Genomic DNA, 144,179 nt, shown 5'->3' with positions numbered 1-144,179 from the left:
CTGCAGAGAGGAATTCTCCAGCTCCTTTGCTCATTACTGCGCGCAAGCACAGCTCCCGTCGCAGGGGTGAGTAGTGTGTCCCTGCTGACCCCACAAGCTAAGCACTGGGTTTGTGGTGTCCATTCCTGGGAAATGGAACTGATTTCCTTTAAGGTCCTCCGAGAGGGAAGAACCAAGATACGGGACTCAAGAAACCCCATGAAGCTTACAAAATCATGAGGCAAATCCTGAAAGAAATACTGCAGGGACAACGAGGTGGGTGCATGTCCCTTAACCCTCTCCTGAGGCTCAACAGCTGGGACCTTTCTCTGCACATCTGGACACATCATGCCTGGCACAGCAGGAAGGGATCCGTGGCAGCCTCGCTGGCCCGCTGCTGCTTTCCCACCCTGCAGGGCAGTTTGCCAGCCTGGCCTGGCTGCCGCTTCTCCCCAGGCTCTGCAGGAAGGCATTTGGCATCAGCCGACAGGGAGCCCCAACTGCCCCACGGGCCATGCACACCCTGAGAATCCCCTGCAGTTTTCCGGTCTCCGGGCAGATCGGAAAGGGCGGCTGTTTGGAGATGGATGGCCCTGTCCTACCCAAAAAGTTGATAGCGTTTCCTGATCCTTAAGCGTGTCTTTGACAAGTATTGCATCCTGAAGATGCCCCGTCTCCAGTGGGGAATGGTTCAAACTGATAGACGTGTCCTTTATTCCAGAAGTGGACATAGAGGCTGTGCTGAAAGCGGCATTTCCCAGAGGAAGCGGTGGCTCAAAGCCAGCCTCTGCTGCAGGAAGGGAGGCCATGCCAGGCACAGTCACCGGAGGTAATTGCTGTGCCTCTGCGCCTGAGCCCTGCTGAGGCTTGAGCTGCCACCTCTGCTGCTCAGCAGTGTGGGCACAGCTCGGACAAATGGCCACAACCAAGAGGGATTTTCCCCAGCAGGCTTGGGGCACTCGGGTACTGAGCAGTCCTGCTGGGCTCCCTCCATGGGGGATACGGCCCGAAACCTGTGAGGGCTGCAAGGAGTGCCCACAGTGGGGAAAGGGCAAGGCTCCAGTGTGTCCTGAGAGGGCCTGGCTACGTCGCCTTGGGCTGGCGGAGTTGTCCCAGGGGAAAGGGGGAGGGAGAGAGACAGGAAGGTAAGAAGGGAAGGAGTGATGGTTGAGGCACTGCCTGCTGCAGGTTTCCCAAGTGCTTTACCAAGGGTTTCAGGTCTGGGAGTGGGAGAGCCCCAGGGGCCCTGGGCTGCTCCAGCCGCCCCTGCAGGGATGTTGCACAGGGCCTGCAAAGAGTGTGGAGAGTGACCAGAGCCAGCCCAGAGCTCCCCAGACCCCTGTGCAGCTTTGGCCATTGACAGCTGCCTCCCACGGCCCTACCCAACCCCCTGGCAGTGCCCAGTTGCCTAATGCAGAAGGGGCTCACAGCACACATGGAAATGGTTCTGATCTGTGCTCCCTTCTAGACTGGGCACGTGACATGGATTATCTGGAAGACCTGGTGGAAGATGGCTTGAAACTCTTGAAAGATGCTGAAGGCAAGTTCTCAGTGTGCCTTTCCTGACAGAAGAATCAGTGGCAGTGTGGCAAGAGCTCACCCATGTCCCATTTCCCTTAACATAATCTCAAGCTTCAAGGACTCTGGGAACCTTGCCCTGCTCCCTTTGGAGCCCTGAGCGGTCCCCCAGGGTGGTTGTCAGTGGGAGGAAGGAGTGTTCAGCTGTCAAGGCTCTTCCCGTGTGCAGTGCCAGGGTGTCCTTTCGTGTGCTCTGTGCAGCCACGGAGAAGAGCAGAGAGGGAAGGCGTCAGGCCAAGGGCTGTGCCCCAGGGCTGTGCCTTGTGCAGCTCCTTTGCCGGCCCCAGGGAGCCTGAGGCTCTCCTACGGTGCCATGGGAGCTCTTCTGTCCTGCCTTTCCTTGCAGCCAAGCCTGTTGGTGAAGGTGATCTGGCTTCCCAACCCACGTCCAAGATGGAGCCTCTGGGAGATGGTGAGGGTAGGTCATGGCCTTTCTCCCTGGGAGAGCTGCCAGCTCAGAGCCCACAGTTCAGCCAGGGGGCATCGCTGCAGGTGCCAGGACAGAGCCGCGCCTGTGTGAGGCCTTGTCCTGCACAATCCCCTCGCCGCTCCTGAAGCTCAGGCCTGGCGGCTGTTTTTATGCAAGGGAGGACCCTGGCGCTTCCCCCAGCTCCCGCTCTTGCAGAGCCCGGCAGCAGCCCAAGCGGGAGGCACGTCAGCTTCAGGGCCTCCAGAGCTCATTCACAGCCCCTGGGAAATGGGACTGGCACCCCAAGGTGCCTCCCGCTGCAGCTGCTCCCAGAGCTGGCCCTGAGCGCCCAGAGGCCCAAGGCACAGGAGCAGCCCCGAGCAGGAGCCCTGCCGCCAGCCCAGAGCCAGAGCCAGCCCTGGCTCCCGGCTGGGCAGGGGATGCACTGGATCCTGGCAGGGCCTGACTCTGTCCCCTCGGGCTGGGAGAGCTGTTCCACGGGCAGGGAGGGTCACGGTGGCACTGGCTGCTCAGGGATGGCTTTGGCCTGTGTCTCTCGAAGGAGCCACTGCCCAAAGAGCTGCGCTGCCCTCGGCCTGTGCTCCCGGCCTCCTGGGCTTTGCTTGCTGGGTGCACAGCCTGTGCCAAGGGGCGGCAAGGTGCCTGCAGGCCTCAGCTCTGTGGGAAACAGAGAACGTCCTGGCCATGTCCACGGCACTGCCAGCTCAGCAGCAGAGCACAGCACGGGCTCACGCTCCCCATTGCTCCCACAGATGCTGCCGGCACCACAACACGTGTTCCTGACTCCCAGAAGAGCACTGTAAACAGTTTCTGTCAGGGAACACTCTGTTGGCTGGCGTTAATGTCAGGCCTCATTTTCTTGGGGCTTGTCTTCAGTTTTTGGTGTGTCAGCATTCAGATTTACTGGAAGAGAAAATGGTGAGTGTTTTGTTCATCCTTCCCTCAAACAGCTTCTTTGGGAAATCTGCTGTAGGCAGGAAACCTTCCCAGTGAGGCTGCTGTGGAGTTGTGGAGAGTCATTTGTTGTCCAAATAACTCTGCTGAGGATTCTGCTGCTGCTCAGTGCTTTAATTGGGCTCTTAATCGCTGGGCCTTGTCCTGGGGAGCCCACGGGGGCTGCAGCCAGTGCTGGCTCCCACGGAGGCTGCCTGGCCAAGAGCAGCCCCAGCAGCACTGGGCAGAGGCAAAGCAAGTCGGGGAGGAGAAAGAGTGGGGACCAGCCTGCCCTTGAAAGGCAGAGTTGCTCTGGGGCCTTGTGGCCAGGGACTCTGCCCAGAGCCATCCCCTGCTTGCCAGGACCTGGAGGGGCAGCTGTGCAGCTGGGCCAAGCTGTGCCAGCAGCTCCAGCCCTGCTGGGGAGCCGTGCCAGCTCTGGGCCCTGCTGTGCAGGAGGATCCCTGTGTGCCACCGGCACCTGGGGCCTCACACATTTCACTCTCCACAGGAGCACCTCTGCAGCTTCACCAGACCAGGCAAACACCTCAGTCTGGGAGAACTGGAACTGTCATCGGTCTTCTCCTTGCACGTGTCCATTGTCCCTGCGTCAGCTGTACTACCAGCTTACTGCTATGCATAATCTTCCACCAGCATGCAGAACAGGAGCCTCTGTCCCTGAAGGTGCTGGCCCTGTTCTCCAGCCAAGGGAGGAGTTGCAGCCCTCCTGCCAAGACAGGGCTTGAGCCCAGCAACACCTTTGGGCTTCAGCTCTGTTGTCTGTCTGTGTCTTACCACCAGCAGTGTTGGAGCTCCTTGAGTGGGCACAGCGAGCGGTGGGCAGGCAGCAGGTTTACACAGGGCCCCTAACACCAACAGCAATAGCCTGTTACATTTTTTTTCATTTTAATAATGGTTTTCATTTGTAGAATTTCACAATTTGAAATATTTTCTGTAGAGAAAAAGCCCCAAATGTTTGTTCCTCCTTTTCCAAGAGCTCTGGATTTGTGAAATTAGTTTTACAGTTACAGAAACCTAGACTCTTTTGACACTTCTGCAATAAAAATGCAATTGCATCTCATTCTTAATGTTTGCTCTTGTACAACCCAGACAAGACCGGCACAGCCCAGAGGAATTTTCCCCAGCAGGCTCAGGGCACTTGGGTACTGAGCAGTCCTGCTGAGCTCCCTCCGTGTGGGACACGGCCCAAAACCTGGGAGGGCTGCAAGGGGTGCTCACGGTGGGGAAGGGGCAGAGGGGCAGAGCAAGGCTCCAGTGTGTCCTGAGAGGGCCTCGAGGGAGCTGTTTCCCCCCTCCAGCTGGGAGAGCTGTTCCACGGGCAGGGAGGGTCAGGGTGGCAGTGGCTGCTCAGGGATGGTTTTGGCCCGTGTCTCTCAAAGGAGCCACTGCCCAAAATTGCTGCTCTGCCCCTGGGCTCTCCTTTTATTTTGTGCTTCTGGTCCATAAACAGAAGACACATAGACAGACACCATAAACATCGTGGTGTCTGTCTGCTGGACTTGGTCTGGTATGCCTGTGTTGTTCTTGTACTGTGGTTGCCAAAACTGGAGATGAGTGTCAAATAGAGGGGTCCAGTCTGTTTTGTGGGCCAGGCAGCTACTATGGCATTGTCCTAGGGTGACTGTGTATCCCACAATCGTCTATTGGGTGCAAAGGGGAGGGGAAGTGCCGTTTGTTTTTCCCCAGGAAAACTCTGCTCCTCGGAGTGACCTTGAAGCGGGGGAGTTGGAACACTGCAAGACGAAAGAAGCTTTGTTGTTTTTTTTTTTTCCCCAGCACTTAGTTAGTTAGTTTAGTGCTAGTGTAGTTAGACGCTGTAGCATAGCTGAATAGTAGAATTGCTTTTTTTTTTTTTTCCCTCTTTTGTTTTTCCTTCCTTTTTTTCTTTTTTGCCCTCTCCTCGGAACTGTTCCAACCTCTCCAGACAAAGGACCTGGGGGAAGCACCGGGGGCCTCCATCAGGGACCCACCCCACCAAGACCAGCCCTGCACATCTCCTTTTCTCCCAGCGTCAGCAGAGACGGAGCGGTGGAGCACAGTGACTATCTTCAAGAGGAGACTTTCTTTAAGTTTGTTATCCCTCCGTAAGCGGCACGAAGCTCTTGTCATCGGGTATTGTGCTGGGAGTGCTTTGCCTGTTTAATAAACAGTTTTTTTCCACTTCTCTCTGAGGAAGTCTTTTCCCGAACCGGTTGGAGGAGGGGAGGGGGGCCCCATGGGAGGGTTTCTCCCAAAATCTGCCTGAAACCACAACAGGCATCAGCACTGCTTCTGCACTGACAACCAGGGCCTGGAAACAGGGAAGCTGCAGAGAAGTGGTCTTTGTAATTCAAGATTCTGAGAACCATTAAAAAACCCAGATCCCATTAGGGCCCTTTTATATCTATCATGATGTTGGATAACTCATTTAAAAAGACAACTGAGAGTTGTCCTAGCATGGGTGAGTTTCCTAAATTGTATAAAGGAAACTGTAACTGCAGTGCTCAAGGATAATATGTGGTGGTTCATCAATTTTTTTTTGCTAACAAAACCTGAAGCTAGGGAATCCACCGAGGCATACAATGTGAGGATTTTGTGAAATCTGAATAATAAGAGTTACACAAACCAACAGAATCAGTGAATTTCATATCCAGTGAAAAAATAAAAAGCTGTATGTATTTTAAATCCAGTTTATCTGAAGTATAGTGTATGAAAATTGAGTACATCCATCAATTAATAAAAAGAAACAAATATTTTGTTTTATAAAGTTCTCCATAAAATGGTATAACAATTTTATCTGTAAATATTATGACTGGAGATTATTCCTTTTGACTTACTGGATATGAATGAAAAATACATGAGTAGCACAGAATAACTAATGGTGTTTATTTTTACAGGATTTAGGCAAGAATCATATATATTAGGCTTGTTCTCCAATTTACAGTGCTATTGTGAAATTATTGAATGTTTCTTGAAAGAGACTGAGAACCGTCAGTTTCCACTGTTGGACTTTGAATTTAATTTCAATATATATTTTAAAGGACTATGTGATCTCTTAAGATGCTTAGTATATTGAAATAAACATGCCTTAAAATATTATTCTTTTTCAATACAAAACAGATGGTGCAGATCCCTGATATAACTTAATCTAAAGCAGCCTTGGTCTTTGTCTGTAGTTCTGTCATAATTTATTTTCTTTTGTACATTGATTCTATTGCAGACTGAAATCACAAGGCAGAAGGAGGAAACCTTCATTTCCACGTTTTAAATCCTGACCAGTAATACTAGGTTGAATCTTTTGTGTTACCCTTTGACAAATATCATGGAGGACCTCTCTTGGGCTTTGCATCAGATCAGTTTTAGGCTCCATTGTGATTTCCTTTTTAGTTTAGTATTTGCAATGTGCAACAGCAGAAGTTACTGTGCTGCTAGATGACAACCTTCTGACAAATGCCGTGAGGTGCACTAGTACCCGCTCTGGAAGGATATCACTCTGAATTTTTTTTTTTTTTTTCAGTTGTTTTAGTTCTGATTTATGCTAGCATAAAATCAGAATTGGACCAGCAGAATTGTGGTGGATTTGATTTCACTTATGTATTTATTTATATTTCAGTGGCACCACTTTTAATTCTAGGTGATATACAGCGCTAAAACAAACAAAAACAAACAAACAAAAAACCATGCAAAATTTAATCTGATATACAGTACATTAATAAAATAAAACTGCATTTTCAGGATTTAAATCAGTAAAAACTGCATGATGGTATTTTAGTCTTAACTAAGCAGAGATATGAAAACCAATCTCCTCAATCCATTTCAGGGTCTTTATGATGGCAGTCTCCCATCTCTCCCTACTTGCAACCTTACTGTCAGTAGTGCCATACAGTTAAAGCAACAGAGAGACGAGCATAAGTGTTCAGGTGCAAAATTCGTGATAAAACTGCATATCTTATGTATATATATATAAGATATAAGGCTCATTAATAGCTGCAGTGCCCTAGGTGAAACTGAGGTGCATTTTCTAGTTTAGTTTCACCTACAAGAAATCCGGTTTAGGCTCTCTGAGACTCCTCTGCAGTGCAAATCAAAGAGTGAAGCAGCCAGGAGATCTGCTTCAAACACACATTTGTGATGGAACTGACTCACTGCAACGTCATTGTGATCTGGAGCAGCAAGAACTGTTACAGTCCCATGTGTCCCCAGCAGGGCTGAAGTGAAACTGGTGGCCATATGGAGTACCACCATCAGGTAGACATCCCTGAAAGGAAACCTAGTTAGTGTAGACACAGTTCTGTGGGCTGCACCAGTGAGCAGTGATTGCATTGCCTCAAAACACAGCACTAATAGAGATGCAGTTGTAGCCTGGATTTTGTGGCAAAACACTCAATTCTTCTTGGCATCCAAAATGGAACTGAAGCAGACCAAGCCTCTGCAATGGGACTTGGGAGGCTGTCATGGGTTAGTACAGTTTGGTTTTTTAGTTATAGAAGAATGTAGAATAATTCTCCAGGTCAGGACCTGGGAATTCCTTTGGAAGAGACAGCAACCTATCAGAGAGTTAGCTGGAATATTGGCATCTGTTCTAACCACTGAAATTGTTGGCTGAGACTTTGGGAAGTACCATATAAAACCCTGTGAATTTCCTGTAGGTGGGTTTTTTTCTTCTTCTTTTGGCCAGAGAGAGACAGGTGACATTGAGCTGGGCCTGCTGCTCCCCCCTTTTGGGGGACGGGAGCTGGCCTCAGGCCTGGCCAGATTCCATCGGCTCCCGGTGAAGGGGAGGGAAGGAGAGATTGCTGCTTTACAACAGCTACTTTCTTCAGACTTCCCTGGAGCAGGGAGAGATCTCTGCTGGGCCCTGATAAGAGCTGTGGGCACCATTTGGGCTGAGGCCACCCCAATTTACACCAAGGGGTGGGCTGAGAAGGCATTTATGATCCTGTCTAGTTTTTTGTGATTCCAGACTGCTGGGGTGCTCTGATCTCTGACGTTTCTGTGAGTTCTTCCTCCCTCATCAGCTCAGCCTTGAACATCTAACACCACGAGCTACAGAGAGACAGACAAAGACTCTGAGCAGATTTAACCCTTTGCTAGCAACATGAAGCTTCCAGAGCTTAGCCCTTCTCTGAGAGAGTAAGAAAGGACAGAGTGAACATAAAGAACAACAGCATGAAGTCAATAGAGCAAGAGTGAAAAAACTATCAGGACAGAGGGTTGACGAGCTGGTTGTTCTATTCTTACTTGAGCCATGGAAATGAACTCTAAGTAATTCCTTTAAATCATGGTAAAGATATGCATTTGGGGAGATGATTGTTTTAATTTGTGTGTGGATTTGAGCAAAAGTGTTTGTGATGAACTAAGTAATATCCTATAAGATGCTTGAATAGAGATAAAGATAAGAACCCCCCTACATCAGTGAAGAAGTGAGAAGATATCTCTGTACCTTGAAATGAAGAATCCTTTGCTTTAGAGTTATTCACCTTTAAAAAGTGACACCCCAGTATGCAAAAGTCTAAGACCCATTAGCAGCTTGGGAACCTGCTCCTGGGAGGGTCACAAAGGCAGGTTTCTCCGGGCGGTTGTTTTTGTGACAGTTTAAAACCCACAAGAGAACTGTTCTAAGTTGTCAGTGGGATCCATGACTCTAAGAAAGACTCTTCCCCTAATGAACTGATGAAAGGCCATTGTCAGATAGTGAAACTGACTGAAAATTACAAGTTTTGTCTCTTTATGTTGTTTTGTAAGAAAGTGAACAGTTTGTAAGGGGAGGGAAGAATGTTTTTGAAGTTTCATTCCGTTTTAGGTTTTTTCCAACTTTCTTTTTTTCCTATTCTTTTAGTATATATTAATAAACTATTTGTTAATTTTAAGGTTAAGCCTGCTTTGTTTTTCTCCTAGTCTCTCTCCCACAGAAAGAGTAAGTATCAAGACCAAAATTTAGTGAATGTGAAACCACTACATTAATTGGTGTTTCTGCCCAGTTTTGGAATTAAAACTATGACAGAGGCACAGATGAGAAGGATTTCTGGAGATGGGTTTGAAAATTAACCTGTATGCAGATGTGACAGTCCAGTGCCTTGACACAGCCCTAGGTATTTAATGAGACTGTACACCACGGATTTTTCCCTCTGTAGAATAACACTGTTGGAAGAACTTGCTGGGTTTCTGAGCTCCTTCTAGCCTGAAAGAACAGAGGCAGTGCCTCCTGGAAGTGGAGCACTGCTTCATTCCAGAATTTCGGTTATAGGGGGTTTTTTCCTTGTTTGGTTCTTTTGTTGTTTTTTGATTTGGGGTTGTTTTCTTTTGACAACACAGTTGCCATTAGATAAAAGAGTCAGTATGAAAGTTCTTCCACTGATGGTGGGAGGTCACAGGTGTGTGATGGCTACAGCTGAAGTCTAAACAGGTGCTTTTGAGTTTAAGGACTATTATAGCTGTTATGAAGAAGACAAAAGTCTTTAATTACAAATTGTTTTACTTAGCCTGAAAAAGTCTTACTATAAACCACACTCACTTCGGCTTTTTTAAAAGTATTCTTCTGTCATTCTTTACACATTGTAGTTTGTCCCAACAAAATATAACTGGTCTCAAGAATAGTCATAAGTCAATAAGTGTAATATTCACCTCACAAGCAAAATACTTTTTTATGTATCTAGAACAAATGTTAACATTTAATGCATTATACTTTTTATCTAAGTAATGCCATAGGTAAATTAGAATGTGTTCATGTTCTGGGCCTTGTATGAGACATCAGGACAATCCAGTAGGACACTATTTATAATTATGAAAAGCAATAGGCAAATACAACTGTTGTAGTGTCAGTAATGATTAGTAAGTCATTCTAATTTTATCTAATTGCATTTCCTTGATTTCCAGATAGCTTTTTGAAGCTTAATCTTCAAGTACTAAGAAAGTAAATAATCAGATCATATTCCCAGTGATTCCACTGAAACCAATCCAGACAAACATTTATTTAACTTTGAACATTTTGGAATGCTATTTCCACACTAAATTAGCAGTCATTAAGAACTGTTTTAAAAATACAATGATTTTTGATCCATGCTGCTATTCAAAAACTCTTTATTTTACAAACTTGGACAACATACTTAAGAATGGTTTTCAGAAATGCAGTAGCTCAAACAAGATCTTTTAATAGCTAATTCTATCTCTTGAAGTATTTTGTTTTGTTTGATATGAATCTACACACCTGCCCTAATGTTTGCTATGTAATAATTCTGTTTTCTTTAGTGGTGTAGACCTGACCCATTAAAAGAAAGTCATTAGACCGCATTATCTCTGTTAGAAATGGAGTAAAGAATTTTTGTACAAGTTGGGACAAGAGTATGCATAGAAGTGCTAAAGCCAGAAACTAAAGTTCTTCAAAACTATAATCATATAGACACCTGATTTGCTTACATACAGTGCTTTATAAATAGTTTTTTAATAGAGATCCTGGTGTTTTTCCTGTGTAAATTAATGGCAACATATCTGTTGATTTATGGAATTTCAGGATTAGCTCTAAGTACTAAGGTAATTATAACAAAGACAGGTGGGCTTACAGTAAAACAAAGACAGTTTTAATCTGTTGATTGATACATTGTGGCAAGTGTTTAACCAGCTTGCTTATTAATTGCTGTCAGCTAATAAACACCACTTTAATTAGTTTAAACAAGTACCTTACTGAGTAGTGATAGCTGAAATTGTCAAGTGCTGTATAAGCTGAATATGCCAGAGTTCTCCTGGACACCCAGAGTGTAAGTGAGGTCAGGCCAAGCAAATCTCCAACATAAAAGGTATATTTACTGTTTGTTTATTACCCCTCACTCATCATCCTCTCAGAGAACAGAACATGGCACAACTTGCTTTTAAACTTGTCCATTAACATCTTAATAGCAAAAATGTCCTACATCTGTATAGAGACTGTCTTTTTGGAGAGGCAGACATGCTTCATGTACTGGGCTGCTAAGGAATGATCAGCTTTTGTATTTGGAAACAGGGTTTGTACAATAGAAATGGTGTTTATGTGCATAAACAGCAGTGTGCAGTATGTAGGTAGGGTAGATATTTGCAGGGGGACTACAAGAGACATGGGAGTGCCTGTGCTGTACATCCTTGCCTAATGGTGCAGTAATCAAGAAAGGAATCTGTGCTGAAAACAATGCGACAGAGACAAAAGAAAACAATGTTTGGGGTCACCAGTATAAGATGAATTTCAGAAGCTTTTATCTTTGATGAACTATTGCTTTAATTGTTTCTCTTTTAAATGTGTCTCATTTCTGATGGCTGTTTGTGTGGAGAAGTAGTGATGTTCAGTGCTTAATGCATTGTATGGAGAGATCTGGGATTTATCTGTCTCTGATTCCCTGTGTGAATTCCAGTTAATCGTTTCCTCTCCCTAAGTTTCCTTATCTGTAAAGTGGAGTTCATAATCCTTTCTATCACACAGTGGATAGTGAAGTTAGACAATTCAATTAACAGTTGTAAAACTAATTCAGCTGCTGGGGCAGAAAATTATAAAAAAATGTATGAAATTATTCATAAATGAGGTAAGCTATCACTGTCCAAATTTGAGGAATAAATGTTCTGCTTCATATTTTTTACCAAATTCTGCTAGCTTACTTGCATCATTATTTGTCTTTCTCATTACTTAACACATTTGTATCAATGTAAGCAAAAATCTTTTCATATGGAATATTATATTAGCTAATTGCTAATATCAAACAAGATTAAAGTTATTGTGCTGGCTTGAAGGCAAAACCAGCAAGAGACTCCAAGTCAGAAAAAACAATTTAATAGGAGAGAAAAAAAGATAAAATAAAATAAAACACATGCAATAGTACAAAAGATCACTGACAGAGTCAGAATACAACCTGAAACCGTGGTGGTAGCAGTCCAGATGAAGTGGTCTTGTTGAAGCAATGTTCCCACAGAAAGGTCTGGTAGCTCTTGTCCTCTGGGAATCCAGTGGGTAAGGCTGCCTGTGCTGTCCCAAATCCCAGATTATATCCAGGTGGGAATTCTTGGCTCCTCCCCCTGGGCGGAGCATCTCACAATGGGCTGATATAATTTTATCAGTCTTGTAATGGATCCTTGATTGCCCATTAACCAGAGATAGCTCCTGGAGAGAGTTACCTATGCATCATGCAGCAGGGCATTGATGGGCCGTTAACAAAAGATAGTCTGGAGGGAGGGGGCAAGGGAAACACTGCCCAGCCTAGTTTCAACAGCTCATGTAGATGGTGACAGAATACATACTTTGGGCACATCTTACATTGTAACCTAGGACAGGTATGGGCCATATGCTACCTCAGTAGAACACCAGTGACTGTAACTTTGAAGCTGAGACCCACTGAGCTATTGGGTGAATTTGGCTTAGTCTTTGGTGTGGTTTTACTTATTGTTTTTAGCCAAATAAATACTATCAAACCATGGACTACAAACAGTATTTCACACTGGTACTAATTTAGAATATTTTGATTTTCCATTGTAATAACCATACATTCAGGAGACTATCAGAGACATTCATATAGCTTAAAGCTTTCTGTTTACTATCTAGCTGTACAGGCTTCCATAGAAGTAGACAAACATCTATTGTGTCCTTATTTCTCTACATGCAATTGTATGTATAGAAGGAAGGCTAAAAGCAAGTATAGTGTTCTATTAGCTGCCTGACTTTGATATACATGTTACAATAAAGAGCAATAAGTGTAAGTACACCTTGTTGAAATTATAAGGCTTTACAAAAAGATATTGCAGGGATGTGAGGGATGAGAACATAGAATCATAGAATCATAGAATCATAGAATCATAGAATCATAGAATCATAGAATCATAGAATCATAGAATCATAGAATATGCTGAATTGGAAGAGATCCATTAGGATTATTGAATCCAACTCCTGGCCCTGCACAGGGCACTACAAGAATCACACCATGTACCTGAGAGCATTGTCCAAAGACTTCTTGAACTCTGTCAGGCTTGGTGCTGTGACCACTTCCCTGGGGAACTGTTCCAGTGCTCAACTACCCTCTGGGTGAAGAACTTTTCCTGATATCCAACATAAACCTCCCCTGACTCAGCTTCAGGCCACTCCCTCAGGTCTTGTCACTGGTCACAAGAGGGCAGAGATCAGTGTCTGCCCCTCCTCTTCTTGTGAGGATGTTGAAGACCACAATGGGGTCTCTCTCAGCCTCCTTCAGGTTAAACAGAACAAGTGACCTCAGCCACTCCTCATAAGGCTTCCCATACAGACCCTTCACCATGGCTCTCATTTGGACACTCTCTAATAGCTTTGTATTTTGGTGCCCAAAAAACGCTCTTCAAAATGCTGGGAGAACAAATTTGATTGCAAAATCTGTGACAAAAATCATTGTTGAAACTTTCCCCCCCCAAAAAGTATCTGTTCTTATCTGTGATACTTTTCCTGAATATTATACTGCTTCATGACATCAGCATCAACATCAGCAGTCCCTGTCCCTGTCTGTCTTTCTGGTCTACACTGGCAGTACATGAAGTGTCTCCTGATGGAGATGAGGATTGCTGGATCTGCTCCTCCTTGCTTTCAAGGCTGATTTCATATTAGCCCCAGGCTCGGCAAATGATACTCTTCTAGCATGCCTCTCATGTATGAAACGTCAACTGAAGTGGTCAATATACAAAAACTGCAATGACCAGATCTAAGACTTGACTGTGCCTCCCACATTTCAAGCTGAAGGATGAGTTGGGTGCAAAAGCTTGAAGTCCCCAGAGAAGGAGACTTGTATCATTCCTGAGCTTTGAGTAACCAGGGCAGAAAGAGCAGAGATCACAGGGGATGGCAGGGAAAGTCAAGCTGTTGCTTATCCAACACTTAAAATGTTAAGAGAAGGAAGTAGGGTAGTATCTGTCCCTAGTATGGTGGTACAATGTTGGTTTTGTCCATAGCAAATGGCTAAACAACATTTCAAGTACCTAATTCATTGTGCTACGAGTGTTTTGCTCTATAGGTCCACAGATGACTGTGAGGCAGGGCAGACAGCAGCACAGTTTTCATGGTCAGCTGATACTTTCTGTTACAGATTTTTTTTTTTTTTCTGTTACAGATTTTTTTTTCCTCCCTTGCTTACCTGTAGCTTTGCACATCCCCAGAAGTTTTGGCTAAAAAGGTCCATCTTGCACAGAAAAAAGTTTCAGTTAATTTTCCCTTCTTATAAGATTTGTAAATTCTTATAAACTCACAGATTGCTCATGTTCAGTAGAGAAATTTGCATTTTGAAACTAAAAAATGTGCAAATTCCACTTTCCTTAGATTAGTCACATTTGGCAGCTCCCAGGATTGCCAAGACTTCACAAGAGCATCTTTGCAACCTGAGGACTCAGAGACAAAGCTGAACTTTATGTTGAGCTATACTTTGGAAGGGATGAAGCTGAACTTGAAGCTGATCCTGTCCTATGTAGAATCCATTGATACACACAATAAATAACACATGTAGCTCTGAATTAAGAAGTACTGAGAGCTGGGAGTATTTTACTAGGGAACTTGTAGAGTGACTGCAAGCTTGCCCTGTATGATTTCCCAGGGATGTATCCCATCAGTGGACAAAGATAATGAGCCACAAAAGCACAGTGGAATAGGAAAGTATGAACCAAAATAAACCCCAACAAAACAACCAAGAGGCAAGTGGAAGGCTGGCAGTCTAAACCATTACAAATGTGTTGCAAATATGCCTGTTAATGTTTTCTCTTTAATTAAATAAGTATTTCACAACAAAACAGTATATTCAGAAAATCTCCACTCAGTCTATAAACAACATTGCAAGTCAGGATGACTTCTGAGCCCCTTCTCTCTACTCAAGGACTTCTTTCTCTCAGGTTATACCTGGTTAGTTGAGGCAGCTACTGCACCTTTGAGACAGACTTAGATACAAGAAGAGTGAGGGTGGCTACATAAAAGCACCTGCATTCCAGTATAATCATGCAAATTGGTTTGGGGTGATGCCCTAGAAGTTCTGTACCAATACAGACTATTCCATACAATGCCTATATGACCCAAAATACCAGTTAAACTATAAGTTTTCCAAAATACTGTGAGGTTTGGGGGATTTTTCACCCTTGATAAAACACTTTTGATAACACTCTAGTTAATCATCTAGAGAGACTCATGATCATCCACCAAAGTATAAAAATAAAGTGCACATTTTCCAAGTCATAAAATGGAAGAATTTGGAACAGAAAGACATTAAAACATTAAAAAGACAGCCAGTACACTTCCTGTGAGGAAATTAATTTCTCTTGTTTGTATAATTGACCTGTCTTTACTGTTCCCTGTAATAGGAGCCAAATGCCAGATGCCAAATAGTGTTACTCTTTCTAGGTTGCCTCATCAGAAACAAATCTTTCCCCATGTGTTGTTTGGTGTGGTTTGGTTTTTTTAAGCAGGCTGATCTTTCTTCATAGACAGAACTGACAGTTTCCAGTGGCTCTTTTATAGCTGATATAGAGGTAAGGCTTTGGGAGAGCTTCATCTCTAACTTTGGATGAGAATAGCAAGGGGTCTCCGTCAGACCAAGTCATCCTAACCTCCTTCCATATTCCACTGAGAGGAAACAGAAACTACAAGCATGGTCCAACTGTCCTGCTACAGTGATCATTGGATTTTCAGTGCTTAGGAAGGAGTCCAGATGACTAGTTCAGATGAAGAAGTCTTCAGAATTTCAAAACACACCGTGTATTGAAATTAAAATGTCCCTGTCCTTTGCTATTTGATATCTTTTAGTATGAATGTGATTCTAAGCATAAAAGCAAAGCTTTTAGAGAACTACAACTTCTCAAATTGGAAAAAGAAGGGAGGAGAGCAAGGCAAAGCAAAAGGAACTTGAGGGAAGTGATGAAAAGATGACAGGTTTCTTTGACTTATTAAAAGCAACTGCATTTCTTTAGAAAATTATAAGAGTAAGGAATATATTTAGCTTCCAATACTTTCAGAGGAAAAAAGAAAATAGATACGACTGGATAAATATATTTAAGAAAATACATGTAATGTCTTGTAATGTTGATATTAGCCATTGTGTAACAAGAGAAAGAATGAGTGACAGCAACTCATTACGGTGACACGCCTTAGCTTTCCAGATCCAGATATTCTTAAAATAATACTTGCAGAACACTAACAAAAAATGTATATGAAATTATGCATTTCAGTATACAAGAAATAAAGTATTATATGCTTCCCTGAGCATTTCTTTTCTATATCCAAAAAATAAGGTAATAATGCAGGAAAATTGGCATAATTTTCTGAATATAATGGAAACTCCAAAATTGCTTCAAAAGTTCATTAAATGAGACCTTAAATAATTGCTTTGACAAGTAAAGAAAAAAGTTGAACTAATTTTTTTGGTATTTCTCTTTGGTACAGCTACTGTTTCCATCTCAAGTAATGTCTTGAAAGTGGCAATTCACTGCAATAATCTAATCTCAAGAAAGCACAGTTTAATCTGGGAGCAGAAAAACTACTGAGCTTTATTATAAGCTATTAAAAATGTCTATGATGTGAAGAATAAGATATTCTGTTCTGAAAGAAGTGAATGGTGAGCCCAGGTGTACAAATTTAACAATGATTTGAGATTAATTTTCCTTTACATTTTTTGCTGTTGTGGTATTCATTATTCAACTAGGATTTAGAGACCACTAAAATATTTAGAATCGTCAAAATTTCATAGCAATTTGTGACATAAATGTAAGCTGAAGATGTGTTTCAGATGCTTGCGTTTTATCTCAGCTATCATCACTTGATTATTCAGGTTTATTAGTTAGTCAAATTACAAAAATGTCATTGAAGTTACCTTGCAAATGTCAAGCTGAATGTCAGCTGACAGCTGAAATGCTGACATTACTGAAATGCTTCATATGAGGGTACTTTTTGTCACAATAAAAGTGTTTTCTGTCCACTGAGACAGCTGTGACTCAACGGTACCTAATTTTAATGTACAGAAGAACCAAAAGGATGGCTTCTGCTTTTGAAGGCTGCAGAGGAAACAATTTTGTGACTCTCAGTATGAAAATCTATTGTAGAACCTCTTCAACATTTCAAGTTGCACGCTTCAAAATAATTAATTCATATGTTATTTAATATTACATTGGTGACTTTTGATGAAACTAAATCAATAGGTTTATGTTCCAACCTCAGTGTTTCTTTTTATATATTAGTACAATCCCTAGTTTGGGGATGAGGGGGTTAATTCCACCCCATTTATCTAATTGTCTACCCATGCTGAAACAAGCAGAGCAGTAGCACTGCACTTTACCGTAAAGTGGTGGAGTTTTTGATTCTGCTGGCACACTGGAAGGTTTTTGGGCCATTGTGCAAATTACAGTATAATGCAATACCATAGAAGAAATAATTATACCCAACCTCCATGAGCCAAAAATCACACACAAAAAATATGAGCCTTTTAATTTGGTTACATATTATGTATGAAATTCAGTTCTTCCAAAGCTGGGGGAACCAAGGGGAGCAATATGATTATGACTCTATTAATATCTTTTTCCATTTAAAAGCTGGGATTAGACCTGAACAGAACAAAGGATGAAGTACAATCTGAATGCTAGAGACTGGTGTGCAGGATAATATGAAGGGAAAATCACAGCATATGAGTAAGTGCTCAGTGCCTTTGCATGTCCTGAGTATCTGCTCCCTAAGCTGCCCTTTCAACAGCAATTGATACTTTATGAGTGTGACACGTTATACTGAATCATTCCCCATTTTTTTTTCCCAAATCTTTAGAAAGGGTAAGAAATAATATTACTGTATGTGTGGTGGAGGAAGGTGATCTTTGTGGTTCTTTTTACCATTCCTTTAAAATAAGACATGATAAAGCTACTTTGCTTTGTTATGGCTAAGGCAGATTCTGATAACTTACGTACAAATGAGGTTCTCCTATCTTATGAGAATCTTTTCCTTTGACAAATTTGTAGCCAGCACTGTAGCAGGTTCCAATATTGCAAAAGATGAAGGATGTATCCTTATTAATTTAGCAATATTGAGTTGCACCTTATTTAGCCATTAGCATTCTTTGATTTTAATAGCAATATTTGGAGAATGAAGTGTCCAAATTTGGTCATTTGCAAGGGAAGCCATCCAAGCCTCTGAAAGTGCAAAAAAGCAGCAATGTTTCAAAGAGTACAAATGGGACACAGAGGTAGAGTGCCACACTGACCTCTGAAATCAAGACTGCAGTATCATCATGGCATGCATGATATTTGCAAGATGCCACTAATCTCAAAAGGCTGAAACTTCCATACAGTAACAACATTTTAATTACATGTGATTCTGAAAATTAGTGAAATTGCAGTGAAATATGTCTAAATTTCTATTCCTAAGACAAAAGAGTGGAAGAAACAGAACTTTGCGTATCACAGGAGGGGAGATCTCAAGCAAATTTCAGGTTATTCCATGTCATTCTCACAGATGTTGAGCAATTAATCCACACCTTTAATCACAGTAGAATAAAAGAGACAGAGAAATACAGTGTCTGTAGAGAAACAGAAGGATCTAAAAAATATATTGTTGAATCTGTCTGCATATCCAGTGGCAAACAGAAAACCTCCAAGTTTACTGTTTGAGAAACAGTATGTTAATGAAAGAGAACATACTCCTAAAAATGTTTTTTTAGAGGTGTAGTGCTGATGAGATGGCTCCTGGCTATTGGGGCAAAAACATACCTCAGTGCTGTAATGCATTAATTGAGTTTATATTGTGTTTCATCGGATTTGTAATCTGTATCATGTGGTTTGTCCTTACTCAGCTGTAACCCAACTCTGTTCCACTCCCACTTTCTCCCTGATTGGGTAGTGGTTTGTCCGTGCCTCTGGGCCCTGTCCCCTGGGGAAAAAGCCCCAGCACGGGCGGGGCCTCGGCACTCTGGCACCAGTGAGCGATCGGAAAAGGTCTTCAGCCAAGGCAGGGCAGGACTCGAGAATAAAGCAGTATTTTCCCTCCCGGACAAAGAGCAGGCTCTTTCTTTTTGCCATCAGCGGTCGTCTAGTCTCGTGAAGAAATACCACACCTCAGAGTATGCTTAAGGCTGTGATTCCCTGATAAATTACCCTGTCTGCCTCCTCGCCTCTCTCTTGTGCTGGTGTTGGTACTCATCCGATCCACAGTGTACCAGTTCAGGGACTGGATCTCCCCAGGCCGAGCCATGCAGCAGTGGTAGCACAAGGGAGGGAAGGGGGAACAGGGTGGGAGGGATAAGGGGTGAAGAGTTGCTAAATTGTGATGGAACTGCAGCATAAGTGAAAGTTGAGACAAAAGATTGGTTAGTGACGTGTTTATACTTGTTAAGGCTATAAGGAATCTCTGGAGGTCATCTGGTCTAACCCCTCTGCTTAAGCAGAGACACCAGAAGCCAGTTGCCCAGGAACACATCCAGAAAGCTTGTGAATATTTACAAGAGGGAAGTTCTTCTGCAATTATGCAAAGAATAACGTTTTGGGTTTTTTTATATTTCATTATAAGTTTTCTAGGAGTAAAGCAAATTCATGTGAAGCTGACAGATAGATGACATGTTGCTCCCCTGAAAGGAATAAATACATGGTCAAGTGCTTTTATGAGAAATACTTTGAATATCTGCAGATAATTTCAGATTCAGGAATCACCAAAGTTGGGCTTCTCATATGGAAATGTTTCAAGAACCTAGTAGTCCAATTTTAGCTTGGAAAAACTGTTCCCAAAGATCTAGATTTTAATCCAGACAACAATGCTTTGGAACCCCAAATCAAGTCCTTCTCTAACATCAAGAATTGTCCTGGTAGGTAAAACTAGACCTGCTGCTGATTTGGCAGAAATCAAGCCTAAGGAGCTGAGCTTGCAATATGACATCTCTCCTAGAAGCAGGGTAAGTGTTGGTGTTGGTATCCCCAGATGATAATGAAGTGAGTGTTCTCTACAGAAAAAGGGAGGGCATAAGAGGGGTTACTTTAAATGGTCTTTAAAGGCTGTGTGTCACCCAGAGAGATAGAAAACAGTTTCCAGCCTGAAAGGGGAAATCTTGACAGATTTTAACAAAGCAGACCAAGCCATAGGTTGTAGACTGTTTAAAATGATTGTATTGAAGTTGTCCATTGTACCTGAAATGCATTGGCTGAAATTCAGAGATCTCAAGAAATTAAGAATTTGAATCACATAAATCATCTGATAAACAAGATAACTTTTTAGAAAACTACTAAAGGGGTTGAGGACTAAAATGCATTAATAAACCTAATTACTTTGGATCAGGTCTCTAAGGGTTTTGACAATGGTGTGAAGAAAGAAGCTTGAACTTAAGTATTGAAAAGTCAACAGTGAAGGCTTTCTTGTACATGGACAATAAATTCCTTCACTGGGTAAAGAGGACTGGGGTAGAGCAGTGGCTGTGGCCAGAACATCCCACATGCCAGCATGAGGGGCCTCCCGGTGAGCAGAAAGCACTGCCTCTTGGCAGGAGGCAAACAGGAGCGAGCGAGCATAGGATACCAGATTAGCCCATATTGTCACAGACTGGCAAAGACTTGGGCCCTGTTTGCCAGAAGATGCTGATTCATGTTCATGACTGCTATTTACTTGTATGACCAATTTATTCTAACCTCTCAATGTCTGTTCTTCCCATCTGCTGAGAATCAGTTAATTAAGAAATCAACTGTAATTTGTTCAATGCTTTAAAAAGCTAATATGATACATAAATACTAAATACTACTAGTAACTTCCTTTGGGATGCATTATAAACTTCTCCTAACATAACAACAGGTCCTATATGTCCTGTCAGCTAAAATTTCAGGTTTCTCTCAGCAGAAAAAAACTCAGCAGGCAGAACATCCATTCTGGAAATTTCCAGTGTTGGAAATTTCTCCATATCATGAAGCTAACAATGTCCAAACTGGTTGTTTCTAGCCTTAGACATGGGAGGTACATGATTTCATTTAATTTCAGATATTAAGGCTGCCTGCTCTCTTTTTTCATTGCTGCATCTTCCCATGCTGTGGTCACCTGCTATGCACTGAGACTCTGCTGTACCTGAGTTCTTACTGGCCCTAGGGCTTTCATCCTTTTGGAACAGGGCCTTTCCTTTAAGCCATCAATTTTCATTTTCAAGGCAAAAATGGTTTTGCCAAGACCAGTGTAAGTAAATCCCAAGGCACCCAATGGATCTTGTGCTTTGGGTAAAATATTCCTCAATCAGAGTGATTTTCCTGAGTAAAAATCAAAAGAACCAGTCCTCAGATGCCAGAATGTTATTCACATTTTCTTCACTTTAGGTATCAGCTTGGAGTAGTTCTACCACAGGACAGCTCTTTTTCAAGCAGTTTTTATCTGACAGTTTTTCAAGTTAACTTCTGCTCAGGTGATAAATGTGTAATCAATGACACTTTACTGTTTCTCAGATCCCTCCTTTGTGTATATTTGGTGAGATGACTCTTGACTGAAGTGGTTAAAATATTGCTACAGTGCTTCACTACCTCCTACAGCACAGATCTCATATTTCTAAAAGGATTTTGTGTGACCAAAACTCTTTACAGAGGTCCAGCCCAGTCAGTTCATCAGGTGAAGTCAATGAGGGCACCATTTATGCTGCTGAACTTTGAGAGTCAGAAATAAGTGGAGAAAAAGGGAAAAGGAATCTTCAGATTCGAGGGTAATTTTTGAAATTGATCATTACTTTAAGCTTGAAAAATTTCACCTGGACATCATGGAAAATATGCATGTTTATGGATACTATTTAAGAATGAGATTTTAAATCTTAAAATGTTCTATTAATGTGAAAATCAGTTATGAAACTCTCCAGGACAGTGGTAGAACCTGTAGAAACTGAAACTTTTAACTGGTTCAGCCATCAACTTTAATCCCTTATGGTCATGTTATTTACATGGCTGTAAATTTCCACATATATCCTATATTAATTTTATATTTATTTTTTCTATCCACTTTGTTAGACTGTAGCCTAAAATTGTTAAAGCATTGTTATTGAAACACTTGGGAATAATCTCAGGGCTGCAGTACAGAGAAATTACTTTTCCTATATGTTTCATAGGAGAATATTTTTATCTTTTCAATGTTTACTATTTCTATATTCATAATTACTACTTAGGTATTACTGCTGTTATTACCTAACAAGTGGTGTGGTATTTGGAGGAATTGTAGGAATTTAGTACATAATTTCTTTGTGGACCAGCTGGGATCCAGTAAAGCTAGACAGGGAGTACTGTCAGGGAATGGTGCCTGTGATACTCCTGTAATGTAGTGAAGATCTGGCCCGTGTAGCTCTCCATGCATGGGACAGAGGGGGTCACACTCTCCACTCCAGCCTTTTAGGGTTAACCACAGCACACACCACTCCTGTACCATACACTCTGCTCCCTGACATACAAATACTGTTTTTTCATAGAAACCAAATTAAGATACAAAAGACTACATATGTTTTTAAACAGTTCCTCATCCAAAAGATACCCTAACTTGGCTTTTTTCCTGCTTTTCCTTAGAAACTGTTGGAAGCAACAGTATTTCAGGCTTATTGTAATGCTTAGAGAAATACATCTTTCTCCTTGAGAGATTTGTTTCAAGCTAATACTACTTTCTGCAAGTGAACATAATGAAGGACAGAGCCAAGAGGAACCTAGTAACCAATAGAAAACATCCCAGTAATGGATAAGAAAGCAAAATAATAAAGTACTGACATGGTAAGTCATACAAATTGTTTCTTTTCTCTGAGCAAAAGGGGAAACACAACTTGCTGACAGAGTGGGTCACTTTGATGATATACTTCATGACACCTGCTGTCCCAGAACAGTCTCATTCGTGGTTTCTCTGCTACTTTTGTTTGTTTGTTTAATATCTCATGCCTAAACCTCCAAAGTAATTTTCTTGTCACAAAGAGCATGCAGAAGAGGAATGAGAACACCCACTGCTTTCTTCCTCCCTCTTCATTAAACTATGTAGTTGTCTCTCCTCCATTTCCCTTTTCTTGAGCTCTTCACTATAACAGCCTTTCTGACTCATGTATTCATGTGTATGTTTCTGTCTAGTTGTGCAAGCACTAAATGACAGGAAATAATATTTTCTTGTGATTTTTAATGGTGTCTTAACACTATTCTTTGGTACTCAGATAATAATTTTGAAAACTAGATTCTGCCTGACAATTAGTAAAAAAGCTGACCTGTTTGCCATGTATAAGGATGCCATGTATAAGGATGGCTAAAGCCTCTCCTTTGCAATATTCAGCAGCCAAAATAATACAGAAAAGGACACAAAAATATCAGATTATATAGTTATATTTACTGATGTTTTCTCTGCTTTGGAAATAGAAGAGAATTCACAATCTGTCCCAGGTTTTCTTTCTTCCCTTTTTTTTTTTTCCCAGCAGGACCTGAACAGAAACCATGTGTTCTGCAAACTGTGAGTAGGATGTAAAAGGTTTCTTGCCCCATCACAAATATTTAAGCATGTCTGGTTCTTTAATTTTTGGACAATTTTCTGTGAGTCAATATTGGTTCTATAAGTGTCTGCAACAGTAAGTGTAGTGTTGGTCCAGTGTCATCAATACCCTGATTCTGTACTCAGCACAGCCTTTAGGCCTTGGAGCCTTTTCCTTCCATGGGGTGGGAGTTAAAACATTTCTTACACTTGAGCTCAAACCAAACTATAGTTATTCAAGGAACTGAAAAACATACTGGAACATGTGACTATTTCATTTGTAGACAGCTTCTGTTTATCTTTGCTTCAAAGCAAAAACAAAGCCTCTTGGCTTCCTTGTTGTCTTCTTCAACACAGGATGGTAACCCTGCCTTAATTTCTGCAGGACGCAGTACCTTACATCAAAGAGCAGACATTTTCATCAGTATGAAAACTCCTGCAGTGCTGCACATAAATCTGCAGTTTGCAAACTTCTCAGCTACCCTTTCTGCTTGCCTTGCAGAGGAAATGTGGCTGCAGCTTCATCTCCAAGAGCAGAAACAGTAACAGCATAAGAAAGCTGAGGACCAAATTAGCTGTGGTTTGCGGTACTTCTTCTTCTGTTTCCATTTTCTGCCCTCTACTCCTACCCACCTCACACCATTTACTTCAGAGAGTGAGCTTTGGGCATATATCACTTGTTCACCTGTGACTTCAGTCTTCCCTGCCTCAAAACTACCCACCCTCGCAGTGAATCAATCACCAATTCTACTTTAATCACAGATAAGATGATACTGATCATTGTAGTTTCTTTGATTTTAAAGGTGCTATGGTATTTTTTTTTTTTTTTCTTTGTGTGTGTGTGTGTGTGTGTGTGTGTGTGTGTGTGAGTGAAAAGGAACTAGCTGGGGCTTAGGTATGTTCTGTGCTTAGAAAAGACTTTCTTTTTTGCTTATAGTAACTCACATAGATAATTCTATACCCTCACTTCCTCTGTGTTATGTCGCTTGTCATCCCACTCTGCTGGATTTTCCTCTCATGCAAAATAAATACAAACTGAATTATTAAACAGCACAGAAGACACTAATAACCAATTTTAAGCTGTTATGAATCACATGCTTATATTGTGTCACTTTAAAATAAAGCATGACTCCTATTATTTGGCCATATTTTTAAAATTTTTACAATTTTCTCCCAATGAAAAAGGGGCAAGTCTACTTTCATTTACTTGTCAAAACAACATCTGCAATGTAAATGGTGCTGGTCCTAGCCCTGGCCATATTTAGCTTTCCAAGTCCTCTACTGCATATTGGTAATGATGTAACATAATCAATTTAGAGCAAACAAACTGATCCAGCTCCTACCTACCACGGCTCCTTTTTCCTCATGGGACCACTGACTTTCTCCAAAACTGAATTTCTGAAAATTATCATGCTTCCCTAGTGAAACTGAGAGGACCTAAAACCTGTTAGCTCTGATAACAGACCTGGGAGATGTGCTGCTGAAGACTGCTATGAAGTTTTCTATGTTGTATAATGATCAAAGCTTTGTCTGCACACAGGTCACAGTGCTCGAACAATGCTGATAATCGCTGCTAATTAATCTCACAGCAGGACTCTGGTTACTGACACCAAGCCACACATACAGATTGAGGAGTGTCTTCTCATCCCCTTGATCGCCAGGAAGTGACGCCTCCACTGCTAAAGCTTACCGGGGAAGAAACCTTGGGCAAAGAGGCACCTCCTCAGCTCTAGAATAGCCATAACGATTCTATTTAGAGTAATTTTCAAACCAGAACAGGCAAAGCGCTACAATATCTGAGGGTAGAAGACACCATACATGTAAAAAGGTGCTCTTACAGTATAGCAACTTCTCCTAAGAACAGGAAATAACCTACCTTTGCTAGTAAAATTGTTTAGTGTAAACAGTTGTAATTACCTCTGCACCTGGGTAACTGTTGACATTAAACGTTACACTACTCATCTAATGACAAAACATTAGCAAAAAAGAAATGTGTCGATCAGCCTCATACACGTGCGCTTTCAAACATGTACAAGAGCAAAGAGTTTTAGTAAACTGAACAAAAGAATTACCACGGCCTCACATAGAGCAGCGGTGGCCTTGTGGCTTGCAGCTGCATGAGCCTTTCAAAGATGAGCCCAAGCACAGGTTTGCAGCACATTACCATGCACTCAAACACCTTTCTCTTCAGGTCTACAGTATTTTGTTCAGCTTCTTGGAGGTGTCCCTAGAATCTCTTTGGCTCTTGTGCCTAAGCAGCTCTTACACCAATCTTCCTTCTGGTCTCATGAGAAATCAGATTGTTCTTCTCTGAAATCCTTTGAGCTTTATGCAGTAATTACAAAGTAGTTAGATGGACAAGTACGTAATTTGTTTTCTTTCCTTTTGTATTCTGGTATTTACCAAGCTGATTGTTTGCATTTATTTTATTTTTTAAAAATGTAATATTTTAAATATATTTTGGCATCGGGGAAGTGTTTTTTAGTAATGAAAAGTGATTTAAAGAGATTACTACATGTAGTTTTCATTTTCTTACAGAATACTTCTTGGAAAAGATGTATTTTTCATGTAAATCAAAAGAATTTGATACAAGATTGTTACCTAGGGTAAAAATTTCTCTAGCAGAACCACATTGCAATTTACTGAAACCTAAATATTATAAGTTTTTTACATTAGAATAAAAAAAAAATTCTATAAAATAGATAACTGATAGATTTTAATACTCTAATAGCATATTACGGCCCATTGTAGGTTTTTTTAATTGACTGAAATAATCCTATATTACAAAGAAGCCAGGAAGAAAGAAGGCAAACATATCCATCTTTGAGAAGGACAAGGAGAATTTGAGGTCATACAGGCCACTCAGCTGAGCTGCACTCCCTGGGAATGTTGCATACTGAATCTCCTACAAGCCTTTCCAAGCACAGAAAGGTAAGAAGGTGATTGAGAACAGAATTATCAAGGGTAAATTATACCTGAACAACCTGATTGCCTTCTGTGATGAGATGACTTGCTGTGGGATGGAGGGAGTAGTGGTGAATGTTGTGTAGTTTGATCCTATGAAGGCCTTTGATATGGTTTCCCATTATCTCCTTAGAGCCAAATTAGTGGGGTATGGATTCTGTAAGTGGATGATAGCAAGGGCAGAAAATCAGCTGGACCACCATGCTGGAAAAGTTGCAATCAACCATATGAAGCAGAAGTGGTGACTGGTTGTGTAAGTGGCCCCCCTCAGGGATTCATAGTGGGGATAATACTGTTATCTTTATAACATCTTTATTCATGACCTGGGTGGTGGGACGGAGTGTGCTCTCAGCAAGTTTGTAGGCAATATGACATTGGAGGGAGCAGCTGTGGTTCAGAGAATCTGGACAGACTGGAGAATGATCTGACAGAGACTCATGAAGTTCAAGGGCAAATGAGGCCTGGGATCTTGCATCTGGAACAGATTAAATAGGTTGTATTAACAACAGTGCAGCCGCTTGTCTGGAAAGCATTTATTGCCCTCTGTTCAGTACCTCTGAGGCTGTATCTGAGGTGTCTCTTTGGGAATACTCAGGACAAGAAAGGCACTGACATACTGGAGCACGTGGAGTGGAGAGCCACCAGGACAGCTATAGAGCACGTGCTTGTGAGAGCAGACTGAGACACCTGGGTGTGTTCAGCTGTGAGAAATGAAGGCAAAGAGACGGTCCTACTGCTGGTTCCAAATACCTAATGGGAGAGGAGCACAGAGAAGACAAACCAGGCTCTTTGCAGAGGATCCCAGTGACAGGACAAGCAGCAGCAGCCACAAGTGCTAAACGGTTTTTAGAATTCTTATTAGATATACTGAAAAATGTTTCCCTGTGCACGTGGCCAAATTCTGGAAAGGTTGCAGGATTTCCTTTGGAGATTTCAGGACTAGAATGGATCAAACAGATAGGTGGTGCAATGATAACCATGGGATTTCTTTCACTGTAAATTGGGTAGATGTTTACCTGTTACTTTGTTTAGATACTGTTTAGATACATGGGAGACCTGATTTTCACAAGGTCTACTAGAGCTTCAGAGTTCAGTGATTGTTGTCAATATTCAGGATCTTGTTATCTGAGGTTTTTAATGGAGGCATTCAAAATAAAAGGATGTTTCTGTAAATTGAGTTTGAAAATTCTGTATCTTACTTTTACATGACTTTCAGGAGAATTTCCAGGGCTAACCTAATTGTTATCAGTGGAATGTTTCAAGGTCTCCAGCAGAAGAATGCTAGAAAGTCCTGAAGAAACACTGAAAGAATGCACAAGCATAACCTTTTCTCAAAATAAAACCTGCAGTTCCAGGGATAAATGTCCAAATTAGAACACATGGGAACACCTGTAATTCTGTGACAGCTCTTCAGCTGTTGTAATTCCTGTGATTAACCACAGTAAGCACAAAATGCTAAAACGGCAGATGCTAAGGAACCTGTATTTCTGGGCTATGAATGGAAAATTATTCTGAAACTTTGAAAATTATAAATATAACAGCTAGAGGAAAATGGAAGCTACAATGTTTGGGGTTTTCTGCAAAATTAAATAAACTCTGCACCAAGCATTTTTTATTAAAGGAAGTGCAATTCAAGAATAAATCTTATTTCTCAATCTATTATTTGTGTGTCCTTTTATGTTTTAAGGGTTATTAAAAGCAGATAGAGGAAGCTTAAAATCTTTTCAATATGATAAATAGCATATTTAGGGGAAAAAAAAAATAAAAAAGAAAGCTTTTATACCAGCATGAGAGCAATTAATAGATATCCAATATGACATTTACTGAGCAAAACACCTTTCAAGTTGAAGAGTAAACACGAAAATGTACATATAGAATGTCCTTATGAAGCTTATATTTGATGCCTTTTGTAGAATATCATTATTTTAACAGTGAAATTTAGTAAGTTGGAGGAATTTGCTGGGGGGGAAAAAAAGGGTTTATAAAGCGTATATACTGCCCTCTAACCCCCCATCTGGAGTAACAATGTACAGGAACAGTTCTGCAATTTCCTAGCTGATGACACCCGATAAAACAGGAGTTGAATCAACAGAGAGACACTGGAAAATCTCAGTTTCTCTAGGAAGCTGCACACAAACATCTCACAACGTTGAACTGTAGGCCCTATGAACCTAAAAAGGGTTAAAAGCCTTTTCTACAGAAAAAGGAAGAGGTTAGCCCTTAAAGACCATATAAGCTGCAAAACCTGGCAGTTGTGGCTTGTTAAACTGCTGGGAGGTGGAACTGGCAGCTGTGCTGCCAAAGCGGGGAAGTTGTAAAAGGGAAGCAGAGGGCCCCAGAGGGAGCAGGACAGTTGGGTTCTGCGTTTCTATGCCTTGGGGAATTGACTTTGTTTGAACTAAAAGGGACACTGCTACTGCTGGATGCTGATCGTAGGGACTTAGTTGGCTTGTTTATGGAGAGCCAAACAAGGTGAAAATCAGCTGTTCTGGCTTCCACTGTTTTTAGGATTGTGACTACAGGAGCTGCACCTGGCTGTATTAATTTCCCAAGCCTAAACTGAAGTAGGATGCTATTTTTTCACCCTTAAAAACACACACACACAAAAAAAGAAAGCATCACTTATGTTAGATGCCTGATCTCAAATTGGAGCTGATAATCTCTTTGCGGGGCTTTGGTTTTGTACTGTGCTTCCTGTTGAGGAACAAAAATAAACTGGTGGTGCTTAAAACGAAATGTCAGAATCCTTTTGGCTTAAGAAATGATTACATCTATCTTTGCAAATTATTTTTAACAATTTTGAATTTGTATTTTAAATTTTGTTCTATAGACCACTTGGAATCTTCTGCGATAATGTGAAATTCTGTGAGTCATACAGCTCTCAAAGGCACATCTGAAAAGCGCAGGCAATGCTTTCTGCCTGTAAACATATGTATCCAGTAAGCATTCCCCCATAGAAATTGACTTGTTCTTCTGAATATGGAGCAATTAAGGAGTCTGCATTTTAAATAGTTGGTACATACTGATTTTCTATTTCTCCTTTTCTGTTTTAAAAATGAAGGAAAGTATTTGTCGTAAAAATATTTGATCTTGTCTTCTTGTACTTCCAAAAAAATGGTAATGGGTAATATTTTGACATCCTTGTAGGTTTTGTGCTCTTATAGAATATTAACTGACTTCAGACATTATTTATTTTCATCATGTCTTTAAGAAATTTTCTTTTTAAAAAGTGGCAGCATTTTAGAACTACAGGGTTGATTTAAAGTAACCCAGCTTGGCTTGAAGTGACATGTGCCCAGACCAATTTATGGAGTAATGGAACAATTTATGAGTCTGCCTTAGCTGAAATTAGTTACTATGGCAGTTGGCCCAGGGAAACTCTGTGAGCCTTCTGTTCTTTGCAGCTGCAGAAAATAGTTGTATGGGGAGCTATTACCTTCCAGTAGCTAGGCAAAGCCTCACAAACTATGTGATAACCCTGTCCTTCAAACTGGAGACCCTAACTCACCAGCAGAAATGCTCTGGGTGACCAGTGAGAGAAAAAGCAAGTGATTCATATACTTTTTCATACTGAAATAATGTAACAAATTAGTTTTGTGTTTAAACAATAATGCTATACAAAACTCTACAGCACTAAAAAGAGGATATAGGTTTTAGAAGCAAGCCTGCTAAATACTGATTAATCCCAAGCCTTTCTTAAAATTGAAGATGAGAACTCACATTCTTGTTTTAATTTATTCTAACCATTGATGAAGACAGTAAAGGGCAGCCATTCATTAGTACAGTCTTGCTAGATTGTTTACGATTCTTCTCTCTCCCTTGTCCACCAGCTTCCAGTTGGGAATATCTTGTACCAAAATTGGGATAAAGCAGAAATTTTAGTACTAATGGCAGAAAAAATGGAGCAGACTGGACAATGCAAAAAAAAAAAAAAAAAAAAAAAAAAAAAGGTTTACCCCAAGCCTACTTTGTTATGTTTTACAAGCCTAGAGGCTCTTCCTTTTGGTCTCCATTGATATTTCTACATATACTCTGCTTTATTAAAGATAGTAAATTACTTCATGAGAGGCAGAGTACATATTGTGCTTGCAAAAAGATCAGCTTAGTCCACTGGTGGCATCACACCTCTTTAATAAGGTTTCGAAGCAATGTGAGTTTGCCCTGGTTGTGCTCTCTTATTCAGTCCTTGTAGAGTGCAAAAGCTTTTAATTCAATTATCAAAAAAATGGACATTCCAAGTCTCAAACACTTGTATATGTTGAGGGGTGCATTTCTTTAAAACTGAGTAGGAACTGCCAGTCAGGATTTGAAATGCGCAGTAATCCAGAGAATTCATCTCCTCATCTATTTTCCTAAGTGCTTTACATGGGAACAAGATCCTGACTAGATTTCTAAGATGCAGCTAAGGACTTACTGAAATTTTAAACAAAGTTTTACTGTCACATCTTGGCCCTTCATTTTTTTTTTGTTAGTGTCTGGACCATCATCACATTTAAGTTAGTTTGTTCACCAGTTATCTGTGAAGTGAAACAAGCAGTGTTGCTTGTAATGCAGCATGAATACAGTTGTGGAGATATGTGATCCAAGAGATAGAATTATAGTCATTTAGGTTGAAAAACACCTCTAAGAACTAGTCCAGCTATTAACCTAGCACCCCCAAGTCCATCCTTAAACCAGGTTCTTAATGGAGATGTCTCTCTGTGGGCTTTACAGGCAGCATGGTCTTAGCTGTTAAGTGTTTAAATACTGTTCCAGAAGGTCTTTCATCTCCCATTTCTGTGTGGGCACCATGAATGCTGACTGCAACATATATTCACAGTATCATGCCATAAAAAACTGTTAATGGACTGAAATAAAACTTCCATGTCATGACAGGCTGTATGAATAAAACTTCCCCTTCTACCTGCACGAAACTGTCCCTAAGGCATACAGGAACAAAGAAAATACCTAGATTGTGTGCTCTCTCTCTGTAGAGAGCCCGTCTCCAAGGCTTAGCTTACAGGAAGGATTAGGGCACAGCTAGAATTAGGGTCGAGGGAAGAATAGCCTGCTGCTGCAGTTGGAATGGGTTTACAAAGGAGCTTCAGAGAAAAGCAAGGCAGAGAGAATTTGCAAGGGAAAGTGTTTTGGTGTGGGCATTGGTGGGGTATCTTGATCTAAGGCTCATCCTGTGGTCATGGTTAGGGCTGAGAAAAAGAGAAAGCCTAGGGAAGGGCTGGACAGTTGGAAGAGGCTAGAAGAGGGCTCTCAAAGTGAAGGGCAGGCTGCAAAGAGAAATAAGCTTCAAGAACTTCTTGTCCTCGGCAGTGGCTGAGGGTCATGTCTGAAGCTCAGCCTGTGAGATTAAAGTCAGGGTTAGGCTTGAGAGAGGGAGCCATCAGCTTCTGCTGCAGTGGACTGTGAAAGAATGGATAACTGGAAGTGTTAGATGCAAGGAGAATTTAATTTTCAGAAGTTTTCTGTTTGACCTAGCCCAAGGTAAATTGTAGCCCAAGACTCAGCCTTGGGTTGGGTTTCTTAATATGGCTGCAGTGGGTTGACCTTGGCTGGATATCAGGTGCCCATCAAGTTACGCTATCACTCTCCTCCTCAACTGGACAGGGGGAGCCTCCCTGCCAGGCTCAACTTCACTGCCAACTTATCTAACTTTTCCCCCCGGTGGGGGAATGGGTGCCGGTGGTCAGATCATCACACACTGTCTTTGCTCCTCCATTCTCCTTCTTCCTCCCCTGCTCCAGTAGGAGGTCCCTCCTACAGGAGACTTCTCCATGAATATCTCCAACATGAGTCCTTCCCATAGGCTGTAGCTCTTCAGAAACTGCTTTAGCATGGGCCACTTCCACAGGATGCAAATCTTTCAGGAGCAGGCTGCTCCAGCATGGGTTGGCATCTTCCCACAGAAGCCACCCCTATAGCCCCCCGCACTACCAAAACCTTGCCATGCAAATCAAATAGAGGCTAGGGTTACAATTAGGGTTAAAAGAAAGAGAGCCCAGAGCCCAGAGCTGCATTGAGAGTTGAGTTAGAAAGGAAGTGGGCTGCAAAGAGAACTTAGCTGGAAGACTGTTTTGGCTTGGGAATTAAAAGGGGGGTGACAGCTTTTGATTATGTTTACATCAGGATTAGAGTTAAGGCTGGGAGAAAGAGAGAGCTTAGAATTCCAGCAGGAGAAGAGTTAGAGAGGGGCTTTTAAGGGGAAGTCTAAGTTCAAGGAACTTGGCAGGGCTGCCTGGTCTGAGGCTCAGCCTACTCTTATGGTTGGAGTTGCAGCTGAGGTTATTTTTGACAACACAGGAGAGTGTAGTGCTGCAGTTAGAACAGGCCTAGCACACCCGGGCTGCAGGAAGAACTTTGTTGCAAGAAATTTTTGTTGTGACTGGTGCTCTGCAGTCCTGTTCTGAAGCCCACCATACAGATTGTGTGAAGGTTAGGGCTGGTGCTGGGAGCCAAAGAGAGCCTAGAGCTCTGGATGAAGGGAAGCTTGAGAGCAGCTGATAGTGAAAATGTTGGGCCACAGGGATAGCTTGCCTGCAAAAACTTCTTGATGGAAGCAATGGCTGAGGGGCCTGGTCCAAGGCTCAACATAACTTCTAGGTGTAAGGTGAGGTTTGAGGTTATGTTTGACAGAAGGGAAGAGACAACAGCTGCAGCTGGCTCAGGGCTAGAAGGCAACTGTCCCAGGGAAGTGTAGGCTGCCAGAAGAACTTGGCAGCAAGAACTTCCTGGTGTGGGCACTGGCACCACATCCAAAGCCCAGCATATGGTTTGTTTGAGGCTTAAGGTTGGAGCTTAGAGAAACAGAGGACCTGGAGCTGCAGCTGGAATGGAGCTAGGAAGGAGGTCTTAAAAAAAAGGTGTGGGATAAAGCAAATGTAGCAGGGAGAATATTTTATTGAAGCCACTGGCTCGGGGTCCTGGTCTAAAGATCTATGTTAATGTTAAGGTGGGCATTTGGGCAGGGAGAACCTAGAGCTGCAGATGGAGGGAGCTTAAAAGGAAACATCAAAGGAAAGGGTAGACTGTGAGAAGAACGTGTGACAATGTTTTGGTGTGAGCAATGCCTGGGGACCCTGCATTGTGACTCAGCATAAAATTACGTTTGCCCTCAGGGTTAGTGCTAGAACTGGGGGGGAGAGAGCCCTGGAGCTCCAGCTGAAGGTTAGTCAAATGAAGTTTGAAAGGGAAGTCTAGACTGCAAGAAGCGGACTGGGAAAATTTTTACTGAGGACACTGGCTGGAGGGTCTCAGCTTCTGTTCTCTTTTATTTTAAGGGATTGGATTACAGTTGAGGGAAAGAGACATCCCAAGAGGAGTGTAGGTTGCAAGACATCCCAAGAGGAGTGTAGGTTGCAAGTGTAATCAAGTTTTGTCTCTTCAAGTGACCCCTGAGTCCAGCTGCATCTATATCATGGATTCAGTGGAAAACCTGTGCCCACAGTAGTTCCCACAGGAAAGGCAAGTACAGGCAACCATCTTTGTTAGTGGTACTTAAAATTGAAGAGGACAAATCTTTGCCTCAGACCTTGTCATGTAGATTGCCCTGGCCCTTGAATTTTTTTAATTCTGATATAATTGTTATGGTCAACATCTTTTGTTCTTCTGATAAAACAACCTTCTTTAGTGAGAACTCAGATTTGCAGGGAAGAGCTATTTAGAACCTATGCCAAGATTACAAGAAAGTCTTCTGGGGAAAAAAGCAACTTCCTTCTTCAGTCTTCCCTATAAAAAACCTACTAAAATTTTTGCTATTTATTAGTTATTATTTATAAACCAAAATGCTTCACTATATGGATTTACTCTGGAAAGACGATGAAAGACACGTATGTGGCAGATGTTAGTTACGTTGTGTGTAGCATTGCACAATGCTCAGATGTCATGTTCTAAGCGTAATGTAAGGGATAAAATAGGTACTGAACTCTTCCGAAAGTCTGACTTCAAATCTATATTTAGGCATCTAAGTGACCTGCTTTTATTCAAAGGTGCTGACTACTCAGCTGCTTCCATTGACTGCAGCAGAACAGGGGTTTTTTTGTTGCCAAATCTACTTTCAAGAACAAAAATTACAGTTTAGTATCTTTGTAACTCCTAAGTAATTCTGCTAAAAAAAAAAAAAAAAAGGATAGAAAATTAAATACATCTCTGTTTTGTCCTCCTCCCCATAAGATGAAGGGAAGGGACCATATAATAAATCCCAGTAACTGTTCCTATGGATGGAGGTTAAACATTACTGGTTTGGATTCCAGCATGATAGATAACATTGTGTTGAGATGACAATGGCAAAAGAGAAATGGAGACATGCAACACATTTTTAAATTTATGTAAGCCTGTGTTGGAGTCTCAGACTCATGTATTGACCTTAGTTGCCCTGAACAGCCCCACCTGGGAACACATTCTGCCCAGGACCTCCACTTAAGCTCAGACAGGGCACAGTTTAGGTCTTTGCCTGAGCTATGTTGCAGGTATATCTGTCTCCAGCTCTGGTTCTGGCTATACCTTGGGCCTCTCTTGTAGGTAGCTTGCCTGCATCTCTGTTTCTGGCCCTGGATATACCCTGTGCCTACATTGTGCCTTTCTGGATGGACCTGGTGCATCACCTCAGCTTCTCTGGGACTGCTGATGTGATGTGTGCTCTTGCCAGCATCCTGCCCCCTGAGTATGGGCCCTGTGGACCTGTGCCTTGTCACTGAAGGCACTAGTTGCAGTGGGATGGCCCTCCCTTGTTCTTTGTCCACTTCATGGAGCCGTCCTGCTCTTGCTTCTCCCCGAGGATCTGGTTACCCTGCTGAGGGACCAGCTGATGAACAAAGCGAGATCTACAGCAGGCAGCTCAGTATTATTCAGAAGCTGATGTATGACTTATTGTAAAGGCACAGGAGATGTATGCTGGTGTTACCCGTGGGTTCTGACCCCAAACAGTGACGGCAGATGTCACTGACCTCCTCATACAGTGGAGCAAGGCATATGTGGTGTTTGATATTTCTGAGTTGGGCAGATGTGCCTTTGCAGGATGTCACCTGTCACTGACCACATCCTCTGTGGCCATGGAGGCAATCAAGAAGCGTTCTGCTGGGGGGTACAAAAGCACAGTGAAGTAATGAGGGTGCAATATTCTTGCAGGGGACCGAGCTTTCTGCCTTCGCTGCACGCCGGCTGTAAGGAACCGCTCTGCTCAGGGAGCCGAGCTGGGCGGGAGCAGCTGGCAAAACCCTGCGGCAGAGATCCCTCTCATTCCTACAGATCCCTTTGCAGAGAGGGAGCTGGAACCGGAGTAACTATAACACAAACCGTACAAAGTTACGGCGTGAGCGACTAATCAGCTAAAGAGTAGGACGACGGCAGGCTTGGTTTCCTATAGGACTGGAGATGGGTGAAAGGGCCGGACGAGAACCGCGTTCTCCCCCGGGCGGCGCCGAGGCAGGAGGCAGCCCGCAGGCCCCTCTCCCTGAGGGCAGGGAGGCGCGGGCCGCCCCCCCGGCCCCGCTGCCCGCGGCCGCGCAGGCGCCGCGCGCGGGGAACATGCGCAGTGGGGCGGCAGAGCGGGCGCTCCGCGGTTCCCGCGGGGGCGGGGCGGGCGCGCGGTGCGTGGCGGGCGGGCGGCGGCCGCTCCCCGCGGGGGGGGGGCGGGGCGGGGCCGCCGCGCCGAGCGGGGCCATTTCAGCCGCCAGGCCGGGATGCGCCCGGCGTCCCGCGGCTGCCCGCCCGCCGCCCGCTTGCCCGCGGGGCTGCGGCGCTGACCGCCCCTGCCCTTCGCTCCTGCGCGCCCGCCGCTCTACCCCACGCCAGCCCCTTCCACCTCTGCCGCCGGCAGCGCCATGGCGGCCCCCGGCAGCATCGTGCCCGTCATGGCGAGTAAAACCAAGACCAAGAAAAAGCACTTCGTGGCGCAAAAAGTGAAGTTGTTCCGGGCTAGCGACCCGCTGCTCAGCGTCCTCATGTGGGGGGTCAACCACTCGGTAAGCGCCGCCGTTCGACCCACGTAAGCCCGTCCGCCTCGCTGGGGCACGGCACCCGGGGGCTGCGGGGGCACGGGCGGGACCGGGTCAGGCACGTGTCCCCGGGAGCCCCCCGCCGGCTGTCGCCCCTCGCCCGGCGGGGCCGGGAGCGCGTTCCCGAGCGCGGGGAGTGCGGCGCGGAGCGGCTGCAGTGCCCTGCCCGGGCGAGGGTGATGCGCGGGGGCCGTGCAGAGTGCCTGCGGTAGCCCGTGTCCGCCCTTTCGCCCCGCGGTTCCGCTCGGCGGCAGCGGGCGGGAGGTGCCCGGGAGGGAACGGTGCTGCCAGCGGAGCCCGAGGAGCTCCGCTCCTGCCGCGCGCGGGCGTCGCGTGGATGTGCTGCAGTCGGGAAAAATCCCGGTTATCGATGGGAACTGGCCAAGTTCGTCCCGCGTCCGTGCAGTTCGCTTCTGCGAGTGTCCGCTGCCGGTGTGTGCGGGGGAGGGGAAGAGGAAGGGCTTGGTGTGGTAAGGCGGCAGAACTGCACCATTTGCGAAGTGCTCCATCACCCTGCGGGGACGGGCGGCCCGGGCTCCGGGAGAACCCCCGGCCGGGCGCTGGTCTGCGTTAAAATTAGGAGTCTGGTGAAGATGTCACATGGTTTGGGCATTACGGGGCTCAGGTCGGAGCTTTGCATCTTTAAATAGCCACCGTAGCAGGTTAAAAGTGTGGAGCCAAAAATCGGGTATCAGGGTATTTGAGCAAAAAACGTGTTCCCCTCCTGCTGGCGGAGCGAGCCTTTCCGCCTGTGTCGGGTTTGCATGGGTTACGTCTGCTGCTGAGTAACGAGCCTGAAAGAATGTCAGTGTGCAGTTTGAGATTAGACTACAAATTTTGAAACAGCCACATGAAACCGGCAGAGCAGCCTGTAGTATTTACTCGCTATTCCTTTTGTTTCCAATGCATATATATCCCGTGAGTTTTTTTCCTCTGTGGATGTTTCAGTGGTTTTTGCCCAAAGCCTGGAATCTGTGCATCAAGACTGAGCCCTGTTAGAGCTGTGTTAAACAGCACGGTGCGTGAAGTGAGGATCATGGGGAAATCTTTGGCTCTATGTACCAGGCAGAGGAGAAGCTTCAGTGAAGTTGAATAGTCTGCTTAAGGCAGCGCTGTGAGTCTGTAGGAAATGGTGACAGAGGATTTCAAGTTTTCTGTAGGTCAGTTGAGAGCGGTGGCATCCTATGTCATGAACTGATAAGACAGTAGTTACTTATGTATGAAGCAGAAATACCTTTAATTGTGGAAGTGTGTGATATTCTGTTTGCCTGAATTGAGCATAAATATGCACATTTCTTTGGCTCCTTTTTTAGTGGCTAGTGTTACAGAAAATTCCCAAACAGGCTTCTTTAATGAAAGAAGGCAAGATGGTAATTGCAGGGTGAGAGATCTGTGCTGAATGGCAGCATGTGTTAGCTGTTCACTGTCTCCCTGAGGAGAGTGGGAGACGATCACAGATGAAAGCAGAGATTTTCCTGTTGCAACTGCTCATTGCTATGTGAGTTCACAGTGGAAATACCACTACTTTTAGAGGAAAGACCTCTTCACTACAAGTAATAACCAAGAAAATAGTGACAAATATGACACTATATGTGATCCTCACCATCCTGCAGTTATGTGCTGTAGTGTGCATAGCTGTTCCCAGTAGAAAGTGTAATAAAGTGCATTGGTTCATGCAGAAAATTCAAAATTGTGAACTGAAATAATTTCTTTGGAGGGGCTCAAAGAACAATGCTAGCAACACAACAGGTTCAGCGAAAAGAGGCCTCATGTTCACATGAGGATGATGGTTATGGGTGTGAATATCTGGTATTCTGTTTGCATTCTGCAGATGGCATTCCATTTCCTTACCCCACTGCAAAATGTAGTAATGCTTGGAGGCCCTGTGGAAGTGAAATCCTGCTGAATGAGAGAGCATGGAAAAAAAGTTAATTTGATGTGTCCAAATTAAACATCTCTTCTTGGCCAAGAATGCAGCATTGAAGTGTTGCAGGCTCCTCTGTTAGATGCTTTTCCTGTCATTTTGTAGTGCTTCATGTGGCACTGTCCAGCAAATGAAAATAAGTGTGCAGCATGGTTTAACTCTGTTATCACAAGTAAGAGTTTCTCATGGGAGAAATACAAACAATGTGCGTGGATTAATTAAGAACAGGAATTAAGAATCCCTGGGTTTCTTAGCAGAATAAACAGAAATCCGTAAGCAAAGGCTAGACTTGAAACTGAGCATAGATCATAGTTCATGATGGTAGTAGTTAAACTTAGAACACAGTAATCATCTGAAAAATTATATTTAAGACTGCTTGTAGTGCTTATCAATGAATGAGACAATAGAAGTCTCTGAGTCTTACTAACTGTCTTGGGGAATAAATACATATATTAAAACAGTGAAACTGAGATGCAGATCCTACATTTCTGACATTGCTGCTTGTTCTGGAAGGAAACACTTGGTAAAGATAAAAAAGGAAAAAGGTGATCTTTTTTCTGCAGGTTTACTAACTCTTTAATCTTAGGACTATACTTGATTATTGTGTTTTTTGAGGATTTTCAGAGTTTGAAATTCGATATGGAGAAGTTAAGGGGAAAAAAACAAACAAACAAAAAACCAACCAACAAACTGTTGTCTAATTCTCCTGTCCTAGGAGAAAACATGGCTCTAAAGGGAAAACCTAAACATTGGTGCCACAGAGCTGAGGGCTGACAGCAGAGGTGTGAATTCGTAATGGGGGGAAAAAATTTGCAGGGGCATGTCTGTCACACGAGGTTCTTATCAATTACCCACCCATTCAAGAAACGGTAAGCAGCTCTCTGTTGCTGTTTAGGTAGAAGTAGAGAGATAACTAATGCAAAACCTTGCTTGGTAGTACAGTCAACTTCAGTAATAACTTCAAAGGGCATGTGAGAGGAAAACATGTGAACGTTACCCAAATGTCTTACGAAGCAAGAAAAAATGTGTTCACATTCAGAGCTGTAAATTCATTTCTCAGTGTTCTGACATATGCTGTGGAATGAAGCTTGCTGCTGAGTGAAAGGGAAAGCAACTGTGTCGCATTTTGTAGATCTGATTATAATACTGATGACTTGTAGCAGCAAAAAGTAATTGTCAGTGCTTGGATCTTGCAGGCATCTGCATCATTAGCAGTTGATTTTATCTTGATCTTTTACCCTGTGTCAAAGATAATCTGCCTTTGCTACTGAAATAAATATTTAAACTCAGTGGTTAGTATGACTTAAAGTTATATTTTTAATTAGCACCATAATTGTATTTAATTTACAACTGGTGTGATGAATAACGTTCTTACCTGTATATTGTCACTGCTGCTGGATTTCCAATGACCGTAGGAAGGAGGAGAGGGAAGGAAGGTGGCATGTAACTTGTTTTCTGTGCCTAAAAAGTGAAAGGCACAGATTCAGTATTTTCATCCTATGATAATCATCCCATTGCACATTGATGGTGAGTGTGCTCTCACTAGAATTGGTTGCCTGCTTCTGTTAGGAGCTTATTGGGAAAGCTGGGAATTTGTAGGCTTAGGTCCTTCAAAACATCACCCTGAAAGATGGCAGAAAACTAATACAGTGGGGTTTTTTGTAACTAATTTTGAGATAAAGGGCAGACTGCTGGAGAGCTTGCCCACTGTGTCAGCCATTAAATTGAATGTATTTAGGAAAAGAGCATGAATGCCTAATGAAGTTATTGAGCATACTGTACAAGTTAAAAAAAAAAACAAAACAAACAACCAAAAACAAACAGCCCCCTTCCCTTCCCCCCCCCAGCCCCTGGAATCTCTAATCACCATCTGTTTCTTGGATGATTACAAGCTGATCCAAAAATTTAACAGTGCCTGACTTCGCAATGGCACCTGCTTCCTAAAAAGCAAGTGGAGAAACAAGAATACGTGGATAAAATTACTTCCCCCCAGCACATTGTGGCGTACATCAGAAGGGAGTGCACTTTGTGTGGGTAAAGAATTCAACACTGAATAAACTCCATGACCTTCTTCAACTGCTCACATGAGGCACTGTGAGCTTGATGCTACTGTTGCACTCTTCCTTGCGTTCTGCTTGATATTTTTAACAGGAGTGGAACAACACCAGGACTGAAAATTTGAGAGAGCTGTGGAACTCCTGTTTTTCAGTGTACCTCTTGGATTCCTTCACATTGGAGTTAGAATCTGGGAGAGGGGGTTGGGGAAAGCATAACAAGTAAATGCATCTTTCTTCCCCTCTCATGCAGTAAGATATATTTGATCATCTTAAGAATACTTCTGTATCTGCAGAAAGCTATAGAATGTCTGTTCTAGTCAGTTTTCAGTTTGGTTTTTTTTTTTTTTTTTAGCTAGTATACTAGTCTTTCCTGTTACAAACTTTTATCCAGACAAATACACAAGTAGTTCACATATAAATACCTGTCATTATGTTTTAACATGCCACTGGAGAGCTTGTTAGGTAAAGTGGAACCTCTTGGTTGTGGCATAAATCACTTTTCTTAGTCCTGGCTTACCTAGCATCTCTCCTAAGAACTTTCTGTCCTGATGCACTGTACATGTAGTAAAATAACACTGAAAATGTATTATTAAATTGTTCTGTAGGAAGATGGAACCTAAATAATTGAAAACTAGGTGATGCTCTCTGGAATACAAATTCCATGTTTGGTTTCATTAAAGAAAGGGTGACATCAGTTGACAAAAACAAGCCCACAGCATTTAGTACTAGTGGTATGCCTTCAAAAGTTATGGGAGTTGATATCTCGTGTCCATATTTATAATATAGTCTTAAATGGTGGTGTGACTGGTGGCACCCTGAGGATATGGAACCATAAATGTTGACTCATGGCTCTGGCTGTCAGCACAACAGGTTGGTTGGAAACTATCTTGGGGTGGGGTGGGCTGCTCATCACCAGTCAGGTGCGTTCTTAATATTTGTATTTAATGCATCACTGCTGAAGCTGTGTTATAAATGGCTTTTCAAGACTAAGGCAAAGTAAAACTAAGGGTTTTAATCAAGATTTTCAACAGTGAACTTGGTAAAAAACCCAAACTCATCTTTTAAATTGTTTAATGGTGGTGGTGTTAGCTATGAGAGAAGGCTCTTTCTAAGAAGCTGGAGGAAGTAATGTATTAAAAAGCATTGATTAAATCAGAGCAGATAATAAAGCAATTAAAACTATTTTAAAATAGTCAGTTGGGCACTCAGCCCAGATGTTTGCATATAGAAGGAAGCAGAACAGGAAGAGCTATTTATTGAAAACTTTGTTCCTTTTTGGGTATCAGGCTCTATGTACTGCAGAAATTAATTTGATACTGCTTTTGCAACTGAGTGGATGGACTAGTAAAAATAAATTGTAAATATTATGGTTAGGTTGAGGGTAGTAAACATGCCTCCATGAAATACAAATGGGAGTGATATTTCATGTCCTTCTCTAAACTCTTGAAAGGGACACATACAATAGCTTCTGTTAGGGATGAGAGTGGAATAGCTGTGAAGGGGCTTTGACAGCAGTTTCAAAACTGCTTTCTATAGTTTCTTCCAATCTACAAGATAAGGTGCTGCAAAGGCTCGGGTCATTATTTTCCTGTGGGTTTTTGAAACTGAATTTCATTAACCCTAGCAGAGAGGTCTGGACAATGTTTCATGGAGCAAATAGGCAGCATGAATTTGTTCTTTTGGCTCAACTTAGTTGTCCTGTTTGAGTATCCTGCACCACATGCCTTAAGAGTTTTTAGGGTATTATTTTTGAATTTCTTGCTCATTAAAGCAGATCCTTGCATTATGCCAATTGCCAGAGCCCAGTAGATGTTTATTTCCCCCCTGTAGTTTCAGGGTGGCAAACTTTATTTACAATAACTGACTCACCCCATTATTCAGTTCCTGTTCTACAGTCCTGTTTTCTGTTCTTCCTTGAAAACAACTTGTGCCTTAGGGATCCATACACTAGCTGTTCATTGTGCAACCTCATGACAACTTTAGAGTAAGGTGAAACTGCCCATTATTTACAGCTCCTCAGTGTAATCTTGCTGAAACTAAGCACTTGGGAGTTGTAGTAATTTTGGCTTATGGATATCTTGACTGGTTGAGAAGTTAGTCATCTTGATTGTTAACTATGAGGTTTAAGGGTTTGAAAGTAGTACATTTTCATCTCCATACTCCAGTGTGAATTGTTTTGTGTTTACTTCCAAGGCATATTTCCCTGTGTTTCCATTTTTTTTACTTGGTACTTACTATACAATATCTAACAGAAGTTCTGATCGCTCTTCCTCATTTTCACTATTGGTAACCTATGTGTTGGCACTTAGCAAAATAGTTGAAGCAGTCTAAGAAATTGCTGCCTTGCTGTGGATGGTAATGACAAACCTTGTTGGTCTTCATAGTCTGCATGCTGCTAAGTGGTGAAATGGGTTAGCTTTGAATTGTCGAGATGGTGACTTTTTGCATGTGGTTTGCTACATGATTATCTGTCTTACGATCTTCCTGTTGAGCCTGGGCTGTTATATGATAAGTTTATTAGTTTTGTCTTGAGAGATTGCTTAATAAGGGTGTTGTGAAAATTGTTTGAATTATCTGAATGCTGTAGTGATGGATCTCAAACTGAAAAGAAAACATTATTGTCAAAGGATGGGGTTGAATAGTTTGTAATAAAGTACTTAATGGCCATATACCTTTTAGAGTACTTGATTTTCATCAGGTTTGGTGAACAGCTACCTTGTGTAGCAAGGTAATTGGTCTAATCCACCTCTTTAGTGTGCATTGTAAGTTCCCAAGGCAGTCCTAATATTCTTAACACAGCTGTGAGTATATGCGTGAATATTTTAGATTGTAAGGCAAAACTGAAAAAAATATTCCCTTATGTGCCGTTATTAGAAAGCCTGTGGAGCTCCTTGGTGAGATTCAGACTTAGAGAACCACCTTTCAGCTGCTTGAGCTATCTGGTTTAGTCTTTCACTATTCCTCATCTCCCTCCTGATGTCGTAGTCATATGCTGTCTCACAACTTGGCTATACCTGTATTTGCATTTTATCAATCTCTGCCATTGCAGTCTTCCTGGTTAACAAGTTCTGCCATATCCATTTTTCCTATTAGTTATTACTCAGCTCCAAAGTAATAATCCAGCAAAAATAATACATTTTGAGGAGTGTTTTAGATGGACCATAATTCATGGAAATTTATGGTCCAGCTATGCAAACATCTGTGCCAGCATAAAGAATGTGGAGTTGATGCAAAAACAGAAGAGACAGAGGAAAATAACTTCCTTGTAAGGCAGTGCCAGTTTAAGCTAGTGTAAGGTTAGAAAAACTACATAATACCTCCATAACACTGAAGCCTACTGAAGCTGGGGCTGCTGGACTGGTTTCCATTCTCTCTGGTATTGGTCTGATCTCTATGGCAAGTTCATTTGGGGAGATAATGCTAACAGAAAAACATGCAGAAAAGTGAATGTGGTAGGAATTGTATACCACAAAAGGCCATATTTGTAAGTGTCAGTCCCATCTTAAAAGAGGAATTGTGAGCACTGCAGGGAGCATAAAGGGAAGAGTCTGATGTATGTGTACTCAGAGGTGAGTAGCTTAGGGATAGTTGGAGGGACTTGTTTAGCTCTAGAGTGGGCTCTTTGACTGACCACTGATCTCCTGCCTATAGCTCAGTTTCATGTGTAGTAACCTCAAGTTAAACTGTTGTCCACAGTAAAAAAAACCCACTTGAATAGAGATCTCTCACTGGATTCTGCACTGTGAATGAGAAGACCTTTCTCAACTATTTTAGTCTTTTGAAATAGTAGTGAATTTTGAAAAAGACAAAACTGTCTACATGGCGCTGGCTGTCAGCACAACAGGTTGGTTGGAAACTATCTTGGGGTGGGGAGGGCTACTCATCGCCTGTCAGGTGTGTTCTTAATATTTGTATTTTATGCAGAACATCACTGCTGCAGCTGTGTTACAAGTGGCTTTTCGAAACTAAGGCAAAGTAAAACTAAGGGTATTAATCAAGATTAGTTTCTGGTCATCTCTACAGTCTTGGTTTTTAGAACATGGTAAAGCCCTCTAACTTCATAACTTGATTATCTAGAGACTAAATGTCTTCAGAAAAGTTGTGCTGGTTTCCTAGGGGCTGGAATTTTTGAGGTTGCTTTTAGAGATGGCTGCCAACATCTGGAAGAACTTCTAAACAATAACAAATCTTGAGAATCCTACCTTTAAATAGTCTCCTGCAGCCTATCAAGTATGTGGCTGCGGCAGTCACTTTTTTGGGGGGGTGAGAGGAAAATACCCAACTTGGTTAGCCAAAGACTAGTTAAAAGAAAGCGGCTTATTAATAGTTTTAATATACTGAACTAAACTTAAGAAATACCTGATTGGTTTGTGGTGCCAAGCCTCAGTAATCATGTTGCCCAGTGTTTTGTAGACCCTTGCCAGATCATGTGGGTACCAAAAGCATTTTTGGTACAGCAGGTTATGATGTCAGTGTTGCTGGCTGTGCTTTTTGTTTGTTCAATGTGCCTTTCTTTTCTCTCTTACGTAGAAATGTGAGTTTTGTGTAGTTAGTATTTATTGGTGCTATGGTGGGGTGTGACCCATGTGGGTTGGATTTTGGGTGATTATAACAAAACTTTCTAGAGGAGCTAAGAGAGGAATAGTTGTTAATGTTTGTGGTTGTTGGAGCCCTTTACAATGTGCAAATCTCATGTATTACGGTTTCCTGGAGCTGAGCAAAAGTCGAAAGATTGACATAACAAAAGCAAGGTTGCTAATCTCTGAGCTTTCCACTTTGGTCTGTCTGACTTTTTGAATTGTGAGCTGAATTTAGAGCTAGTTTTTGTAGTTGCAAGTTGCAAAATACCAAAAATTGAGAAAACAGTTGAGTTGAGGAATGGGATATCTATTTTTACTTCTGGAAGAGGAAGGACTTATCAACACATGCTGTTTCAGCTGGCTGTTAAAAAGAGCTGATTTTCTCTGTGGGAAAGGCAGCAGTCTCAGACAAGCTGACTTTACTGGAAAGCCCATTCCAAACATCCTCAGTCACTGCAGACTTGCAGGTAGAGGGCTTAGAAATGACTTACTCAAACTGAAATGCAGGGTCAGATGCTTGACACCAGTTTCCTGTGCAGTGCCTTGGGGTTGATGCAAATTAGGATGTCCCTGCTGCTCTCAATGTGTGTTCCCCCTGCCCTCAGTAGCAGAAGAGAATTGAAAAGAAATTTTCTTGTTCAACAATTCTTTTAGGTCTTAAGCAGAATTGTCAGATTAATATGCTTTCTGTCTGGCTCATGATTCACTTTGCAGTGTGTGGTATGTTAAGCAGCCTTCTCCTGTGATGACACAGTGGACAGAATCAAACAAGAAAAGCTTTCTGGATATTCCTCAGGCTTAAGAGGACAAGTGGTTTAACTAATTTACCGAAACAAAACCTTCATGCTTGTTAACACACCCGTGTACCTGCTTGCAGGCAAAAAGCACTGCAGTCACTGATTTTGGAACCTCTTGTCCATTCTGTTCCTGATATTAGCGGCTTTTCCAGCTATTATTTTGGGCTTCAGCTGATTCAACAATGCTGCTTTTTCTTTCTACCTACAGCTGCAGGCAGTTGTGGCTGGTTATTTCATTTGAGTGAGCAATGTCCTTCAGGCTGTGTTGGCTCAGGGATGTTCATAGGGTTCGGATGTCTATGAACTCAGAGAATCGTGCACCCCTTGTTGCTCCTCTGCTTGTTCTGTTGCAGTACATCAAAGCAAAACAGGATTGAAATATTGAGTATCTAGACTAATGCTAGTGCACTGTGCCTTTTTCTTGGTGTGAGTGTGGTGGATTTCTCTTCCTTCTCCACAATCTCTCTCACCTGTTGAGGTTTCTTCCCCATGTTACAGCAGTTAGCTGGTGTTGGTGCTTTTAGTTCACTTTACAAGTGAATTACTTTTCAGATATTATTTTTGTACTTGATGAATCTTGCAGAGAAGTATATTGCAAGTTTCTCCTTGGAAGATGTCATTCCATAGGATATTTTTAGTATTCATGTCTTGTTGAGGAAATCTCCCAGACTTTCACATTTAAGTCAAGTTTTTAATTTTCCTGCAGACGACTTGCTGAGGTTCCTGGCTGAATGTGACTTGCTTTACATTAAAAGTTTAAGCACCTAAGAAATTACTGGAAGAGTCTGAAAGTAGTGGTTGCTCCTGCATGATGTGCTGGTCACCTGAAAGATGATAATTTATTGGGTTCTGATGGATGATGACTTTTACAATGGGCTGCTTCTTGCTAACTACCCTGGAGCAATGTGCCTGAGGTCTTCTTCACTCCATTATAAACACCCTTCAAAGTGTAGACTTTCCTGAAAAGCCACGTTTCAAACTGTTTTACAGGAGAATGTATGTAATGATTGGTCATTTGGGTGCTGTCTTTGTATTGCTGAAGTTGCTAAGCCATCTGTATAGTATTTGACATGTAAAAATTCTTGTTTTATCCCTGTGCCTTAAGACTTACTAGTGTCATGAAAACATTCTTCTTGTTTGACTTTTGTCACAAGATACTGTTCTTGTGGCAGTACAATGCTGAAAAGTTCAGAGATGAAAAACAGATGAGGGATATAGAAATATGTCTAGCCAGCAGACATTAATTCAGTCACTGAAGTTGCTGTTGCTATGTGCATACGATTATCTCAATAGCAAGGCCAAAATTCACTTTAAAATTGCATTCACTGCTTAAGAGAGCCTGTGGGGTTTTTATTTACACGGTGAAATTGATTTAAAGCATCATATTTTAATGTGTGCTGCTTTATGTAGTTGAGTTGGCTAAGATGTCAGCTGGAACCTGGACACAAGGGCACAGACATCCTTGTACTCAGGTGGTGGAAAGTAACACCTGTACTCAGCTGCTTGCTTTTATTTTTGTTGCCTTGGAACCCCTTTTGAATTATGAGCACATAACTGAGATTTCAGGATTGCTTGTTTTTAGTCAGACTTGTGTTCTGACCAATAGTGGCCTTTTGACAAGCTAAACTGAAAGGAGCCTCATCATCTGTGTCTTGCTGATAGTCTTGAAATATGTATAGCCTGTTCCTCAAAAGAAAGTGGAGGAGTTTGAAATGTTCTATGAACATCTGACTTGCTGGTCAAAGGCTTTGAGAAAAGATAATTTGGGACACACTAATTTCTGACATGGGAAGCACTATATTTAAATAATAAAAAACCTAGGCCCTTCATTAGAGGGAAAACATAGATTTGGTTGTGTGGCATTTTCAAGATGAAGTTGTATAGCTCCTTGTGAAGACAAGTAGTTTTACTGCAAAGGTTTCCCTGTTTCTCTTTACCTGCTATTGCAAACAGGCTCAAATAGTGGTGCAAGCTGGCATGGATCATTTGGATGGTGAAATTTAATACTATGGCTTCAAGTAGGTGGAAGAAGCAGCTGAGAGCCAAGATAGTAAAGCATGATCCTTGAGCTACGTTTTCTCTACTACTTACCTTTACTTCACTAGCTGGCAAGTCTGAGCTCAGAATTGCTTTGTTAGATTCATGCTTGCTATGTCTTTCCCCTTACCTGAATGTCAGTTTTTCACAGAAGTTGCTGTGTAACCTCCCATGCTAGGCAGCTCTGCTGAGGGATGCAAAGACTCATCTTCCTGGGTACTGTGGAGTGTGTCTGGAGCCTTGCTCCGCGCTTTTGATGCATCCTGCTCTTCCATACCATGCAATATGTGCTAATAATAGTTGTCAAGGTAGTAGTGTTTTTCTCTCTCCCCGAGTGCTTGGTATGTCAAATACTTGAAATATAATTCTGTGGGCTGTAACCATATAGGGTACTTAGTTTATGGAAATGTTTCAGTTGTGGAAGTTTTAGTCCAGGAATGCTAAATTTTGTTACAGCGTAGTTGTTGATGCAGTTATACCATGCAGCAGTCTCTCTGCAATTTGTGCTAGACTTCTTAATTTCTCTTTGAAAAACATGCAGTTTTATTTAAGTTTTCAGATATATCTAATGTCTCAGAGCTTGAGGTAGGGTGGACAAAAGGGGCCAGACAAACCAAGAGTGAAAATGCTCAGCTTTTTTTTTTGGACTCCTTGGACATAAAATAAACAGTGTGCAGTGAGTCATAGCCACTACATAACTGAGGGGAGCTTTCAAGTTTTTAATTTTTTTTATGGATTGTCCAAAGGACTGGTGGTGTTGAATTCTACTGTATCTTCCAGGACAGATAAGCTGATTTCCTACCTAATTAATTTATTGCTTTCTGAAGTGTTTCTTAAAGCCTTGTGATCCTGTGTATTTACATGTATTTGCATAAGTAATGCACAAAGGAAAGTGCTCTGGAGAACCTGACTTGGGCTTCTGGTGGAGTTGGCAGTGCTCACTTTTGCACAAGGTACCTCTTTCACAGCTCCCCCAGCAAGCAGACAGCTTTGCAGCCACCTTGGAGGGGTGTGATAAATGGAACAGTGACAGAAGTGCAGTCAAACAAATCCAGCCTGCAGCTTTGCTTTTGGCCCAGTCAGCCTGGCACAGATTGTGGATGCTGAAATTTGCTCTTAAATATCCAGGGTGACTGATCAGAGAGGTGCCCATGCTGTGGATGTCTAAAGTTTTGGAATGGTAATTGTCAACAAAAATTAGAATGAAATATAAAATTGTGCAAGATTAGTTCAAAGCCAGATTAAGCTAACCACCAGTGAAAACTCCACAACATGGTTAGTCACCTTCAATTATCCAGGCCATGACTGCAAAGTTGTTGCATGACTCTATTGTAAACATAAAATATATTCTGTGTTACTATAAACATCTACCTAAGTGACACTTTCCTTGTCACTCAGCTTCAGCAGTATGAAACCAAAGACATTTAACCTTGTTAATTTTCAAGAGTGATTTACTAATGAACTATTTAAATTATTTATTGGCTTCCCTCCCACCCCCTTCCAAGGTGTACTTAAGGTCAGGAGGTATGAAATAACCTGACACCAGTAATACTGCACTGTAATACCTTCCTTCCTAAAGATTTCCAAAAATCTAAAGCTGGCATTGTACCTTCACTCTCCACCTGTGGAAGAGGAAGGGCGTTTTGCAGACTGGAGGGGAATTTTGTTTGGGGGTTTGCATGACTTTCAGTTGTCTTTCTCTGATTTCTGGCAAAGCTGTTCTATAAAAGTGTGGCTTCATTGTGAGTGTGGGCCTCCCTAAAACCTGTCCTTTCCACTGGTGAGCTCAGCTGTTAGCAGTGTGTGTGTGTGTGTGTGTCTCTGGTCAGCCAGGTCAGCTGCTTGCCTGCTGAAAGCTAACTCTGTGTTGAGGCAGGCAGGGGGGAGCAGAAGGGACAGGAGTGGGATGCAAACATTGCTGGGAGCAGTGGGCAGGAGAGCACACTGGAGTTGAGCTGTGTGATGCCTTGCTGCGGAGGTAAGGCTAAGCCTTTGTCTATGCCAGCTGTGAACCAGATCCTTTTTGGGACTCTCTTGGTTTCTATCCCTGCATGGAGGCTAGTGATTTTGAAACTTGGAAGGTTGTAATGGTAATCCTCAAGAGGAGGAGCAATAGATGAAAAAGTCAAATCTGTCAGCTACTGCTTGAAGTTTCTCTTTCTATAGGTTTTACCAACAGCCTTATCCTACTAAGCCTCTTTATTCTTGAGCTTGTTGTCCCCTAACAACAGATACCAAGTCTCTTAACGCTTTATCAATTCTGTGCTTTCTGTATCAAGAAAAGAAGCAGTAAAATATGACAACTCTCATATTGCCAGTTTAAATATCAGTCTTTTAGGGGAAATGTTTTTTCCATGTATATGCAGGGAATGCTAGGCAACTAAAATGTAAAGGAAATGAAAGCATAGTCTCCGGTATGGGATTTTCTAAAAATCCTTTTGGAGTATGGATAGTCCATATCCATGGTAGCTTTTGGTATCCTGCAAGTGCTTCTGCTTGTCCCAGTGGGAGACACTGACACCAGTTTGGGTCTGTAGATGAACCTAAAAATGAATGTGCTGGACTTAGTCCATCATAGTATTCTGTCTTTAATGTTGTGGGTTTTGCCGTAAGTGATAAGGAAACCTGAACAAACTGTTCCCCTGCCTTTGTCAAGAAATGGGGAAGTTACTTTACTTCTTTCAGTTAGTACTCTGAGACTCCTTCCTGGCATTATATGTTGAAAATCTTCTTCACAAAAGTGATATCCTTTTTTCCATGGCTAGAGTCTCTTCCCTTCTATTTTTGAATGTACATCACTTACACCTCCATCACTGTGTCCCCTTCCAGTTTAGGGTTGTATCTCTAGTAAATTTTTCACTTGAGGGACAATTTGTGCTTACTCTGAGTAACAATTTGCCAGATAAGTAGTGCTGTATTAGCTTGTTTACATCTGTGTGTCATTTTATATATCTCTGACTATATCCTCCGAGTAGAAGTCTTGAAAAGGATAACTTGTGGTTCATTGTCAGGTATTGCTTCACTTTTACCTCATTTCAGCAGCAGTTGTTGGTGTTGTGTTGTTTGTTTTTTTGTTGGTTTTTTTTCCCACTCTTCTCAAACTCAGAAGACTACTGTACAGTACAATGCAGCACTACAGTGCTCACTTTGCTCATTGCCTTGGGCAAGCAGGTATAAACTCTACATGGGCAAAAACATAAGGGAACTCTAACTGAAATTACATATGTTTGTGCAGCCACTGTGTGTTGCCATGTGTTTTACATGATAACATCGAATAGTTAACTGGCTTACTAAAAAAGACTTTCAGCATCTACTATTGGTCCAACATACTTTTTTGATTTGCCTTTGTTCAGAGACTGATGTCTCCTCTCTCTGCTCCTTCAATAAGAGATGTGCTTCAGATTCAAGTGGTTTCTCTCCTGAGTGATGTATTTGTGTTTTCTCATGTGGTCTTCCTATTATTAGGCTGTGTCTCAGCAGTGTGATCTGCAGCAGAGCAGCAGTGCTACCTGTGGCTTAAGGTACAGGGGTAAATAATTCTGATCAAGCCCTTCTCAGCTGTGTCTGTGACTTCAGTAAAAGGAGACAGAGTTCCTACTGCTTAGTTTATGCTGGCTCTAGTATTTGTCTGATGATTCAGTAAATCAATTCAGCTTGCTAAAAGACCAGAGACTAATCTGGCAAAAAGTCTGTGTTTTGGCCTTTTATATTGTTCTCATTTTTGCTGGGTTCATAAGCTGAATCAACTTGCTTTCTGATCGAAAGGGTTGTTGGTAGAAAGGGGAGAAGGAAGCAGGACTATTCCCATTTGCCAAGTGGCAAACCATGTAATTCAGCTTAGATGGGAAGCAAAAGGCTGGGAAAACCACAGCCTAAGCTGGTCTTGCTGCTGGCTACTATCTGGGTAGGTCACCAGCTGAGCTCAACAAAAGGCGTGTTGAATGCCAGGGGGTGGGAGGCTGGATCTGGCTGGCAGGCTGGGTTACTCTGCCATGGAGCTATGTCAGAGAAGGCGATGAGCAAAGTTAGCACTGTAGTGCTGCGTTGTATTGTACAGTAATCTTCTGAGTTTGAAAGTTATTCTGACAAGGAGTATTTTCCCTTTCTTATGCTGTTAGGCTTCCATACATCAAACATGGTACCTGGCAGTGCTTAGGTACTTGCGCTGGTGTGCTTTCAAGAGCAGCTTCTAGTCTGTGTGAGTTGTAATGATGGCAGATCTTCGTGTGGGCCAGAGGAATTCAGAGTTGAGTTGACACCACATACATGTGCATCAAATACTTCCAGAGTATTCTGGACCTGCAGTTGAACAAGTATTGTGCTTTGTGGGGTGTTTTCTGCTGCCCTTTCTACCACTGTTTCTGCTAGAGTTTTTAGTCATCACTGCTTGCCTTGATTTTCATTTCTTCTCATAGCCTGGGTGTTTTGATATCTTAACCTAAGTAAAATACCATATCGTATGAAGGTCTCCAAAGAGAATTGTGACTGCATGGCATATGCTCTTGAAAGATATACTCATCAGATTTCTTGGTATGTGGCCAAACTGACTTCTCATTTTGATATTAAAGACTTCTAGGTATTGTGATGAGTTTTAGCACTTCCTCCTCCTTTCAGAATTCTCTGCACAACGCTATTATAAGAGATATGTATTAGTGCATGCCACGACTAATGAGCAATAGACTTGAATGAAGCCTTTGGGACAAGAATTTTGATGCTTGTCTCCAACATTCTTGTAGGTGGCTCTGGTAAATGCTTGAAAGTTTTCATTTTTGTCTCAATAGATTAAATTTCATACTTGAATTCAAATCTTAGGTACTGCTTATAATTTGTTGATGTTAGGTGTCACTAGTGCCTTTTCTACAGTTCATTTGCAAAATGTACCAGAGTTGCAATTTAGGTAGCATTAAGTATGTTTGACTGTGTACGTCTGTAGCATGCAAGTGTACTGGTGGTGAGGTAGACACCTTTTTATATGTACCACAAAAGAAAATTGTAAATACTGCACTGAGAGTGGAGAAAGGCATATTCGAGTAAATCCTTGTAATTTCAGGGGACTTAAAACACAATCAGTGGTCTTGGCAGATGGCCAAGAGCACAGGCGGCTTCTGGAACTCTTCCAGCTGTTAATGGAGTGTGGGTTCTGATTAAATTTACTGTGGCCACTGAGTCTTGGTCTGCTTGTCTCTGTATGTGTTAATGTATGGCTTTTCTAACAATTAATATTTAATTTTCAAATCTGTTTTAATACTCAAAAGCAGCTTTACAGTATCCTCACGACAAAGATTTCTCCTTTATGTTAAGCACAATAAAGATTGAAACGCCAGCAGCATGAGAGAGGCCCTACCATAAAAACTAGCTGTTGTAAAAGCTTTGAAATATTTGTCCTGGCAGCCTTGCAGCTTCCCAAGAAACACTGCTGCATCAGTGATGTGAAGTCTGTTCTATAGTTGACATAATTAACTGATTACAAAAAATAAAATCTAATATAGTAGAATTGTGGCATGGTCGATGGGGCCTTTGACAAGACTTTGGGTGGTAGTTTGGACATGAGCCTGCTGGACTGACTGCTTTGCCATTTTACTATAGCTGAAAATGTTGCATAGAAATGGACTGGTAGGGCAATCCCTTATACTTCCAGATGTGTGTCAGTGAAAGGAAGAATATATTAAAGTAAGATGGCTTTAGGATGAGGTTGTTCTTTTAATTTGGAAGAAATGTGAGGTTTCTTAAACTTCCAAAGACCCCAAAGAATAAATTCATAAGAATTGCTAGGCTCATGCAAAAGGCAAGTTCAGTTCTGCAAGAGCACTCCTATTAAAAGGCTCCAAATGCTTTTTACATCGATACCACAAATAGTTTGAGACAAGGGGAAAGTAGATTACTGTAGCATTTGTGTGAGTGCTGGTATGATCCTACAGAGTAGGTCGCTATATATTGGATTAGTTCAGCTCTCTACATTAAGGTATATTAGAATTTTTAATTTTTTTACCTTATGAATTTTTCAGGTCAAGGAGTCAATCTAATTGAAGTCAGCAGTAAAAGGTGAGGTAATACTTTTCATGGAAAATATATTAAGCAATTAATGCAAGAACATAACTTCAGAAGAGTCTACAAAAATGAATGGCTATGCCTCAATAAAATTCTTTTAAAGAATTGTTGATGGGAGACCTTCAAGTAAGACTGTATCTGTAAGAGAAGTCACCCATCTGAATTACTTGAGAAACAGTTAAGGTTCTTGATAAGGTGATTTTTCTTCCCAGTTAGTAATGTGTCATGCTACTGTGACATAACTGCAGTGATGTCCTATAGATTTTAGTATCTTTGAAATGTCTCTTCATACCTTAAGTTTAGCTAAATTCTGTAGTATTTGCAATGTTTTAGCATGCCATTACATGTGATACAGAGGTCTATGAATTTTAAATACTTTCTGGGTATGAAAAAAAATCTGATTTATTGCTGCATTTCTTTTTCCAGTCTTTTGTTACTTATGCTGGTTAGCTTGCAAATTGTTGGGAGCGAACAGATGTAAGTCTTTTTGTGTAGTAAGGCATCAAAGCTCCTGCTAAACTTCCCAGAGTTTGATGAGACTCCAGCAGTACTTAACTGTGTTACATCTTTAAGCAAGACTCCTTTGTTTTCAGTGTTCTGTTTTTTTCATGCTGAAGAGATGAACCAAGACTCCCTGATGAGGGGAGGCTGTTATGTGCAGGGTAGTACCTTGATTCTTACAAAAATGGGAATGTTTGTTGTGTAGAGGAGCTAGAAAAAATTAATCTATTTTGAGACTAAGGCTAAATCTAAGGGAGGTGAAACTGGGGAGCTGTGTTCTGTCCCTCACTGAAAAATATAGCTAAGTGACTTGTTAGTTGCTGTGATGTGGTGAGCATTAGATACACCTATTTCAATGTGTTTTAAGGCAAGTATTCTACTTTGAAGGAATATTGAATATTGGGAAGTGAAGTGTGACTGTCAGTTGGATGTTAAATATGCCAAGTACTAAAATGATGTTTAAAACACTGAGGTTTTGGAGGAAGATGGACGAAATAATATTTCTAGTCTTGTGGATAGATCAAGGTCCTGGCTTTGCAATCTTGAGCTATAAGGTAAACCGTTTTGAAATGCATTAGCCTCATTCTAAACACCATTTTTCTAGAAAGTGATGAGAACTGATTCTATAGCTAATGCAAGTTTAATGTTATGGTATAAATTATAGCTATTTATCTCTTTTCTATAAGAAGTGGTGCACAGTCTGCAGTCTGTGGGTGGGAAAATGAACAAAATTAAGTCTGAATGATACTGTTCAATCTTTGTTGAGCTTGTGGACTTTTTAACTGTTGTTGTTCAGCACAAGTTTTGTTTTATAATTTGAATGTAATGTTATAGGTGCATATTAATTACTTATGTGGAAACTGGATTTATTCCAGTGCTAATATCTTGCAATATGAGAGCAAGTTGGTGAACAAATAAAGTTCAGGCACCACTCTGTGTTTTAAACAAAACAAAAAAGTCTGGCAGAAATTTATGGCTCTCCCAAATCTATCAAATCCATAACTCTGTCTTTTGATGGGGGTTTGTTTGTTTTGTATTGTCCTTCCTGCCCGGTTTTGGTTTTTTAAGGGTGTTGGAGCCTAACTTGAGTCATTGGAAGTGTCTGCTTGTGTAATGTCCACACCATAGATGATGTGGCCTAGCTGTGCTTATTACACACTTACTGCAACACAGCATGGCTCAAAAAAAGGTAGGTGAGGACAGGCTAATTTACATTTTTAAAAGAAGATTTAAGTCATTCTAATCTCTTGTGCATCATCAAATACATGTGTAAAAGTCCATGCCATTCAAAGAGATAGTATAAGAAATGGGGGAAAAGCCTTCTTAAAAATAAAGGCCAGCTCTTAAAATCTAGATCTCTCAAGGTGACCTAGAGCACAGTGAAGCTGATGGAGATACAACATGGAGATTCACTGTGGAACAGTGTGCCAGTGTGTGCCATCTAGCAGAATTACAAGAGAGCAGAAGAAGCTTAGGTAGCATGGAGACAACTGTCTTCAAAACAAACAAAAGATCAGAAGGAATGTTCAGATGTGTTAAAATCATGAGTCTAGTAATCTAAATGTGGAAACACACTGAGAAGTTTGTGGATAACAAAAGACATCAAGACTGACAATGATGATTTTTTTCCTACAAATCAGAAGGGTTCCACTGCATGTAGGAATCGAGGATGAGGATGTAAATGAAACATATATAGTAGATACAGCTTTTGCAGGGAAATTAAATTACTTTGTTCAGTGGGAAGGATACCTGAACTTCTGAACTTTTCTTTGTGTGGGGTTCCTCAGCTGGTGGGTCTAATGTGGTAGAGGATGGAGAAGAGTTTGTGGATGTGGCTGATAACATTATCAGCAGCAAAGTACAAGGACAGAGTGGTTGGTATTCACTCTGGTTCTAAACACTCAGATAAAATAGGAGAATGCTGATGATATGTGAATTCTTGTATAAATCTGCTGTGTTGCCAGTTCTATGGAAAATGGCAGGTGGGGTGCCAAAATTTAGGTGAGGGAGACTGTAGCACTTGTAAGGCTCTGATGCAGTCCAGTTAGTAGTATAACTTATGCAGCTGTCTGCTACTTCTGTCCATGTATCTGCCTTCTCTCTTACAGTCAATATGTCTTTTGTAAGGAAGCCTGTCTTCTAATTTTATGGAGGCTGATGGAGGGTCAATGACCATGTGGATAAAAGTGATTCAGGTGTCTCTAGTTTCTAAGTGAATTTTGAGAGGGTCCCTCAAAATTTAAAGCTTTAAAGGGAGTTAATAAGCTGTAGCGTAAGAGGGGATGGTCTTTGTGCTAATAAATAATTCCTTAATTTGTAAAGAAAATGAGGTGGAAGTAAATGCTTGGCTGTATCAGTAAAGACAGTCACTTCTAGGCAGGACAAATTGCTGTAGGAATCTAAGACTTTGCTACATTACCTAAAAGCCCTGGTGACCAGTGGGGAAGACAGCTTGCTGCTGATAGCAAATTAATTGGGGTAGTAGAGGTGAGGTACTGCTGAGAAAAACCACAGGAAAAAGTCTTATGACTGAATTTCTAGTGCTGTCATTTGTCAGCAGAACAGGTAGCTGCGTTGAGGAGAACAGCCTCAGCTTTTTATATATAGTGATGGGTGCTAAACTGGCCATAACGGTGAAGGAGCAAGGTTTTAGTACTGTTATTATTTAGTAGGCATCAAACAAGCAATTGTTAGTTACCAGAAGAGGAATGCAGAGTAAATTAGAAAATGTTGCTGTGTTACTGTGTAAATCCAGTTTGTATCAGCATTTTTAATACTTTGTATGGTCTCCTCCTCCTGCTAAAAGGTATAGTAGAGTTTAAAGCGCAGTTGAGGGCATGAAGGATGATGAAAAATACAGAACAGCTTTGGTGTAGATACTTGACTAAGCATCAAGAGTTGTCAGGATGGAAAATGGATGATTGAAGATGATCGGAAGTCTCAAAAGTCATGAGTTAAAGTGAGGACTGGGCAGGAAGTGATTCCTGCCTTTTTCCATGAAAGATGTAGAAGTTGGGTTCAAAACCACCAGGTGGTTCCTAATGCACCAAATTTGAGACTTTAGAAGATAAAAACTAACAATCTTTATTTAATCTTTGAGTACAGATTATTGTGATGTATTATGGACTTACTGTCTGTGTTGGAAGAGAAGATCTGAATTTTAAACTAACAAGGTCATCGACATCTACTTTGTCAATGGCAAGCTATTGCTGCTGCTCTAGTTCAAAAATAATGCATAATGCATATTTGCATGTGTTCATTCTTAAGCATATTACAGCACAGTAGAAACTTAACTGAATTCTAATGATTTTACCGTAGTGAATTTGAAACCAATCCAAAATAAAGCTGTATTTGTTTTTGACTTTTTTTTTGCTTATTGTAAAGCCTTTTCTAGCTATTAGTTGAAGTGTGGTTATGTGCTTCCTATTTGTTATTAAAATCCAAAGAAAAGTACTTGTCTGAGAAGTGTTGTGGTTTGTAGTTGCTTGCACAAGTTTACATGGGAATGCTCTTCTGATCAAGCTTAATGTTCTCTTCAGTTAAGTCTGTAAGAGTTCAATGAATTTTGTTAGACACTTTACAAAAAGCTCATCACAGGGAGGAAGGTAGCTGATAAAGACCTGTATTTAGTCTTTGCTTCACCATCTAATCTTGGTGCTTTCTGTTGCACATCTGAATAATTGAAAAGATGACCCTTCTAAAGGGACAGATGGAGGGAAAGCTCTGCTGAAGAGTTTATTATAAGAAGTAAATCTTACCCTTGTCCTTGACACACCATGTTAGCTAAAATTAAAGATTGCTTCATTAAAGATTACTTTCTTTATTTAAATCATGTAGCTGGCAGTTAGTTAATTAGCTTTTTTAAACACAGGATTTTTACAGTTGAATTTCAAAACTTCACCTCACTCCTGCATCATCCAGGAGTGGCAGCGCCTGCTTCCATGACTGCTGGCTTCCTTTGGCGTATATGTACTTGTGCTGTTAGTTTCACCTTGTACCATTTTTTGAAAACATAACTAAAATCTGGTCCTGCGTAGAATGCATTAGTTACTCTGTGTTGAGATATAAGAATGAGCTGTAATTTTAATTTTTCTTGCAACTTTTAGGAGATGAATAAAGTACAAAATTATGAGAAATGACCTTTTATCAAAGTCTGAGGTAGCCGCTGTTCTATTTGAGTATTAATGAAAAAATGTAATGATGAAGTAAAATAAAGGAACTACAATAAGAGGTCAGAGGTGAAAACTATGCAATCTCTTTACAGTGTCTAACGAAACCAGTGATATTGCTTTGATGCTTTTACTCTGGCTTTAACAGGATCTGAGCAGTTACTAACATGACTTTATGACAAAACATCAAAGCATTAAAGGAAATCAATTAACGACTACTTACCTACTTCTCTACGTGATGTGTAGTTAAAGGCTTTCTGTTCAGTGTCCTTTTGTTAATGTGAAAGGGTTTTTTTTATTTTGGATGAATATTTTAATTTAAAAAAGGCTTTTGTGAGACAACATGAAATTTAAATGCCTTGCATTCATTATGTTGTGGTGGACTTGTAGTTTCTGGATAGTTTGTGGTCAGATTCACTTGCCCACTCATAAAGCAGATCTCATGTGCTCTGTAAGATTGATTTAAATTGCTTAGACTGAGCTTATAGAAAAAGATTACTTGAGAAAGTAGTAATTAATATAGCTGAAAGTTAGATGTAATTTGATATAAAACCTCTTAAATTTCATTGATATGACTGTATGCAGTCTTGGTTATAAGTAAGCTTCCATGTATTCTCAATAACCTGTCAGTCTAATTGCTGTGCCTGAGGGAGGATAAAAATATAACTAAGTTTTCTTTTTTCTCTATGTGATAGCTTTTTCTCCATGTGATAGCTTCTCCCTCTTTTTTTCCTGTGTTTCTCACTTATTATTTTATTTGGAATTGGACGTTAAACAGTTGAATCTGCAAGCTCCTCAGCATCAGGCTTCATGGATGTGGACAGCATTGGTTCTGTTCCTCCGTGAAGCAGCATTGCAGTGTGTTATTGAAAAGTGCAAAACTTCCATTTAGTGGTCCTGAAATAAAATACCAGCTAGTATGTCTAACAATACGTCGTTAGACTTGTAATCTGTAGTTTGATTTAAAGCTTATTTAGAGTTATTTAATGACACTTAGAGTGTGTTTTAGGGTCATGAGAGTCTCATCCGTGTCTCTTGCCCCTTTATGCATACTCTGTTTTACAACACTTTTGCCTCACACAGGTCTGATGTGTTATGCTGTTAGTTAGCTGATAACATTTCTGTTCTTTCATGTAAATTGCTGTAAGTCTTCAAAGTATATAAAAAATTGGGCTACAGTTCTCACTCCTGTAGTTTACACATATGCTGATGCATCTTGTTAGGTCTTGTAACATTAAGTCTTTATAATCATTTCCACACATACAAGGTAGTTTTATTTTCTGTTTGCCTCTATCTCTTGCCTCTATGCAGAAAGAAAGAACAAGAAAGTAGAGTAGTCTTTAAAAATAGATGTCTGGTCTTGAATTCTAGCAACACCTTTAGAAGGTACTAAACTCTTTTAAAAATCTAGAAGGTTACGAATATGTGGTAGAAATTACACCAGCTCAGTTTTTCCAGTTAGGGAATCCTATTTTGGCAAAGCTGGCTTAGTCATTATCATCCCTGAAAAGTGTATTGAACTCCTGTGTTTGACTTAATTCTGCTGCTTTGAAGGAAGAACATTCTAGTGCAGGTTTATTTATCGTAAACAAGAAGAGGGAATAATTTGTGTGTATGGTCTCATCTGACGATTTATCTAGATACCTAGATTTATCTAGAAGGAAGAAGGAACACAAGCTTAATGTTATTTAACAGTGCTGGATTGAGTAGAATACACTCACTGGATGGTGGCTAAAGCACATGGGAGAAGATACTGCAAGGCTGATTTCCCCAGCAGAACTGACCTCAATAAGGAGCAAGTATTTTTGTACTGAAGAATAATGTTGAGCTTAAAAGTGTAAATGTGTTTAAGGAAAAAGAAACCTTTCTTGCCTTCTTCAGGATTCCATGTATGTCTTCAGCCATTAGTTACTGATAACTGTACCCGGGCCCGAGGGGGTGTGGAGAAATACACCTGTTTCAAACTGTTGTGCATTGAAAACATATGTTGCAGTGAACGACAGAGGTCAAATTAGTCCTAAATTTAATCATACCAACAATTTTTTTAAAAAACTTCAAAACTAATTGCCTGATATGAAAGCAAGTTATGTTCTGTTGCAGGGTACACTCACTGGGTACCCTGTGAAGATGAGACCATACACTTCCAACTATTCACTGACTGCTGCAAGCTCCTACTGTTGGTTTCCCTTGCAGCTTCTGACTGCTGGTTATTTCCTGATAAACTATGGCTGCATGTATTAGTTTGCAGCCTCTGACTGCAGGCTTTTACCTAGCTAGACTATGACTGCAAGTTCCAGCAATGCACCTAGAAACTAAAACTTTCTGATAATACTTTTTATAAATTAGCAGGATTCAAACCAGTGTTGTTGCACTGCAACATTTAATAGTAATGGATTTTTGTATGACTGGAACGAGCAAGGATTTTATTTATAGTATATGAAGCTACTGTGTTTTTTTTCTTTAGATCTTTGGAATAGTAGACGCTTTTTTTTCCCTTGGGGGGAAAAAAAGAAAAAACTATCTTACTTTTTGAAGACAGTAACCCCTTTAAACTCCTGCAACTATGCCATTTTAGATACCTATCAAGAGCTGAGTTCACAAAACAGATGGTAGGGGTTAGTGCTCATTGGAAAACAGCAGCAGTATAAACTGTAGCAAGCAGTGGTTTTTGGTTTGTCCAGGATTTGCCATGGGTGTTTTGGCATAACGTGTATATTCACTTGGTAGCCAGCTCTCCTGGGTTTTCTTCCTAGCAGTGGTCTCTGTCAGCTTTAAAGTGTAGTAGTAGAGTCTGAGCTTTTAATATTAAAGAAATGTTCTTGAACATGTAAATCATCTCATAAATTCATTTTTGAGTAGGAGAATGAAGAGTGTGGTAAGAGCATAAATATAGCTTATTTTCTCTAATGATTTTACGGTATCATTTGACATGCATTGACCATTACTGGAGATAAACACATTTCAGTGAGAACTGAAATGACAGAAAAATGGTGATTGCTATGAGAAGATGTACCAAGGCTTCCCAGTGGAACAAGCCATGGTTTGAGTGAAGCATTGTAGAAAAGCACTGTTATAAAATCAGATATCTAAGGCTTTATCTAGTTTTCAGGTAAATCAGTAAGACTAACTAATCCTGATGGAGTTCTGATTCTCACTCTGTCCATTTGCTGATGGCTTTGGCGACACAAGGGACTTGTTTTTCCTCCCAACTCAATGTAAAAATTATTTCTGGCACTCCCTTCTCATCCCAGATCTGACTCTGCTGCCAAATGGACTATCAGCAGCTTTGTCTGGACCCAGAGTTTGGATGGAAAAACAGTGTGGTTTGGATGTGCCTTGGCATTAATTAAAGCAGTGATGTCAAGGTACATCCCTGCAGCCTATCCCCTGTGGCTCCCATCTGCCTTGGGAAGGTGGGCTCTCCTGGTGAGCCTAGTGCTCACCAAATCTCCCTGCCTATGCACAGGAATTTGTCCTGTAACTTCAGGAGGTAAAATGTATGGTTGAAGAGTAAAAATAATAAAAAATGTACTTTTGTCTATGTTTTTAAAAATAACTGCAAGGAGGTGCTAATGAAGGCATCATCTAAAGCTTTTGTGCCAGTAAGTTATTCAGGCAAGCCGTCATCTCTTACACAATATGGCTAAAGCTACATTTTATAAAAAGGGTTGTTTTGTGTTTAATTAATTCAATAGGCAGCAATGTCAGTCTTTTTCTAAAGCTGCAAGTGATAGTGCCAGTAGTGCTACAGTAGTTGAAAATTTCAAGTATTGTATGCTGCTTTTTTTTTTCTTCAGATTTTAAAGATCAGAATGCTAAACTGGAATAAAAGCTCATTTATAGCAAGTACCTTGATTCAAACTTCAGACTGCTTAAAATTAGGTGTAGGTGTTAAGAGAGTTTTGTATTTAAATTTATTTAGCTTGGTAATTGAAAATTTCAAGAGTTTTCCTTTCTTGCTCGACATGTGAATAAAACAGAGGTATGAGAGAGTGAAATATGCTACCTCCAAAGTCTTGAAGGAAAGTGATTAAAAGTAACCAGGTAGGGTAGAAAAGCACAGCTAACTTGAAAAAAAACAGTTTTGCTAAAGCCATTAGTGAAGACTGTTTAGGTAGTTATCATTAGCTGGTTACCATTTTAAAGCTATTTTTCAGTAAGCTGTACAAATTCTGAATTAAAAAGCTACTTTATGATAAACAATTGTCTGCTGTTTTCTATTATTCTAAAAAGCCAAGGAAGTCTTGTTTCTCTGTGTTCTACAAGTTTACATGTGTGCTTCCACATGCCTTACTACTCAGCAAAACATAAAAAATAGAATTAATATAGTGGAGAGTATATGTAGTCACTGGCAAATTAAAATAATAGTTAAAGCTCAAGCATTAAAATTAATATATATTATATAAATCAGGTAGTGGGTGATGCATCCCTTCACGTTATACCCATTCTGTTTTATGCAGCAGTAGTCTTCTGTTCTGAAACAGGGTCTTTCTTTGACCTCTTACTGTTTCATTACTGAACAAGCTTCAAGGCTACAAATGGTTAGTTGTGACATCCCAAACATGTTTTTCAGCTTGAAATAGTGCTAATATACTATTGGGCATTAACGTGCAGAGTCAAGAGGAGAAAGAACAAGATGAGTTGTGTTTTCTGTCTTTTCTGTAGCAAAACTAGACCACAGAAAAGCCTGAAGATATCTTAGAGACTTAATCCTTTAAGCATATGTAGGCATGTAGTCTGTGGTAATTTGAAAAAACTGTGGAATTGAAGCTAAGAAAAATTAAGATTAATCCAAATGCAATATGAATAGAAGTGTGCATATTAAGGGTCTTAGAAAACTGCAGAAAAAAGGGTTAAAAATGTGGCCTGTGTTGATAACCAAGGTCTCCATTCCTAGCTGTAAAATGTGAGGAATGTGTTGTTTGTCAAGACTAAAATACTAAAAAGAAGGCTCTGAGGGTGCTGCATCCTAGCACTGGGAGAACAGTCATAAGGAGCAGCATGCCCCATGTGCTCCCCATTCCTTTTAACTGGGGAGGAAAATCTGATAATGGACAGACAACCTAACCTAATAGTCACTGAGACTGAAGTTAGTGATTTTTGAGACAAAGGACCATCCATTATTAATCAGTGACTCCTAAAGAATACAAGAAGAAAAGGCCTAAAATTCTTTTTTTTATCACCAGTTGGGGACCCTGAAAATTTCAGGAGGGTAAGACTAGTTTTCCCTCAAAACTTGTGGTGGAAACAGCATCTTGGTACTTTGGATCACATGAGAGTGAGTGAAATCTGAAAGTGTGAAGGTGTAAAATCAACTTGCTTTTATTTTGTTCTTCCTGTAATCTTACACTGGGCTGTATGGTGTGAATTCCCCTACAATAGCTTTCTGGAAAATAAATGTTTAACTTGCTGCTATTTTACTTTACTTTTTTGACTGCTAAATTTGTTAGGGAACTTTTAAGTTTGTTAAAAATAGGCTGAAAGGTCCCTGAACTTGGAAAAGCAATACAGTATCTTTACTTAAAATCCAGCCTTCTGCAGGCAGGGAGGTAGGTAGATATATAGGAGACTTGCTAAGAACTCTGTAGTCTTCATGATACAAAAAAAGGAAATTATCTTACAATTGAGATTCCTTGTCATGCTGATAGTACATACCATAGGGAAGTAGCACCTTCTCTGCCATCCTTATCTAGGAATGGACTATCCTAATGCTCCTGGTGAATCTTGAACATTTGTTTTGACAGGGCTTCTGATGAAAAGCTGAAGATAAGACTGAGATTAAGAGCACCTAAATTTTTGCTTGAGTGTGTTGGTTCTAAAAGATTTCTGGAGAGCAATTTGCCATAAAACATGGGAGGGCTCTGTGAGTTCTTGAAGTGTGTCCTTTTCTCTCACAGCATTACAGGAGGCTGCTGAAAGCAGTGAGGAATGCCAAGGGGCATAATAGAGATATGCCAGATGTACTGGCATGTGAAGCTACCACATTAAACTGTGAACTAATTAAAGTGGATACAGGAACTTGCAAAACATCCTACTCCAAAGAAAAAATATGCTCTGACTTGTGGGGAAGAAGAGGTGGTTCTTGATAGACAAGTGAGCAAACACAATCTGTGGATCTGCATTCGCAAGACACTCTATGGCCAAATGTAAGGACAGGGAGAAAGGAAAGCTGCACATCATTCTAGGAAATAACTTTTTTTTTCTTGCTGAAAGTAAAGTCTTAATAGTATGTAATACTTCTGTGGAACCAGAGATATTCATATTGCTGTGTAATTATGTAAGGATGGTTTATGAGCATAGCTAATTATTCATGGTTGATGAACATAGATAATTCTCTTACTTTTCACCACCGTGATCGAGCAATGAGAAGAATAAAGTAACCCAAAATTCTCTGGCAAGACTGTCAGGCATTGTTCTCTACAACGCAGTGAAAGTTTTAGTTTTTGTATTCTCATGTTCATAATGCATTTTTATTAAAAAACCTGAAAGACCGCAGGGCTGGTTTATCGAACTGCTCCCTCAGCAGAAGGAGAATTCCCACTCTTGCAATAGTTACTCAGCTACAGGTGTTTGGTCTGTGGGTGAAGCTGGGGTTGTACTTGTGCTGCAGGACCGCTGCAGCTCAGGTCCTCATGCTGCTGCTCAAGCCAGAGTTTAGCCATTTAGTCTCGGGGAAGGATCTGGTACAAACTGCTTAGTCTGAGGTGGGTCTAGTATCTTCACTTGCCATCAGCTGTGCATCTTAATCCACATGCATTATGAACCTGAAATGATGTTTCTGAATAGAAATTTTACATCTTTACACCAGCACCAAAGTCTTTTACTTTCTTAGCTAAGTTTTACTGCAAAATTCTTGTCTGTGCAGGGTAGTTCTTATGATGGCATCGGACTCCAAACTAACAAGACTGGACTGCAGGGGTGAGGGGTGTTCTCTGTCAGTAGAAAAAGTCAGACTGTACCATGGTTCTACTTAGGATTATAATCACTTTACAGTGGAATTTGCCATTTTGGACTGGAGGATTACAGTACTGAATGTTTGCCCTTAAAATATTTCAATCTAATTTTGTTACAGACTGTTCATAATGCATGCCTTTGAGCTGTTAAAGGGAATTTGATCTTCACATTTTTCTTACTATTTCTATTAAAATACTGTTGCTGGACTTCTAAATGCATCATAAATAGTAGCTGTAACAACTTTATCACGCCTTTCTTTTTAAATACTTTTTGCAAATGTTGAATGTTTAGAAAAACATCATTTTTGACAGGAAAATCAGAAGAAATGCAGCTTACAGACCAGTACTTAAATATTTTTACACATGAATTAGTCTAGATCTTATATTTTACATTCTCTGCCTCTATATTGACTGAGAAAAGAGCAGAAACTGGCTGAGCCTGGCAGTGTTTATGCAGCCTCAGAGCACTGTGTGACAGTTAACGACACCATGTTCCTCTCGAGATGGGAATGGGTAGTACAGATCCTCCTACTGTGAAAAAACATCCTTGTATAAGGAGGCAATTGATGATTTCATGAAAGAAATCAAACTGACAATGATTTCCATTGAAATCTCATTTTAAACTCTAAATATTGAGGCCCCAGAGGAAACAATAGTGAGCCAGCTGTAGCATAGCCTTTCCTCAGTAAGTCGTTTGGTTTTTAGAATGTAGTGCTTTATTCACAAGTTTCTGTGGAAGCTTGAAAACATAGGTAATATGAAATTCAGAGTTAAATAGCATGTAGAGACTTGAAGTCTAATGGAAATGGAATAGAATATCAGTTACTGCTTGCTCAGAGAATTGGATACTGTCTTCAGGATCATATGTTTCTGAAGTAAATAGCAGGGGCTCCTGCAGCAGGAGTTGATGCAGCTGTGGCAGCATGCAGGGGATTTCAGTGGAAGATTCCAGATTTGTGTTACAGGGGATCTTATTCCCTCCTTGCTCCTTCAAACACCTCCAGAAAGTAAAAAATACTAGCTGTTACCAGCCAAGAAACTGGCTGCCTAAACTTTCCTTAATCAAATAGTCTTTACTCATATGATGTACCCTAGTGAGCAGGTCAGTTTGCTATCTTAGTAATAAGTTGCATTTATGCTCTCTATCCTAAATATGTTATAACTGGAAAAAGGAATAAAAGGAATGTTAATTGTTCTGATACCTGGTCATGGCTACTTATGAATTAGACAAATGACAAGGTGTTTTTAGCTGTTTTCTAAGCATCTTGGAGATAGTTTGGTTAGAGAGCCCCTAAGAAAAACTTGGTGCTAGAAACAGCACTCAATTTCCACTTTTACTGTTTCCTTAGGGTTTAAAAACATTAGTTAACCAAGTGGTATGTCTCAATAATAATATTATTTGTGCTGCTTTCTCCTTACTTATGAAGTTTTATCAGTGAAGCATTCAATAGTTATTATTCTTGTGTGAAGTCAGGGGGAAAAAAATCAGTACGTTAATCTGTTTTTTGAAGCTTTGCTGCCAGAAAATAATGCGTGTTGAAAAAGAGGGTGTAAATGACAAAGGATATTGCTCCCATTACCAGCAGTAGATGCTTTAGGAGTGGATTTGCTTTCTGAAGAACCACCTCACTCAGTAGTAGTAGCTTGCATTTCAGCAGGAGGTGTTCATTGCTTGAGTGTTGATTACCTACACCTTCCTCACATTTGAAGGTACAGCTGAGATAACATGGTGTTTATAATTCACTGCAGCTAGACCTCAGGAGTTTCAAGCCTCTTGGTTTCTTGTTGCTATTGCTACTCTTCCATATGCTTGTATCGCAGTCTGTAAAAGTTGGTTTCTTTATATGATGCAAATAACCAGTAAAAAGATTTCTTTAGTTATCTGGTTGCACAACATAAGTGGAGATTCTAAGGATAAAAGGTGGAATACAGGAGCATGTGAATGCTGCTGTAAGCTGCTACTGAGCTGTAAACTTTGAAAGAAAAATAGGTAAGGCTCCTGTAACATTCTGCATTTTTCTATGGAAGCATTTGGAATGTGTGATGGTTAGATTAAGCACCAGAGCAAACAAAATAGACCTCTGTTTTTATGGGTGGAAGGCTGTATCAAAAACAACAAATTCAGTAGCATCGATGAAAAAATCATCCACAAGCACCCTATTAAGTTATTCCTGTTGTGGTATCTTTCTCTTTTAGATTACATGCGCCCTTGTCAGAGAAGCATCTACAGCTGATCTGACAACAAGTGGTTAGCAATTAAATGGATTCTTTGACTTCTACCGTGCTGTCAGCTGATGATAGTTGGCTTGAAACAGAACAGAGATTCTTGTGGTATTGTGTGATCTCTACAGCTCAGGATTGTGCAGAAGGGAGGAAAAATGCTCCTTTTCATTCTGGTGTCATACAGTAGCTGATCAGAGTGGCATAGTCTGTTTCTGTTAGCCCACGCTCATCTCTGATGCTTTCAAAAAAAAGTCATTGCATCTTTCTAAGGTATTTTCTGGATATTTTCAAGGTCCTTGTCGTGATTCACATCCTTGTTATACCGAGACAAGCTGTAAGAGAGCGGCAAGGCAGGTGGCAGTGGTCCTGACTGTTCCAAAACAATTCCAGCAGCTTGCAGAGCTCAGTGGTGTGGGAGTTAATCTCCCAAAACTGCCCTCATCCACAGCCTCACAGGAGCTTCAAAAGCCGCAGCATTTTCCTTGTCATCGCTACTGTAGAAGGAAAGGGAATCTCATCTGTAGTCAGCTCAGCGGTTTGGAAAATGGTGCTTTCTCCACTAAAATCAGAACAAATCGGTCAGACCAATAGCCCATAACTGGAACTGCAACTGCTGCCCTGAGGTGTTGCACTCGCTGAGAACTCAGCTAAAGAGGTGGGACTGGGGAGAGCTCTGCAAAGCATGGAATACCAAGCCCCAGTGGTGATGGGACTTCAGGAAGGAATAAAGCAATTTCCTTCCTGTGGAAGAAATGATTCATGTAATGACCAGTCAGCTTTTTATATTTGGTGTGTCTAGTTTCCTTACCAAACAGAAAGTGTGTGAGGGAGTTATAGCTCTCTTTATTAGTTATATTTAACAGTCATTTGGTAAGACAGGACAAAAACCAGGTCTGCAGTATTTTGGTATATTGCCTGCTCGAAATTTCATAAACTGTACTTCAAAATGAATGTATTAAAATCTATAATATACAGATTTTCTGGATTTTTGGTTTCCTGTTTATCAGGCACTGTTTTGAAAGCGTGCACTGGGTAAAATATAACCAGACTACAGACCTGCACTACTACTTTTCTAATCCTAACCTCTGCAAGGACAGAGGAAGAGCATTTTGTGGTGTGACTTTACTATTCCTATTTTAGATATCTTTGTTACTTTGAAATCTTTGGGATAATTAGCAAGGCTAAGCATTTGTTCTTTTTTAAGGAAGAGTCCTTAAACCTTTAATTCAGTCAGAGTAAGTGTTTTGCTGCAGCATCCTGTAGTTCTCAAAAAGCACAGTAGTGATACATGAAAGTCAGGAGTTGGCGGTGTGCAAGTTTGCTCCAGTAGTCTTGCACTGGTGAGTTTATCTTCTCTAGCAGTTCTGGGGAAAAAATGCTGGTCTTGAATTCATGCTTGCTTTTTCATTGATCTTCAGGAAGTGTAATGTTGATTTGTATACATGAGAAACTCTTATTGAAAAGTCAAAACAAGACTGAATGAAGTAAGACTAGAAGGACTGGTAAGAACCTTGGAGTGGACTATTCTAACATCTGTCTGTAGTGATAAATACTTATCATGAGAACAAAATTGTTGCATAGTTTCAAGTTGTTGACTTGGAGGGAGTGTTACTGGTTTTTTTAATGTGCTAAAATAATGAAATAACAATAGTTGAAGGCAGAATCAACCCTTCTAATTCTGTCCTAGTTCTTTTTGCTTTGAGGTTTAACCATCAGTATAAATAGCATCCAACCCCAAGACCTCCCTTTTCTTGGTTAGGGATTTCTAATGCTGTTACAGATGTTCATAGTGGTTTTACTTGGAGTAGTCTGTTACTACTACAGCAGCAACACAGAGTTCTGTGCTTCCCAGAAGTGCAAGCTTTATAGCTTCTGGGGTGGGTTTTGTGGCCTGAATGAGGCTCTAAGTGGGCAGGGTTTCACTGTTGTGCAGGTGGGGCCTATTTAAATATATACCTGTGTGAGTTCCTACTGTCTCTGTATAGACCTAGGTAAAATTTCAGGTCTGATAAGGTTGAAATTACTTTCATGAGTGTTCTCAGCTTTGCTGCTTGCTTCTTTAAGCGCTGCTGGAGGAAACTTGAAAAACTTGCCTTGTGTTTCCAAATCTTGAAGACCTGTTTTGGGTTGATCTATTGGATCTGAGCCACCTGTGGGGCTTTCAATGCATTTTATGTTTTCAAATTGGGGCACAGTATTTTTAAACTAATTTTTAAACTTCTAGCAGGATGAGTGCTATAATCAAATACATAATTTCTCATGAGAATCCCTGATTTCATTGTCCTTTTCAGGGAAATAGTGGTAGCTTACTACTGGGGAGTGCAGTTACGCGCTATTTGGTGTTAAAGCTGTCTCCAAACAGGCAGTGAGACATAACTGTTTAACAAAAATGTGATTTTCCTAATACTAATAATTTATCATGGTTGTATGTAGGTAGTACAATGGGAGTTACTATATGAGTTAATATATGATGAGTGATGGTTCATAAGGATTTTTGTTGTTCAAGTAAGCAGAAGTTATCTAAAGAGGTAAAGTAAAAATCAGATAAACTGTAGACTCTATGTAGAGCACTAAATGCCCCTGTTTAAGCAGGCTGTAGAGTGAATTTACTACAAACACTGGTTTTTATTGAGGACTTGAATGGTTTTCTGTGTTTCAGGGTTTTTTTAACATCAAGGAAAAACATTTCTGCATTTCTTGGGTAACTGAAGATACCTTAGGATAATCAGATGCTAGAACCTACGGCTAGCTTAGCAATACAGGATTATATGAGAATATTAATTTAGTCTTTGAAGCCTTGGGAAGCTTAGCAGACTCCTGAAGCTTCGGAGTATATGCTGTGTCATTTGCTTATTTATGTCTGTGGTCCAGCAATTTAGACTCTCACAGCCATGTTCATTGATCTCCTGGCAAAGTCCCCTTCAGTCTGAGGCAAGACACCAATTGCTTAGATCCAGCTGATAACTTGACACAAATGAATGGAAGGCCCTGATATGGACAGAAGGACTGTCATGGGGTCATGCCGTGCGCTGCTCAGGATGAAATACTGTACAGCAGTGTAATATTTTGCTTAATTCACTGCTTGCCACTGTGCCTTGTGTCGCCCCATCCTGCTCTCTTGCATTGGCTGTGGCACTGTTGCAGTGATGAGCCATTGCAGCCTGTTAACCACTGACAGGAGAAGGAGGAATCACAGTAGCTGTTGCTGTGGCTCAGCAGGGGGAGAGGGCACAAGGATGGGGTATGCTAGATTGTCAGGCTCTTTGTAGCTCCCCTCCAGAAAACTGCTTTGACGTTGGGATTCATATGAAAAGTGGTTTTCCAGAAAAAAGGAAATACCACTTTGAGGGCTTTTTGCTATTTCTTACTGAGTTTTTACAACTTCTGTTGCTCAGCTTATAGAAAAGCAGTTAAATTTAATTCAGAAAGCAGCTGACTTAGCTCTTCCTTGCAGTAACAGGATCTGGGTCAGAAAAGACTGGAACAAGAATAACACTGATGAACTTGCGGTGCTTTACTTACAATGCAGAATTGCCATTTTACCCATACTGTTGTTCAGTCTTCTGTTTCCCTTCCAAATCACTGTGTATGAAAGGCCAGGTAACCTTCTGTTGATTTGTTTATTTTAGAAACATGCTCGACTACAAAGATAGTTGGACAGGTGATGTGCCCAGAACAATTTGTAATTCCAAAAATAGCTGGTTTAGGTTGAGCGTCATGCTGATACCTTGGGAGATGCCTGGGTTTTTTGTTTGTTTGTTTCTTCCTTCCTACCACTGAGTTTCTCTCTCCTTCAGTTTGTTTCTTTCTACACAGCTCTTGACTTTTCTTCCTCTTAACCTGTGTAGTATCAGTGGCTCTTTCCATTAAGTTGCTGTAGTTCCAGTTCTGCAGACTAGCCCTCATTCTCTTGAATATAGAGAAGACAAACACTGGGGCTGTGATTCACATTTTTATTTCTGTGGTTTTATGAGGCAGCTCCACAGACATCATTGTAGATATTTTTGATCCACAGATTTTGGGATAGAAAGTCAAGCAGCAGCTTATAACATGATGACTGTGCATGTGTCAGGAGACACCAGTCTGTTATGTATTGGCTGAGATACAGCTGTGGTTATGTCAGTCAGAAACACGAAAGGTCTCTTCAGCACTGCTTATCTGTCCTAAAATTTAAGACCCCAGTCAAAGGCACTTCAAGTGTCTTGTATTTCAGGTATCTGTCCTACCTTGGAGGTTCCATACAGTATTAGTTTGTCTTGAAACTGAATATGGCCATCAGCATTCATTCTGTTGTGCAAACAATGGTGGCTTTTTTTTCTTTTTTTCTCTTCTAGATAAAAGAATTGTTTTGTTCTTTCTGCTTTAAAGGCTCTGGCTTGTTTTATCATGAATTCAGTGTCTTGGTGTGGCATTTCAGAGAGAGAGGAAAGCTACCCACAAAAAACCTGCTGTGAAACTAGTTTAATCTGTTCTGGGTTTTTTTGATTACTGATGGTTCAGCAGAAAACCAAGAGTTTTTTTTGTAAGAGACCCTGACATGCATTTATAAAAGATACCATTGGGATGAATCCCTGTTCCTGACTGCTGAAAGTGTTTGCAGGGAAACTTGTGACTGTAAACTTCTACACACTTTTCATAATAACTGGTCACTCAACTTGATTATGTCTGCAGCCATGGATTTGTCACACCTGGTCTAAGGCTTCTTGTAGAGCACAGTTTGAGGGAAGGGGAAAAGGAAAAGAAAATGCTTGGATTTAAATACTGCTTTGCCCAAATGCAAAAATCTTCACTGGAGCTGTAACACTGGGAGGTGAATGACTACTGTGAACTGAGCATCCTCCTGGGATTGTTCTGGTCCTTTCAGAAAGCAAATCTATCCTGTAATCAGTTAATTATTTGCATTGCATGTAGAAACTGTATTTATGACTTCTATTGCTGTTGCAGTCTTCCTTTTCTGGTAAGGCAGATTACTGCTTCTGGAGGTTGAGTGTGTTTTGATTTTTCCAGAAAAAGAAAAAAATGGGTATTTTTAGCACAAGCCTGCTTTCCAGGGTGCTGTACGTCACCACATTGCTAAATGGCTCCTTACCAATGTGGCACCAGGTTTTTGCCTCTGTGCTCTTGGCTTAAAGGTGTTGCTTTTTGTGAGGGTTGATCTAAGGCTGGTCAGCTCTTTCCTAAAGTATATTTAAGCACGTCCAGTTCATGAACCATTTCTCAGTGCTTTGGCTATAGCTAAATATTTTAATTTGGGCAGTGACTGATAAGAAGAGCTTAGTTTGTCCTTGAATTGCAGCACTCTTGCTTTTTAGTAACTTAGAATTTCTAACTAAAAATCTCTCTAAATCAAAGTTGATATGATTATAGGTTAAGTAGTGCACCCAGGATTTTATATTTAAAGCATTTACGAGTCTTTCTACAGTTGAAAGTATGGGCAAATTAGTGCATGAAGTAGAAAGATTCCACATGGAAATTACATATGCTAGTGGTTATATACTAATCAAAAAATTTGACTCATTCCACATGAGGTGGAAAGTCTGGCATGGTTAAGAATTCAGAAAAGAGTAAATAATTTTTGGTGGTATAAATGTGTTTTCTAGTTGCTCTTTCTAGTCTAGGATTATTTTACCTAATAACTTTTTTTGTTCCTTTTCCCTACCTGCACTTTTATTAAAAAAACAGTTAATAATCTGTGGCTAATTGCAAAATACAACTCAAAAACATCAGAAAAATATTCAGGAAACATAATATGCTTATTTAAAAAGAGAACAGATCTCAAACTAGTTACAGTGTAAATGACTTGTAATTCAGACATGGAGCCAGGAAAATATTTTCTGTCAATAACGCTGCATATTTCATGTTGAAATGTGTTGACAAGACACATGCTTATTTATAAAAGTCTCATCAAGTTAAATTTAAGAAACCGAAACTAAGGCTTTGTATTTTTTTTCTTCCTTCCTTTTCTTGCCCTTCCTCAGCCTGCAGTGAGCATTGCTGTTAGTTCAGAGCACTTGCAGAGGTCTAGTTCTTGCAAAAAGAGCAGCTGCTCCCAGGCCTTCTGCTTGTTGTGCGTCTGGTTTGGGTTTTTTCTCCTGGCACCTTTGCACGTCCCCTTGGCTGTTTGCTTGTGTCTATTTATATTCTCTGCGAGGTATAATGTATTTTGCATGAGAGTCAACAGCCTTTATCCTTGGTCTCCAAAAGTTGTTCATACTGCATAATTGTTCCCAGTAAGTAGGCACTTTGCAAATATTTGAATAGCAGAGCAGCGAAGGAATGATAAATGCAATCTATCCTCCATGTCTCTACAGTAGCCAATGTCTAGAGCCAAACTAGTCGCCCTCAACTCTCCTGGGAATTAAAGAACCTCTTTCTCTGCACTAAGGTCTTTATACCTTATGGCCTGTTAGAAACACTTGACCATGGCAAGATCATTCTGGACCCAGTTTATTGTTGACTAGGTTGCCGTCATGGTAAGTTGGTAAGTGCAGCTGGGTCTTGTGCTTCATCTCTTGTTGTTTCCATTTTCAGTTGAATTCTGCATAATTAATAGTTGCAGAATTAACTACTTGTAACTTAAAGGAGTGCATTGAATCTTTAAGTGGCCTACAGTTAAATCCTTTAATCAATGTAGTTTCTATCTGGGGATCACCGAAGTTTGTTGATGGAGGACAGAGGAAGGAAAGTGAAGCAAGTGAGAAATTATGTAGGTGTTTGCTGTACATCAGAAGTTGTTAAAGGATTATTTTGGTTGGATGAGGTGAAGAAGAGAGGAGGTTAAGAGGCTGTTAACAACTTGGTAGGAACACTTGAGGTGCTCTTGGTCACCATATAGCTGTGAGCTGGTAACAGGCTCTGGCAGGCTGGATCTTGGATTTGATTTACACTTATGAATGGGAAGTGTGTCATAGCAACTGAAGGAGCATCCACTCTGACAGGTAAGTAGATGCTAGTGAAGAGTCTCGGGGGTTGTTTTGGCAGTGGGATGTTTGTTTGGGTTTTTTTTAGTAAAAGCACACAAGTAAACTGCTTTGGAGGTGCCTACACCTCAGCTAGTGAAGGCCAGATTTGCTTTTGGCTTCACTGCTTGCCCAGAGGCATTAATGTAAGCAGAGCACTTAAGCATACTGTTAAAAAGCACTTTGTGGTCATATGTAGCCTGTTATTCAAATACATTAGTAGCATGAAGAAAGAAGGCAATCTGTAACTCTTATTAAGGAAAAAAGCAAGTTGCATAAATTTCTTTGTTGAAACAACTTACTTAATGTTTTGAATATTATTTTCTTCTTTATTGCACTAAATGCTTTCCGTATACTTTTAAAGTGTTAACAATGAAGTGGATGCTTTAAGGATAAATTATACTTGTATTTTCCCCTAGGTTCTATAAAACAACAAATTTGCAGTAATTTGTGACCTCAGGAACATCTTTCTTTTAAGCACCCTCTTCTCAAAGAATCTACTATAAAAATATTAAAATGACTAATTGCAATAAAGACAGGATAGATGCTATTAAAGAGCCACAAAAGCACTTCAATAATTTTACTGCAAATGCATTTCTTATCTCTGAGTGGAGCCTTAAGTTCTCTGGATGTTTTGCTTCCTCCAGAGCACTTGTTAAAATAGAGCTGAAATATCTAGTGTGTGAGATGGTGTCAGGAGCTGAGAGAGGTTATTGCAGTGATACTGGTTTTAAAAATTGTTCCTGTTTTTTTTTCAAAAACAAAGAAAACATATAGCTGGTGACAGTTCGTGAGTTAACATTTCTGAAAGGGAAACTGGACAATAGTTGTTTTCATATCATACTCTCCACAGTATTTGCTCTATAAGGAGTTTCTTTAAATGGCAAAATTCATACTTTCTAAAGTTAGAGTTGTTCCTGTTTTGTCACTGACCTTTAGGCTGTAAGAACTGTATATTTTACAGAAAAAAACATGGATTGTACAGTACCCGTGGCCAATAGTAAACTCATCATTTAATGCTAACTTATGTCCATAGTGGATTTTTGTTCTGACTGTAATTTAAAGGCATCTCAACAACAATTAATGCTACCTCAGTTTGAAAGCTCTGACTTAAACCTTTTCTGCAGAGTTTAATTTTTCATGTTCAAACCTCAGTTAGAAATGTCTCGCTAGATCTTGGAAGCACAGACTTTCCAAAATTGAACATGAGTCAGTGGAAGTTGTTTCTGTTGCACTCTCCTGAAAACCAGGTGAGAAGGTGTCTAAAGTGGGGGCACCCAAAAATCTGTGTAAGGCTGGATACAAAAGACCCAGATGCACCAGCCATCTTTTCAAAGGGAATTGGTTTCTGTCAAGCATAGTTGATAGACAAGAGCTGTTTTGTGTTTTCAATTTGTTTGTGAAACTGCACTTCTGAAACAGCTTGTACTGATGTCTCCAGCTCATGTGAGATGAAGGAAGCTATGCTGGCAGAGGTGCAATTTTTTGCTGGTATAAATTAGGCCAACTTTGTGGTTTAGTGACACTGTGACACTGTCAAGTGAAGAGCTAGCTGTAACTGCATTACAACCTGAATAAAAGTAATTTCCAGATGGTAAACCAAAATGAAATATTCTGTATATGTTTCATGTGTACTAACACTTCAAAAGAAGTAACTCAAATCTTTCCTGTTTGGTACTAGTCCTTAATTCCACCTTACTGTTGAAGAAATTGGGCTGCTTTCCTTGTGGGATTCATCTGAGCTAGTTGTATTCTCTTTGTGTTTTATTTCATTGAGAAGACACTGAGAAACAAAACATCTGCTTTTCAGAGGGAGATAAATTACCTTGTTTGTGAATACCTATACACTGGTTCCTCTGGAGCCCATTAGCACTGCAGGTGATGCTCAGGAGCCCTTGTGTTGGAGGAAATGGAGGACCTTTCCTCTTTGGCAGTGGTCAGACATGCACAAAATACTTGTGCTTGCTTTTACATCTTTCAGTCCTGGGTCTAGTAACCACTGCTCTGGTTAGAGAGATCACAGTACAACAGCATCTGTTTATCCATCATTCAGTATTTTAAGAGATTAGTACAAGGCTATTCTTAGCCCTGGCAGATAGATGGTATGTTATTTTAGAATGTGTATTTATTTAGTGTTTTCTTTAATGATATCTGTGTTAGTATTTGAGGTCACTTGAACGAGCCAGGGCTGTATGAGTCATTTTTATCCCATTGAATTTACACATTGTGGTCCAAAACTTTTTTTAACCTCCTTTTTTTAAATTTCTTTTTTTCTGGTGTTGTTGTTTTGTTTTTGGTTTTGTTTTTTGGTTTTTTCCCCCGGATTATGACCGTATAAAAACAACATATTCCTCATGTTGTGCCAAGTGCAGCTCTGAAAATTTGCTTTACTTGATATGTATTGCCTTCTGGGCTTATCTACTACTAGACAGTAGAGATGGGGGGAGACAATACAGGGAGCTTGAAGACCGGAAGATGTCCTTACAGTGTTGGCAGCATTCCTGTGTTTGAAGCCTGCAAAGGTGTCTTCAGTCTTAGGGAAACAGAAGAGAATTGGAAAGATAATCTTCCTAGCTAAAAGTTCAGCAGAGCTTTTGGTTTCACTGCTGTTTGAATTCAAGCTTTAGATATAAAGTTTGTTGGCTGATAAAGAGTTTATTCACAAAACTGCTTCTGTAAGCCTAGGCAGAGATAGCGTGTCACTATTTGTTGCTTCAGGTTTTAAAAAGAAAAATGTACTAGGTTTGTAGAACTTCAGAATCATTGGAGTAAATGTGGGGTTTTTTCTAATGTCTGGCTGTTCATAAAAAGGTATATTTGTCTTGCATCTAACAGAGGTTTTTTTTACAAGTCTTCTTTAATACTGAGACAGTAAATTTACCTGGGAAAGATGTGTAAATATTGAAAACTTGTCATAGACACTTGAATTAAAGAAGGACAGCATTTTAAGACGTAAAGAAACCTAATGTTTTTCTTCTAAATTATGTATACTTTTTCAGTCTTGTTGATGCTTAGGCGTGACAGTTCTTAGCCAAGAATTGAGGATTATTGGCTTGATGACTGTTTAGCAATTGTACATTTTCTTGCTGTGAGTAGATGAAATTCTGTTTACTTGTGCATTAGAGAAATCTCATCCATTTGGGTTCCAGAAGGTAGCATGAGACAAAAAAAACATGTCAAACAAGGCTCTGCTTAAGTGACTCTGAGGCAGCAGACTAGTGAATTCCAAAGCAAAAGTTTAAATGAAACTTGGATTGATAAGCAACTGATTGGTATTGATATGCAACTGATTTTAATTCTGGTTTGTATCTAATGAAGTCTGTGCTATCTAAGTAAGAAGGTCCACTGCATGCCAGTCTCTTCTCAAGACTCTTGACAGTGGGCTGGCAGGCAAGAGTTTGTTTTTTTTAAGAGAGATCCTTTTTTTAAATCCCCTTTGTCAAGCTCCATCTGATAAATTGCAAAGCAATGCACTAAACCAGCATTCTTTTTCCTAAGTTAAATAATGCAGCCTTAAATAATCTGGAAAATAAGTTAATCAAACTGAGTTTTATACTTGACTTCATAATATTTTTTTTAAACAAAGGAAGTATTATCTGAAGACTATAATCAGTTCAACTCACAAATATGCTTTAAGATTTCAAAACTAGATCTCATCTTCCATAACGTTTTTAATTTGGGGACCAGAAAAGGAAAACATGTCTTTTTTTGCTTTTTTTTGCATCCCAGTTGGTTTCTCAACTCTGAATGACCTAGGTGTTCAACTTTGTTAGCAGAAATGAAGAAAATACTCTGTTTGCACCTGAAAAAGTTAGTTACCCAAAGCTAGTTCTGCAGTTCAGCAAACTCGGGGTTTTTTTAAGTACTTAAACGTTGGCAGCAAAATCAAATGTCAAAATAGGTTTATGTGCAGGAGGTTCAGCTATTAGTTCTGGTTACTGTTATTTTTTGTCATATGTTTTACAAGGTATTGGAGTTAAAATTTCATTTAAATGTTAAAGTTTAACATTTAAACATTTTTGAATGAATTTTTCTTCTCTTTGTGGTAATCACATCTCAGACAGCAAGCAGTACTCCCAATTTGAGGGGCTTTAGCTCATAGTCCAAACACTTCAAGGTAAGGAATTACAGAAGGAAATATTTCTCTGCTGCCTCCATTTCGCTGCAACCTTTCAGTGCGCAGGTTTGGCAAGTCATCTAAATGAACAAAAACCCTTTTTTGGCAGGTTTAGTTTGGGTCCTAGCTCTGATTTGTCATGCAACTTACCACACGCTCAGGTATGTCAGGAGGAGGAAAAATTTTGGTGCAAAAGCAGAAAAAAATGGGGCAGATCTGAAGTGTTACTTTTGTGGTGATGGTGGCAACACTGACTCGTTTGAAGCGTAGGCCTTTGTATGTTTTTCTAAGAGCGCCTGTGGCTCACTGAGCCTGTTTTCTTCTCAAAAGCTTTCTTGTAACAAGACAGAGGTGCTTCTTCTGCATTTCCTGTAAGGTGCCCCAGTATTAACTGTGCATTTGCAGTCAAATTTGTTCAAAATCATAAATGCTTTCATAAATAACGGTAAGGCATCAAATGCCAGAAATAAAAGCCAGAGCTTACAAGCTTGGAGTAGATACTTCTAATACATCCTGGGTTTTGTATGTTACCTGATGGATTAAAAGCAACAAGCAGGATCCTTAACTTGCTGCATGTGAACTTTGCTTTGACTCCTTATGGCTTGGAGGGCCAACACATCACGCCTGACCCTGCAGCCCTTTCACTTTGCTGCTGCTGTAGAAATTAATAGTCGAAATCAGTGGCTGTGTTGTCATCAGTGCAGATTACTGTACTTCTCATTTTATGATGTATTTTACAAAGTATGAACAGCTTGTGGTCTTAGACTTCTTGAGAAAAATGGAAGTGGCTTTTACTGTAATTCCTCTTTCAAAAAAAAAAAAGCTAAAATTTTTTTCAGATATTTATATTTAAATGAAAACTAAGGGCAGTATATCCTTTTTAACGCTCCATTTCAGAAAACATTTCTTAGACTAAAAATGGGAAAAGGAGTCTGTGTGCACAGAGGAACGTGGAGGGCACGAGGGTGCACATTCCAGATCGCCTGTGCTGGTGCGGTGATGCAAAGCAGCTGTGATTCAAGTTAACCAGCCCTTGTGCTGTGCAGGCAGCCTGCTCCTGCCTCTGGTCCCAAAAATAAAGCTTGGTTTCATACCACGTGGCTTCAGCTCTTCAAAAATGCAGTGTTGTGCTCACTGTGGGTGCATTACTTAGAACTCTTAATGTTGTGTTTTATTTTCTGTTAATTTGCATTGGAGAATTTGCTGTGTTCAGATTAGCATTAGTTGAAAAATGCATATTGGTAGCTCAGGGCTTTTTTTATTTAATTATTTATGTGTATATGTAAAATATGTACGTGTGTGTATGAAATTCTTGCTCAAGGGAGAAATTAAAACATTAAATGTTTTTAATTTGTATTTTCACATATGGAAATAATCAACAAGTTAGATTTTTTCTCATACTGTTCATTAGCAATACATAACCTGAGTCAAATGTCAGTGATGAGAGAGAATGTCTTTGGGTTGGTTCTGCTCCCTGAGTTGTGGAATGTGATTCCTGAGTTCAGGAGAGGAAATGAGTGGCAGCTGATCAAATACTGTCACCAACCACCTCGTCATGGGAAATGCTTTTTGACTGGATTTGGAGCAGTGTTACTATGGCTAGCATCATAGAAACTGCTGCAGAAAACTTTGTGTCATTACAGTTTGGTTTTGTCTTTACAGTTGAAGCAACGTTTGGTTGTTGCCGTGCTTACTGAATGACAAAGTTTGGCAGTTTCTGTTTGATCTCCTTTCGGAGGCACTGTGGCATTGATGTGTGTTCGGATTAACAGCACTAAGACCACTGGGGATGCTTTTTATTTATGGGCTATAAAAAGTATAAATAGAAAGCGGATTTGTCATCTTGCCTACTGCATGTGTCCTGTTGTCCCTCTAAGCTTATGAAATCCTCTGATAGGAAAATTCTGACCTGCAGACAGAGGTGAAAGTTGTGCAATTATGTTATGTTGCTTTTAACAAATTATATTTTATTTCATATCGAGGGAGTTTATCTTGAGTTGTATATTTATCTCAACTCTCAACTGGGCTAGGAGGGTGACAGGACTTTGGAAACAATGAGCCCCTGGTGGATCTCCTACACCCTCCCCTTACACCCTTCTTCTGCAGGGCTGGGAAGGTTTTCTGGAGTTTTGAAATAATGTGCAGTAATTTAAATACTTGGCCTTCAGCAAAATGAACGTTGCAGTTGTTCTATCTGGGCAGTTAATATCTCATGAGTAATGATAACAAATTAATGAAATTCTGTGTGTAGTATTACTGCCAAAATAAATTGAGATTCTGTGAGGAAAAAGGATATCCAGAGCAGTAGCAAAACCCAGCTCATTATAACCATACCTGGGTACTGGTCTTTCCCAGACACTGAAAGAGTAGCATGTAAACTTCAATGGCCAGAAACTGCAGAGTATATATCCAAACAAATGTGTATTTTAATGTCTGTGAGAAGAGGAGGTTAATGCATATTTAGAAACTATGCATAGCAGAAGTCAGTGACCACGAGGTGGACAGGAAAGTGCTAAAACAATCTTTAAACAATCCCAGATGTCTGTTCTGAGCTTGCTACTCAGCTTGGGTTCTCTTTGGTTTCCTTGGGACCTAAGACCTTTCATGTCTCCTTCCAGATGTCATGGTACCTTGACTAGCAAGAGCTTCTACTTTTGCTCTGCAGGCATTTTCATAAACAAAGCCCATACAAGTGTCTTCATGCAGCAAAATGTCTGCATGGCATCCTGTTATGAATGAACATTTGAGATCGCTTAAAAAATCATCGGCAAGGATATTGGCAAAAGCCAGATTTAATATTAAGTGACAGCATGACAAAGTTCATTCACTCTACTACTTACAGGACAGGCACAGGAAGGAAAAACAAGCAACAACAAAACCAAACAAAATCCAGACAATCAAAACAGACGTGAACTGAGAACTATCTAGGGATGTGTGTCTAGGGGTGTGTGATAAAAGCGCAGTGAGGGCAAGGATAAAAAGGAACATGGCCTAAAATAGCATTTAACAGCACTCAACAGTACTTTAATTTATACCTTTTACCTTAAACCAAATAATTTAACAAAGGAGCAACACTTAATTTATACCTAACTTAACTTACACCTTAAACTTAATTTATGACTTAACCATGACAATTTAACAACGGAATAACACTTACTAGCATCTAACCTAACTTATGACTTTGAAGTTATAACAACAACTCAGCAAAAGAACAACGTTTAGCAGTATTTAAGTAAGGTTAAGTTGTACGTCACAAGCTTACTTACCTTGTATATTGAAGGGAGATAGGCTTGTATTTAAACATCTAAGAAAGCAGCATTCCTCTCAGATTTGCTTTAGCTTATGCACATGACTATGCACACAGACATAAAGAGCCAGTGCAGGCAAGACACCTGTGAAATATTCCCCTTGGAGGTCAGTCAAATACTTGCTTTGAATGCCCTGCATCAGCCTGGGTGAAGGGTTGAGCCTTTTAAGTTCGGCAAGCAAGAGGGTTCTCTGGCTCTGAGGGGCCGCAGTCCCAGGGAGGTCACTGATCACAGCCCACTGCACCCCTGAGGAGCTCAAAGGATTCATTTTGCACTGCTGTTGATAGGGTTGCAAGAAAGTGGGCTTTAGTCATAAGTTTTCCAGACTGGCTGCACGGTGGGTCAGTACTTTCTTTGAAAGTGTAAGAACAGGAACATTTTGCCATTGAGGCAAGAAAATTTTTCCAAGGCTGTTCCTAAGGAAAACAGGAGCTCATTAGGCATTCCTGGGAGCAGACAGTGTTTCTGATAAGCTCAAGAGGAGCTGAGCCCGGTGCTGTTTTCAAGGCTGGGGCCTACCGAGCGTTTCTCAGATCGCAGTGCAGCCTGCAAAGGGGATGGAGGGGAATGCACCACCACAAATCCTCATAAAACCTGGAAAGCTGATAACCCTTACAGGTGACTACAGACTTGTTAGCTCAGTCTCAGGCATTACACTACTTTGAAGTAAAAGATTATATCGTAAATGCGAGAGGAATACAGTGCAACAACCGAGATGTATCAGAGAGGTGAATGGAGGGATTTCTCTAAATTAAGGAAATGCAATTCATACTCATTTGGATCTCTAGGACTGTGTTTTGCATGGTGCTTACATGTAAAATTATGACTTCTCCTGAAGGAAAGGAGATTTAGGTTGAGGCTAAACAAGGTGCATGCATATGCTGCAGGCTGAGGTGTGCTGGCAGAGCAAGTTCTGTCCATTGTGCTCTCCAGTCACTCTCTTGGTCCAGGTTACCGAGAGCAGCTGCTGCACCACTTCACAGAGCATGGAGATATGCAGGTAGTGTGACCTTTGTGTACTGCCAGTGTCACTCTTGGTCAGCTAATTAACTTTTTAAATTAGATTTAGATAATGCAAATAGTGTTGCTGCTGTTTGCAGAGAATTTGCCTCATAGCTCCAGCCTTCACCTAATGCGTAGTCAGAAATGGCCCGAAGGAATCATGCTTTAATGTCATCTGTTCACAAGTTGGCAGTTTTCTAAGTAGTAACATATTTGTGAGGTTGGAATATATGACAGCACATTAAACCCCCTACACAAGTGATCTTCTTTAATACTGTTGCTACTACTAATAATGTGAAATGCATTACCTTTATTATACCAGTGTAAAAATAGGCAAAAAATTGGCTTTTCTACATTTGTTGTAACTTGTGAAAAACAATTAGGCCTATCTGATGCCTTAAATTGTTGCTTTATGGCATTTGTTCTGTGTACTTCTCAGGTTGTTTCTCTTAGGCAGGATGCTCTTAAAGCCTTTCTCTTCATTAAGCACCTGAGTGTTACAGGCAGAATGGCTCTGTAGGCTTCTTTTCCCATTATACTTTGCCTTTCTGTGTTGAAGAAGTTTTTTCTGTTTTTTTGGTTTGTTTTGTTTTTTCCATTTTCCAGTTACAGTATTCAGGTAAGGCCACAGCTTCTTGTTTTTTCAAGTGCTTACTGGAATTTTATGTATAATTTCATGAATTCACTTTTCCTATTCAGAAATGTTATACTTGAAAAATAGAATCATAAAAGCTGTTATGGATGAGCATTATTTAATAAGATTCCTTTAGGTTTGTTTTCTAATTGGTTGGCAAGTTTGGTTTTTCTCCAAATCTGAGTAACACAATTCATGGAATATAAGTGTAATTTTATTTCATTTTGTTCTTTCTTGTTGAATTCTTCTTCTGGAATCTACAATAAACAGTTAATTTAGAAACTTAGTAGAACATCTGTCTGTGAGTTGTGTATTTTACTTTGTATATAGTATGTCATAATGAATGGTGCCTTCTACCATCTTCCTCTTTGTAGTCATTCTTTTGTGAAGCTTTCCGGACAAAGCCAAGTGAGCTAAAACTTTATATGTTGCCAGATAAGATTTTGTTTTTTAATTAGAAAAATACAGACCAGATGGCTATCAGACCTTGTGACAAGTGTGTGTATTTTAAATCAGTATTTTAAAAAACAATAATTGGGGATGCCCATTGATATGAAAGCTTGTCAAGGTGCATCAACCTGGCAGCACAAATTTAAGTTCTAAGAGGACGACTTGATATTTTTACTCAAAAAATAAAATTTTTGTATATCAGATTCGTGGCAAGCTAATAGCTTGCAAATTGTTGTCTTGAGCTGTGTCCACTGTCTTGTTGTCTTCTTAACAATTGCATCCGCAGACAAGGATGAGCTCATGTGTGAAGCGTGCCTCACAACTCATCCAAATACGAAGAATTTACAGTCCTTTACAATTTTGTTTTGGACTGAGATAGACCTTTAATTTTGTGTGCCATTTGCTACTAGAAGTGTCTAACTTGTCAAAAATCTCCACTACAAATAAGTAATATTTCTATTATTCTATTTCCCATTTCATTAATGGACCTTAATGTATTTGTACATATGATGTCATTTGACCTAGCTTTTAGGAGAATGCGGGATTATCGTGGCAGACGCTATATCTGAGCTGCTTAATTTATTTTTGGCCTTTGAGATTATTTGGCACATTGTGAAGTGATAATTTTTGCACTCATTGAGATGTGTAAGGAAATTCATGGGAACTTTAACCAAATCTTTAGAAATGTGACTTAACACTTGTCTGACAGTATACAGCAGCTGTTCTGGATATTCTAGACTGTGCAAATGTCCAAGAGACTTGAAAGACTTGAAAGCTTGCATCAAAATAGTTGGGAAGGAAATGCAATTTAAGTGCTTTGGTTATAGGTTCATTAAACCCTGTCACTCCAAACTCTCTGAACAGGAGTGATAACCAAGCTATAAAACCCTTTGTCCAGATTTTTGGACCCTGATACTCCAAATTTTAAAACGGACATGATTGCTCTTTGAAAACCATTTCTTTCCTCTGTTTTAGGACTGTGTTTGGTATGTCACAATATCCTGCCCAGAGCTTTCTTGAGTATGTCACAATATCCTGTTTTCCACATGGATGCATGTACTGCAGACCTTCCCTGCCCAAACAGATCCTTTTGCTGTGGAAAACAGCAGCTAAGAAGTCTCATGAAAATATCTGGGGTCTGCTGTGAATTTGTTTTGTTTTGGTTTGTTTGTTTTTTTTTCAATTCAAAGGCAGACCATAAGACTTGAGAAAGGTCTTGCTACTCTTTCTGATAAAATGTAAAAGCTTTAATTGAGGTGTTCATTTCTCACTTTTGCTAAATATGTTTTATATTTAATACTTTTGTGGAGTATGTCAGATATTCTGTGCTTAGTCCTTTAGGAAAAGTGTACGTTAAGGCATTTTGGAATACACTTGGGCCTACTTTTCTAGTATTAAATTATTGAATTTTATTGAAAGACAGAAGTCTAATGACAGGCATCACCTGACCTGTAAAAACACAAAGCTGCTCTGGTAATTATTGGTAGATGTTTTGCAACATGTAAAATTTAGATTCTTTTACCTGAGAGCAAGGTGATTTAACTTGGTTTTTAATTTTTTTTTCTCTTTATATACCTTAAATTGCAATTTTTCTAAACACACAAAGTTAAATACTTTACTGTCTTTCTTAGTCATCTAATTGCATTAATTTCAGAACTTGATTCTGAATAGGTAACAGGAAATTCCTTATATAGAACTTTTCTATGCCTTCTAAAGTCTAACACATTGAAAAAGTTTTTAAAAGTCTGGATAGCTTTTACCTTGGGGGAGGAGGAAAGGGTGGGAGCTAGGAGAAAGAAATGAATTTTTGAGTGATTGAAATGATGAAAACCTCATTTAAAACAAATTAAGGAGTATTTTGCTGAACTGATTTATTTCTCTGTAGCAGAACTTAGCTTAACCTTTTATTTCTCTTGCAAGAATGGGTTTGAGTGTAATTTAAACTGTCAAATGACATTTATCAAATGATGGTTTTGCCCTGTAACAGGCAAATGTCTTCCACAAAATTGATTAGCTGCTGACCTCATCCACCCTTTTCAGACCCTTCAAGGTAGATTTCAAAGAGTTGTAAAATAATCACTTCACTTTCAGTGTATACTTCAGCACAAGGCGTTTACTGTCCTGGTAGCAATACCGCAGTGTGCTCCACATCTGGGAAGGAGAGGATGTAAATGCCTGCCTATAGCTCTGCCTGTCACCACTCGGCCTGTTGTGCTTTAACCTAAACCTCCGCTCCTCACAAAATAGGAACAGCTTTGGAAATGGCTTTTTGCAGGGCAATAGAACTAATAAGATTAAAAAACTTTATCTTCTAGGTGATTGTGCTATAGTGATCAGGAAAATGCTCTGTTTGGTAAGACCTCCAGGGTGTTCAGTATCAAAAAGGTGCTGGGAGAATGAGAATAGTTTCCTAAATGCGAAATTTTATACCCCAAGGAGTTTTCCTCTGTGTTGTTGTTCTCCAGTCTTGTTTTCTAAGACCAATCCATTAGAAGCCCATAGGCTTGCCTTCATTAGCATTAACCCATCAGTAAATGAATTAACTGTGCCGTTGAGGAAGTCTGTGGCCTGTTAAAAATGGTGACTTTGTGTCTAAACCAAAAATACGGTTTGCTATTTTTTTTCTCTTCAGGCTTCTGTGCAAGTTTCTTTGCCAAAGGAGATGCCGTGATGCAGAAAGTAAAACCACGAACATAAAAATCTCAGGACTGCTGGTGGTGTTAAAAGTTCAGTTCTATTTTTAGACCCCAGTAATTTCTTTCTTCCGAAGTCTCTACCACTCCTGCTTCTTCCAGAATCAGTGTTTAAAAATACACGGATTTGTAAAAAATGCACTTGACTTTCTCTTAAAGTAACAAACCAGTTGTAGCTTGTTTGTCTCAGCAGATCAGACTGCTGTGAATTAGGTTTCAGTACACAAACAGAGCTGGGAGATAAACAGCTGAAGAGAAAGTAGCACTCCACAACATCCAGCATCAGGAGCAGCAGGGATTTTCCTGTGTGTGTGAAACTGCCAAGTGCTGTAACTGCGATTGCTGTGCTTTATCAGGCTGTTCTGTGTGAAAACACCTCATCCCTCCGTAGTTTCAACTAGTCTGGCGGGCTGATTTGTTAAATTAAAAGGAAAAAGTATCTGTTCAGTATACTAAAACTGTGACATTAATGCAGAAAACCCAATAGAGTATGGAGGCATTAAACAGGAAGAGAGTTTCAAAAGAAACTAGGCATTGCTAAGTAGTCGGAGTACAATTTGTGATGTTTGGAATTAAATTTTGGACACTGTGCATGGCTAATTTGGGCTTTTTATGGGGTTTTTCTTGGTTGGGTGGTTGCTTGATTTGGGTTTTTAAATGAGTAATACCAGCTCTAGTGTGTTGGGCAGGTTTCTTGCTGTAGCATCGTAGCGGTGGGCATCACCTTGTATCTATTGGAGAACAGGATTACTGTTCTGAATCTTCTAGCTAAACTTGCAATATATGCTGTAAATTGCCTTTATTATATGCTGTTTAAATATCTCATTGTCTGCTTTGCATACAAGCAATTTATTGCTGCCTATGTTCAGACAGAATGAAAACTAATGCTTAATTATGCATTGCCCTAGTAATGTGGTGTTTAGGGTGAATGTATCTGAATTAAATAAGGGCCATTAATAATGCCTAACAATTTATGATATATTCATTGCTTGATTTCAAATCATATAAATTAGAGAAGCTTATTTGTATTGTCACCAATGTAAGACGGCTTTGTGAGAACACCTCTCTGTGTGCTAATTTCAAAATCATTACCAGCTGGGTCTTACTGTTTATTCAGTGTCCAGTAGGCTTTTATTATTCCCTTATTTGCAGTTTAATTACAGCCTCTGTTTTCCTGACAGTGTGAATTCAATCCTAAACCTGCAGGAGCAAAATGAGTTGCAATCAGTCGTTTTTTTGCCTGAAAGCTTCTTTTTGCTTTGGCCTTCTCCCACCTCCCATGGCCAAGCCACCACTCTGAGCCAAATTTTTTTGTATGTGTGTTTAAAGGGGCAATGTCAGTCTAAGGCTTTTAACATTTTTCTGTCTTAAAGTTTGTAAGTTGTTGGGAGATGTTTCCATGTCGCATAACCACCTGTGTTTGTTCTAATATCACAGAAGATCCTGAATTAATTACTTAAAGGAGGCTTCTGGGTCACTTATAATATCGTGTGCATGAGTTTACAAATGCTATTAATACACATGAGGTATTTATACATAACGTGCATGGTTACTGTGCAACTAAAATTTTAGTCATTCAAAAAATTTTAGTCAATGCATTTAAAACAATGCATTCTGTAAGGCTATTTTATGGGATTTGAATTCCTCAAAGACACAGCCAGCATTGTCTTTTTTCAAAAAAGACAAATTGCAGCAGAATTTTGCATTAGTAACAAGTAATCCAAGGCAGTTAAAAGATGTAGGTTGCAAGACTAAAAGAATTTTCCTTTTCAATATGATGCACATACATTTATTATAGAGGTGCTGTACATGTGGATTCTCAGGAATAATTGTAATTAAATGAATGTTTGATCCTGAGCCCTCAGTGCTCTGTCCAGTGATCTTTTTGCTTCATTTATGCTTTGCAGTTATGTCTTGTGGGAAATTGTTTCTTGCTTACAATTTTATTACATTCAGAAGCACTCCTTAGAGGAAAATGGGTTTTTCTTATTTCTTATGTAATTATTGCAGCTGTTGTAGTAGTTTCTGTTGTAATTTGGAATGAACTGAACTTTCATCCTCACACACACATCTCATTTGCTATTGCTAAGGGAGCTAATTGTATTTAATGGGTAACATGAAGAGATAGGCATAGTACTCGTCAAAGGTATCACATGCATCTTAACACATTTTCTCTTGTGCTTAACTTTCAAACACAGAAAAAGAAGCAAAATATTCATTTGAAATAAGTTGGAAGATTCAAAGTGTTTTCTTTGCTTTTCATATTTGGTATCTTTCAGATGTGACTGTTTCTTCACACTGTGGTGGCCAAGTAGAGAATTGATCGTTCTGACCTTTCCCTTTTCTTTTAGCTTTTCAAGAGCTGTTTAGGGGGGGGTGTCTTGGATATTGTTTCTTCTCCCTCCCCCCCACAATGTGGTTCCAGTTTCCACCAAGATCTAATGTCACGGGTATTCCATTCTGTCTTGTGTGCATTTTCCAGTCTGCCCTCATCAAATCTATCCAAAAATGTACTATTGCACAAAGAACCAGACCTTGTACTTGAAAGGTTTAAATTAATTAATGGTCTGTGCTGCTGGGATATGCCATTACTCAGCTGGTGTCCTATACCAAAGGTCACTTCTACTGTGTATTCATCAGCTGCTTTTTTATTTTCCTATTCTGCTAGAGAGGAATTCCCAAAAATATTAGAGAAATTAATCCTACTTACCTCAGATTTAGATGAATCTTTAAAAAAAACAGACAAAAAAAAACATTTTGATCCCTCCTTGAAAAAACAAAACCATACCATCAAAACTTCTGTTAGTGGTCATTTTTCTGCTTGATTGGGGAACGGTGAGTGTATGCATTCCCATCCCGTAGGGAACAACTTCAGAGAAGTATTTTGGAATTTTTTTGTTAAAATTAAAGAATCCCCAAAGCATGCATATACAAAGGCTTTTTCATTTCCCTGTGTAGATGATACTTGTAAGGCCTACAGGTGCAAGTAAAACTGTGCCCTTACATAACACAAATTTACATATCCACAGCATGAAAGCTAATCTATAGATCTATTCAGAGAAACTTTATTTCAGCAAATTAAGAAAGCAAGTACGCATAAAAATTTGATCAATGTGGTTTTGATAATCTAAAATGCAATTTTGAAAGCAAGCTTTGTTGTTGTAGATAGTAGATGTTTCAGTTCAGCATTTTTGACAGTAGTCAGCAGAAGGTGTTCTTGGTATCGTTTTTGTCTGGAACAAAGTATATGCATGTATGCTTCTGCTGCTCTTCATTCAAGTGTGAAATCTGTGTGATCTGGCAATCTGAAAGAGATAGCAATTCTGTAAAACAAATTGAGAATTTCATATCTCTGTGATATATCTACATGTCCCTAGTTTTATTTGTACAGCAGCTAGACTGGTTCTGCAGACTCGTGAACTGCCTCGTGGCTTCAGGGTGAGATTGATGTACGGTGATTTCAGCTTCAGTAAAGAGCGTGTATGCTGGATGTAGTGATTTTTCAATCAGTGTTTTGTTATTTTATGTTGTATTTAATGAGGTGTCATCATGATTTATTAGGCTTGTACAGCTGTTTTCTCAAAAATTTATTGGAGTTTCTTCTTTCTCTCTTTTTGGAGTGGGAAAAGAATGCTCTCCCTACAACTCCAAGGAGTGTGGAGCACGTTGAGCTTATCCCAGACTTCTTTCTCTTTCCTTTCTCTGCTCTGCTTATGGCTGCCATGCTTCTATCTAGAACTTTTTTCAGGTCTTTCCAAAGAAGCATTCTGTAAAATACAGCAGAGTTAGCAGTTTTCATGTGGGATGCAAGGATCTGAATGATAAAAATGAGACATAGCAGGGAACATTACTGGGGCTTTGAAGTGTTCAAAGGTAAGGAGACCACCTGACCTGCCTGCCCATGTTGGTTTCTTTCTTTTGCTTAAAAACTAGAAGGCTCTTCACTCTTTTCCTGTTTTGTTTAACTTCAGTTTTTCTAAAGGTCATACTTGTAGGGAGTGCGATTTGATTTTTTTTTTTTTTTTTCCCCCCTCACCTCCAGTATTTTTAACTTCTAGCTGCTTCAGTGAAGGTTTCTCCAAAAGCCTCTCTTAAGCAGGGTAACATTTACAGGCAATTAACATCTTCCTAGTTGGAAAACGCTGGTGGATAAGCGGTACTAGGGAGCAGAGGACCAGACCTGTGTTGCTGAATCCAACCCCAGTGTGCGTTTCCATTCTTATAAAATGGGGTTCCCTCTACACCCTGTAGAAAACTGCTGAGAAAAATGTGCTCTGTATGAACAAGAAGATTTGACTGGGTAAATTGAGATGCATGACCAGGGTGTAGAGTGCCATAAAACCATGGATAAAACGTGTCATGGGTATTTGGTGACTGTTGTTGTAATGGTTATCTCATTCCTGGTTTGGAAAAACTATTGCAAGCTTAACAATTCTGTCTCTTATTCATCACGTTTTAGTTAAGTAAAGTAAGGGTAGATTAATACATGCAGTACTAAAAACGTCTACAAACTAGGTCATGGTAAAATTGCCTACATTTTATAATAGAGACATGGTCAGAAGTAAATTACAAATATAAGTGGAAAAATCCTAATTTAGAGAACATTGACAATGTTCATTTCAAAGCTAGAAAGAGTAGGTGGTCCATATAAATGTAAGAAAATAAGGAAAACGTTAGGACTTATGTACACCTCTATTTTTAAGCAAAAATTTTATCTATTTAAATGTTTTTTCCAGTATGAGCAATCAAAGAAATGTGATTCACAGCCTGAATGCTGTGACTTACAAAAACTCATCTGAGTTTTGCACTAGTGTAAGGAACAAACTTTTGCTTATTGAGCTGAACGTATGTACATGCACATGGATGCAAAATTTCACTTTATTTTCTATAAACAGTTCAAGACACAGGTGTGTAAGATTACTTCTTAAGCTGCAGGGGTAAATAATCATTGGAAATGAAGAAGTTTATTTTAATTAATTATCTTTGGGAAGCATAGCTTGACTGACAATGAACAATGTGTTGGTATAGGAGACCATTTTGCTGGCATTGTCATTGATCTTCCATAAGAAGTACACCCCACGTGTGCTTTAAAGCACTTTTTTTATTTCTGAAACAAGTCTAAATATGGAATGGTGTTTCTTCTCTTCTAAAGTGTCACTCTTGAGACTGCCATTTGATCTGGAAAGAATAACACTGCTTTTACATTCTTCTGTTACCTGCATTCATTCCTGGGATATATACACAGGAAATGGTAGATTTTCAGAATTAAAATATATTTGTAGCATCTTTGCCAAGACGGTAGCAACTAAATACATTCTGTTTTCTCTAGATCAATGAACTGAGCCATGTTCAAATCCCTGTTATGTTGATGCCAGATGATTTCAAAGCGTACTCAAAGATAAAGGTGGACAATCACCTTTTCAACAAGTAAGTACAAGTAACAGTTTTGTGTAGAAGTGGACAGTGGCAATGATGTTTTTATGCAGTACTATGAACTCTTATTTTTCCGTGCATGGGACTGAAGTTTTGATGATTAAGTTAATCCTGAGATAAGCATAACCATCTGTGCTGTTCTAAAAAGCAACAGCAGAGGCTGCTGGGTAGAATTTTTTCTCCATATGGTTTATTATTGCCTGATGAGTATCTTAGATATTGAAGGTGATCCTTTCTTGGTGTGATTATTTATGGCTTATTATTTATAAGCATTTATTTGTGTATTTCTAAAAGCATAACTTCATGTGCATGTGCTCTTTAGTAAGTGTAGTATTTGAATGAGAATGAAAATTTAAAGCCTATATCAAATGTAAATAATGTTCAGCTTTTTATTTTCCATAATGCAAGATCATACCTATCATATAGAATCTTCAAAAATATTACAGCCATTTCATCTACTATCTATTGTCTCTTAAAAATAAAATGCCCCATGAGCAATATGTACAGACATATAAAACTATTAATACTGGTTTGTGTATAACCTGAATTTTATTCAAGAATATATGTAGAAAAGAAAAAATCTACTTTGGGGCTTCTGCTCTGTGACAAAGGTCAAAATAACTTTTCTCTTGTCTAAGTCTAAAATGAACACTAGGATATTAAAATTAGTTCTGAATTGAATGAGTCAAATTTTCGTGAAGTTTTGGCACTGTTAGTAATTTTTGATGTCACAGATGGTGTGGTAATTCTTGTGTAAGCCAATCTAAGATTTCACCTTTGAAGTAAGTTTAGGGCGGTTGGGAAAGCATTCTTTTCTCTTGAGTCCATGTTTCAGAATTGTCAAAATACAGTTTGTATTCATTTCATCATTGTTGTAGTTCCTTGGCTATGACATAGATTCTACAGCAAGCAGATAAATGTTCATTAAACACTGTGAAGAAAAACAAAATAACCCAATCTCATTGAAAAAAAGAAAACATTAGAAGAAAAATTGTAAGAGGGTCCTTACCCTCAGCTTTCTGTGAACAGTTTTGAGACAAAATTCTCTAGAGTTGCTTTTTATATGTGCATGATAACAAAGTTGAATTGGTTTTATTTTCTTTCAGAGAAAATATGCCAAGTCATTTCAAATTTAAAGAATATTGTCCGATGGTTTTCCGTAATCTAAGAGAGAGGTTTGGAATTGATGATCAAGATTTCCAGGTGAGTTCACTTTGAAAAAGCCGAGACCGGTGAAATGCACATTTTTGTTTTGCCTTTTGGCCTGTCTCAGCTGTCTCCTGGTTCCTGCCTTTCTGCCACCTTTAGTCCCCTGTGTTTCCCATTAGAGTGCCTCCCTATATGCCATGTTTATTGAAGCTGCAGGGTAATACCTCTTGCAAAAAGGAGGAAAAATACGCTTCTGGCAAGAGATTGTATATTCAGCTGAGTCACTTAGATAACAGTTGCTTCAGTGTTCTGTCTTCATGAGATGTGGTTTCTGAAATGACCACAGCCTTTTTTGTTTCCCCCTCATGCTCTTTTTGGTTTAGAAGAGAGTGACCTGTGGCCTGCCAGCTTCTTCCTGCTTCATCGTGTCTCATTTTCCCGTTGTTAAGAGGATCTGGAAACAAATTGCTTGTGTAAAGCAGATAAAAGCAAGCTAAGAAATTGCTCTAGATTTGGCAGGGTTGTTCCATGCAGAGTTTTGTTCTGCCTTTGCAAAAGATAGTCCTTGAACTCTGCTTCAGCCTGACTTGCCAGTTCTCAGTGCCAGTTCCCTTTTCCATTAGCAGTTCCTAATGCACAGCGTTTCAGTCACAGGGATAATTCCTTCTGCAGTCACACTGCAAGATGTCCTGTCCTAAAGAATGCTTGCTGTGCAACCCAGTACTTCTTCCTCTCATACTCTTTTGCTTTTTTAAGCTATTCTGATGTAAACTGCAGTTACATTTTTAATGTCACTGATATATTGAGAGAATTTTTAAGAAATGGTTTTAAGTAGCTAAACAAACGGTACAAAATGCATTTGTACAATAATACTCCCATTCTTGCTAATGGAGCCAACTGAATGTTGCAGCCAAAATCTATATTTGAGTCCTTCAACAATCGTTTTTACCAATTTGCCCTTTTTCAGGGCCAAACAATGTGTTAGAAATGCAGAGGTGGGTTAAAATGTGCAGGAATGTAGACGGAGATTAGGTTATGAATTTCAGTGTACAGCCACTGTAACCTTGCTAAGACACTTTGCTATTCAGTGGAGAAGAGGATTGTTGGTTTATTTTGGCAGAGCTGTCATGATAGTGTTCCATGATTTTTCATTATTCTATTTATGAAGAACTCTTCAAAAGGAAATGCACCAAGACTGAGGCCAGCAGTTTTAACAGATACATCAAATTGCATTCCTGGTTCAGTTCTGCTAATGGACCAAGGAGGATCCTATTGCTTAAGAAGTTACTTAGTCTGTTTATATGAAGATTTCATTTTTCTTGTCAAAGGAAGGGGATGAGTGTCAAAGACGGAAGACGTGATTACTCTTAAAATTGTGATGTCAACTCATGCTTGCTGTCTTTAGAACATGAGCTTTTGACAGTATTAGACAATGGAAGATAGAGTTCAGTAAATATTAGAAGACTTAAGATGCTATAGTGAGTCAGAACTGGCGAACTTGGCAGAATCAAAAATGCAGGATTCCACAGCACTGTGAATTGTTTCCATCTGTACTGCTGTTCTGAAACAGAAATTCCTGTTGTAACTCTGTTATACTGCTGTTTGGATTTATTAATGATAACAATGATAAAACAGCATTAAGGAACTGTCACTGGATAAACCATCCATATTTTCAGATTCAAACCAAAAATGGTTTTTTTGTAGCTGGGTGTTTTGGTAATGTAACCAATCAACAATCCAAAATAAGAACATGTAACTACATCCTGGGTTTTGATACAACAAAATTATGAATTAGAAAAACAATCACATGCTTTTTAGTATTTAAAGCATATTTAGTGAAAAACAGAAGATAGTTAATATTAATTTTAACCTAAGGGAAGACAGCATCTGCCTTCACTATTGCTTTTTTCCTCAGCCCAAGCAATTTATCATTCTGAATTCTTTTTCTACTGGACTAATCTGATTAAAACAAAAAGAAATTAAACGCTCAAAGTATTAATGTATTTTGAACTCACTTTCAAAATTAAATTATTTTTACAGAACTAAACATAAAGAAAAATTGTCTCCCCACGTGTAAGATGGATATTATCTCTATTAAACATAGAATTTGATTTCATTTTAATATTACAGTCTGTGATTTTAAAAGGGACTCTAATTTGACAAAGGGAGTTTCACTATATATACTTTTTTCAGATAACCTTTATCTTCAAGGATTATTCCAATTATTATTGATTAAAATTATTGTCTTATACTCAGAATCAAACTCAAAATTGAGTACAGTGTAGAAGTAAGGGAAAGCTTATGAGAGAAATATCAAGTTACTTTCTCTGATAGTTTTTCTTATATAGCGGTTTTCAGGAAGGGAGTCCTAGTCAAATGTGAACCGTGTCATTCCTATTATTGAACCAGAAAGGATTGGTTTAGATAAATAAACCCAATTACCTTGTTCATTAGTCAGACAAATCAGGCACAGTCTCAAAGAACATTCATTTAAAATGCCTTTGTTTTCAGAATGTTCTGCTGATATCCTTGATGAGTTCTTCCAGAGGGCAAATAGCCTTTCCTTGTGAGTAAGCACCAAAAAAATAAAACCTACCTCATGAAAAAAATTGGTAGTGTATGCTCTAAGTAGTAGGCTGTACTAATTTTAATTCTTTACATTGTGTTTCTCATTTTGTAGTAATTTTGTGGACTACTTACCACATAGACTTAGTTCACATGTGGAATAATTAATATTAACTTGTCTTAGAGATCTCATTTTGTCTCTGAAGAGAGATTTAAATCTCAAAAAGTACATGTTTTTTTCCTACAAATAGTCTTGACTTCGGAGTTAGCGGAATTCCTAAAATTGTGTATGGTTCATGCCTTACAGGAAGCCATTTCTAGCGATGGCAATTACAGTTCCTGGAATGAACTCCCTTCCTTCACATGACACAAACCAACTCCCTTTTTTGAGATGTTTTAGTAATCTGTCCTGCATCTGTCTGTATTTCATAGCTAGTTGGGCATCTCAAAAGACATTTAGTACTGAACTGGGACTGAAGTTTGGTGGAAATACATGTGCAGTTGCTAATACTGATGTGGACTTTTTTGTGTTTCATGCTTTATAATGGACAGCAGCATAGAAAATACAGTATGAAGTTAATGAAACTTTGAGTTTCATTCAAAGGTTGCCAATACAAACTTGTTATGATAAATGAATTCTTTAATCTAGGGTAAGAAACTTGGTTCTTATATTCAAAAAAATACTAGAACAGTTACTGCATTAAATTAAAAACTGGTCAGGCTGTTTTTTCTTAAAAGGGGGAACACAATTGATGATCAGTCACTGTGAATCAAAATTGCATTTGAATGATGGGAAAACTCTAAAACCATTTTAACCACTTACAAAGACTATAAATTATCAAAGGGAAAGGGACTATTGTTTTGCTTTTTACTGCTGGATGTTACAAGAAAGTACATATGGATCTCTGATTGAAGATTACTTTTTAAAGTGTCAAAATAATTCCAAAAACCAGAGCATTAAGTAATGACAGATTTTGCCTTGATAGGCTAAATTATGTATTTTTGTTAGTGTTTTCTTGCTTAATTGAAAAAGAATCCTAATATTCACAGGAGAATACTTGAATGCATTAACTAGTTTCTAGTAGAACAGAAAAAAATTGATTAGAAAACATATTGTAAAGTCCCTCACTAAGCACTAAATTAATTTTAATTTCTGCATTCCCCCCACAGCTTTAAACACTGTAATGGTTATTCTCCAGAAAGATTTCTACCCCCTCTACCCACACCTCTGCTCAATTAATGGGATAGCTGTTTTTCTTTAGGGTTCCTTCTCACGTTGGTTGACATACTTTGTTATCTTAGAAAATCCAAGAGTAGAGTTCTGTTAGAAGAACTATAACGTTAGCTTCTGTAAACTGCAGAATTGAGATTAACAGCCTGGCAGTTCATTTAACACCCCCCAACAATCTGTAGAAAAATAGGATCTCCTACTGTTGCTCTGGGAAGGGAAACTTTTTTTACTATGCTCCAACACATCTGTTCTTGCTTAAAGTTATTGCTGAATCCTACATCTGGATTCTGCTAGGCAAAAGAGGAAGACTGGGTTCTTGCCCAATAAAGCACAGTTGCTCATACCAGAGGGCACCAATGTCCCAGTGTACCTAATGAGCCTTCTGCTGGGGATGAGGGAGAGCACAACTGACTTCCCTTGAAGTTTTAGTACTTGGTGTAATAGGAGACAGGCTCGGATCTGACTTTTCCTGTATGCAGGAGCAGTTTGTAGAGATTCTCTGTAGAAGACAAAGAATTCATAAAGAACTTTTAGCAGATGGGTCTGTAAGTTCATTTTAATTTACTTATACTTGATATTCCTCTAAGCATTTTTCCATATAAAAGATTGAAATCTAAAATAATTAATGAGAATTCCTGCTTTTAAGCAATTTCCCTAATAACAAACCATATGAACCTCAGTGTCTTTTAACTTCTGATAAGGCTGTTAAGGAGACTCTTCAATATCTCCCAGAACTTTCTATGCAGAAGGATTTGTAGTCCAGACTCATGGTAAGGCATAAGGAAAACAATGCAAATTCCAGGCTTGTTTTTAGATGTCAGCCTTCAATATAATTTTCTTTTGAGGTATCAAAACTTCAGATCATCAAAATTCTTAATCAATCTTGGTTCATTTTACATGACTTACCCAGACCTAAGACATCATCTTCAGAACTTAAAAAGTACTTTGCAATCCAGGATGATAGGTTTCTTCAGACAAACAAATATTAATCAGAGCTCTCAGCTGGTGCATCTGCACTAAAGTTCATGCTTTTATTTCTTAGCTGCTATTTTGGGAAAGGATAAGCCACCTCTAGCATCAAACTACAGACAGCAAGTTCAGCAACAACTGTGTTAGGAGTTGGAGCTTATTCCTAAGACAATCTCTTCAGTTAATTCCATAAAGTGCATTAAAAATCATCAAAGCAGGAACTGTCTTGTAAAGAAAATACCAGTGCTAGTCATTTTATTTTAGTATGGTAAGTCTGTCAGTGCATGACAAGTTCCTGGGCTCATCTGTTAGATGAGATGTAGCAGAGTATACGGTTTGTGGATCTCAAATGGATATTGATACCAAGACATTCAGAACTGCTGACATCTTGTTTGATACGAGTCTATGCAGTGGTGGCACTGAAGTGTTGAACTAGCTTGAACCAGCTGTAGTAACAAAAACTGTGCTGTCTGTGGTCTTTCCAGCACGTAAAAAATGAAGTTTGCAATCTAAATCTAATGTTCTAAGATTTAGTGCCTTAAGTGTCAGCCAAAATAATAATTTAGTGTTGGTGGGACTTAACCTTAGTACATATGATGGCAGAAATTCTAACTTGTGGTTTTTCTGAGTTTTCCCTAGAAAACATTTAATTTGCCTTGCTTTTGGCTGTTCTTTGCCTAAACTGAGTATCATTCAGAATCAGGCATTCAAACAGGAAGACAGCAATTTAACATGTGCTGGCAATGTCAAAAGAACAAATTGATAGGTACTCCCCAAGTTCTTACAGACACAACTATTGAAAGGAAGGCATCAAGCCAAGTTTTGCAGGGCCAAAGGGAAAAGGCTCCCAGAAAAAGAACCTTAAGTCTTTCCAAAGCAAGTGCATGCCTCAAGCTGACAGTGCCTAGACCCAGATCTATGGTCTCAATAGGATGACTTGACTTTGGAAAGACCCTCATGTTTTATTCATTAACTCTTACTCAGTGAAGTCAAGGAACCCATAACCTTTCTCCTGGAAGGATAGCTCAGTGCAAAAAAGAAAAAAGTTTGTGTTTCTTCTTTCTCTGTCAAAGTTTTTCATGTGTTTCACCATAGTGATCACTGCCTGAATACAATTTTTTTAATAAATGTTCATAGGTGCCTGAAGTGTGTACATCCACATCTTAACAAGATTGTAGAAGGAGCTCCATATTTCTGATGGGTGCAGCACAGGACCGGTGCTGTCCCGTTTTCATCTTTTGGAGGTCCCATAACATTTGCCATAGGCCTTTTTAAGAGTCATGCTTATGAGCTGATGAGAAGTCAACATGCAAAATTGTCTGTATATCTGGCAAAGGCAGGAGAGGTTACGCCCCTGGATGTGCTTGTAGCATATGTTACTGGTAGGTCAGGTATGCTTTTCTCCATGTCAGGCTCTTCATACACCTTCCAGTGTCAGAGATCAGTGTTACCTGGTCATGCTTCCCCAGCAGCATTTCCAGACAAGCACCTGTTTAATGGCAGGAATGCAGTGTCACCATACAAAATAGACCCAAAATGCAGCCCTACCTATCCCTGTATGACAACCCAGATATCTCTGGGTTTGGTGCTTCTGTTGTTAAAAAGAACGCCAGTGCTTTGCCTTTCCTCTCTCTGCAAGTCACTGACAAGACACTGTCCTGAAAATCATCTCGTAAGTGGGCTACTTGTTTCAAATTACAGCAAATGACCTTGGAGCACCTGTGTCATCTATGAATTGTATGACACTGTCTTTCTGATGTCCTTCTTAATCAGTAATCCTGGTCTAATTTCCAGATCCATGATTCCTGAGGTCTTGTAAAAAAAAGAAAAAAAATGTTGCGGGAGGCTCCACGTTTGCCTTGTTGGGGAGCTGTGCTTGAGCCAGAGAGCAGCACTGTGACTTCTGCTGCAGAAGAACAGCCAGACCGTGTGTACATCATCCTCCAGCAGCCATGAGCCGCTGCCAGGCTTTTCCACTGACCTATGAGTTCAGTCATCACAGAGCATCATCTGTGCACTTGTTTTGTCTATTTGTTAATGCAAAGCTTGCCCAGAGGCACTCTTAAATAGTCTGGGATGTGATCTGATTTGTCTTTAGGGTATGTTGAGCTTGTGAAGCTCATTTTAGTTTTCCACAGCTTTTGGATGTGATCACAGCACCAGAAACCATTGTTTGCCTTTGTCCAGACATCATGAAATAGGGAAGATTTAAATCAATGAGAAGCTGTTAAGCCAGTCAGTTTGAAAGATTACTGTTCTTCTAAAGCTCTCTATGTTTTACCACCAGAATTTTCCTATTGCCCTTTTTCTCTTCCTTAGGAAAAGCTCTGACTCAATGGCAATTTTTATTAGGATCCCTTTTTAAATTAGTTACACAGAGTGTTTGTATTACATCCAATACATAGTTCATGTGTTCAAAGTTTCTAAAATACAATCTTGTCTGCTAAAATAGCAGTTAGAAAACAATGACATTTACATTAGGCGTGTGAGAGATTAGAATGAGCTAATTAAATTGACCTTTAAATCTCTCCACCCTCTTGGAGACTGGGGCTAATCCTTGGCCTCCCACTGTGGAGATAAAAATTCATGCTGTGAACATTTTAAGCAAAGTGGGCAGAGGAAGAAGAGCCTCACCAGCAGTAGTTTGTCTTTGAAGAGGGGGGCAATACTATGCTGGTTATAAATATAGCTTATGGTTATGGTATGAGAGGGGGGACAAGTTCTTCCTGTACTTCATTGGTTTTGCTCCATGTGTTTTCTTCACAGAAATAGTTTCAATTAGATGAAATAGCTCCAAACAAGCTTAACTTGTTACTCTTAGAAATAATCAAAGCCTCTCCGGAAATTATTAGCATAAGAATTTGGTTTTTTTAATATCTGTTATTGGTATAACTAACATTGAGTCATATCATTACTGTTATTTAATTGCAAGAGATTGCTATTTTTATTGACCAGTGTGCAAGGTGAAAATAGGCATCCAAAGGATAAAGCATTAGGTAGTATTTTAGCTGGCTTCTAAGGACTCTTGAGGATGCTTCTTACTGAATATTTGCCTTGATATTTTGTCTTTCATTTTTAAAATTCTAATTATTGCAGAGCTTTATAATAAAAAAACAAAATTATATAACTAATGGATAATTAAATGACAACAGTCAAAATTTAATTGTCAATGATCAATCGACATTTCACATAGTGAAATCCTGCAGAGGATGCAAAATCCATTGAAATGTTGAAACAGAATAAGGTCAAAGATTTTGTACAAAACCCGCTTTGATCACCTTGCATTCTGAGCCTGTCCAAATGAGATCCTTTTAATATAGTGAGATGAATACTTAAATTACTAAAAAAGGAGTGCAGAACTACAGAGATGAGGGCTGTGTTCAAGGAGGTGGTAGCTCTGAGAAGGAACAAGAGGTCAAAGAGGACAAGAATTTAGCAGTAGCGGGACCTTCAGACTAGAAGGAGTAACTGCATCCTAGGGTAGATAAATTAGAAGGCATAAAAATAAGATCAGAAGGAGTTCTAGCTTCTTTTTGACGTCTGTTTATTTTATACCTGAAGCTAAAACTATATATTGTTCTAATGATAGTAGTCTTTAAAAAAGGAAGTTGAAATTTGGATGTAGAAAAAACATCGGAAAAGTGTCGAAGGAATTTAAGGGCATGAAGAATGCCATTGGGTTGGGAGTGACAGAGTTTGACCTGCTGCTCTTGGAAAAATTAGAGTTAAGAAGTAAAAGTAGTATGTGAATATCTCTGCAAGAAAAAAATACTACGTACTAAGTACTTCACGAATAAAATAAATACGAATGACCAGAGAAGGAAATGAAATTCAAAATTAGACTCGCCTTTCCAACAACGCAAATGACTAAATACTAGAAAAGCTGCAGTGGTGAATCTTAGTCTTTTGAAGATAGAAAAAAATCAGAATTGCCTTTCTGGAACTTAACCTAATTCAAAAGCAGAGATTGGAGTTCAGTTTAGGAAGTGCTGGGAGGAATGAAATAGCTTCTGCTGGGAAGCAGTTCTCTTGGATTCTAGTTTATGAAATTTTGTTGAAATCTCTAGGAGAAGCTCCTGTGAATGTCAAAGAATTGTGGATCAGGTCCTAAAAACACCTATGGAAAAATAACTTTTTCCTTACCAGATATATATTTATTGTAGGAAATAAAACTGTGCAGATTGCTGAGAGTTTGGGAAAGAGGAGAGAGTGGGTTTATAGTGAAATTAAACAACCTTGCAGGTAGTTTGCTGAAGAGTATGCTATTCTTGGGTGAAATTATGACATGAAATTCAGATGTGCCAATTATCTTTTTTTTCAAGAACTCTCTGGGAAGTTAAGTACTGTTAAATGGTGTAGCTTTTAGTAATTTATATTTAAAGCTTTTTTTTTACTTATTTTATCAGAAATTTAATCTGTGTATGGGACAAATTCTTTGTGATTGGTAGCTTCTCAGCACTGAGGATCAAATGGATATTTCTAGTTGCCTGCTAGTCAGCCCAGTATGGGTGATTTTGGTTTTTTTTAGTATTCATTTATGTAAGGGCACTTAAGCTTCCAGCCAGTGACTTGTCAGAGGGAAGCTATTTGGGAAAGAAGGGAGTGTATGGAGATATTTATCTAGTAGAGGTATCTGTGAGCTTGGCATGTTAAATGTGTCTTCAGTTGTATAAGTAATTACACAAGTAATTTAGTGTAGTCTTCAAGTGACCTCATGAAAGTATTCACACTTTAAAAGTACAAAACCTTTTCTTTCTCCTGAGACCAAAAAACCAGCAGGCACAAGATTAAAACTTCACAGCTGAGAAGTGAATGGGGAATTGGCAGAACATGCACACTCAGTGCAGGAGACTTGCAGTGAGTTGCTAAGTGAAGCTGTTAAGTGGAACAGGGTATGCGTGGTTGACAGATGTTTTAATTGTGCCAGAGATCCAAGGCACACAGTGGAAAAGCTGGAGAAGTCTGGGAAAATCTGAAGAGGACAGGGCAGTCTGACCCTTACTTCTTTGAATTTTGAGCTCACTGATGCTATTGTATAAGCAGCTGATTTTTATTAACTTAATAGGGCTAATACCTCCAGCATTGTACAGCTAGACATGCTCTGCTGGCTGCTGGCACGGTAGGGAAGAGCTGTGTCGTAGCAGTAAATGATGGTCCAAGGATTGTTAGAGCATCAAACCTGTGTCTCTTGGAGGGTAAGAGTTGGGCATTTTTTTTCTCCATCTGAAGGATATCCTCCCTGTTCTTGCTTTGTGGCTCATAGATCTGTCTGTGCTAAGTGAGGAGTGGCTCATTTCCCATCTGTTCATATTCCACTTAGTCTTCCCCTAATTAAGAAGCAGAGCCAGAGGGAATTCAATCTGGTATTTGCCATGATATCTCTGTGTCTCTCTCTCTTTCTGTGTCTCTCCTTTCCCCCTTGCTCAACCCTGTTTATATTTTCCTTTTGGAAAAGGGAGATGCTTAAGTTTCATTATTTATTTTCTCCCTAGTCCACTAGAGATGCCTCACTTAAGGAGATACTGCTGCCAGGGACCCCAGTGGGTTTCTCTTAACTGAGGTTACTTCTGGATTCAAGCAGAGGAAAAGCCCTACACTGCTCTCTCTAAACAGGTTCAATCAGCTTTGCTTCCAAGGAATTTGTGCACAGATGTCTTCAGTGCAACTTACCTTTCTTACTCTTTGTACAAATCATCACTGAAATTTATCTATGTGTTCTGCCAAAAGTTGTCTGGATCCCAAAAGTTACCGTTTATATCTCAAAACTGCACTCAACAGTAAGAGAAAAGTCTCTACGATATGACTAATAGTTGACTGAACAACAGGGCAGTACAATTCAAATAAATGCATATTTTTAGTCTGTCTAATGAGCATGACTGCATAACTTTATCTTTAGGCAGACAATAATAAGAAAATTCATTGACTTAAAAACATGCACAAGATAACTCCAAAGTTAAACTCGTTAACCCATCTGGATATACCTAAAGTCTAACTAAAAAGTGAAATTTGATACCACATATGGTGTTTCTGATATTTCATATTAGTTGTAGGTTTTCTATTGTGTGTGCTTCAGAATGGCTGAAGTGCAGGACCTTCTTGGCCATTTTGTGTTTTAACTTAAAAAAGAAACATTTTCTAGTGAGGAATCTCTTCAATTCCAAAACATGTACTATTAACTTGTTAGTATTTCGCTCCATGAGGTGCCTGAACAGTCTGAGTCTAATAATAGGTAAGTTAGCTTTACCTACATCAAAAGGAAAGAATCATAGTAGATTTAAAAAGCCATATAGTTTCCTCTTTGAAACCCCTAAAATTGCTTTGTTTGATCCTTTCCGTGAAGCTTCATTGTACTTGTTAATGATGATTTGCCAGTGCAAGCCACTTCTTGTCATTTTTCTACTTGTTGTCAAGTAGAGATTCATTGTTGTCATCACCAAGTAACAGTAGATGTATTTTACTGAAGACTGATTTCTATCTATAAACAAGTATGACTAGTATAGTTGAGAGACAAGATATTTTGCAAGGTACATAGAAGCTTTACTTTAGAAGGAATTTGAATTTTCTCTGTTCACAGAAGTGAGGATTAACCATTACAAATAAAATTATCTACATACAAAACTCAACTATGTACTTACCAACACAAGAAAGTGGCAATTACCAGTAATCTGTACAATATTATATAATTAGAATTCTTTTTTCTACTTTTTAAACCACACTTATTTAACAAACTTGGCAAATATCAAAAGAAAACACAAAATAGTAATAATTTGATGTCTTCCATGTTCCAAGTGCTTTTAAAGCTTAAAGTAACCACATTCTGTATCTGAAAAGTGCATTGTATTGAGAGAGCCATCACAAGAGTGAGGAGATAGTAAAAATAAAGTGTCAAAGAGGTTGTTTAATTAGAGGTTGTTTTTTATTTAAGCATCTGATCTTAATTTATTGCTGGAGCCAAAGTACTGTAGAGGGGGAACTTGGGTTATCTGTGCATATATGGAAAGATGCTGCTTAGCATAAAGTTGGTTGGTTTATTCTGACAAATTAATATGCATGTGGTAAAATGATAGCTATGTGCATTCTTAATTAATCTTGATACTGATAACTACTAATAAAATAGCCATCTACTAAAAAATAAATGCATCACTATTTGAAACCCATTAAAACATTAAGAAAAAGTGCAGCCAAATAATTGTCCTGAGATATACTATATTCTCTTGTTAGCAACATTTTTGGTATGATAGTTGTATCGGCAGATTGATTTTCATTATAGCTAGCAGTCAAGCAGAATAAATTTTCGTTAAGGGAAAAAAGCTACGGCTGGAAAAACAGGGATCTGTTTAAGGCAACTTAAGCCCATTTCCTCTTGTCCTTCTGTTTGTTACCTGGGAGAAGAGACTCACTTCTACCTGGCTGCAACCTTCTTTCAGACAGTTGTAGAGAGCAATAAGGTGTCCTCTGAGCCTCCTTTTCTCCAGGCTAAACACTCCCATCTCCCTCAGCTGCTCCTGATCACACCTGTGCTCCAGACCCTTCCCCAGCTCCACTGCCCTTCTCTGGACTCTCTCCAGCACCTCAATGTCCTTCCTGAATCGAGGGGCCCAGAACTGAACCCAGGCCTGTATTTCACTCAAATATGAAAATCTTTTCATGAAGGATATTAAAATACACCTTTAAGAATATTTGAAACTTTTGAGTTCATGTTCTTCACATTTTCCTTCTTCAGGTGTTCAGTGGCTGACTAGCCAATACCCTCTCTTGCAGCTTTTTATAGCTAAACACCTTAAGTCTCCTGCCAGGTTAATTGCTTTCAAGGTTTATATTATATGGATTACAGTCTGAAGACTAGAGTTTTGTGGGGAAAATACATTCAGAATACTGTGGTTACTGCTTTATTGCAACAGTTAACCTCAGAATAATGTACCCTTTTCTGCTGGGAACAATAATAAGTAATTACTCAGTAGCCTTTTATTATTACTAACTGAATTATAGCCTAATAACTTAGCAGTAGTTTAATTCACTACATACACTAATGGTTACCCATGCATTCACTTTTTTAAATTAAAAATAATTATTGCATTATATCATATTTTCAATCTGCGATGAAAACAACTGTATTTGTACGTCTTTTTTTGATTTTAACTTCTCTTATCAACTCTTCATCTTGAACTATTAAATACAGGCCTGCAAATAAAACCAAGTTCTGATTGTAGAGCACAAAGAGTTTCTACAACTATGTCCACAATTCAATTTCAAAATTATTGGAGTACTGGTATCAAGCATAGCATTAAGAAAATTTGATCAGTTTATAATACTTCTTTCCTTGAAAGACTTCAGCATATAAAAACTTATCAGTGGTGGAGTGGTGGGAAATAATTTTCAACAGAAGATCTGAAAACAGGCAAAGAAAACTGCTGTAATACTTGAATTCTTTACTATCTTCAATACTCTATGAGGTGATGGTGTATCAGGACTTGTTATTTGCTAAAATTGACTGTTCAAAAGCCAGGGCAGAGAAGGAAGTGCAGTGTCTGCAGTGGTGTCCTTAAAGCTCTCTTCTGATTAGTCTAGAAAAATGGTTGATTTATAAGCCTTAGAGAAGCACCCATATCCTTTCTTTCGTTATTTAGTAGAGGGGATAATAGAGAAAGCTGTCACTCTTTATCATAGACATCAGTAATTATTCTGGTTCACTGTACAAGCCTAGAAATACACAGAAAGAAGTGGAAAAGATTTATTTCTCCTACATGTCATAATTAGAGTTCTCATTCTAATAAGCCCTTGTAGAGCTGTGTGCTTTTAGGTGATTTACTGTTATTCCTGCTACTCCTGAGTATTTCTGTTGAACTAAGCAACCTTGTGGGAAAATGGTTTTATTTCATGTTAAATTGATTTCAGAAAGCACCCCCCAGTTGGGATAAATTAAACAATGCCTGAAGGCCTGTTGAAATCAATGGATCTCCAAAATACAGAGACATAATTGTATGTGTTCAAGTTTCTTCCTAAATTGGGGGCTATAGTTACCCTAATTTCTTGGTTGAAGTTATTACTTTATAGCAGTTACTGACCGTCTGTCACAGGGTTAAATATGCATGTCCAGCTCCTGCTGAAGTCTATAGAGCGTGTGAATAGATTTAATAAGGGTTAAAACCTCCAAATAAAACATTTTTACATCCCACAAAAATAAAAACATGTGGGTTTGGTACCGGAGTAGATGAAGTGTACAGGTAATTACTTTCTCAAAGCATCATCATTCTTCGAGGGCAAATCTGTTTTGTGACTTAGTTCGTGGTGCCTTACACAAACATTCATTCTGTGACAGTTTGAGCTGAACATTTGCTGTTTAGAAATCTGCAACGTTTGCATTTATATCTGAAATTGTATTAAAACTATCTTTGAATAAAATGGCTTTTCACCTATCAGGGAGAAATTATGCTATGTGAATGTGGAAAGAGAGGCGGTATATTTCAATTTAACAAGAGCTGTTTGTGCAGTATGGTACAATGAGGAAGGATTGCAGGAGCTGGGGTTTTCTCCTAAGAGTAGGAATATACCAGATGGTTACTGCAAGTTTGTTTCATAAACATAGAAGTGTTCCAGTAGTCTATAATTAACTTGTTTAACCTTTTCAGAGAATGTCTATATTTATGGAAATACACAAAGGGTCCAAAGCATCATTGTTTTCTCATGGCTGTGTTGCTGCTGTTACTTTTTTTTTTTAAGTGCAATTCAAGTATATAACAATTGGCATAGGTTCTTATTGGTAAAGAACGTTGTTTCTAGGCAAAAAAAAAGTTGTTATATTTTGTCTATTTGTTTTGGTTTTGTAAATACAAAGACATCTAACCTAAATACTACTTATTCTCTGAAAAAAGCAGAGGGCTTCTCTTGCTTCTGTTGAAGCATCAGTAATTTTAAACTTCATTCTAAAAATAGTCTTTAATCTCTCTTCTAAATGCTGTACAGTCATTGACTCATTTTCTCCTCTTTAGACGTTTTGGAGGTAGGCTTATTTTACAAAAGGAGGTATTGTACAATATTATTTGCTTAACTCTGGATATGAAATCATTGGAATAGCTCTGGTATTAGAACTCAGAAATGTAACTGTGATCTTGGTTATGTACCAGATCACACTATCTCAAGAGCAAATCCTGCTCATGTTAAAGTGAAACTGTAACTATGGATGAATCCTCTGTTTATAATTACTGTGGTGTAACGTGGTGTACCTTCTGGATTTTTAATTACTGTATGTTTTCTTCCCAAAAGCTGATAATACGTATGTATCAGTGTCCAATAAATCCTCATTAAATGGTTTTGATTTGGTTTTTCATTAAGATGAGTTTTGAACCACTGATGAGCAATACCTTTCTCCTCAAACACGGTTTTCTTCTCAGAGTATTTTTGAAGTGTTTTCTCAAGGTAACGTAGTCTGTGAATATGTGCTTTGCAGAACTCAGCTTGGTGCAGATATATTGAAAAATATTTTTAAATAATTGTAAATAGTTTATATTTGCTCTAAATAAAAGTTACATACTTTTTTTGTCTGACTTGATGCTTTTTTTGTTTTAAATCAATTGACAGAATTCATTGACAAGAAGTGCACCCCTTGCCAATGATTCCCAAGCACGCAGTGGTGCCCGCTTTCATACGTCCTACGACAAAAGATATATCATCAAAACTATAACAAGTGAAGATGTAGCAGAAATGCACAACATACTGAAGAAGTACCATCAGGTAATAAACTCTACTGAGGTGTGGGATGTCTTCTTAAATATTATAATGCTAATCTTTTTTTAGAGTCTTAGACGTTTTAAATTAATAATTGTGGAAAAATAATCACTTCAGACCTTTTCTCGAGTGCATCAGCAACTTATTGTATGTCTGTAATTCACAAGGATGGACTTTTCTAAATATCTGCACTAGTGTTTCATAAAAAGATAAGTCTACATGATAAAGGTAAAGAGGCGGTCTTTTCTTTTGGCAAGTGGACTCCCAGGCTTGAAGGTATTTTATTCTGGGCTTACTTGGTGATGTCTGTGTACATGTGCATGAATGCTGCAGGTGACCTTCTCTTTCTGATCTGATCAGTGAATGTTCTGTGTTTCACAACAGATTTCAAAGGTTTAAAGTTGTATTATATAAGTAATTAAAAATTGGATATGATTAATGTAAAAATCCTACTGTTAAGAAAATTATGTAATGTAAATTTTCATATACAACACTAAAGTTAAATGTGAACAGTGGAGATCCCTCAAATCAGCCTTGAAAGCTGCCATACAGTGCTGGTGCACAGTTTGGGTGGGTGGCACAGAGGGGAGCAGAACCTAGGAATTACAAAAGGTTTAATAAAATCAGTCCTAGTTTTCTTAGCCTTACATCTGTTTGAATAAGTTCTAAAGCTGCAGAAGTTAGAAGAGCTTCTAAAAAATCCCCTAAAATATGCTGCACAGTAAGGGAGAGGGTTTTTTCTCTTCTTTTCATCTTTCTTCTCTTTACCGTGGGTTGGAATTCCAGGTAAATATTTAAGGACATTTGGGGTTGGGCTTTTTTATTGTTGTTTAGGTGATTTGGTTTTTTGTAGTGCAATATTCTTGTTTGTAGTAAGTTTGTTTGGGTTTTTTTTTAATGCGTTACTTTTGTAAAACCAGTTTTAACTTCTGAGGTGGGAGGCCAAAGCATTCTTTCAGGATACTTGGAACTTGAAGGTATTGCCAGCTATCTATGTAAATCTCGAAGGGAGGTCTCTGAAGGCCTTCCAAGTCCAGAGTAACTTGGGAAGATTTTAGGATGTTAGATGTGAACTCTTTTCTCTCTTCCTGTGGTGTTCCTCTATTTAAATAACATGTAGGGCCATCATGTGTTCGTTTTGCTATGAATAAATATTACTACCAGAAATATTCTTAAGACATCTCCTAATGACAGTTTTACTAGTAAAAGAAAATTTTCAACCTAATTTAAATCCAATTCCATTTTGGGGTTTATTTTTATGTGAGTTTTCAAACTTACAATTTTAGGGTTTGATTTGTGAAGCTGTACAGCAGAATTAAAGTTTTAGGCTGTTTTATGTTTGGCATCAGAAACTAGTATTAATAATACAGATTTTGAGGCTTAATCCAGCTGAAAAGTCATTTTGCTTTTCAAAACATAATCTTTCAAGAGTCTTAATAAAGGTAGTGCTGACATGAATTAATCTAACAATTTGGACTCTTTTTCATTCATGCTTTCCAACATCAGTGTTCATATTAGGCTAGGTTACAAGCAATAATGATCTGAAATTTATCTTTACCAGGCACCTAATTTCACTTTGTTCTGGAAAATCTTTCAGATAAAACAGCTCTCACTGGTGCCTCCAAGAGATCCATAAAGATACAGCTTGTATTTCTTTTTGTCTCAGAACTTGAAAGCACTATACAAAATTCTAAGTACAGAAACACTCAAGTACAGAGACAGTTTAATAATTGGAGTATTTTATTTAAATAAATTCATTTCAGTATCTTCAGCAATGTACTGAACAAGATCTAAATTAAATCCACTACCTCTGGGCCGTTGCTGGAAATTGAATGCTTGGGATTGCTTGGTACAGCAGCTTGTCCTCACATTTCTCTAGATGTTTTTTAGGCATGCAAAGCTTGTCTTCACTTGCTTTTCAAAGTCTAGCAAACCCATTGCCCTGGTGGAAGGGTATTAGTAATTCCCTTGACCAAATTGTCCCACACAGATTGGCCTTCTGCTAGCAAACAGCGCAATGCTAGGTACCATCTGCTGGCACTTGAGCTCATTAATGGTCCCTGCTGTAGTTTTGATTTGGGCCAGCTTACTGTCTCCCAAATAATTCTGGGCAAGAATAAAGGTGTTAATTAAGATGAGTAAATACTCCTACTTAGGAGTTTGAATATAAGCATCCTTTTTTTAAGAGGGGAGCTATAATAACAACTGAGATGTGAGTTATTCCATTCCTGCTGGAACTGATGCCTGAGGACAGTCCATGACCTGTGTGTTCCTCTGGTGTGGATATAACTTTATGGTTCTGTAGGATGGCACAGTTGCAGTAGTACCAGACTTCTCAGATGCTGCCGTGGTACTCCTATAGAAATCTTAGTCAATAAAACAAGTTCTTGTGAGTTCAGTTTTATTTTGGCATACTCTCTTCTACCGGTAGAGGAATTGTCAAGTTCCCACTATTGATTTTCATACCTTACTGTCCAGTATCTTTCTTGATTGTTAATAATTGTACACTAGAGTGCCAAAAGTGGGATTTTTAGGGAGAAGTCTGCTTGTTAGCTCTTCTCCAGTTTCAGTTCACTGATTGTCAGCAGCACTCACCACATGTGTGAAAATTCCTGGCCAAGCTGTGTTTCACAACCCAAGTGTGATTGGGAATGGTTTGGAACTTACGGTGGCATGCTCCTGCAGCATACCCTGTGCCAGTCGCCTCTGAGAGCAGAGCTGTGTTTGAGAGGTTCAGCCTTCCAAGAAAGGGAGTGTGCAGACCCAATTTGGTAGTGCAAGGGATCATCCTGGAAAGGACAGCCTTTTTCAGGTGCATGAAGTCTAGGGAAGTGATTCATATAAGTTTTAAGCTTTTTTTCCCTCGTTCCCTAAAAGAGCTGAAGTTAGATCATCTGTCCATTAAGAATAGCGTCTTGTTAACTATTATCTTGCACCCTCTTTCAAGTGCCCAAGAAGGCAGTATTTATCTTCCATTACTTCTGACATAAATATGAGTGAAATTCAAGCCATTTGTGACAGACAATCTCTTTCAGGTTTTGTTTTTTCCCTTCTGCAAATTCATTCCAGGTTCCTTCCCAGTTTGAAACTCTGAATGAGTTTCATTTAAACTGTAATATTTACTCACCTGTTTCCTTATTAAGGCTAATAGCACAAGGCCTTTCTAGGCCTTGAAGGCACCTCTGTCCTTGCTTAGGGACCAAAAAGCCTTATCAAGTATTTTCCAAGACTGCTTGAACTGCTTAATAATAAATACCAGAGGAGGCATCTATCTTGAAACGAAGAATGCTGGGGAGAGAACCATCACAAGGCAGAATTGTGAGACTCGATGTGTCCTTCATTCACCTAAACAGTTTTCATCCTGGCATTTGCAAAAAATGTGGGGTTTGTGTTTTCCTTGCACTTTTTTGAACTACAGAGCTACCAATGAGACATCTGGGAGTTCGTGTGATTGGCAGAGAAATGTAGCCCAGCAGCTTTACCCATGAACCTCCAAAATCTAATTCCAAGTATTAGGTTTTTTTTAGTCACCAAAGGGTTAGATGAAGACACATATACTGCCATTGGCAAGTAGAAATGAAAGTTATTTTATCAGTAACAAACCCATGCAGTTCTGTTAGTTCTTCCTCTCTCCATCTGTCTGAAGGTGTAATAACCTATCCGTTCTTTGGAGCTCAGAGGAACTGAAGTTGTAATTACACAGTCTGTATACGTAGGAGTTTACAAAAGGAGCAGGAATAATTCACAGCCTGTGGACACTTGTAAGTTTAAAAATCCCAAATCTATATCAGTGTTTTTAAATCATCACAGATGATCTGATCAAAGATAAATTCCAAGCCCAGGGCTACACGCTAGAAATGTGTAAATAACTGAAAGTGAACTGGGCATGGTGTGTCATGAGAAAGTACAGAAACAGCATGTATGTGTATATATAGTGATACCAACTTAAAATTGTTGATTTCAAATAATAGACTTGACAATTATAAATTATACTTGCTATCCAAAATAATGAGTTTTCAAAAATCATGAGTTTCCAAAATCATTTACCCCCTCTCTGATGCTTTTTTTTTAGTGGCACTCAGGCCCACAACCTCAGACAGATGATGAACACTTCAGTCTAAACACTGACACTTTCTGTCAACTCATCAGATGAGTCTGACACTTTTAGTATTGAGTAGAAACACGAGAGATAATTATTTTCTTTTCCAAAGTTAAAAGAAAAAAAAGATTAAAAAGCCGCTGCTCAAAACAAGCCATTAAGCAAACAAGAGGAATAGCACCGTTCTCGATGTTTAAAGCAGCAAAGCATCCTGAGTTTTATGACTAGACTTTGTATTACAGGCCATTATGCATGGATCAGCCTTCTGTCTACATTTGAAAGCCAAAATGGCCTAGAGGTAGGTTTTGAAGTGTTAAGGTAAATACAAATACATCTGTGGTATGCTATGTTCTTATGCTGTGACTCTCCATTCTAGCCAGTTTCTAACTACTACAGTCATGGTTTTTGGTACGTAGTTTGAAATACTGCTTTTTAGTCACATTTATTGATAATTTGCAATCAGTTTGGACTGCTTGTATTATTGGTATATTGTCAGTTATGAGTAGAACTCTTCTCACCACTCTTCAGCGCTACTCAGCTGAATGTCATTTACTTAACAAATGTAGTAGAACAATTTATATGCTCAAATGGGTCAGACTTTCAAGTATTGAGAAAACTATTGCTGTATGGGCTCACAGATGTAGCTGGACCATTTAAAATTGTGCAAGTTAATCAAGGATGTTTATATTAAATAGTATTTGAGAGCAAAATCAAGTGTTCATTGGAAATGCCTCCAGATCTAGTGCAATCTTGTTTTAAAGCTGGGCTCCTGACCCCAAGAACATGGACCAGAAAAATGGAGTTAAAACCTACTGCTGCCTTTGGCAGTGTTAAGGGAGAGTTCAGCATAGTCATCTGTGATAAGTGTGTTGTCAGAACGTCACCCTGTGTTTAAGGAATAGGTAATACCCTGCTTCCTCCTAAAGGAAAATTTTGTATTTTATCATCTATTCCAGTTATGCTTATATGTTTCTTTTGGATATGTTGTCCTGTGCAAAAAAGCTTAGTAGGTTATATAAAACATGTATTGTAGATATTACTGTATTTGTAGGTATTTTCTAAAGTACAGATGTTATGGGCAGAAATCAGTAACAGTTTAGTGAAATTCTGAAGGCAGATTTTACAGTATCTGAAGTGTCAGAATCAAGACATTGTGCCCTTTCCAGTGACATTAACTTGCTTTAAATCTTAAATTGGTGTAAAAGAGGAGTCCTTTGCTCTTTGAGAACAGATGACGGGCTGGATAGAAATTTTTAAAAAGTAATTGAAAGCGGTTTTAGTGTCTCAGATAAACCAACAGCTTTTAAACACTTTGCTTCTTTTTCATTAAAATGACTTCAAAAGAGATGACTTATTCCTCATTGCTGACACCCAAGTAACTTTAGTAAAGATAAGCCATCTCAAAGCAGGTGAACAGGAGAGAATTGTTACAAACCTTCCAGCACAAAGCTCCTCATGAGCGCAGGTCCCCTTTAGGTTTTCTGTAGGCAGCTGTCCCTGCTGATGGCAGTTCCCCTCCCTAGGCAGGTAATTGTATGCAGAACTGACACCTATTGCACTGCCTGTTTGTCTCCCTGGCAACCAGCAGAATAGTGGTAAAGGAGAGGGACTGCCCCATTTACCAGAGGCAGCAAACAGTGGAGTGATGGGGAAGTGAATGGGAAGAAAGGATAGAGAATAGAATGAGCAAAAAAAGGGGAAATGACAGACATAAATACACAGAAATAGAGGACAAAACAAAAGCAGAAAAAAAATGTCCAGAGCTGCTGGAGCGGGAAAAAATATGAAAGAAACAGGAAAGCAAATTAAAGGGGGGGAAATGCAGGCAATGAGGTGAAAATGGGAGAAATTGCACCAGTAACGGAGTTCAGAGCTACACAGGAATCAAGGAACAGCAGCAGATTTTGTGGAACATAGGAGAAAAATTAAAATCATAAATAGATAAATATTGAAATAGAGAAACATAGTAGGCTAAAAATATTTCTGTCAAAGAATTAATGACAACAAAGGCTTGAGAATATCCCAGAAAAGAAAGTGGGGACTTGGTGCGTAGGAATTTGCCCTGGCATGGATGGGCTCGTCAAGCTGGTAGGTTGCTGAAGCGGAGCTACATTAAAGTTTGTATCATCCTCCCTTCACCTCCACAGGTTATCGGTGGCTTTCTCCCAACCTCCAGCTTTGCTTTCGCTGGATGAGTTGCATACATATGTATCACAAAAAAGGAAAAAGGTAAAAAGGCAAAGCAAGGCAGTATAATATAATGTTATTTAAACACAAACGGGAATAAAGAAGGATGTAATGGTGACCCTGACTATGTATGTCCTGAAATAGTAAGAGGTGAATGTTTCTGGGAGGTTTGCGAAGAAATGCAGTTGGAAAAAGCCTTTCAGCAGTTCCGTGTGAGAATCGAGAGGCAGCACAGAACACAGCTTCTGCCCTATGCTAAGATAACAGACTTGTAAAGCAGCTTTGATCTTAAAAAACAGGAGAAGCAGAAAAAGTCATGAGAAAGTACATATTCTCATCCAAAGTCTGTGTTTCACCTGCATCCAACAGGCCCACTCTTCCTATAGAAGAGGTGACCCTAAAAATGGGAATCTCACTAGTGTGGTTGCCAGATGGAATTGTAGAGGGCAGATATGCAAAGGGACCACAGAGACTGGAACTGTAACAAAAAAAAAAAAAAAACACATTGAAAATCTTCCCTGAAAGATGGCAACATTTCATAGGCAAATAACTATACAAAATGGCAAAATGGTCTTGGCTACACTGGCTCTGTTGAGGCCTGGGTTTCACCAGCAGGTATTTTCTATATATTTATTGGGTTTTATATATATATAAGGTATTGATGTTGTGCACAGCACTTTTCAGAAGAGATCAATCCACACAGTCAGTCAGTTTTAGCAATATGAAGTATGATGTTCCTGGTAACAGATCTGCAGCCTAGATAATCGTGTGTGGTGGTAACATTGAGATTACACTGCTCTTAGATGTAAAAATAACTGGCCATGTGTGAAACAATGTGAAGTGTAAGGCTGTGAATCACAAGGCTTGTATATAAAACCTGTATATTTATCAATCACTTCTTTAAATGAAATTACTTTCTTACACGGCTTATTTGAAGAAAACGGCTTTATATGCCTTGAAAATCTGTAACTTTCTGGTACGTGCTGTAGTTAGGCTAATTAATCCTTGCAGTGTATCACATAAGTACCTAATGCATGATATTCTTTATAATTATTAGGGTACAGGAAAATGGCAATAAGTGGAATATTTATAACTCTGAACAAGTTCTCAGTCTTTTGGGGGGGGAGTGATTCCACATGTCAATGCTTGTGCACAAAATACGTTGGTGAAGGATAGTTCTGATTGCAGACAAGAGGATGTAAAAGAAAAAGCACAAAAATGACTGTCAATGTCTAGTCCTGCACAATGTCCAAAATAGTTTTAAATAATTATGTAACTTGCTATTAAATTTCTTTAATGGAAGTATCCTGGTGAACGCATAGACTTGTCACATAATTGTGCTTGAATTATCAAATGCTTGCCTTAATCATGATACAAAAATCTGTGAAAATACTGTATAAAGGGGTAACAGAGAATGAGCATGTTGTGTATTTCTGAATTAGCGTATCCAAAATAGGGCTGTGAGAAATAGGAATGCTGACTTCCATCTCTCATAGAGCAAAGATAGATATAATTCAATTAATAATTCATATTAATCTGCACCAGTGTCAAATCACTCCACAGATAATCTCCAAGTGGAGAAAGAGAAATGGTAGAAACAGAAATTTTAGTCCATGTTTTTCCACAAAGATCCAAAAATAGTGTAACTTTTTTGCCAGTAAATGGTGTGCATTATATTGTCTTCTTATGTTTCTGATACCTTACTAGCATTGCCATAGGTAAGCAAGAAACTAATTAGATAGTTAAAGTTTTATTCTTACTAAAGAATCTTGAAGCTGTATTTTTACAAAAATTTATGAGAAAATAGGATCATGAAGAATTTCTTGCTAATTTTCAACTTGAAGCATGGGGTTCAAGAGAGCTCAGAAATTTCCTTGTTTGAAATCTGTGCTGCACAGCTGATAAAACATGTCAATATGCTGATGTTACTTACTGTCTTAATAATAATAATACTGTCTTTGTGCTGTGCACAAGCATAAAAATTGTCTGAATTTACAAAAAGAAAATGATGGGGTGTTTATTACAGCACTCATTTTTAAAAAATATTTTGTTTTACTGCATATAAAGACTTGTAAATGTATTAGCTGAGTATTACAGTTTTATTTTGCAAGTCTGCTTGGTAGAATTGTTTTAATGTTCTTTTTAGAAAAAATTAAAGGAGTGAAGGTCTTTTTCTTTCACTGAAATTTAGCAGTCCTGTTAAGCATGTACTGGCTTATTTTCTAGGCTCACTTTTTTTCCAGCTGTGTGTGGGAAACTTCAGGAAATCATTCCTAAAAAGCACCTTGAGGTGACTAAATTGCTACTTCCTTTATATCAAGATGGACAAATTGAAAATCTGCCAGCCACAGTCACCAGTGCAAGTCCTGCTGGACTCCCACCCAGACAGATGACACGTTTTGCCTCCTCTGTGATGCAGATATGGGGGATTGATAGTTTCAAAGGTAGGAAGTTCTGGACCACTCTTGTAGATGCTGCAAAACAAGTGGCATTCCTCCCTCTTTCCTTTGTCCCCCCCATGAGGATAAGAAATACTGTCATAGGAAACACTGAAATAATTTTAGAGGCTTTTCTTTCAGTTCCAATGGCATGAGTGTCCCCAGTCAGCAGCAATAGGAAACGACTGTGCAGTACCTGGTCTGCTTTGAGAGAGGGTGTCTTAGACTTGCATGTCCCTTTTTGGAAAGAGGAGCAATACTGGCAGAGCTTCTCATGTCTTGTGTTGCATGCTGGTAACAGTGCCTGCCCTTTCAGAAGTCTTTGTTTGCACACTAAAATAATGAAACATTGCTAGCAAATGGCAAACCCTAACTCACAAACAGGACCGAAGCAACTCTCACTAGTGGCCTTTTTGTCCTTGTAACATAGTACAGAACAGTTTGGCAAGGGGTTGTATACTGCTAACCAAATAAATTATTTTATGATATTGCAGTGGGTATGCTCCGATAGTGGCATTGCCATTTTACAGATGGGTACACTCGAGACCAGAAAGGTTAAAATCTGAGTGTTAGCAGTAGCTAGGGTTGAAGAGCTGGTTTTAATGTCAGTATTGCAGTGGTCACAGCTGAGAGGAAGGGTGGGGGGTTACTGGTCTGGTACTCAAGATGCCTAGCTGGCATTCCTTCACATGGCACAAACTCTGTATGATTTCAGATAAAAGTTCTGTGTCTGAAATGCCCATATGGAAAATTGGAACAATAGTATTTATTTTAATTCAAATTCTGAGGTTAAAAGCTGTAAGATTATGAATGGCTGGGTCCATTAAAGAGTTGAGTAGCTAGAAATTCTGTGACACTAAACTCTTGCTGGAAGCTAGATTCATTTTCATCTTGTAGAACCTCTTAATCATCTTTAAGTAGAAGTCACTTAGTAGATGTTTTTATAGGGCCAACCTTTCTTTTTATAAAGCTTTAAAAAAGTATTTACCTTTAGGGATATATGCCAAGTACTTGATGTTTATAAAAAATAATCAATGTATTTTTGCTAGTATGGATTAGTACTTTTATGATTGGATCTTTAAGAGAAATGATGGTCAAAACAGGTTGTATATCCTGTAATGTGTTATAACTACTTTGTGGTGTTGTTGACAGCCGTATGACTCAAAATCCTCCAAACTGAGAACTTCAGCTTAAAACTTGAAATCTTCTCAGGTGCAGAGTAATCGTTCTTTGTGCACTGCTCATGACTGACCTTGCTTTTGTGGCCTTTTACTGCCAAACTTCTGTATGTGTTTTGGGGCATACAATTATACCCTTTTCCTAAGATTCTGATTTGTATTCACTGATTCTCTGCAGCACCTTAAAGTATTTTGCCTATTCATAGGCAGTTTGAGCTTAAAAGTGTTTTGCTGTGAAGTGGCACAACTCTGTTGTGACTTTGTTCTGTGCTTCAGGGCTTGAACCTCCAGTACAGCTCCAAGGCAGGCAGAGAGCAGAGTTGCAGCCCAAAATGTGCCAGCATGATTTAGCAGGGCTCATGCGTCAGCCAAAATTGCATTCAATTAACAGTCAACAATTTCTGTGGGGTTTTTTTTCATTACCTTTGTTTTTTGTTGGACAGGATTGTTTCCAGGAGTCTTAACTGTTTTTATTTTGCCAATTAAAAGGTCTGTCAGATATATGCAAATTCCAGTATAAAGTTAGTGAGAAGAATTCCTTAAAATCAGCAGAGGACCCCAAAACTGCAAAATCTCCAGGGTTTCAAGAGCTTTGTTACAGTATTTGTTACCAAATACTACCTGCCTTTGTTAAACAACTGAAATTCAGTTAACTTGTTCTAAGTTCTTCTAAAATCTGTGTTTCTAATAACTGGGTCACTTTGACACAAAGGAACAGCAACTTCAGTATGCAATTAATATTTTAAAACTGACTGTAGGTTAGATTTCATGTTTCCTATTTGGGCCTTGAGTTTTTACATTTTCTCCAAGTTCCTCTATTTCAGACTTGGTACTAACAAAAAGAGGAAAGCTGGTGAGTTCTTTCTGGTTTGCATCATTATGGCTTAACTTTTCCTTGGTTCCACAAAATATTTAAATGAATGTTTTTGAGTAGGATTAAAATAATATGGGTGGTTTTATTCTAGGAATAAAAATTCATCCTTCAATAGTTCTCATCATCAATACATGTCTGCTTTTTCTGCTTCCTCCAGTGGTCTTTCTAATAGAACAATTACTTGTAAGGCAAGTAATTAGAAAAAAAAGACAGGTTGCAGGTGGCAAATTTTTTCAAGGTTAATAGCCCATTTTTAATGGAATATAGTGACCTTAAGGAAATACAGGGATTCATAAATAAAAAATACAGGGAATTTGCACTTCATTGCTCAGCTCTGTTGACCCCGAAATGCAACCGCCACATAGGAACTAGCAGAAAGTTGGTGATAATAAATAATACCCCTGGCAGCACCATAAATGTTCATCATAATAAACAAATACTGAGAATGGAGAAACATACAATTTAAATATGGTCTGGGACAACACTGTACAGATTACAGCAGTGTTTTGTTCAAAAAAATGATTGGGTTTTATTGACATAACTACCGAATATATCCTATCTGCTTAAGTTTGTTCTTTGTGTTAACATAAAAGTTTAAAGGTCTGTCAAATGGTGTCTCCTCTTTCTGTGAGATTGTCTGTGGAAGTCAAGTTATAAGTTAAGCAGCTCAAGATTTTAACTTTTAAACACTGGCCGAAAAGTAGAGTAACTTCCTGATGAGGTGGTCTGTTTTTGCATAATTTTTTGAAGGTTTGGCGCCACACAAATATTCAGCAAATAAATGTGTTGTTTCTTGGTATTTTATGTCTAATCTAAAGTCTAATATTTATATATTATATGTCAGTCCTAATTTCTGTTTTTTCTTTTCATTCTGCAGTTTATTGTGGAGTGTCATGGGAATACACTTCTTCCCCAGTTTTTGGGCATGTACCGGCTTACCGTTGATGGAGTTGAAGTATATATGGTTGTTACAAGAAATGTGTTCAGCCATCGTTTATCTGTTTATAGAAAATATGATTTAAAGGTGAGAAATAACTGCTGATTACCTGACAAAGTAGCTAAAAATCTTTACTATAAATGTTAGATTATGCTAATGCTTGAATGTTGCTCATTAGTTTAAATTAAATGCAAGAGCGTAAGTGATCAAGTTCTACACGTAGGTTTAGCAAAACTAAAGGATGGTTTTATATATATGTATCTGTTTTGTGCATTTTTAAGTGTAGCAATTTAGCCAGGAATGTTCACTAAATGTTGCTAGTGGTTAAAGGTAAAACTTTTCACGCTAGTACAATAATAATGCTGCTTCTTATAGTTTTGTATCAACATTATGGAAAGCCACAGTTGATTCTGCAAAGCTTTTATAAAACAACTAAATAGTATCTTTTAAACCAATAAATGCTGCTAACAAAGGTATTCACTATTGAACAAGCGGAATAACTTATCTGATATTTTAAAAATAATTCGAGTGAAAAGAAGAGTCTTTAAAAAACCAAAACGTCTGCTTTTATCATATGCTCTGTTTTAGTTCTGTTTCAGAAGCTTTATCTGCTCATTGTAATTTTGACAGTAGTTAATATACAGTGCTTACAACAAATACACGAAACATATTCTTAGTCCTTTTACCCTAGGGATGGTATTTTAATTTCCTCTGTAAAGTATCCCCCTAGAAACCTACTTCTTTCTAATACATTTAATTTCTATGTGCTGAACCGCTAAGTGCATCTGCAAGCTTGTTTTAGGATGTTCATTTATCATGCTGTTTTAAGAGATTTGTAATGCTATGTACTTCACCATCCTTTCCTACTGTCAAGTCTCCTTAACAATTGCTTAAATAGTTGACTGAACTTTATTTAAATAAAGAACTGATTTCCAGATTGTCAACAATTTACTTTCTGATATTCAGTGTTATTGGCAGCAGTTGTTACCAGAGAAAGGTTTGGGGTTTTTTTAATTTGAAAGAACTGTGATCTAGAGCATTGTAATGTCCAGATGCATTAAAAAGGGCACAAAAGCACAACAGAAAGAAACAGTAATTGTATACAATGTGTTCTTAACATTGGTGTCGACAGCTCTTTGTTATTTACCTCTCTGAACACTTCTGTAGTCTATTCAGTTTGTCCAGCTGGACAGCGTTGCTTTAACTTCTCATGCAATTCAAATTTAACATCAATATCATATTCCTCAAAACAAACTCCTTCACTGAACAGATTTATAGTGACACTGCATATATTATGAATTAATTTTTCTTGATATTTTTCTGCTGTGCATCTGCAGTTGAAGATTCAGAGTCCTTTTTTGAACATGAATATTTTTGACACCAACTTAGAACTCACTTTGTAGCACAAGTTGCTACCTCTGTAGATACAGGAAAAAAAGACCACAGATTAGCATAGGATTTCAAGGTGGGTGTTTTGTTTTTTTTTTTTTTTTTTGGCCCTGGATGCATTTTGTTAAAATTATTTCAGTGACCTTTTTTTACCAAATGTCGGATTTGACACCCTCCCAAATTTTTACTGTTGTGGATCTTTTTTTCTTTTCCTTCAGTTTGGTTTTCAGTTATCTTTTTTCTGGCCTTATAGTCTGTTGGAGCACAGAATACAGTATAAAAGGTCCTGAATAAACTAAAATGTTAGGCTTTTACTGGGCTTTATTATCAGTTAAGAATAATTCTATGAAATCCCTGCTTGCTGGGCCATACATAATGACTAAGAGGTACTGTCCCATGTATCTTTTCTTTCCATCACTTCTGAGTTTTCTAAGTTTCTTTCCATAAAGAGAATAAAACATGCTATAAAAGGGTGTGGTTGGGGATCCTCACATTCTTTAAACTAGTAGGACTCCACTCCGGCTCTTCTTTCCACAATGCACACCCTTTAACAAACAGCAGAGCTAATTTACCCATCTTTCAATGTCCAGTTACCATATTTGTAGTTACTATTTCTTGCAGTGCTGTTAATGTGATAAACAAATGCTGCGTATTTAAAGGTGTGGTCCTACTCCAAGAAATTTTTAAGGAAATTTGTACAGTCTTTTTTTTGTCAGCTCCAGGTTATTCAGAAAGCACCATATTGCCCACTAGTTTTAATCTAAAAAATAAATATATAAAGAAAATTCAAAACATCTTTTGCAAGCATTGTAAGTCTTGTGAATCCACAGTTGGTCTCTTCTTTTTGCTCCGTGTTGCTGTGAGATGCATTGTTCTTGTCTGTACTATATGATCTTTTAAATACTTTCTGTGTTTATATTGTGTGATATCCTTTTCATATGTGTATTAGAAATGTCCAAACAGTTATACAGAACAGGCTATTCCATATCCATACAGCTAAACTGGCACAAAATGATGGAAGTCTGCCAAGCAAACTGAACTTTCCAGCATGAAGCAATCAAAATGAGGATGAGAGTTGAGGAAAAGCTAAGCTCCAGGAATTAGGAGGACAGTAGAAGTAGAGCATTTGAGGGTTTAATCCATCTTTCTTTTCTCATGATGCATCTTCTTCACATGATTGCATGCAGTTCAGCAGTCCTGGGCATTCTACTTACTCTGTCACCTTTCTTTAAAACATTTCTCAAGTTGAAGAGGATACAGTTCATCCACTTTTTGACCTGTTATCATAACATTTTCAAATTAGTTTCTGACATATGCACATTTTTAGATTCATTTTTTCTGTTGCAGGGCTCTACTGTGGCTCGAGAAGCCAGTGACAAAGAAAAGGTATGGTGCATTTCTGTTTCTTTTTTAGTTAATTAACCTTCTAGCTAGACTCAGAACAAACATAACTAGTGCTGTTCTGACCCTTTCCTTCTCTTTCTGCCCTATGCTTCCCTCTTGAGTTCTACCTTATCCCTCCTTTCTGTCCTCTATCTCCTGCAGACCTTTGAATATTGGTTTGCAAAGGTGTTGAAATTTCAGAGGTAAGTGAGCCAATCCTCTACCTCCTCCTCTTCCTTTTCTCTTCTCTTAGTTTCTTCAGGGCCTGCCCTGTGCTAGGAAAACGTCAGAACTTTGTTCCCTTCTCTCCTCCTTCATCTTCTTTCTCTTCCTCTTTAAATATTGAGATTTATGAATACTCCATGTCAGTTAATGGAATCACGGGAATTATTCCAGTTAATGAAATGATGGGACACCGCTTCTAAACTGAGTGCGAGAATAAACCAAACCTTCAATTGTGAGAACCCTTGGGTATGTAAAGCTCATATACATGAGCAAATGACTGACAGACTTAGATGTACATGTAGCTATAATGAGAGACAGTCTCCTTCAAATTCTGGGCTGAAACTTGGCTCTAAACAGAAATAGATTACTTTTTCTTCACCTCCAGCTTCAGTTCTTTTGGAAAATTTAATGTTCTCAGTTTTCCTTTGTGGTTTTAGCAAAACAGTTAAATGGCATTTTAGGAGATGTTTCTCTAGAGATACAGATAATTGGAACATAGTCTCTGTCATCTAAGACTTCTTAGATCTCAAATTTGGGTATGGTCTAACAGCCCATGGCCCTTGTTTTCTTAATTTGTCCTAGCACATTCCTCCTCAATTAGCATGAGATCATTCAATAGTTCACTTAAGAGACTTCATTTTATGTTGTCCCCAACTTCCATTCAGATCATTTGTTTTTCTCCTAAGAACTAGTTGTACCATACCTTCCTCTCTGAGTCTTCTACAGATGACACAACTGCACTAAAGGAGTAAGGGACACGCAGTAGCTGTCAGTTCTTGCTGCTTGAAAATCTCTGTGCCAGTTTTTTCCATCTTTCCTAGGGCATGATGGAACACTTAAAATTCTTCTTCCGACATTAAGTAATAACCCCAGCCCCACATGGGAACAGCAGTTACGATTGCCAGCATTAGCTCTCTTTTGCTGTACCAGGCCCTCAAGATCATGTCTTGAATGGTCTCTGTTCTTTCCTTTGTCATCTGTTTTTGTTCTTGTTTAGTGGCAACTGTAGTTTTCAAAGTGCAGGGAATAACCCTTCAGTGTCTTACAAACAATACCTAATGTCATTGAAAACCTCTGCTGTACTATTAAAATAATCTGATAGAAAGGATGAGGACAAATTATTTAGATGGGACTGCTTCAGGTTGCAACATTAATGCTTGGACTAGTAACAAAAAATTTAAAAATATTATGTATAGTCAGCTATACAGGAGCTGATAATATATAGATGTTTAGCAAAGTAGTTTTGAGCAATTTTAGGAATATGCCTCATAATAATAAATAGATTAATTTTAGTACATTATATTGTAGCTAATACACTGAGTGAAAACCTCAAAGAAATTTTGCTCCTATGCAAGTTCATGGCAGAATTACTGTTAAACTTACTTACAGATAAATTGAAACAAATTTGTGTAGTTTTATATAACTGCATACAACAATTATTCTGTAAATGTAACGTGAAATCATAACTCCCATGAGGCAGATAACAAAACTTCTTACCAACTTCACACCTAGAACCTTCCTTTTGGTTTTGAGTACTTCTCTGTAAAACTGCATAAAGGATTCATTCCCCTAACTCTTATTCTGCTATTTCAGAGGTTTGATTTCTTGGGGATGGAACTGCACGAAGCTTATTGATGTTGTAAGCCGACAGTCTGAGGCTTTCGGAACAGCTTTCTGTCACTCATCATTCCCCTCAAACCCTGGTGCAATGCAGCAGGGAAGTGACAAGCTGGTGTTCAGAAAAAAAGATTTCCAAGAAAGGGAATTATTGGGTTGGTTTCTACGTTCATAGAGGGAACAACATTTTATACTTTGAGACTCTGGGGGATTCAAGCAAGGGAGAATTAGTATTGTGCTTATTACATGGCTCTTGTTTAAGTTTTGGAGTTTGTTGTTTGATTTGGAAGGGCCAGAATACCTTTTGCCTGTGGATTGCAGATGTTCAGAATATTTGTCATCTATAATCTGAATCTCCTGCAGTAGGCATGACAACAGATTTACTCACATAAACTACTCGAATGTTTCCAACACACAGCTTTTTGATGTAAATAAAAAGGCTGTTGTATATTTATGTGAATAGACAAGGAAATTTTGCTTCTGAAATTCTGAGCAGTGCTAAAGAGCTGCTGTCATGAGAGGTACCTCTGCACATGTGCCCCTGATTTCAGGACTTGAGCACTCTGTTGACCTGAATATGTAAATGGTCCATTATTCCTGAGCGGCATGTGAAGCCCTGTAGCATGGGGTTTTTTACTTCTGTTTTCTTTTAAGTAGCTGTCAGTATTTCAAACTTTTTTTTATCATCTGTGAGAATCTCAAATCTATCTTAAGACTTGAAAACAACTGGACATACTTGACTTGAAAGGGAGGAGGGGGGAAAGGCATATAGCAAATTCTCTGAAGAGATTTTGGCATCTACAGTCATAGAAGAAATTGCCCTGGGGGATTAAACAAAACCAATCTGAAAACCTGAGCTGGTGTACTAAATTAATAGCTGATTTTTAGCTCTATGCAAGCTAAATCATAGATTTATTAATAAATTATTTGAAATTACATTCATATTAATAAATTTCAATTAATGGTAGTGTAATTACTTATAACTGTATGGCTATTCACATGTGAGGGTAATAAAGGAAACTTTTGGTACTAAAATGCATAGCTCCATTGTCTGGCAATGGCTAGTTTTTAAATGGGCTTTTAAGTAATTCATACTGAGTTTCAAATTACAACATTCAAGTAATCAAATGGTTTTCAGAATATCAAGAATAATGTTTACTTCTCTTAAAGCTGCAGAAGTCAAAAAACAGAAGAGCAAGCCTATCAGTCACATTTTAATGCAGACTGTAAATTTAGATTAATTACTTTGTAAAGGCAGATTTGGTGAAATTTATGTTCTTGAGTCTTGTTCCTGTCAAACTAAAAGTTATTTACTCACTTAATAAAGGAGACAAATATGCAAGAAGATTTAATGCATAAGAAACTGGAGAAAATAGTATAACTCTACTTTAGTTTGGTAGTGTAAAATACGTATTAGTATCCAAACATTTTTTTTTAAATTAGTTTTTAGAATGAAAAGTTGTCTGATTGAGAATGGTACATTTCCATCCTGTTTGCAGTTTACCTCCTGTTTGACTGTCTTCAGCTGTTTAATATCCTAGCATATGGATGAGCAGCTCCAAAATTGTAATTTCAATATTTTGTGATAATCAGTGCAGAAACAAGCACAGTTCCCTTAAATTTCACCTTAACATTGTGTTACAAATGATACTTTTAATAATAAAGGCGTCACTTTCTTGGCAATATGTATCTTAACATACACTTACAGATGCCTTGGATTTTGAAAGAACCGTATGTTTCAACAGTTGCTAAATTCTGACAGCTGCTCCTTTTTTTTTTTATGGTCTTTACTACTCTTTTAAAATTCTTTATTATTTTAATAGTGGGCATTTTCTATTTATTCTTTGGACAATTTTGCCCTCTTAAGTGAAATGAGGATAATGCAGAACTCCCTTGGTGGTCTAGCTGCTCACAATTATGCCATACTTGCAGGACAACATCAAATTAGCAGTAACAGCTGAGACTGCTTGTACTGATAAAAGAATCTAAGCTGTTGCTTGTGAGTGAGCAGTTCAGAGAGAAATTTGAAGAAAAATAAATCCTAACTGAACTGATGCCTACCATATTTCATTTTTATCAAGCAATTTCTGAGATTATTACATGTTTTTAAATCAATCTAAAACTGGTTGCATAGCCACCTCTGTTTCATAAATCACCATTAGTAAACGCAGAAAAATTATAGTAAATACAATTAAAGGATTTTCTATTTAAGTTTCTTTGGGGAAAAAAGATTGCCATAGTTGACAGCTATGTTACATCTTAATTAAAGTGTATGCAAAGTACATAGCTGTGATAATTAGATTGGAAGTTGTCACTAGACGCTAGCTTTGTGTTTTACTTTATATATTACAACATGTAGTAATTAACTGACTTCTGAGAGGAAAGTATAACCTAAGGAAGAAGGGCTTCAGTAGAGGAGCATTGCAGCATGATCGCTCAGTCTTTACTCAGTTGTTTGGGTTTTTTTACTTTTGGTCACTATGTAAAAGTTTATTAAAGGTAGATCATTCCAAAATCTGAGCTATTTTTTCCTGCTGTTTTAGAATTGCTAATTTCAGAACATTTTTGTACTTAGCTCTTATTAGTGATTTCAGTCCACTTAATGTGCTAATCTCACACAAAAGACTTGTGATGTGTCTTGGGTTTATCTGTAAAATAAATCTAAATGTTGTAATGTACAGAGATTATAATTTTCAATACATCACACTCCAAAGATAGGGAGAGATATTCAGGGTTTTGATTTCAGCATTCAGCCTTCTCACAACACCAACCCCATTACAGTTTTTCAAACCAAATGACTAGTTTACCTTTGTTTGGTTTTGTGGGGTGAGGCTATTTTGTTTCATTTTTTAGGTTTAGGAGTCTGCTTTCCACATGTTAAAAGAATTTTTAAAATAACAGGGGAATTTTGTGTTGCATTTTTTATGTTGCATGTTCATTTTGCAGCAGGAAGACATTAATGTTAGGGATAATTCTGGATGCATTTCCTTGAGCATTGAAAAGACAGTTTCTATTTTGGTACATGCTTGAGTACTTAACCCTTCTATACAGCACCCTGCACAATTTTTTTTTCCTTACTTTCCTACAAAAATGCTTCTTTTACTGGCGAAAGTCATTCCAGTGTAATTTTGGGGTTACAGATCTATTTCCATTAGAAACCCCTATCTAAGGGTAAGGCAATTTGTACAACAAAAGTTTGCACCCAGCTCACAGAACTATTGGAGGCAAGAAGCTGTATAATTCCAAAGGAAGTTACTCTTCCATCTTGTAGATCTGGTGACTCCAGAGTTTTGATTGAATTCAAAATCACCTGTTCCAAATTATTGCAAACTATATTTAGTATTATAGCCTTCTTTTTCCCAAACACTGCCTTCCATATATGCTGATAAGCCCAGTACTTTAAAAAATTAAGGTGTATGTGGGCCATTTGCTGTTAAAAAAGGGTGTGAACCTTCACTCTTGGCAGACGTTTTGCATAATTTTCAAAAGTTACAAATTGTAAGCCAAATTTTTCCATGAGTAGCTGCGTAAGTAATGTGACTTGTGGCTAATTCCAGAGAAAAAATATGGCTGCTATGCAACATTTCTCCTAAAACCTAAACTTTGTCGAATGAGAAATTGCTGCCAGGTCGTAAGGACAATTAGTCTTTTCTCCTTTTTCAGTCTCTTACTTGGAAACTTACCTGACTTACAGCTGTTTTAGCAAGCTGCTTCCAAAATGCCAGCATCAATGTTAGATGTGACCGTTATTTTTGATGTCATGATGCTAACAACTCATTAGGATAGGATGCTGAATTGAGATGTCCTAAGAAACGTGCAGAAACTATTTCCATGCTCATCTAGAAATAAAACTTCACCTGGTTTTTACAATCTGAGATATTTTTTTTAACTCAAAACAGTATCAGCTCTTACAGTATACTTTTATTTTGGATGAGGCTTTACACATTCTGTCATCTTAGTTACTAAGGAATCTCTATTGATTTTTCAGCCTTTCAAAGGAAGTGAAATCTTTCTGCCATTAAAATTCTCTGTGACCATGGCGAACTTTGGAATGCAAACCTGAAGTGTGCAGATAACATGCTTTTTTAATAAACAAGTATTTTATATTTGTAAAATCTGTTGTGCCTTTCTTGCATCTCTAAGCAGGAGATTAAGAACAGTAGAGGTGGTTCAGAAAGAAAATCTATTATTAATTTAGTGGAAGTAGTTAGATGCTCATCTCCTGTGCAGCTCTTAAAATATTTAGTTCTTTAATGACAGTAATATGTTCATTATAATGAATTACATTCTAGGAGAATAATTTTCCAGCAAGGATTTTGCTTTGTTGGAAATATTTGAGACATCATAAAAAATTAACCATATCAATTATTTCATTGAAGCAAAGTCTCAATTTTTTTCATTCAGATGATGTTCTAAGCTGCCACAATGTGATTCTGTTTGTGCTTATATCAGCATGTAAGAAATACACAGTGGGATTTTTCAACATGAATGAATGTATTTTTAATTTGGCATAACTACAAGAGCCCCTCCTAGTTGAATATTTCATAGGTTTTGATTCCTTAATTCACAAATCAATTTTAAGACAAATTTCGGTTAAAGTACAACTAGAATCACTTCTACCAGTGGCTGTCATTGGTGATGTGTGAGACTACAACAGTATCCTAGGACTACTCAGCTTTAAATGAATAGGGAGAATAATATTGCCTAGTATACACACACATACCCACAAAAAAAAAAAAAAAAAAAAACCAACCCACACCATTGTCTAGTAACATCTAGAAAGAGGGAAGAGAATAGGCTGGGAGGCATCATGTAAATATTGTAGTGAGGGAAACCACTGGCACAGAGCTTTTTAGCTTCAGTTGCTTAGATGGGACTCACTGTTTTTACTTTGTCCTTTTTCTTTACTTGATTCAGAACTGGCTTTTAACTTAAGTGGTTCTACACTTGCCAAGTCTTTACAACCATGGGTGTTGGGGTGAATAAAAATTACCTCGGATAAATATTGTCAGAGGGATGATCGTGGACTGGGGGAGCCTGCATAAAGGCAGTGAAGAGTCTGGCTTTTTGGGAGTGCTGACTCACTGCCCAGAACGTCCTTGGGAGTACCCCTTGGGTCTTGTGATGTCAGGCAGGAACTGCAGCAGTGTCAGCTTTGCTAGCTCACTTTTATTAAAAATAGATCAGAGACAAGGGTAAAGTGAAGCGTGGCACCTGCACAACTGGCTTACCAACCCTAGCATCTTCCAAAAAAGACACTGCTTGTAATTTGAGTTTATTTTTACTACCGTAGGACTGTTCTCAGTGGCGAGGCAGCTTCCCCTCACGCCCCCGCCAGTGTGACTGGGGCTGTGCTCTGCGGGAAGCCTGCGGCAGAGCCTAGAGGCAAACAAGCATCTCAGCATCTTAACCACAAGCACATCCTCCCTCTCTGCTCACCCCCAGCTTTAAACAGCACGAGTGGTGGTGAGGGGGTTCTGTGTTAATGGGTTTGTTTCACTTTACCTCTGCCTAATTTAATTAATAGCTTGGACATACTCGGTGGAAAAATAATCTGGGGATTTTTTTTTTTTTTTTTTTAGTAATTTTGAGCTAAAAAGGAATCTTGGTTTCCTGCATTCTTTTCATTATTGCTTCATCTTAAATTATTTCATCCAAATCTCCTCTCCATTCTTAAGCATCCCACGCACTGGATTCCATCCTCCAGTGTTGGCAACACCCCTGGATCCACAGTCCTGCCTCTGCAGAATTAGCCCTGTCCATGGGACACTGTGCTCAATGGAGTATGGTAATCTCTACAGCTGTTAGCCTCGAATGCTTATCTGATGTTTCCCCTGCTTGTGTCCTAAACCTCTTACTGAGCAAGCCAGAAAGAATATCAGTGCATACTGTGCAGTCATATCGTGGTAAACAACTCATTGTGAGCTTCAAAAAATGTCCAGCATTGTTTTTGAGTAAAGCAGGAGAGCGCTGCTGAACGACTCCTCCTTGGAAGTGGAGTCTGGGATAGATGAATGGTTACAGCTCCATCTCAGCTGCTTGGGTGTTTGCTTTCTTTTTTTTTAATATAAATAGAGGATCACTATTAGAGAGTATTTAAATGTATCAGAATGTTCTAGATACGGGACAGTAATAATTCAGAGCAGCCAGACTAGGACCTTTTTTTTTTTCCCAAACTTCATAGGTATTGGGATGCCATGGATTTGTAATTATTGCAATGTTACTAACTTCTTAAGTTGTTTTGAGCAGTTATTGGAAGAAAAGGATTGCTTTTCTAAACAAAAGTAGCATCGTGGGATCTCAAGCAATTCACAAATTCCAGGTTCAAAAAATTAATTCAGACAGTTGGGGAACTGAGTGTTTTGGCCACCTCAATGCACACAGCCCAGCAGCAAAAAGCTTCTGGCCGTAGTGAAGATCTATAAGGGCCTTTCGGAGTCTGCTGTGGTGCTCACCTTCTAATGCTGGGCTTTCCAAGGTAGATCTATGTACAGAGAGATATATATACATATATATAAGCGGAGGAGAGAAGCTCTCAGATTCTTTTCCTTGCTGTGTCATAGGAAGAAAATAAACACTATGAAAAATACCATCTCCAGTAACATTATAAGAAATGTCTGACTAGCTGAACTTAAGGAGGATATTCCTGTAGGCTGATGTTAGCCGCCTTTTTTTCCTAGCAGAAGGACCTTCAGATTAAGGGGAAATTATTTTATTCAGAATACTCACTAGTTCTTGGCTATTGACAGGTTATAGGAATTGCAGCACTGGTTGTTCTGTAACATTTTCTTTGTAGAGGAAACCTGTTTTTCCATGCTATTGATTGAAGGTGGGGCAGGAAGAAAGGCTGTTCATTGCTCTTAATGGGCCAATTTTTTTAAAGCTCTGATTGCAGGAGTTGCTGTTACTTTTAGCTTGCTTGACCAAATGTCCTGAAGGAACTGCTCTTTTGTTTGCTGGGGTTTTTTGAGTAAACTACCAGTCACTGCCCATTAAAAACAGAGCCCGTTTGAAGTGTTGCAAATCACTTAATGGAGGAGTTGAAGATGAAGGTAATCAAGTTGCTCCAACATCAAGAATATTTAATTACATATTGAAGCAGCAGTGGTCTTCTCTGGCATTTGCTACTTTTAAGCAGGATTTCATTATTCATATTCGTTTGATGCTTTCCAATCATTATTTGGTGTTAGGCATTTGTAAACATTCACAGTAGTTGTGCAAAATACAGTCCAGTCTGACTTCCTCTGTAAGATCTGATGCAGGCCCTTTGTTACGAGGTATAGATTGTGTTTTGACTTCACTTATTGCCAGTCACTTTGACAAACGACACCTTGGAAGAAGCTCGATGCAAATCAGTGTTCATTGCAAATCCAGTATTGAGTGGAGATTTTGTCCTAGCTGCATTTGCTGCCCAGTTAACACATAACCTTCTAGGCCACTTCCAGGAGGGAAAGGAAAGAGCTCCATGGGTGCAGTTATGGAGAGCTGTGGGCCATGGAGGAGAGGCAGCTCAGGGGTGCCTTCTCAGGCACAGGGGCTGCACCAGGCCAGCTGCTTCACCACACTCCTCTTTACAGTCCTGCTCTTACAGGATTCTTTGTTTGTTTTAGGCCAAAGAGCTGCCGACGTTCAAAGACAATGATTTTATTAATGATGGCCAAAAGATTCATATTGATGAGAATAACAAAAAGATGTTCCTTGAGAAACTCAAAAAGGATGTTGAGGTAAGAATGTGCCTGTTCAGTTACGTGTGATTAAAATGTGTGGCAAATTATGGATATCCCAGGAAATCATACCTGTAATTCATTAATAAAACCTCTTGTTTATAAAACTGTAAACACTGACTGTTTTAAATGAAACACAATTTAAACTTTCAGGAGTTGATCACTGCTTTGCTGATGTGATAAATGGCTTGCTGCCATAGCTGGTTGCCATACATTGTTCCTGCCTTGATGATGTGATGTTAAAATGATGGTACTGCTTAGTACTTAAATGCTTTACAAGCATAGTGCTTCCAAATGCCCCTGGGAGAGAGGTGAGTATTGTTAGTTGTATTTTACAGGTCCACAAGAGCTAAGGCCAAATATAGACTAGTCTGTAACAGAGGAGGGGCATCTTCCCTGCTCACAGCTGTGCATGTCCTTTTTGTTTCATACTAGTTAATCCAGTTTTAAATCGTTCTTAGTATCACAACAGTAGAGTGCTTCAGTAATCTCAATACAGCAATTGGATGCTCATTATCTTGATCTAGTCTTTCATATAAATTTGTAATTTATTTGGCTGAATATACATAATACTTGAAAGAAAAGTGTTAATGTATGAATTTAATGAAATGTTTTTACTGATTTTGTTCGCTAATAAATATCAGACTAGCTTGTTCACACAACTTGCCTTTAGTTTGCATGATTTAAAATATTTTTCCTAAACACGATATTTTGCAGCTTTGTACTCAAAAGACTAAAATCTGTTTTCAAGTAAAAAGGCAGATTTGGAAGAGACTTGGTAGCAAAATATGTCTGTGACTTAATAAGTCTTTCCGCTATTTATATCAAAATAGCTCTGTGAATTGGCTTTCTGAATTCTTCAGATCTGTATCTCATTAGTTGTATAAAACAAAATACTGTTACTTTAGAATTTACCCGATAATTTGCTTCTGAGAAAATCTAATTTCCCATCATAGTAACAATGAGAAATTTATGGTGGTGAGGATGATGAGAACGTAAATACTTTGTGAAATATCAGTGTGTGTTTATTTTATATTTAAAATATTGTGCTCTACTGATGTCACTGCTCTAGAGATAAGTTTATTTGGGTTAAAATTTTGTGGTCTTTTAACATGTACTGCTGTTGCTGACTACTTCTTCTACAGTAAGTGGGTTGCAGATAATATCTTAAGTGTGTGGAAGATATTTTCTTACCCCGAAAAGTAGATTGTGTATGATCTATATCATTTACCAGACCGGGAATATAATGGTGGATTCTATGTTATTACTTGAGAGGCTGTTTTTATGGGTTTGAAGTTTATACAGAGGATTGTTTAATATCCATGTAAACCGCTAGTGTGAAGTGATCTGGCTCCTGATTTTGACAGTGGCAAGCTATCCTTTAACCTTCTTTTTCTTTTGTTGGTTCTTTTGCCCTTATTAGATAACTGGTTGACACATTTTGTAACCAGTGTGTAAAAGCTCACATTTCACTATAATGAAAAGAAACACACAGCACTTAGTACACGATTATCTTATCGGGCAGTATGTATAGTTACACGTACTATTCTGAGCTATAGAGCTTTATATCTCTTCTTGTGTTTTGTTAAGTTTTGTTTCTATATTTCTCTCCTAATCTAGTCATGTCCTAATCATGTCCCCTTCCTGTGTTCAAACACAAATTATTCCTGCTATTTTGATGTCCCCTTGTCTGTTTTCCCATATCCTTATTCCATTGCAGGTGTCCTGAGAAAAACTACATATTTTTTCCATTTGAAATCAGATTGTTTTTCCTTGTGCCGATCTAAGTCCTTTTGTTGCTTGGAGTAGCACACTTTTTTCCAAGAGCCATTTTCTTCCAATTTGTAGCTCACCGGGGTTTTTTTTTTTCCCAAGAGTCTGTTCTCTTTCATATTCTTTATTATTACTGGTAGATTTTTTTTCCCCCCTGCATTTACCAAGTAGTGAATAATATGACTGGAGTTCTTCCACCCCATCGCCTTTGGCCAGTCTCACGTGTTTGTCTTGTATATTGTTGTGCATCGTCTCGTCAAGCTTAGTTCCCTTTCAGTCTTGTGAAGAGTCTATTTTTTATTATATTGAAATAAAGGATACTGAAATAATTTTAAAAGTTTTGTTCTTCTTAAAACCTCCTCTTAATCTCACAATATTTCTTCTAGCACTTGAATTTGCAGTTATCTCCAGTTCATCTCTCATCTCAGAATCAGATTTTGACAAACTGGAGTTTCTCATTACCTAGTATTTTATCTTTTTTTTCACCATCACTATCTCTGTGCCAAGTCTAGCTCAAATGCCTTCTTCCCTGGTCTGCTCTAACTTCCTTTTTATAATCATTTAGAGTTTATAAAAATTGAAGCAATTTTATTTTCAGCCTTTTTTTCTGCATACCACAAGCATGGGCTCCACAAGTTTGAAATCTCAGTACTGCTTTTAAGCAGCAGCACAGCTCTGTCCTGCCTATCCCTCACCTCCGTGAGCTGTTTATCCCTTTTTCCTGCTTTCATACCTTCCTTATTTCCATCTTCCTCTTTCTGTCTTATCCTGTTCTCCTCAACTGAAATAACTCCTTGTACATAGAGTGTATTCATCTCTCAATTTCCTAAAATCTCCCATCCTTAGTCTTTATTCAGAACCACCCTTTCATTCACATAGATGTTTTGCTTTCATGATGTAAATCATGAGCCTGTCACTGTGAAGAGAATACAACATCATTTTCATGTCTTTGGGGTGTAAAACTTCACAGCTTTCCACTGCAAGAGCATTTGGACCCTTTTTCATGATTCTTCAATAAGACTTAAAAGGGATTGAGCAGGTGGGTTCAGCAGCAGATAACAGTGCACTTTACACCTGATAGCACAGAGGCTGCTCTGGACACTGAGCAGTGACAGAGCAGTCCCCACCTCAAGTGCTGTGTGTGGTCTTGGGCACCCCAGCACGAAGAAGATATGAAGCTGTCCAGAAGAGGGCAGAGAGCACCGTGCCGCAGCATCAAACCTGACAGAGTTCAAGAAGAATTTGGTCAAGATTCTCAGGCACATGATGTGACTCTTGGGGATGTTTCTGTACAGCAGGGCCAAGAGTTGTACTTGATGATCCTTGGGGGTCACTTCCAAGCCAGGATATTCTATGAGTCTGCAATTTAACTGAAACATATGACGGGAGTAGCAGTTGGCTTGCGAGCGCACTGGTCTTCACTACTCACAAATTTTTTTCCCTGATGATTTCGGAAGGGTGGGCTACATTTTAAGTTTCAAGTAATTTGTGTGTTGCTAATACATTTTAGTAAGATTGAGTATCTCTTTGCCAGCTTTATCACTTAATCTTCCCTTTTGCTTTCTCTCAGAAGTGCCTTAGAGGTTTTTCTAACTGGTGACACCTTTGTGTAACTTCTCTTTGTAAGTGGAGCTTATGTATTTCAGCAATATTGATAGATGCTTATTATCACTTTCTAGTTCCTTGCTCAGTTAAAACTCATGGACTACAGCTTGCTGGTTGGAATTCATGATGTTGAAAGAGCTGAACAGGAAGAAATAGAGTGTGAAGAGAATGATGGAGAAGAGGAAGGTGAAAGTGATGGGACCCACCCCATTGGAACGCCTCCAGACAGTCCAGGAAATACACTGAACAGCTCACTGCCTTTGGCTCCAGGGGAATTTGATCCAGCTATTGATGTTTATGGAATAAAATCCCATGAAAGTAAGCAGTAAGAAATATTTTTATGTTAAGGTGGTTTGATTCTTGCATCAGAATCCTAAAGTCCTCACAACCATGTAAAGGCAAATGTAAACTGAAAAACAGGAGTTCGCTTTGTGGAAAAAAAATTTGCTCTTTGGTGCAGCAGAAAGGAGAAGACTTCTACAATGCTTAGCTATTCTGGTTCACCAGTTCTTCAGCAGTTAATTCATGGGGTTTCATCCCTTTCAGGATGTGTAGTATCTATAATTGATCTTTTCTGGCAGATAACACTGTTAAACACGGTCTAAAAAGAATGAGAAAAGAAGCATTCCAAGTTATATTTCATTTTTTCAGTTGCTTTTTGAAAATTTGTGCACTCATACTCAATTTCTGTGTTGCATCTAAGAAAGTCATCATAAGGAGTGTGTGAGAAGCCTAAAGCTGAGTTTAATGTTAGTGTGTAAAAGGAAGTATAACTAGTTACCTGTGGCTGTTCCAGACAGGAAAGTTGCCTTTTCTTTTTGTTTCTAAGCATTGATATGAATATATACATGGTTTTATTCATAAAGAAAATATCTTAAGCTGCACCAGGGGAAATTTAGGTTAGATGTAAGGAAAACTTCTTTACTGAAAGAGCGATTGGGCACTGGAATCGTCTGCCCAGGGACATGGTGGAATCAACATCCCAAGCCATGCTTAAAAAAAGACTGGACGTGGCACTCAGTGTCACGTTTTAGTTGATGGGGAGGTGTAAGGTCATAGGTTGGACTTGATGATGTCAAAGGTCTTTTCCAACCTAGTTCATTCTGTGATTTCTGTTTGTTAACACAGAAGCATTACCTTTCATATAAAACTTCATCATTTTTCCACAAAGATGAAATCCACATTACTTTAACTGGGCAATAATTCCTATTTCTGTATGCTATTTTTTTATTTTACACTCATTTAGGCAGTTTTGCATTATATGTGAGTGCAGTTAAACTCTCAATTAAGGACAGCTTGAGCTTGTGCTTTTTACGCATCTTGATTATGACTGACATTGACCTGTCTCAGCTGCTGATGAGTCTTACCAAGTCTCCTTTGTTAGAAGGAAGATTCATTAAGATGTTTCAGAAGTCCTTCTTACTGCCCTGTGTTTGCCATTGGCAGATGCGCCCAGGAAGGAAGTGTACTTCATGGCCATTATTGACATTCTTACTCATTATGATGCAAAAAAGAAAGCTGCCCATGCTGCAAAAACGGTAAAGCATGGGGTAAGTATCTGGGTTGGTTTCTTCCTCTTCCTCTGTTTATATTCATGCATTTTTTGTTATTTCCCTGATACAGGACAGTTCAATAAATCTAGGGAAAGGGGAAATAGATTAGAATTTTTAAAATTTTTTTTTTCTATTTAGTGTGCAATAAAAATGTATAGAGTAACTGCTGCACATTACATATTGAGTGGGGAACTCCTTTTTCAGATGTGTGCACAGCTTTCTCACCCACAAGGAGCTCTAGTGAGGTGCTTTTTAAGACTTTGTCCTAAATTTGTGAGATGCACCTTGTTCTTGCAAACAAAGCTGTTTACCGCTCAATGAAAGCTGTCGTGAATCTTATTTCAGATGCAGGGCCGTAATGGTGGTTTTATTATTTGGTACAGCCTGCTGAAAGTTAGTTCTTCAGCATGTAACGTGGCTCACTCTAGAAGACTTCTTCAGAAAAAAAAAGTACAATTTACAAAATCAAGCATAAAAATATAATCTACATATTAAATACTCAGAGAATGTTGAAGGCTTTTGTTTGACTACCATTATTTCATTTTGACTGAAATTGCTGCTTAGCAGTGCACACCAGAGAACAGTGGTGAAACAGCCCAGTCTTCCAGATTTATGATTTTTATCTACCATTATCAATCCTGTGGTGATGGAACATTAAATTTCATAAATTTCTTTAAAAAAGCATATTCAATCATTAGGCTAAAACCCCTCCTGTGTTTAAGTATCTAAAGGGTCAGGGCATTGTGGAAAATTTTAGGCAAAGGGCTCTGGGCTTTTTAGTTACAATAGAGGATGATGTGACCTGCAAAGGCCTGTAGGAGGTATTTTTTTTGTCTCTGTAAAGTAGTGCTCTCATTACTCTGCTTTCTGGGCAGCTGAAAGTTGATGCAGACCATATGCAGCCATTATCGAGCAATTATTACTGAACTTTGAAAGTAGCAGACTTTAAAAACTCACACTTCTGGCTTAAATAACAGAAATATGTTGTGAGTAAAATATGATTATTGAAGCTGATTGTGATTAGAACTTTTACAGAGTATTACTTTCATACATACATACATACATTTTGTTTATTTCTCTGTCTCCATCCTGAGCCACATGACACTGAAGTTTATTCAGTAATTGCATGCATGCAACTTTCCTCTTCTGTAAAAAAGGAAAAAATATAAATAAAAATGTGGGTAAGGCTCTGAAAAACTCAAGTAAAATATGAATGTAATCATGACTTCATTGAAATAACAATTGTATGGCTTATTCTGTGAGTCCAGATTTAAATGCATAAATGTTGAAAAAGTTAGTCTTACCATGTATTTCAAACCAGGCTGTGTAGCATTCAGATAACAATACGTGTTACACACCTGTCGACATGCCAGATCTAAGTTTGGCAATTCAGTCTTCTCTGTATGAAGGCACTGCTGCTCAAGAGACCAGAACCTGCTGGTGAATCAGTGGGTAGCATGGCTAATGTTCTGTAAAAATTCCTATATAAGACTGAAGTACAATGAAAATGAAGAGATGCATAGAAAGTAAAAATTTTCAGAAATGGAAGAATAGCTGTTAGAGGGGTGAGTATTGACTATCAGTGCCCTCCTGTGAAACCTAAAAAGGCACCAGTAAGATTCTATTTGGGCCATTACAACTTGTGTTTCTAGTCTCTGGTTCTGAAACTGCACATGAAATTTATTTACATCTTCAATGACGAAAGCATCAAATAAAACACTGGTTCTTTCTTCTTTCTTCTCTCCTCCCAATTCTCTGTATAGGCTGGTGCAGAAATTTCAACTGTTAATCCAGAACAGTATTCTAAGCGCTTCTTGGACTTTATTGCCAACATCTTGACGTAACCTATCGTGTTACGTAGGACAGACACAAGACCTGGGGACAGCAGCAGTGGCTACAAGTGTAGGGAAAAAAAGGAACTCAAGAGAAGCACTCATCTTACAGAAAGCAACCCCTTTGTTTACATCTGCTGGCAAAGATGACTGAAGTGGGGTGGAGTACTCGCTTTAACAGCTGCCTGATATTCCCAGCATAGTTCTAGCTATTTCTGACTCTTTTGTGTGTGCAAAAAAAAAAATTAAAATAATTTAAATAAATAGAACAGCTTACTCAGAGTGCACTGTGACAGTAATACTCTGATGCTACCAGCTGAAATGGAATAAATGAGCAGAGATGTGGGGTGGGGGTGGGGAAGAGTAAATGCATGTTAAATCTACAATATTGATATCAAATTGTAAACTGTGGATCAGTTTATTTTTTGAAAAAAGATACATGACAGTATTCATGATGATGATGATGGCGATAATAATGAAGACCTTACTGCGAATGTTACACTTACACCCTGCTCACTGGCACTCCTTAAAAACACAGCTGCAACAGCCCTTGGTGCCGGAAGCTTTTCCCATTTGGTTCCTAGCAGTTGGGATTTTTCCTTTTCTTTCCTTCCTCTCCCATTTTTTGTCTTCTTTTTCAGCACATTGCATCAGGAGAGTCAGCCTCTCAGACATCTAAGAGCTGGCATCTCTTAACCTTACAAAGAGCTAACATAATTCATGCTGTGTGTACATTTTTGCTATAGTGAACTTACGTTAAGGGAAAACTTTGCTTATTTCTCTTTGTTACCTGAAGTTTTCATTTGTTTTATATTCTTGCAGATAGGAACTAATAATGTTACAAGTGTAAAAAAAGCTTTTCTGAAGAAGTGCATAGTTTTGGGCAATAGTAGCTCCATCTTCTACCCATCCTGAAAGATGTGCGCACTGATAGAAATTCCATTCCCTTGTAATTCACTGGGAATTTGAAGTTTAAATGCTTATGTTGTACTGTTGAAATAGCGGTATTTTATTATAGATTATCCCTTGAAAAACAAACCCTGAATTTTACTGTTTACATTATTAGGAAAGCAGGGATATTTCTGAATTTCAGAGCCGTGTACAATATAAGATTTTTGAGTTTACATGTAAAGTTATTTTGCAGTACAAATGAAGTAATGTTTGTCATCTTCCAAGAGGTAATGTGCAGTGGTGTACTAAAATGAATGTCTCGCTTACCTCCATGATAGACTCTTTTAGAATAAAATGCAAAAGGGTATTTTGGAGGGATTTTTCCCAAGGTTGTCTTTCAGCATCAAAATGACCTGTCCTACCATTTACTCAGTTTTGATTGTATACTTCATTGCCTGAAACTGTGCTGATCATGTTTAACTTGTTTAAAATTTTTAAAGAACACTGTATTCTTTCTCCTCTTGTATTTTTCCCTGAAAGACTCCATGCTTGAAAGAGACAAATTTACATATGCTTAAACATTTATCTACTTATACACTGTGCTAAAGCTGTGCCTTTAAAATTTCTTTATTGAAATTGTTAGATTTTGTAGGCAACATAAGAGAAGTCAAACCTCCCTCTCGTCCTTTCTAACTGGGATCAGGAGTGCCAGCATGCCTTCTCCATTGCTAATGTCAGTGCTGCTCAGCCTGCAATTGTGTATAACCTATGTTGTGGTTCACTTCAGAGGAGCCCCTACAACAGCTACCCCTTAATTACACTCTCTTCAGTGGCCAAAGGCAGTACTATCCCCATTGCTGTGTACTAATTTTTCTTCTTTTCCCCAGCCTTTCCCACAGGGTATTTTGTTACGTTTGACTTAGTGATGTCTGCAGCACTGTAATGTATGTGTAAACTTTTGTATTGTATGTATTTAAATAAGTTGGTACTGTGGCTTGATTTTTTTTGTTTGTTTGTTTGTTTGTCTTCTCCCTGAACACCCTGGTTGTCTATGTTCTCACCCAAGTTTCGTTTTCTGAAGCTTCTGAAGGTATGAGGCCACAGGGAGACCCTGGAATAAAAATAAGGTACTTGGAGTACATATTTAATTACGGCCAACAAGTGTACATATTTAGACCATTTTAGACATTTACAGCAAAGCATTCTTTTTGTCTGTGTAGCATTTTTGTCACTCACTCTTGTTGATAAACTGTTTATTTGGACAGGGCAAGGAAGACTCATTATTGTGTATGTTAGTGCTTAGATTACACTCCAAACATGAGCAAGGCTTTATAAAATAAAGCACTTTGATGACTCACTAGGTAAATCCTTTGTTCTTGTGTTTCACCTGTGGTTTTGATTGCTTACAGATGAATTTTGGATGTTAAATACCTGTATCACAAAGAAAAAAAAAGCAAGACAAAATTTAAACTAGAGGTTTTTCACCAGATTTTAACATGCTTTTTCCATGCTTACTTTAAGAGGCTTGAAACACTCAGTTTGGGCTGAGACTGAATCTGAGAGCAAATACTGAGGTTTGTAATTGGCAAATCTGTGGACTAAATCCTAGTATTAATAACAAAACAGGAAGATCATCCACAGTAGTTAATTGATAGAAGGATTGGCAGAACTTTGCTAGCTGTGATCTTACGCTAAACCAATTGTTTTAAAAGTATTTGGAAATAAACCCAAGCTTTAATGGGAAGGAGGGAGGGATTCCTGTTCTAGAATTTCAAGACTTTGATTGTTGGGGCTTTCAGTGCATGATACAGCCTGTGCTGCATATTGTGGGCAAATGGCAGAAAAGAGTAATTTTGTCTTTATTCTGAATTAACTTTAAATTCTTTTAATACATTTGTCACTTTCTGGGGCTTTTTTACAATTTATTGCACAGATGTAGCAGAAAAATATTTTCAGCAGTATTACCTGTGAATGACTGAATTAATGATAAAGTAGATATACCCCAAAGACAAGGTGGCTGAGGAGCTATTCTGTTAAAAGTAGGTGAAATGATAGAGAGTGGAGAGATTCAGCTTCTTAATTACTCACTTAATGATGTCTCTGGTAATCTAAGTTTGCACTTCACACAGCTGCTTCAGCTGCTGGGAGTTTAGTGTGAACATGGTGCTCAAGGAGTGCTGCCGAAGTTATGGGGACTATTAGCCACGGTGGGCAGCCAGCAGCTGCAGGACCCTGTCTTTAGTAGAAGTGTGTGTATGGCAATGTGTAAGAAGAGGTTATCTTTCATGAAGGCGGTGATGATATTCCACATAGGAAATCCAGCTGGCTTGTTAATGCAAGGATTACAACAGAAGAAATAATTGAATTAAAAATTGTTGGAAACAGTAAATTTTCTATGTCAACTATATATAGAACCTAAACATATAATCTGAATTTCAGCTCTGTCTCTTGTGCACACTTCTTTTCCAAAGTAATCCTAGTTAGCACGTCCCTGCCTCGAAAGGGAACTGTTACATTCTGATGGTCTCAAAGCCTGCCTCTGTCCGGTGTCCGTTCTCTATATGTGCTGTCCATTTGGTTTCTCTCAAATTCATATATTTAATGGGGAAAAAAATACAAAAATAGAGAGCAGTTAACTTCAAGGAGAAATGTTTCATCTCTGTCCTAATTTCTCTATAGCAGAAATTGTTTCTGCAATCAGCATGTCTCTTAACAATACCAAGTGACAAAGGCCTTTTGTGTGAGATGAAATCATTAAGATTTGCTTTATTAAAAGGGTTTAAAAACAGGTCTGGAGAGGACTTGAAGAGGTAGTTATATTTATAATCTGTCACAGAGCAGTTCAGCTGTAAATAAACATTGGTGAAAAATTGGTTTATCTTTTTCAGGGAGGGTAGTTTCATGACTTCCTTGTGCTATCCTTTCCCATGCCTCACTAGCTCTATCGTTACAAAGATATTTTTCTAAAATCTTACCTAACTACATTACTATGCTTTAAACTCATTAATATTTGTTCTATCTATGGTGGACCCTAAGAACAGTTTATTCTCTTCCTCTTCCAGTTTCTCTTAATGTGATCCTGCCTCTATGTACTGAACAATGTAAATATTAGCTTTTGCACATATTAAATTGAGTATTCCCTCACTTGTTTAACAAAATTATCAGAATGATTTGAGCAAGGTAGAATGGCCTGTCCAGTTTTCTGTAATGTCTAATTTTAAACAAAAAAGTTTAAATGGTGCTTCTTGAATTTATGTTTTGATACTTTTCTAGCCATTCATTTACCGTCTACTAAAAAAAATTTACATAATTGCTGTTAGCACAAAATACGCTTTCAAAAGGAGCACAGCTAATCCTTGGCTATAGTTGTTGCTGTAACTGCAATAAAATACTGTTTTTATCTTTTCCCAAAGTAAACAATATCATGATCTTAGCTTTTCTCATCATATTCCCTTTTCACAGCTTCCTGTCTCATCTGTTAGTGATAATCAAATAAAATCATTATTTGCCTATAAGTATTAAGATACAAAAAATATTCCTTGCAAGGTGGCATAAATTCATTCTTACCCAGTACTCTGAATATTTGTAGGCATTTTAGTTATTGCCCAATATGCTTTGAGCTTATAAAAAGCTTCTGCTTTGTTCCAACTCAATCTGATTC

At 38.9% G+C, this 144,179-nt stretch overlaps 1 protein-coding gene across 1 annotated transcript; it reads left to right on the top strand.

Annotated features, from left to right (window-relative positions):
* Positions 1-36,037: 36,037 nt before the first annotated feature.
* Positions 36,038-141,884, top strand: PIP4K2A (phosphatidylinositol-5-phosphate 4-kinase type 2 alpha). The gene is made up of 10 exons (XM_040066088.2): positions 36,038-36,256; positions 92,071-92,168; positions 93,281-93,377; positions 108,667-108,819; positions 120,467-120,613; positions 123,263-123,301; positions 132,751-132,864; positions 136,317-136,560; positions 137,689-137,792; positions 139,559-141,884. Exons 1-10 carry the CDS (start codon positions 36,116-36,118, stop codon positions 139,637-139,639), a joined length of 1,218 nt encoding a protein of 405 aa, XP_039922022.1. The 5' UTR covers positions 36,038-36,115; the 3' UTR covers positions 139,640-141,884.
* The last annotated feature ends 2,295 nt before the right edge of the window (positions 141,885-144,179 follow it).

Source organism: Hirundo rustica, chromosome 1 (genome assembly GCF_015227805.2).
Source record: "Hirundo rustica isolate bHirRus1 chromosome 1, bHirRus1.pri.v3, whole genome shotgun sequence".
In the NCBI taxonomy this organism is placed as follows: domain Eukaryota; kingdom Metazoa; phylum Chordata; class Aves; order Passeriformes; family Hirundinidae; genus Hirundo; species Hirundo rustica.
This window is presented reverse-complemented; position numbering and strand designations above follow the sequence as displayed.

Bases quoted from the DNA above. Each gene is read 5' to 3' on its own strand.
- PIP4K2A (XM_040066088.2), top strand. From the start codon at position 36,116: ATGGCGGCCCCCGGCAGCATCGTGCCCGTCATGGCGAGTAAAACCAAG. The intron at 93,378-108,666 runs GTGAGTTCACTT...ATCAATTGACAG, and splicing joins TTGATGATCAAGATTTCCAG to AATTCATTGACAAGAAGTGC. The intron at 108,820-120,466 runs GTAATAAACTCT...TTCATTCTGCAG, and splicing joins TACTGAAGAAGTACCATCAG to TTTATTGTGGAGTGTCATGG.